The following is a 144,179-nucleotide window of genomic DNA, read 5'->3' as shown; positions in this document are numbered from 1 at the left end:
GTATTGTTTATGTGATTTTATACACTTTCCTCAAATTTAATGAACTGCGCAATATGCATAAATTGCTTTTATAATGCATATTTTACAAGTGTTACATTTATTGCATTCTTTCTTATGTCTTTTCTGCTTTTCCTATCTAGCAGAGCCATGTTTTTGTGCATTAAAAATTTTTCATTTCAATAAAATTTTCTCATTTTGTATTGTTTCCTCTTTAATTCTTTGAAATTAAATGTTGAAATACCATTTGAGTTGAAATAAAATTTTTCAATGAGAATTAAAGATGCTATCACTTGAATTTTTGCAATAGGAAAATTTTTCAATGACAATACAGAGAAGATATAGTACCACGTGGGTTTTGTATAAAAATTAAAGATACTACCAGTTGGGTTAGAATAGGAATATTTTTCAAAGAAATACAAATACTACCATGGATTTTGTAGAAAAAGTATATTCTCTTCATAATAGGCGCACTTTAAAAGATGCATTCATGCATTTTTTTTAATAAACGTATATCATGTTTATTAGACGTATATCATGTTTATTAGATTGCACAATTTCAAGATATTTATTTTAAGTAAATACCACTTAGGTTGGAATAAGAGATTTTGTAGAAAATATTAATTAATACATATTTGGGTTGAAAAAATAAAGATTTTTAGGTGCGCGCACACACATAGGCGCCTTTCTTTACCTTTTCTTTCAAAAGGTAAATACCACATAGGTATATATATATATATATATATATATATATATATATATATATATATATATATATATATATACGAGGTGTGTTCAAAAAGTATCGCGAATTTTGTGTTTTTTCAAAAATTATTTATTTATTCATGAATATCTATTTTGTCCCCTTCAAAGTAATCCCCATGAGATATTATACACTTGTGCCAACGGTTTTTCCAATCTTCGAAGCACTTCAAAAAATCATTTTTTTTTATCTTGTTCAGCTCCTCCTTCGATGCCGTCTTTATCTCGTCAAGCGTAGCGTAACGTCGTCCTTTCATGGGCCTCTTCAGTTTAGGGAACAAGAAAAAGTCACAGGGGGCCAGATCTGGGGAATACGGTGGCTGCGGCATCATTAGTGTGTTGTTTTTGGCCAAAAAGTCGCGCACAAGCAACGATGTGTGAGCAGGGGCGTTATCGTGGTGCAAAAGCCAATTTTTGTTCTTCCACAAATCCGGGCGTTTCTGGCGGATTGCTTCGCGCAAATTGCGCATAACTTGCAGGTAATATTCCTTATTGACCGTTCTACCCTGTGGCAAGAACTCATGATGCACCACGCCCCTGCAATCGAAGAAAACTGTCAGCAAAACTTTCACATTCGACCGAACTTGGCGCGCTTTTTTCGGTCTTGGTTCGTGCGGCAGCTTCCATTGAGATGATTGAGCTTTGGTTTCCACGTCATAACCATAAACCCACGATTCGTCACCAGTTATGACCCTCTGGAGCAAATTTGGGTCGTCGCGGACAGAGTCCAACATCTCATTAGCAATGTTCATGCGATGCTGTTTTTGGTCGCAATTGAGCAATTTTGGTACGAATTTCGCGGCGACCCGTCTCATGCCCAAATCATTGATAAAAATCGAATGGCACGAGCCAATCGATATGTTTAGGTCCTCAGCAACTTCTCTAACGGTGATTCGACGATTGGCCAATACCATTTTCTCCACTTCATTAATTTTTTCGTCTGTTGTTGAAGTGCTCGGGCGTCCGGCACGCTCTTCGTCGTTCACATCTTCTCGGCCTTCTGAGAACATTTTGTACCACCGATAAACGTTGCTTCGGTCCAAGGTAGCTTCTCCGTATGCCACAGTCAACATTCGGAATGCATCCGCGCACTTAATTTCGTTTTTCACACAAAATTTGATACAGGTTCTTTGATCCATTTTTTTGAATAGGTAAAAATCGAAGACGATCCAAAACACGTGCAAGCAAAGCAGCTGTCAACAATTAAGTGAACATTCAAAATGGCCGAGCTTGTCGGCATAAGTGAGAGACATGAGTACCAACATAACGCCACAAAAAGATCGAAATTCGAATATACGTAACCCGCGAAAATTCAAAATTCGCGATACTTTTTGAACACACCTCGTATATATAATATATATATATATATATATATATATATATATATATATATATAAAGCAAGGTCAGATACATAATTTAATCGCATATAGGTATATATATATATATATATACGATTAAATTATGTGTCTGACCTTGCTTTAGAATTATGAGTATTATGCATACGAGCATCCACAGTATCGTTTTTATATAATTCACATGACATGTACTCTTCCATAGCTTTCATGAAAAACGGATTGTTCAAAGTTGACAATTGTTATATTATATTTTTTTCAATATCGGCATCGTGTTCTTGTAATGATATTTTATTATCTATTTGCAGCGCAATGTCTGTCTCCTCCACTGATGGACTATTTAAATATTTCTGATCATAATTTATTTTGTAGCTCAATGTTCAATGCAATCCTTATGTCTGCAATAAATTATAATAAAATATATAAATTCACAATAAAAAAGAATAAAACAAAGCTAGTCAGAGACTTTTACCAAGATTATTGTTAATAATGACTGACGAATAAAGATCAGGTTAAAGAACCTGTCACGACGGATATGATGATGATGACAAGATGACAAGAAGTACTACACCACATACACAACAAGTACACCACAAGTCGCATACGGCTGACTGATGTATGCCAGCGCTACTCGTGTCGAAAATATGAAAGGGAGAATTCCTAAGGGCGACGACGACGTTTCTTAAATGAAATGTAGAATATTTAGACTTTGCGTCGCGATATCTCCGCTCGTAGGGCACGGAGAGAAAAAATAAAAACACTTTTATTATACAAGTCGGGGCCAAGCTATCGTTTGAGACTATTCAGAACTTGATCGGTACAGCCATTATTGAAATCTGATAATCTTGCCTGCTTGGAACTCGCTGACTCGCGTAAAAGAGGATCGGTCTGCGACTCGCTTCTCCTACATAGGCGCGAGTCGCGACCGCACCTTTAGATTTTCAATATGTTTGGTGCATGTTAAATATTGTACAAAACTATGTACGTTCAGTTTTTTAATTTTATAAACATTTATGTATATATATATATATATATAGGGTGTTCATTAATGGGACAACCCCCCAATTGTACCCACTTCTTATTATATTAGAAATATCAAATGCGTGCTCCTATGGTAAAACGTGAGGACAACCATTAATGAACACCCTATATGCATATATATATATATATATATATATATATATATATATATACAGGGTGTCCGGGAACTAGGGAACTTACTGCTTTGACAACTTAAAGGAAATAAGACAGGACAAAAAAGTCTTATACCATTTTGCGATATTCGCTATAATTATCGAATTATAAAATAAAATGTATGAGCCAATGTGCGCCATCGCGCCTAGCTCATAGGCAAAAGCGCGCGACGGGACACATGACGCGTCGTTGTTTGAATTTGCACGGCGCGACGGTCTGAATTTGCCGCACTGCGTGTATAGTCGTGAGCTAAAAGGTTGCAACACATTTTCTTCGATGGTTTGTGGAATGTAGACTTGCTCATTGAACGGCAAACGTAATTGGTTCTTACCTGTGGATTCAACCGTTTGCCGATCAAGGAGCAACTCAACATTCAAAAAACCATTTAAGAAAATGTGTTGCAACCTTTTAGCTCACGACTATACACACACTGCAAAAAACAAATGTGTTATTTTAGCTAAAACGTCTTCTTACACATTTGATAAATAACACATTTGATTTTTGCAACGTATGTACAGTGCGTTGCATTGATGCCTGGGGTACCGATTTTAGTGACCACGTTTCTTTCTTGATTATTTTTATGTTCATGACCAAATGCTGCGGTGATCGTTGACAGCAGCATTTGGTCATGAACGTAAAAATAACTAAGAAAGAAACGTGGTTCTTAAAATCGGTACCCCAGGCATCAATGCAACGCACTGTACACGCGCTGCGGCAAATTCAGATCATCGCACCGTGCAAATTCAAACAACGCGTTATCTGTCCCGCCGCGCGCTCTTGCCTACGAGCTAAGCGCGATGGCGCGGCGTCACCACACATTGGCTCATACGTTTTATTTTATAATTTGATAATTATAGCAAATATCGCAAAATGTATAAGACTTTTTTGTCTCTTTTTATCTCCTTTAACTCTTAAACACGTAAATGGGTCTGAGAGACCCTATATGAAGTTTGAACGCTTGCTATGTGAAGACAGAATGAGATAGGAGGTTCGGACCAAGACGTAAAAAAAGTTTGAAATCTCCTCTTTCAATTGATATAGTTGATCAATTTTTTTGGTCAACTGGAATTCGAACGGAACGGCAGCAAAGTTTTGTTAGGGTCAATGCGACCCATATAGTGTGTAAGTGAAACTTTTTTTGTGAGTGTTTTACATAAAAAAACTGGACAAAATACGTTCGAACAAGTCGATTTGCAGATGTTACTCGCATATACTCTGTCTATAGTTGGAATACTATAAAATGTTGTAGAAAAAAGAGTTTTTCCGAAATATATCATGAAACACATCAATTTTTAATTTTAGACACGATTTAATCAAAAATTCCTCATATTCGCCTTGTTACATAAGTACATTTTTTAATAGAAATGACAATAATATAATTTTTTTTGAAAGTATGAATCTTTAGCTTTAAAACGCCGTATTGTAAAGTTCTTTAAAGTTTTTTGTTGCAAAGATATGATTTTTTTTGTGGATTTTTAGATGCCCAAAAATACCTCATATTCTCCATGTTACATAATTATACTTTTTAAAAGAAATGTGCCAAATTTTATTTTGAAAGTGCGACTCTTTAGCTTTAAAACGCCGTATTTGAAAGTCCCTAAACGTTTGTTGTTGCGAAGATATGACTTTTTGAAGGAAAAGTGGATTTTTAACCAATTTCTCATGTTTGCTTAATGGTTTTGCTTTTATAACTTCACAATAAATTATTTGTCGGTAATGCCGATTATGCAGTCACACTCCTGAGATTTTGAACTTTTGTTTAAAAAAAAAAATCGTAGAAAAATATTGGTTGTAATCAAAATTATAGCTTCTCAAAGTTGAAAAAGTCTCCCAGACCCAAAAATGTGTTTCCGTATTTTACAGGATCGGTGTGTTTAAGGGTTAAGTTGTCAAAGCGGTAAGTTTTTTAGTTCCCGGATACCCTGTATATATATACAGGGTGATTCAGAACGACCCATGTGTCCCTGTAAAAACGTGTTCTTGAATAAATTCTGAGACGATTTTTCCTGTACGAAAATTTTGTCCGACGCTTACTTTTTGAATAATAAGAGGATAAAGTTAGCAAATCACGGACCGTGTACACATGGTAGACAAAGGCGGCGCAACTCACCGTCCGATACGGGTAAGCGCCCGCGTCGGACGGTGAGTTGCGCCGCCTTTGTCTACCATGTGTACACGGCCCGTGATTTGCTAACTTTATCCTCTTATTATTCAAAAAGTAAGCGTCGGATAAAATTTTCGTACAGGAAAAATCGTCTCAGAATTTATCTAAGAACACGTCTTTACAGGGACACATGGGTCGTTCTGAATCACCCTGTATATATATATATATATATATATATATATATACACATACATATATATATATGTATATATGTACATATATATATATATATATATGTACATACCCTATGATCAGAAAGTACCGGGAATTTTTAAATAAAACAAAATAGAGTTAAATTTCAGGCAAATTTATTTTATCTCCTTCAAAATATGATCCATCTGAAGCAACACACATGTGCCAACGCTTGACCCAGTCCTCCATGCATCCCTGGTAGGCCGACGAAGGGATGGCCTTTAGTTCCCTCGTCGCATTCTCTTTGATCTCCTCGATCGACTGAAATCTCTTTCCACGAAGTGGCAACTTCAACTTGGGGAACAAAAAAAAGTTGCACGGGGCCATATCAGGTGAATACGGTGCTTGCTTGATGGTATTTACTTGATGTTTGGTCAAATAATTCATTGGTGTTTTTGCAAGAAATTCAGATCCTTCGGAACGAGCCTGGCTGCCACGCATCTCATACCCAAAACATCAACCACAATATGCTGTGCCGTTCCATATGCAATGCCAAGTTCACTAGACATCTCTCTTAAACTGGTATGACGATTTTCAAGCACCATTTCTTTCACTTTCTTCACGTTTTCATCGGTGTTCGACGTCGATGGACGTCCGGAACGAGGGAAATCTTCCACCACTGTACGACCACTTTTAAAGTCTTTATACCACTCGTATGCTCTTGTTTTTGATAGAGCAGATTCGCAAAATGCTTTTTGCAACATTTTCAGTGCATCGGCACACGAAATTTCGTTCGCAACACAAAATTTCAAACAAACTCTTTGTTCAACAAAATTATTCATGATAAAATGCGGCAAAATGAAAAAAGTTGACTGATGTACGCCAGGCAGACACTAATGATCGGATGGCACTAAAACCTGACAGATGTGCGTCTTAAGGTCGTACCAACATAAGAAAAAAAAATAAACCGGTTCCCGCATGCGCGGTACTTTTAAATAAAAAATTCCCGGTACTTTCTGATCATAGGGTATATATAATAAATAATAATTTATTAACTTCAAGCTTACATTACAGCCGAGAAGTGGACTTGGTTTACATAAAATCTATTCTCTCTCATCCTTCCATTCCCTCGCCGCTTGTACAGTTCTTGTTTTAAGCTAATCCTACTCTTCTACCTATCTTTGCAACAGCCTCTCAAATATTTACTCTGTAACTTAGATTCTACGCTCTCCCTACACCGTTTATCTATTGCCTTTTTTGTATTACTTGTACCTATTCTCACCTATTCAATTATTAATTATTAATTCTATGATTTAGAGATTACAGCCTCTTTACATTTACCATACTTTATACAATTATTATACAATTACCTTATATTACAGTTATTACCTATTTCTTCAATCTAAATCCTGTTATCTTACTCTACTATTTCGGTAATATTATTTTTGTTTTTTCCCCTCTCATCGCTTGCCTCCTTTCTTCTTTTTAATTCTCTTTTCCTCTCTTTCTATAGCTTCTCCAATATTTCTTCCTTCCGCCTGTCCGTGTCTTCCTCGCATATCTGTTCTACAACTCTGTCCTTATCATTTCCTAAATCCGCAAACCATACGCTTGTTTTCACGCAATCCTTGACGTAGTGCTCTAGACAGTCCCAGTCTTCTTCGCAAAATATACATAGTCTCTGTCTTTCTTCTAACCAATATTTATTCGTTTGTTCTAGATTACCACATCTTACTTTTATCTTGGCTCTTATTTTCTCTCCTCTGCTTAAATCCTCTACATTCCTACTTTTTATGTAATTCGGCAACTTCACATCTAACCCTATTTTCTTAAATCTCCTATTGCATCTTGGCGCGTTAATGTTTTTGTTCTCCCATTGCCTCTAAATATCTCTTTCCCTGTCAATTAAGTCCTTTTCCAAATCGTTTCCCACGTCTTCTTTTACCTCTTTCGCTTCTGTTCTCCAGTCATTCCTGTTATAGTATCTCTCCCTTTCTATCCCATATATATCGCTCCAGTTGTTCTGCTCTTTTTCCTTCCAACACTCCTTAACTATTTTTCCAACACTCCAACTATTTCTCCCTACTTTAATTCTATTCTCATATCTCCTCGCTCTGATCCCCCATCCGACTTTTAATTTGTCCATTAACAGCTCTCTTGAGATGATGTATCTTGGTGTACAAAAATCCAGTCTAAACATCCACCTGACGTAGTCCATCATTATATTCTCCAGTTTCTCGATCTCTGTCCATCCCCAGATTTCCACCTCATACGCCATCACACTTTGCATCAGGCATGTGAACAACATCTATCTCCTCTTTATGTCGTTTCTACAAATTCTGTCTCCTAATTCCCATACTTTCCTTACTGCTATTCTACCTTTACCACATAATTCTTTTACATGTTTCTTATAACTACCCCTGTTATTTAATATAAAGCCTAAGTATTTAAACGCTTGTACTTCCTCAATTCCTTCTTTCCCCCACTTCCATTTTTCTATTTTTTCTTTCTTTTTCCTATAAAAGACCATTATCTTCGTTTTCTCTGGACATAATTTCAATTTCCTGTCTGTCAAGAAACGCTTGAGCGTGCTCATCATTTCTCGTAGTGCTTCTCTATTTTTTTGCTATCAGCGCTATGTCGTCCGCATACGCCAATTCCCATATCCTTGTCTTACCTATTGCTACGCCTCCTATCTCCCTGTTCCTTAATACCTGCTCTAATTCCGCTGTATATAAATTGAACAAGAGTGGACTCATCACTCATCCTTGTCTAACGCCTTTTCCTGTTGCAAAACTTTCCGTGTTACCTTGTTTCGTTCTTACAACCGTCTACGTCTCTTCATATATTTTTTCGATTCTTCCTATCAGCTGCTCCTTTATACCCATACTCCTCAGCACTTTCCATAGTTCCTCTCTATTTACTCTATCGAAGGCCGCCTTCAGATCCGCGAAGAGCATGTATATCTTTTCGTTCCTTTCTCCTCTTCCTTTTTCCCTCTGCATCAAGTGACTAAGGACGAAGATGTTGTCCAATGTTCGACCTCCCTCTTCTAAAACCCTTCTGACTCACCGGAACTAGGCCTCGATCTTCCACCTCCGTCTCCAGTCTATTCCTGATAATTTCCGCATAGATCTTATACGCCGAACAAAGAATAGACGTACCTCTGTAATTGCTAGCTTTCTCCCTTTCTCCTCTTTTATATAACGGCATAATTATGCTCATTCTCCAATTGTTTGGCATCTCTCCTGTATACCAAATCCGTTTCATTATCTTCACCAGCCTTTTCCATAGTTCTTTGCCCGCGTACTTCCATGCTTCTGCCGGAATCCCATCAATACCTGCTGCTTTCTTGACCTTCATTTTCCCAACTGCTTTAATTATTTCTGCCTCCACTATTTCTTCCTCTTCTTCTTCTTCTTGCTGCTGTTCCATGAAGTGTTTTCTCCATTCTTCCTTTCCTATCTTGTTGTTTATCGTTGTTCTCCTCCCTCTCTTCCTATTTATATATTTCCACGTCTGCTTCATTTTTCATCTTTCTCAGTTCCTCTTCTTCCTTTCTCCTCTTCTCCTTTCGTTTCTTCTCTAGCAGTTCTTTCAGATTTCTTTTCTCCTTTATATATCTGTCTCTTTCTATTCTTCCTTTCTTTCATTTCTTGTAGATTCTTTTTACCTCTCTCTTCTTTCTGGTGCAGCTTTTGTCCCACCAATCTTTATGACCTAGCTCTTTCTTCCTTCTCTTTATTCTTTTCTTCACCATTGCTACCTTTACAATCTTCTTTATCTTTTCCCATTCTTCTTCTAATGTGTCCGATTCCTTTTCTTCTAGCTCTTCCGTGTTACACAATTCCTCTGTCCTTTCTGCATACATCTCCTTCGCCTCGTCATTCCATAGAATCGTTTCTATTTCCACTTCCTCTTCTTCCTCTTGTTTTTCTTCTGGATCCATTTCTTCTTCTCCCCCGCTGAACTCCATCTCCAACGGCATGTGATCCGAGTCCCCTCTGTCCCCTACTCTAAATTACTTATAAATTCTATCTCTTATATCTACGCTTACAATTACATAATCTATAACCGTACATCCTCTGTTTTAAATTAACGTAAGAAATCACCTAAAAAAATTTTTTAGAAAACCTATGGAGCTTTCTACATAACAATTTATGGAGATGTAGCATACAAAATAGTCATATTTGTAGGTAGAAGTGTTTAAGATCTTTTTTGTTTTTGTAGCACCGCGCGCGATATTTTATTTATGTTCTGCGTTATATCAGCAAGACGATTCTTCATGAAGCATTTTGTCATAAATCCGTCAATCAGTCAGTGAATACTTCATAGGGTATAATTATGTTTCTTTTTTTTCTAATAACTTACAATAAAAGCTTAGAGAATTACCTTCTGACAAATTTTTGATTTTAAAAATTTTACTTTCTTCACTTGTTAAAATTAAGTTTATTATATATATATATATATATATGTACATTTTATTGTCATAAAAAGCATACAATTACAAATATTAAAAATTTTTTTTATTTAATTATAATTTTTTCGCATATTGATACAGCAACGGCCAAAATATCTATCTCTACTACTTTAATAAATATATATTTACAAATTGAACAAGAATGCCTTCTACGGTCGCAGCTAGGTGATCTTCGTGCTTGTATTACTTATGTGATTTTATGCACTTTCCTCAAGTTCAATGAACTGCGCGCCGAATTAATTTTCAATCATAACACAATTCTAAATTGAACAAGATTAAGTAATATCACGTATTATTAATTATTAACCCTTTTTAAGATTGTACATTCTTTGTTTAAAAGCAATAATCGACATCATAAATTGCTCCGAATTATGATTACTTACTTACGCTAGTATAAACTAAATTTCTCTGGGCCCAAGGTTATCCTAATGGTTCCCCCCCCTTTTTTGTTACTCATTTAATAATTAAGTATATAATGCAAGATCAACCTTTCAAGTTTATACCTAGGTTTTAAGGTTTATCTTAAGTTCATATGATTAAGTTGACTTATTTTTTTCCTCTATAAAAAATTTTGTTATTATCTGATTTTGTTTTCTTTTATTAATTGTATCTATTTCTTTGATCCCAAGCTTATCTTAGAGGTATTTCCGTTGCTTTATCTATTTATTTTTACAGAATTATTTCATGAAATATCCATCTAGGATTAGTTTGAGGTCGTTTCCCCTTTTTATATATTTCATTTTTTCCTTTTCTTATTTTATTAACTTATAATTATGCTAATTTGCTACTTGCTCATTTATACTAGGTATCGCAGAGTTTGTTACTTCCTTAGTTCGTTGAGCACATCCCATGCGGATGAGCAGTTCTTAAGGATTGTTTATCTCTTTGTTGCTCCCGCATTTTAATTCAAATGAGATGGTTGCTGCGTTAATCCTCACGGGCCGGATGATCCGCATCCGCCCTTCTCGTTTTTCCAGCAGCAAACAGGTGAGCTCTCGGACCTTTCGGGGTCATCTTGCTTTGGCACCTTCTGGCTCGATGTGAGCAAGCCCACATAGGATGGCTTCCCAGTTCCTTTCACGGAAGCGATCCTCTAATTGATGTAAGTCAAAGATAGATCGTCGGATCACTCAGCTCCAGTCGCGCAAGGCCATCAATACAGTGTTCTCCGCCAGGAAGTGGGTCACCACCCTCCCTCTGCCATCCTCCCCTTTCTTGGATTGCTACTTGTTTGCCAAAAAAAACGGGTCCGATGAAGCGCAGGAATCTATCTCTTCTAGACATTCTGCGAGTAAGATTCTCCAGTAACTCCTCTAGGTCTTCTCGGGCGTGGTCTATATGCACCCAGAATAGGGTTGGTGACTCCACCTTAATGACTCTGATTTTCAGTGAACCGCGTCAAAAACGTAGTGTCGATTTCATGATTGTCGGAGGTACTGTTTCTACTAGTTTCGGAGTAATTTTATACCAAGAGTCCCCAGGAGATACATAGGCGGAGCAAAGTTGTTGCAGTTAATTTGAGTGCCTTGTCTCAATAATATATGGGTTTGGGGAGTCAGAAATAATGATTGATTTCCTCTTAATACAGGTAGTTTCTCATAGCAATTTTGAGTCTGTGCCAATTTTCCTTCGACCGGTACACATTTTATTATGTGAATTACCTCTCCGGCTAAGGAAGCCATGTACCCAGGCCCTCTCATAAAATGATAGGCAAAAATGTCGGGTGATAGTGTTGCTATGGCCAAGGCGTTCTGCATCATTCGTAATTCAAGGTTATGACTGAAAATTATTTTGGCGCGCAGTTCATTAAACTTGAGGAAAGTGTATAAAATCACATAAACAATACAAGCACGAAGACCTAGCTGCAACCGTGGAAGGCATTTTTGTTCAATTTGTATTGATACAGCAACGATCAAAATATCTCTCTCTACTACTTTAAATATACATTTACTTATATTCGTTAATTTTCAATAAAAAATAATTCATTAAAAAAATAATTAGATTTAGACAGGTGTAAAATTACTTCTATTACGCCTGCAGGTGATGCATATTCTGATTTAACGTATACTGAAATGGAAATGGAAAAAGCAAAAAATGGTTAAGAACGATACGAAACTGAAAAAAACTCAATGCACGTGAGAATAATCCGTTTTTCATGAAAACTAGAGAAGAGTACACGTCATGTGAATTATATAAAAACGATACGGCGGATGCTCGTATGCATAATACTCATAATTCCAAAGCAAGGTCATACATAATTTAAACGTGTATATATATATATATTACCTTTTCCAAAAAAAAGGTAAAAAAAGCGCCTATGTGTGTTGCGCGCAACTTATATTGAAGTTGTGTAATCTAATAAAAATGATATACGTTTATTTAAAAAAAATGTGTGAAATCTTTTAAATTGCGCTTATTATAAAGAGAATATACTTTTTCTACAAAATTAAAGTAGTAGTAGCTGTATTTTCTTTGAAAAACTTCTATTCTAACCCAACTGGTAGTATCTTCAACTTTTATATAAATCCCTCGTGGTACTATCTCTGTATTGTCATTGAAAGATCTTTGTATTTTAAAAATTCAAGTAATAGTATTTTTAATTCTTATTGAAAAATTTTATTTTAACCCAAGCAGTATTTCCTTAAATATTATGTAATTTAATTCAACCTAAACGCATTTTTCCAAAAAAATCTTTTAAACAATCAAAGTGTACTATTTTTGTATTTCCATTGAAAAATCTTTCAATTTTAACCCAAGCGGTTGTATTTAATTTTAATGGAAGTTTTTTAGAAAAATTTTAAGTTTCAATGGAATATATAATATTTAATTTAAAAGATGAAAGAGGAAACGGTACAAAATAAGAAAATTTTATTAAAATAAAAGTTTTTGATGTACAAAAACATGGCGCTGCTAGATAGAAAAAGCAATGAGATGAATTGAATAATTTCTGTACAAATCATAATTGCTACTATCTCTGTATTGTCATTGAAAATCTTCCAAACCAAGTGGTATTTAATTGAAAATAAATAATATATTAAAATTTTGTAATTTAATTTAACCTAAATAATTTATATTTTAAGAATCTTTATTTTTTTTAATAAAATTTAAGTGGTATCTTAAATTTAACTTACGATTAGAATTACTTAAAAGTTAAAAAAACTAAAACTTATTTCGCAAATTTCTTTTATAACGCATATCTTACAAGTGTTACATTTATTGCATTTTTTCTTATGCTTCTTCTGCTTTTTTTATCTAGCAGCGCCATGTTTTTGTACATCAAAAATTTTTTATTTCAATAAAATTTTCTTATTTTGTACGGTTTCCTCTTTAATCTTTTAAATTAAATATTATATATTCTATTGAAACTTATTAAAATTAAATACAACCGCTTGGGTTAAAATTGAAAGATTCTTCAATGGAAATACAAAAATAGTACACTTTGATTGTTTAAAAGATTTTTTTGGAAAAATGCGTTTAGGTTGAATTAAATTACATAATATTTAAGGAAATACTACTTGGGTTAGAATGAAATTTTTCAATAAGAATTAAAAATGCTATCACTTGAATTTTTAAAATACAAAGATTTTTCAATGACAATACAGAGATAGTACCACGTGGGATTTATATAAATGTTGAAGATACTACCAGTTGGGTTAGAATAGAAGTTTTTCAAAGAAAATACAGATACTACTACTTTAATTTTGTAGAAAAAATATATTCTCTTTATAATAAGCGCACTTTAAAAGATTTCACACATTTTTTTTTTTAATAAACGTATATCATTTTAATTAGATTACACAACTTCAATATAATTTGCGCGCAACACACATAGGCGCTTTTTTTACCTTTTTTTGGAAAAGGTAATATATATGTATATATATATATATATATATATATATATATATAATATATATATATGTATATACACGTTTAAATTATGTATCTGACCTTGCTTTGGAATTATAAGTATTATGCATACGAGCATCCGCCGTATCGTTTTTATATAATTCACATGACGTGTACTCTTCCATAGTTTTCATGAAAAACGGATTATTCTCACGTGCATTGAGTTTTTTTCAGTTTCGTATCGTTCTTAACCATTTTTTGCTTTTTCCATTTCCATTTCAGTATACGTTAAATCAGAATATGCATCACCTGCAGCCGTAATAGAAGTAATTTTATACTTGTCTAAATCTAATTATTTTTTCAATGAATTATTTTTTATTGAAAGTTAACGAATATAAGTAAATATATATTTAAAGTAGTAGAAAGAGATATTTTGATCGTTGCTGTATCAATACAAATTGAACAAAAATGCCTTCTACGGTTGCAGTTAGGTCTTCGTGCTTGTATTGTTTGTGTGATTTTATACACTTTCCTCAAGTTTAATGAACTGCGCGCCAAAATAATTTTCAGTCATAACCTTGAATTACGAATGATGCAGAACGCCTTAGCCATAGCAACACAATCACCCGACATTTTTGCCTATCATTTTATGAGAGGGCCTGGGTACATGGCTTTCTTAGCCGGAGAGGTAATTTACATAATAAAATGTGTACCGGTCAAAGTAAAATTGGCACAGACTCAAAATTGCTACGAGCAATTACGAGGTGTGATCAAAAAGTAAGGTGACTTTTGATTTTTATAAAAAAATATTCATTTATTCATCCTAAATTATGTTATCCCTTTCAAAATAATCCCCATCTGATACAATGCATTTGTGCTAGTGCTTTTTCCAGTCGTCAAAACATTTCTGAAATGCACTTTTGGGTATTGCCTTGAGCTCCTCCAGCGATGCAGCCTTAATCTCCTCAATTGTCGCAAATCTTCGTCCTTTGAGTGTAGTACGTTGGACGTTTCATAATAGTATGGTTGACGGTTCAACCATACTATTATCAAACGTCTAACGTCTACAAATTACTTATGTATAATATTACAGGGAAAGATAAAAAAATAAACCATAAATACGTTTATACATTTTTTTATTTTATAGCATCTTTTTGACATGGTAACCAATAATTGTATAATTTAAATACATTCTGCATAGCACAATTCTTAATATGTTTTGCACATCGTATAGTATTCGCAGTATCCAAATTATTTAAAGATTCAATGTCTTCGTAATCAGCATCCACGGTCTCGATAATAACATTATTTCTTACATTGACATCAAGTATATTCTTCAACCATTCTCGTTTTTCATGCCCTTTAACGTATACGATAGCTTCATCATCGTTTTTATCATATACAGCTGTTGAAATCAGGTGCTTCGCTTTCGGATACTGAACTATTCCATCTTCCCATTGTAATCTATGGTGATAAGCAGCCAACCAAGAAACGCAAGATCTTTCAGATTTTGTCAATGCATTCCATGGCACGGAATTCGTAAAAATGTAATGCGTGAGAACGTTTCCCTGATTCAATACCGCTACTTCCTTTACAATAAATTTAGTAATTTAATACTCATCTTACAACTGAGTTCTTGGTAACAAAAGAAAGTCAAGTCATTGTCACAGCTGTGACAACCACGTTGTACCACACTGAATAGCTATCAGCCTCGTTCGCTAAGGATAGGAAAAATAATCAAAAGTTCAATTTCAATTTTCACATTTTTATTATTATTTCAAATTTGCACATAACATGATTATAACATTTTATTTGTCATTTAACACATCGTATGCAGTATTCACATTTGTACATATTATAATATTTTATTTGTCATTTAGCGAATCGTATGCAATATTATCTGAAGCATAAGCTATTAATTCACATTCAATATGTGAACTTTTATCATAAATTTTTCGCAAAATATTTACTGCATCGTTTTTATTAGTGATGCAATTTTGACGCAAGTAAGTTACCAAATGTTTATATTTGTCAGTAACATTATTCATATTCTGACACAGTGCGAAATATACATGTTCAATACAATGCTCAAGTTCAAACATAAATGATACAGTTGCAAGCTTCATACAAATATAAGTATTGTGTAATGTTAATTTTATAATATGTTCTTCACGCAGTTTAATCTGCTGCACAATCAGTTCGTGAATCAATAATGGAGCCGTTTTTGACTGCATAAGTCCCTCGATATCCATACGTTTCTCAATCAACGATCTCCACGTTTTATAAGGCAGAGCAATTTGATTTCCGCGGTTGTCACCCAGCATCAATTCCACGTAGGATATAGATTCTGCGTTGATTCCGATATCCAACCATTTATAAGATGTAGGAGTTAGTGCAAACCTTCTCCCCAAAATGTGTGATGTGTATCGTGGTGGCGTTCTGTAAATAAGATTACAGATTAATGAGATAAAACAAAAAATATTAATGTATCATGATGATGATGATGTTCTATAAGTAATAAATAAAATAGGGATTTTATAAGAAACAATGAAATATGAAAATATGAAAAAATGTATATAAAATAATTATAGATACTTACGATTTCTCACATGCTTCGGTCTGGATCGGAACGTAGTAGTTCATTGATGTGTGTGGCAATGTTCTGTAAATAAGAAATATGGATATGTAGAAGCAAAAATATAAAAAATATAATTTAAGGAATGTATAAAAAAATGTATAGATACTTACGATTTCTCGCATGCTTCGGTTTGGATTGGAACGTAGTAGTTCGCCATTTCTCTCGTATTTTTCAAGAGTTGTCCGTTAACAATGAGCAACTGATGAGAGTAACGTTTTTAGATTTCTTTTTATTTTATAATTCCCACCACCATATCGACATCAAATGTGGAAATTACATATTTTATGATGAGATCATACACATATTCAAACGTAAATCTTGCAAGCGTCGACAGATGTGATGAGATCAGAGGATAGTAAAACTCAGTTTTAGGTACGTTTGAATGTAATTTAATATTACAATAAAATCATATAGTATTGCAGATTTGCATTTTCAGCATAAAAGCATGTGTCAGAGTACAGCAGCTGTGATGATATCATAGGCGCTGATACCACAGATCTATAAAATTAATTTAGACACACGTTTGAATATAATTCGACATTATGATGAAGTAATGGAGCAAATGTGACAGTTTTGTATTTTTAGCGAACGCCTGCTGTGACACGTTTAAAAGTAATTGGATATCACGATGAAATCATTGAATAATTTTACAAAGTCAGTGATATCAAATATACATGTGAATCTTACAAGCGCCGATTTATGACAGCTACGAAGACTTTAGATATGTATCAAATGATACACTGTGAATAACATTTAAAGTGATGGTGACATTATAAAATGACAAGATCGCGATGCATCCCATCAGTCTATGCAGTCAAGCACATTGTAAAAATGGAGCAAACGGAGCGTAATTTGGTGGAGCTATCCACTCGATTGAATACGAATAAAGAGTATATGGCGTGGGAGCAACGTTGTATCGAGTTCATCGAATCGCTAGATGGATGCAGCCGCAGTAAATATCCGCGATTGTCAATCGGTGGAAGACAATCTGTGATCGCTTGTATCACGCGACTAGAAGGTTTGAAACAAATGATGCGTAGGTGGTTTGTGTAAGTGGATGCTGGATATAGTGCAGGACTCCAATGGCGTGAGATAGATACAGTTTTTGAAAGTCGTATACTGACTGGTGCTGTGATTAATTTCAAACACATTGAACCGTATCAATTTCTAGAGGATGCGCGAGAAATTGTGCTTGAGCACGTGCAAAGTGTCGTGCAGAGACATGGCAACGTAAAGATAAACGCTATTTTTAATGGTGAATTTGTCGCAGGTGACAAACGCGCTAATAAGTGTATCACAACAAGAAATTATGAACTCTTTCAATGCTCCGATTTGCATGAGTGGTACCAGTTACACGTCATCGAGATAATCCTAGCATCGTTGGAGGAATTCCAAGAATGCGATAGCGGATGGGCGTTGTCGCGTATACTAAATTTAACAATAAATATAAACAAATATAACCCTTTGCATGCAGGATGCAACATCCAGTTACCAAGTAAAATTATGATGAAGAAAGCAGTAGTTAATGTAAAATCAAATGACAATGCATGTTTTGCATGGTCAGTGGTGGCCAGTCTGCATCCTGCCGAAAGGAATACTGATCGAGAATCTTCATATCCACATTATTCTACGGTATTAAATCTGAAAGGCATTGAGTTTCCAATGACATTGCCACAAATTAAAAAGTTTGAAATTCTCAACAAAATCTCCATTAATCTATACTGCATCGAGGAGAAGAAACTATCTATTTTTTCTATACGACTCACCGAACGAAAAATGGACAAACATATAAATCTGCTATACGTGCAGGATGACAATGTGAGACATTTTGCGTTGATAAAGAATATGTCCCGTCTCATGAGTTCACAACTCAGTAAGAAAAAGAATAAGAAATTCTTTTGTGATCGGTATGTATATATTTCGGAAAATACAAAAATATGTATATATAAATATATTTTTTTTAATTTCTCGAAAATAAATTATATTTCAGATATCTACATTATTTTAGTTCGAACGACAAGTTGGAAATTCACACAATGGACTGTGGAAAGATAAACGATTGCGCTATCATATTACCAAGCGAAGATGACAAATGGCTGAGCTTTAAAAATTACTGTCGAAAGGAACGAATGCCGTTTATCGTATACGCCGATTTGGAATGCATCCTGGAGAAGACTGAGGATGAGAAAAATTACCAGCATCATCGAGTATTTAGCATAGCATATTATGTACACTGTGCGTATGACAATTCGCTATCAATGTATCGGTTTCATCGCGATAAGAATTGTATCGCGTGGTTCGTCGAGCAACTTAAAGATTTAGCACAAATTGTAAATAATATTCTGTCGGTTAATGTTCCCATGGATTTAACACAAGACGATTGGAAAAAATTTAACAACGCTACACACTGCCACATTTGTGAAAAACCATTTACGAATGAAATAGAACGGGTACGCGATCATTGTCATTTAACCGGTTGATTCAGAGGTGCAGCGCATTCAAATTGCAATTTAAATTACAAAAATTCGCATTATTTTCCTATAGTTTTCCATAACTTATCTGGCTACGACGTGCATTTTATCATCAAGGAAATAGCTACAGCATATGAAGGATGAATAGATTTACTTCCGATAACAAAAGAAAAATATATTTCGTTTACAAAAAATGATCAGAAAAATTGCATAAAATTAAGATTTATCGATTCTTTCAAATTTCTCGCATCTAGTCTCGATAAATTGGCATCTTTTCTTAGTAAAGATAAGCTATGCATAATGCAACGAGAATATAGTAATTTATCAACAGAAAATTTCGATCTGTTAACACGAAAATGTGTCTTCGCATACGAGTATGTTGACTGTGTGGAAAAATTGGAAGAGTCATGTTTGCCACCGCGCGAATTATTTTACAGTTCATTGACGGGTGACACAGTATCCGAGAGCGATTACGCGCATGCTGTCAACGTGTGGCAGCGGTTCTCCATCCGAACGCTCGGATTATAGCGATTTATACTTGAAAACTGACGTACTGTTGTTGGCTGATATCTTCGAGAATTTTCGCGATAGTTGCATCGCGAGTTATGGACTCGATCCCGCGTATTATTATACTTTACCCGGTTTTACGTGGGATGCAATGTTGAAATATACACATGTAAATTTCGAACTACTAACAGACATTGATATGATCATGTTCATCGAACGTGGCACACGTAATGGTCTGAGTCAATGTTCAAACAGGTACGCACAGGCCAACATCAAGTACATGAAGTCATACGATCCATCGAAATCATCATCGTACCTGATGTACTTTGATGTAAATAACTTGCATGGTTGGGCAATGTGTCAGCTATTACCATACAAAGATTTTCGATGGGTAGATGACGTAACAAATTGTAATTTTATGGACATCGCGGTAGATTCTCCAACAGGTTACATTCTTGAAATAGACTTAGAATATCCACAACATTTACATGATGCGCACATTGACCTACCGTTCTGTCCAATGCGTGATAAACCGCCCGGCAAGCGGCAGGACAAGCTTCTCGCAACCTTATACGATAAGAAACGTTTCGTCATACATTATCGTAACCTGCAGCAGTGTACTCGTCACGGCCTTCGAGTAACAAAAATACATCGCATATTACAATTTGCACAATCACCATGGCTTTGCGATTATATTCAGTTAAATACAGATTTCAGAGCATGCGCCAAAAACGATTTCGAAAAAAATTTATACAAATTATAATGGCGAACAACGCGGTATTTGGCAAAACCATGAAGAACGTGCGCAATCACGTCGATGTGCGACTCGTGACAAAATGGAAAGGCAGATACGGCGCGGAGGCAAAGATCGCTATGCCAAATTTCCACAGTCGTAGTGTCTTTTCGGAGAATTTGGTTGCAATCGAAATGCGTAAGCTTGAGGTGAAATTTGACAAACCAATCTATGTGGGTATGTGCATCCTTGACATATCTAAGACGTGTTTGTATGAATTTCATCATGAATACATGGCGCCGATGTTTCAAGATTACAAGAAATGTAAAATTATGTATACTGATACGGATAGCTTAATATATAACATTGAATGTGATGACGTATACAAAATTATAAAGCGCGATATTAATAAATTTGATACGAGTGATTACGCGGTTGATAATGCATACGGTATTCCGCTTGCTAATAAAAAAGTGCCAGGATTAATGAATGATGAAAACAATGGTGCGATCATGACCAAATTCGTAGGGCTTAGAGCAAAGATGTATACCTTGCGCGTTGATGGTAGAAAAGACACGAAGAAAGTCAAAGGAATCAAGAGCAACGTTGTAGCAAAATCGATAACTTTCGATGATTACACGCAATGCTTGCATGATGACATTGAAATGACGCAACAGCAGTCAAGTATTAGATCGAAATTGCATGAGGTGTATACTATATCCAAAACAAAAATTGCTCTTAGTCCGTATGACGATAAGCGATATATTATGTCAGATTCTATTGACGTTGTCTTGGGGACGTTATAAAATACCAATGTAAATAAAACACTTAATTTGTATAATATATGTATATTTGTGTAATTGTAATAAAAATTACAAATATCTTGTAAATAAGTAATACATTTTTTACAATACATTATTCTTGTGTATCCACAAATTGTGTGAATTATCAAATCCCAGTCATTTCACATGAACCTATACCCTCTTTTGCGTAAAATTTTTTCAACGAGATACAAGTCAGAATTACCAACTCGCTGGAGCTCATATTCGTAAAATCCACCGTTGATATGGTTTCCACAGGGATCCTTCAATAAATACGTCACGGGATTAGTTTTCTGCACTTTGGCAATTTTAAATATCTCCGTAGTCCAATTCGGTGTATAACCTTTATCAAAAATGGTCTTAAATTTGCTCACGCGTACCGATTCACCCACTTTGAATCGCGCGGGTGCAGCAATTTTTATGCGACTATACACAGTGGATAAGAGTTTTTCGGCAATCGCAGGGGTAACATTGATGGGTCGCATACCAATAGTACAATGCCTTCGCGAGTTGTATTCTAATACGAGACGTGGTAACAAATCGATCCATTTATAACTTCCATTAAGCGTAAACTGCTTCCACATATCCTTCTTTAATGAACGGTTGAACCGTTCAACGACTGATGCCTTCATTACGGAATATGTTGAATAATGATTGATATCATGTTTTTTCAATAGTTTCTGTACCGTGGCGTTGTAAAATTCTTTTCCTCTGTCAGTCTGCAAATTTTTCGGACATCTTTCATCGTCTCGCATTATCTTTGCAATCGCATTAGCCACTTCATTGCCACTCTTGGCCTTGAGAGGCACGGCCCATGCATACTTGCTCAATACATCGATAACGGTGAGTATGTAATGGTAACCTCGGTTAAATCTCATGTAAGGTCGCATCTCAACCATATCCGCTTGCCACAGGTCATCGTATCCGCGAACAATGACATGCCTTTCAAAAAATTTCTTCTTGCTGGAGCATGAAGTTCCTCCACTAACAGCTGCTTTTCGGAATTGTTCATGTTTGATTTACAAATGATGGAGAGATCTAATGTATCGTTTTTTCTACTCTGCGCTATGAGTCACTGTATCGAGTTGTCTTTGAATTTTGTTAAGCATAATTTCCATCGTATTTTGGAGAGTAACAATCTTCCTCTCGATTTCGTCCTGGTGATCTTTCAAAATTTGTATGCTCTGTTGTACATATCATTTATTGGCAGCATCGCCATCATCTACAGGTAACGCTACGTGACGAATCTTGCATGACTTTGCATCAAAATTGGCGTTGATCTTGCAAAGAGCATTATCGTGGACGTAACTTCTTATTAATCCGTTCCATTTGTAATACGATTCCGTTCCGCTACTTCCGAGCAATATCCCAAACTTATTGATTGACATTTCAACGTTGACTAAAATAATATGAATAGCACGACTCAATTTATAATTAAACCAGCTTCGCGAAGTTCCTCGATAATCGACAGGATCTCGTTATCGTGAGCGTTGTGTCCGGCTTGGCGTGAGGCCTCAAGCAATCGAAGACGATCGACGAGTTTGTTCGGATCGTTCCAATGAACGTAATCAATCTTGTTGTCGTTTAACGTAACGGTGTTCAGTATACCTCGTCCAACTTTATCCAGTGCTAACATGGGGGAGATTATATTTTTATACTTGTGTCCTTTGTTACCTAGTATTGGATTACATTCACCATGGTCTCGCCTATGTGCGTTTGTAGTTAATATGATATCCTTATACTTCTCTACATCGTCATTCGTGTAGATATCAGCGTTGGGTATTTTTATAAAAATTAACTCGTACAGACCTTGAGTACCCTTGTATCTTTTACCGTCTATGGATATATCATCGTTCTTGTGCAAGTCGATACGTTTGTTACCAAGCATCGTTCCGGTATTGTTGAAGTAAACTCCGTAAACGTTATCGACGTTGACCGTTTTTTTACCGCTCAAAACAGCTCCCATATATTTTTATCCCAATGGACCATAATGTATTTGTAATTTTTTTTGCCCGTCAGACGTTTCTAACTGTTGGCGAACGGACATCACAAGCGGCTCATCGGTGATTTCGAAAACCTCTTCAACGGAGGGTGCATGATTCTGCAATAAATCGCTATCTTGTAACATTTGTGATGCTTTATTAAAATTAATTGGTACAGTTTGCAATTTAGGAGTAAAAGTTATTATTGAATTATTAAACGAAATGTTCGACCGTTTTCGTTTTGGTTCCACGTATTCTTCATCTCCCGAAAAGAATGCTTCACTCTCAGCCTGTTTAGACTCATTTTCAACGGTATTTTCAACTCCAACGGTATTTTCAACAATCTGTTTTAGAGGTTCAATGATTGGTTCAAAATGTATTTCCAATGCAATATCTTCTTCCATTTTACCCGTTTTTAATGCGCGATATTTTTTGCGAATCGTGTTACTCGTTTTTACAATCTGTTTAGCTCTCTTCTCGCGATCTATGTTACTATCCATGTTGAACATTCAACGTATCGACGACAACTAATCATTTTACGGTATTGCAAAGTTGTTAAATCCTTTTCTATATCTTCCATTGACAAACGCGCTGTCCTTGTCTATCACTAGAAATCCATATTTTTGTTGCCAACAAATCTGGCATAAATCGCAAAAATCCTCGTAAGACATGTCAGTGTTTACATGATCGTTGTATACATGCTTCAGATTGGTGCCATCCTGTTTGAACATAATTAACAAATTCGCGTTGTCACGTATAAGATGCTTCGGTATCTTGGCATACGTCTGACAGAGATAGAAGCAGTCAACGTTAGCATGTCGACCCATTGCAAAGTACTCTCTTATCGTATCTTGCTTGTCGCATGCTACATCATCAAAGATAAAGATGGAATTCGGAAGCGCTTCGCTCGGAGGAATGACGTTGCTGTTGTTGGAGAATGCAAAATACCCAACTTCTTCAATCGGTGTTAATAAGTTTTCCAGATATCGATATTTCGGCTGCTGAAGCGATTTCGAGTACACATACATATTCTCGAAACGTACACCGTGCGGGCTTTCCAGCATGCTTATCAACACGTTTGTCTTGCAACAATTTGACGGACCGCAAATGATGCCACGTATAGAAATCGGTATATTTCCATGTCTGCGTGTTTTTATTTCGGGTGTTATCTTATCATCAAAATTAATTACTCTAATTGCCTGCGGTTGCCGCACAAACCGCATATTTTCTTTCCCTCTACGGTAACAATAAACTGAAAAATTTCTATTGCGGGTAGCTTCTATTTATATAGGCGCGTAGAGTGAAATCGCTCAGTATGCAAAATGTTTCTTATCGTGTCAGATATCTGTGATGTACACAGTTTGACTAGCGAACAGTTAAAATATATACCAGAAGTTGTTTTGCTAAAAAAGTTTCACAATTACATCGATCATTTATGGGACAAATTGCTTAAACATATAAAAACAGATTCGGAGGTTCAACAATACCGTCGGTGTTTCAAACGTTATAATTTACCGTCTCAGATACGCATATAGACGGTCCGGCACCGTTGAGAAAGAATTGCTGCGAATGCCTGCGAAAGGCTGCGGTTTGTTAAATCGCGCGATTAATGCACTTCCTTTCGAATTACATATCCCCGGTTATCAGTATTGCGGTCCAGGAACATGTTTAGAAGAGCGATTGGCTCGAGGTGACCGAGGCATCAATCCATTGAATGCGGCGTGTCGTGAGCATGATATAGCTTATTCGCACAGCAACGATCTCGCGAAAAGACACGTGGTTGATAATATACTCGCCTCGAAAGCACGGAAACGCATTACAGCGAGAGATTCAAGTCTCGGAGAGAAAGCTGCTGCGACAGCAGTTTGGGCGGCTATGAAAACCAAGATGAAAATCGGTATGGGTCTGAAATCAAAGAAGAAGAAGAAGACAACGCGCAAGCGGATACTTCCGGTAGCAAAACGTGGTGATATCCTACCCATCCTGTCATTGTTGGGAGTTCTCGGGTCATTGGTCGGAGGAGCGGTTGGAGTAGCAAAGGCCGTAAATGATAACAAAGTGGCACAGCGTCAACTGGAGGAATTAAAACGTCATAATCGTGTCATGGAAGGTCGTGGAGTTTATCTCGCTCCGTATAAGCGCGGCCGAGGAGTATCAAGAAGAAAAAAGAAAAAAAAATGTCGATGAAACATTAAAAATGCTAAAAGGTGTTACTACAAACCTTGAATTACTTCAACTAGCAAAACGTATGCACATTCCACATTTCCGAGGAATTTTTATGCGTACTTCATTACCAACGGGGGGAGCACGCCGAAACGAGAGCGGTATCATGAATTTGGACAGCGTCGAAGGACCGGGTACTCATTGGGTGGCGTACGCAAAGAGGGGGAATCGTGCTATATATTTCGACAGTTTTGGTAATCTTCGACCACCACAAGAATTGGTGCGATACTTTAACAGTGATGTGACACGTATCGAGTACAATCACGCGCGTTATCAACGTTACAATCAAAGCAACTGTGGTCAACTATGCCTACGTTTTCTACAATCGGTTGACAATCAAAGATCAACATTTTGCTATTTAACTCAGTATACAACATGTCACTGACGTTTACGTTAACCGGCAAAAGTAACGTCCTCGAGGTAAGCTACTTTCCAGCTGTAGATTTAAGCGATGGTGATTACGAGCTCGGTCTGATAGACTTTGAAACCTACAATACGATGCCTAATATAAATTCCTCAAATAACAAATTTTACTATGACAAAGACGACAAGGAAATTATCATTCCCGAAGGATCGTACGAACTGCGTGACATTGACAAGTATCTGAGACATGCTATATCTCATGTCTCAAACGATGTTACTAGGAAGAAGTTGCTTCATAAAGAGATCGATGAAGACGAGGATAACGAGATTATGATTCGCGCCAACAATACTACTATGAAGAGCAAGATCAAGTGCTCTTATCGAATAAATTTTAGCAAATCCGACAACATTGGATCGCTTTTGGGATTTTCCTCAAATCGTATGCTTGAACCTCGACAACGAATCAGACTTACCTATAAATATAATCAAAGTAAACATTATTCGCATAGAATGTAACCTGACCGCTGGCGCTTATAGCAACGACAAGTGCGTGCATACGATATATGAATTTTCACCGAATGTTCCTCCCGGGTATAAAATCTCGGAAACGCCTGCACAGATCATTTACCTTCCGATCGTCGTACGGAGCATTACTGACTTGACTATTCGCATTGTGGATCAAAACGGTCGATTAATTGATTTCCTCGGAGAGGAGATTACTGTTAGATTGCACGTACGAAGACGATAATGTGAGATGCTCGTGCTGAATGAGCAAGAGCGAGACACAATTTGTAACAAGAAGATCACAACAATCAAAAAGACAGCAATCAAGAATATCCAATTGCTTGGTAAAAAGAAACTTACTCCATCAAACGTTGCATATTTGAGATCACTGGGATTCACTGTACAAAATTTCTGAGATGTCTGATATTCTAAACATTGGAGATGACCCGATCTTTGACGATAGCATTGTCAAGATTGAAACTCACTCGTATAATCCATACGCTAACACTACGTTTGGACATAGTGATGAAATAAGGATACCTATACAACAACAGGATTTATACACATTGCCGTGCGAAAGTTTTCTCTATGTCGAAGGAAGATTAGTGAAGAAAAAAACAATGATGATGATCACGATGATGCATCAGAAATAAAACTTGAAAATAATTGTGTAGCGTTCATGTTTGATGAAATTCGATATGAAATCAACGGTGTGGAAATTGATCGCAACAGAAACGTTGGAATCACTAGTACTCTAAAGAACTATGTATCTCTTACGTTTGACAAAGGAATGATAATGCAGAATGCCGGATGGGACATGTCGTCCACTCTGTGGGAAAATTATTTCAATTTTTGCGTGCCGCTAAATTTACTGCTGGGCTTTTGCGAGGATTACAAACGCATGGTTGTTAACGCGCGCCATGAATTAATTTTGATACGAGCGCGCAATGATAACAATTCTATTGTGGGAACGAATAGAACGACGGAACCCGAAATTGAATTGTTCAAAGTACAGTGGCGAATGCCACATGTTACGTTAAATGAAGTCAATAAATTGTCCATACTACGAGCTTTGGAAAGCGGGCGATATCTAAGTATGAGTTTTCGTTCCTGGGATCTGTATGAGTACCCCTTGTTGCAGAGCACAACCAAACATTCGTGGGCTGTTAAAACTGCAACACAATTAGAAAAGCCTCGATTCGTTATCTTTGCACTACAGACCGGTCGCAAGAATATCATGTCTCAAGATGCTACTATTTTTGACGATTGTAATTTGATCAATGTGAAACTTTATCTCAACTCTGAATTTTATCCGTACGATGACTTGAATCTAGACTTTCGTAAATCTAGATACTCCATTCTGTTTGACATGTACCAACGTTGTTGTAAATCTTATTATGGACGTGATTGCTACGATACGCTGCTTAACGTGGACACATTTCTGCAAACAGGACCTTTTACAGTGATTGATTGCTCGCGGCAAAACGAGTTCATCAAAAGTGTTACTGTGGACGTGCACATTGAATTTGATTGCAAAGAATATGTGCCAGCGAGCACTACCGCCTATTGCCTTATCTTACATGATCGTGTAATTGAATACTGTCCATTGTCTAACGTTGTGTGCAAAATCATGTAAAATGCAGCGTTAGCAAATATCTTTAATAAAATACCGAGATATTTTGTGATATGGTACAGTCTCAAAAAATTACTTGTCATGGTTGTGCCAACATTTGTGGATCTGCGAGGATTCACCATTGGAAAAAAATTTATTGTAAAGGAAGTAGCGGTATTGAAACAAGGAAACGTTCTCACGCATTACATTTTTACGAATTCCATGCCATGGAATGCATTGACAAAATCCGAAAGATCTTGCGTTTCTTGGTTGACTGCTTATCACCATGGATTACAATGGGAAGATGGAATAGTTCAGTATCCGAAAGCGAAGCACCTGATTTCAACAGCTGTATATGATAAAAATGATGATGATAAAAATGATGATGAAGCTATCGTATACGTTAAAGGCCATGAAAAACGAGAATGGTTGAAGAATATACTTGATGTTAATGTAAGAAATAATGTTATCATCGAGACCGTAGATGCTGATTACGAAGACATTGAATCTTTAAATAATTTGGATACAGCGAACACTATACGATGTGCAAAACATATTAAGAATTGTGCTATGCAGAATGTATTTAAATTATACAATTATTGGTTACAATGTCAAAAAGATGCTTTAAAATAAAAAATGTATAAACGTATTTATGGTTTATTTTTTTATCTTTCCCTGTAATACATAAATAATTCGTACGTACTACATTCGAACGTCTGTAGTACAATGTAGTAGTATGATCGTCAACCATACTATTATCAAACGTCTAACGTACTACACTCGAACGTCTGTAGTACAATGTAGTAGTATGATAGACGTACGATGTACAATAGACGTATGGTAGACGTATGGTCGATGTACGATAGACGTACGGTAGACGTACGACAGACGTATGGTAGACGTAGACGTAGACGTCTAATAGATGTTTGATATCGGTTCAATAGACGTATGATGCACGTTCAATAGTGCGATCGTGTTATAAAAAGTGTTTAATATGCAACGGTCACTTGGTTGTAAGACACTGTCATACCTCTTGATAAAACGTATCTCTTGTGTTATCGAAAATTTAAGCTGCATGGTAAGATAAAAAATTGCTCCGTCAACCATACTATTATGAAACGTCTAACGTACTACACTCGAACGTCAGTAGTACAATGTAGTAGTATGATCGTCAACCATACTATTATCAAACGTCTAACGTACTACACTCGAACGTCTGTAGTACAATGTAGTAGTATGATAGACGTACGATGTACAATAGACGTATGGTAGACGTATGGTCGATGTACGATAGACATACGGTAGACGTACGACAGACGTATGGTAGACGTAGACGTAAACGTCTAATAGATGTTTGATATCGGTTCAATAGACGTATGATGCACGTTCAATAGTGGCACGTTCAATAGTATGATCGTGATAATATTTTAATAAAACCATTTTTATATAATCCTTTTAAAATAAATAAAATAAAAAATAAATATATTACATTCAAACAAATTATTATTATTTTCCCTATTCTCTTCCATTCCTAAGAACACCTTAGAAATAAGAACGCGTGCGATTGAGAACATTGGCGTGGATGGCCTCACAAGTGCCATAAGAGTCATGCAGAACATAGTGTTTGGGAGTTACCGAAATTGTGAGCCTAACGTGATCGTGGGCCCGACGTCTAATAGGTACGTCTCCCGAAAAGAGGGGGAACGTAAGAGCTCACGCTACCGGCGAGAAAGAGTCGTAGAGAGATAGTCGTGAAAAGATAGTCGTAGACAACGCACGAGAGTCCTGCTCTAATTTTAAGTGAAATTGTATTAACATGACGCGAGCGACAAGCTGTTAGAAAATGAGAGTGTTGGAATAAACTTATAAAATTTGTCATCATGGTGCATCATTCATTAAGACGGAGGAATTTGGAGCTCCCACGTCCGGATTCGTAATTTTAAAATAATTCGCCTTGTAAGAAGGTTCGACCCAATAGCGGCGCGTGGAACTTTCGACGGCACGGCGTGATCGCTGGGCGAGAGAGAGAGAAACGCCCGGACGAGAACAAACATAATTAATGGTCCTTCGAGCAGGATCGGGACGACCAGGGTGACTTTAAGGACTTCCGTCGAATTTTGGAGGGCTGTAGCCATGCTGCGGCGTAATCATCATTAAGGCATTGGTCATGAGATATCGGTAGTAAGTCAATTAAGCAGGACACGACATAGTGACATGAAATCCCGGTAAGCGAGATACATTTACATTAAGAGGTTAGATTTTCATGCATTTGGTTATCGACTCGAAATTCATTTTGTGACAAAATTTCATGCATTTGGTTATCGACTCGAAATTCATTTTGTAGCAAAAATTCATGCATTTGGTGGTCGAGTCGAAATTCATACATTGAGCATCGAGTCGAAATTCATACATTTAATTAGCTCGACATTCATGCATTGGCAGCGACTCGAAATTCATACATTGGTTAGTTGTCTCAAATTTTATACATTGGCGACAAGTCGAAATTCATAATTTGCGATAAGTCGAAGTTCATACATTTGGGGGACGAGTCGAATTTCTTAATTTGCGGCAAGTCCATATTCATACATTTTGCAACGAGTCAAATTTCAGACATTTGTAAGAGAGTCGAAATTCATACATTTTGCGAACGACTTGACATTTCTACATTTGACGATAATTCGAACATCATACATTTCACGAATGATAATTATACACATTTCAATAACGACAAATAACGTAGCTCACGCGAAGGCCTCGTGCATGAACGTTTGAAATAGGTGTAAACATGGCAGAGAATTTGTCCTTGTTATCGAGACGGCGAGCGACCGTAAAAGGTCAAGTCACGCGTATTTACAATTTCGCAGTTTCTATGCCTTTGGATCTTATCGATGTTATAGAGTGCCAAGCGAGGTTACAAAAACTGGCCGATTTGTGGAAGGAATTTGACGATGTTCAGGGCCGTATTGAGGATATCGGTCTGGCCGAGGATGATGAACCGAGCGAGGAACAGGCACGAGAAAGAGAGGCATTTGAGACAACATACTATCGTGCAGTGGCTGAATTAAAGAGGCGAATTGATCCAAGGCAGGAACGACACATTATAACGGGATGCACGCGAGAGCAAATCAGGAAATCGTAAGCGAGACACGAGTTGGGAAAATGAAGCTGCCTACCCTGGAACTGCCGAAATTCGATGGAACCCAGGCGCAGTGGCTATCATTTCGAGATACATTTCAAACGTTAATTGATAGTAATACATCATTAGAAAAAATACAAAAATTTCATTATCTAAAGTCATGTTTGCAAGGTAGCGCGGCTGAAGTCGTGCAATCATTAGATGTATCAACTGATAATTATTCAATCGCATGGGCTCTATTAAGAGAGCGATTTGAAAATAAGAAGTTGTTAATACATCAGCATATCCATGCGCTGTTGGGCATGGGTTCCATCATTAAAGAATCTCCGGCACAATTGCGTAGATTAGTGGACGAAACGACGAAACAAAGAAGCATCTCCGAGTATTAAAATCGCTAGGCGTCGATGACTGGAATAGCATCATCATTTATACAGTCATGTCGCGCGTGGATGTTCAAACCAAACGAAAATGGGAATCAGAGACAGTCGAAAATGAAACACCCACGTTACAAGAACTTTTAGATTTTTTGTCACGACAATGTGTAATATTAGAAAATTTGCAAACAAATAAATGTTCAATTAATTCGACTGCGTCCTCCTCTGTGCGTAGAGGAGAACAAATGAGTGTTAACGTAGGTCGGTTTGCTGACAAGAATTGCGTAATATGTCACGGCGATCATGCAATTTATCATTGTGTAAAATTTAAGGACATGACTACGTCGGAAAAATTAGGCGAAGTACGGCGTCATCGGTTATGCTTCAATTGTTTGCGCAGAGATCACACGGCAGACAGATGCACGGCAAGCGGGTGCAGGCAATGCGGATTAAAGCATAGCACGTGGTTGCATAATGAAAAACTCGGAATATCGGTAGACTCAAGGGCAAAGTCAAATAACGAAAACTCGATATCGGAAATCTCAAAAAAGACAAGGAGCGATTCAAGCGATCAGGCTAGTTGCTTGGTAGTGTCTACGGTAGTAACATGTCCAAATCAAGTGTTGCTTGCAACCGCTTCCGTCAGAATCAATGATCGATTCGGCAATGAGCACCTGTGCAGGGCTTTCTTAGATCCGGGAGCACAGGTAAACATAATTCGGAAAGATGTATGCAAGCGTCTTCAACTAAAGGAAAGGGTAGCTAACCTTTCGTTATCGGGGGTTGGATGTAGGTTGACTAGCGCCACGGGAACCGTCAGCGCAGTTATACATTCGGTTGTAGGTGAATTTAGCGTCAGGTTGGATTTTCTAGTCATGGAATAGTCATGGAACGTATAACAGACCCAATGCCATTGCAAAGAATGGACAAGAATGCGCTGCACATCCCGAAGAACATCAAGCTATCAGATCCAGAGTTTGGAACCCCCGGAGAGGTCGACATTCTGCTGGGAGGCGGAATAGTTTGGGAACTGCTCTGTGTGGAACAGATACGATTGGGCCGCAATTTGCCAACCTTGAAGAAGACGAAACTTGGTTGGATCGTGGCAGGAAACATGATGATGTCGGACGGACATAAGCATCAAACCCGCGCAACATTGTGCGCAATCGCTGGTGAACCAGATTTAAATCATCAATTGGAGCGTTTTTGGCTCATAGAGGAGAGCACACTGCAGCGGGATGCACTGCAGCGGGATGCCGGGAAGGAGACGATGTGCGAGGAAGAATTTAGAAACACACATAAGCGAACGCCGGACGGGCGATTCGTGGTACGTCTGCCTTTTCGGGAGGATCCTAGTTGCTTGGGAGAATCACGAAGAGCGGCGCTGAAGCGTTTACAGTCAGTCCATCGAAGACTGGATCGTGATGCAATCCTAAAGAGGCAATACATTGAAGTAATGGAAGATTACTTAAGGTCGGGACATATGACTCAAATTGACGAGAAGATATCGGCATCAGAGGAACCAGTGTATTACTTGCCTCACCATGCAGTCGTTAAAGAGGAAAGAAAGACGACAAGGCTCAGAGTAGTCTTTGACGCGTCGTGCAGATCATCATCTGGCAAGTCACTCAACGATGTATTGAGAGTAGGACCAACTATTCAACCAGAATTATTTGAGGTGGTTCTACGTTTCCGAGCATCGATACGTACTGACGGGGGACATCGAGCGAATGTATAGACAAATATACATTGACCCTAAGCAGCGAAATTTGCAACGCATTTTATGGAAGGCAGATTCGACATCACCGGTGGAGGCATTCGTATTAAACACGGTAACATTTGGCGTTGCGACAGCTCCATTTCTGGCCGTAAGGTGTCTGCATCAATTAGCGTGCGAGTGTCAATCGGAAAGTCCAAGGACAAGTGAAGTCATATTAAAAGATTTTTACATGGACGACCTAATTACCGGGACGGATGATGCAGAAGAACTGAAGAAAATAAAAAATGAAGTTAGTCGGATACTCGCTGCAGGTGGATTTCCAATGCATAAATGGAAATCAAATTTGCCTGAACTGGTCGAGGACCGGGGTGAGTCAGAAGAAAAGGTGAGTCAGAAGAAAACATGAGAAAACCATTGGGCGAACAGGTCAAGACTCTAGGATTATTCTGGCGTGTTGAAGAGGACTCACTTACATACAGAGTCAAGGAACCTCCATCAGAAATTCGCATCACGAAGAGAACAATTCTCTCCATCATATCACAAATTTACGATCCGTTGGGTTTGATTAACCCGGTGATTGTTCAAGCAAAGATTCTGATGCAACAAATATGGCAATGCAAGGTCGGTTGAGATGAGTCTCTGCCGGAGAACCTGCAGACCACGTGGAAGAAATATTGTCAACAGCTACATAAACTGGAAGAAATTAGCATTCCGAGAGGAATCATTGCGACGGGTTCGACAAAAATTGAAATCCATGGATTTTGCGATGCCTCGAAAAAAGCATATGGAGCCTGTCTGTATTTAAGGTCAACTAATAACGAAAATCAACGAACATGTCAGTTAATCTGTGCAAAGTCGCGTGTAGCGCCAATTAAGAAAATCAGTTTACCACGGTTAGAATTATGTGGAGCGTTGCTGTTGAGCAGATTGATGGAGAAGGTAGTTAATGCACTCACATGGCAAGTAGAAGAGAAACATTACTGGTGCGATTCGACAGTGACTTTAGCCTGGATCAACTCGACAGTGACTTTAGCCTGGATCAAAGGAGAACCGTCTAGATCGAAAACCTTCGTGGCCCATAGGGTCACTGAAATACAGAAAACCTCTACCGAAATACAATGGCATCATATTAGATCTGAAGAGAATCCGGCTGATATGTTATCTAGGGGAGTCGAACCGGAGAAGTTAAATTTTAAAAGTCAGTGGTGGAAAGGCCCAGAGTGGCTAGAAAATGAGACCGTTTATTATCCGCTAGAGTCATCATGGTTATCGGAGATACCAGAAGGAAGAGTGATGTCTACGACGGTCAACGTGGAGCCCGGGTTGAGTGTTTGGACAAGGTATTCATCATTGAAGCGATTGAAGCACGTTATCGCTTACTGCCTCAGATTCTCACACAATTGTCGGAAGGTCACAGACCGGTTGACGAGTTGGTGGTTGACGAGTTGGTTATCGGTCAAGGAATTAGAGGAAGCATTGAACATCATATTGAAGCAGCATCAAAAACAGCTTTTTGCAAGAGAAATAGTCGATCTGCAATCGAGGCGCCTTTTGCAAGAGAAATAGTCGATCTGCAATCGAGGCGCCCAATCTCAAGAAAAAGTCGATTATTAGCGCTCAATCCGTTTATGGATGATACGGGATTATTGCGTGTAGGCGGACGCTTGAAAAACGCTCCAGTGTCATATTCTCGAAAATTTCCCGTGGTGTTGGCGACTCGGGATCAACTAACCGATTTGATCATAAGAGATAATCATTTGAGAAGTTTGCACGCGGGCCCCGAAGCCCTTTTAAGCATAATCAAAGAACAATATTGGATTATATCCGGTAGATCAGCTGTGCGGAGAGGCCTGCGCAGGTGCATCGTATGTTATAGATTTAATTGTAAGACGCCGAAAGAAATAATGGGAAACTTACCGGTTCACAGAGTGAGCCCGGGTAGAGCATTCTTAAATGTAGGTGTAGATTTCGGTGGGCCATTTAACATTAAGATATCGCGTAATAAATCAGCCAAGGCATATATTTGTCTGTTCGTGTGTTTTGCAACTCGCGCCATTCATTTGGAATTGGTTAGTGATCTAAGTACGGCGGCATTTCTCAACTCGTTAAGACGTTTCATTGCAAGACGCGGCAAATGTTTGAATATTTATTCGGATAATGGAACGAATTTTGTAGGAGCGAATAATGCGTTACGGGGATTGAGAGAGTTGCTGATGAATCAAAATCATCAAAAACAAGTAGATACATTCGCGACAGAACAGTCAATTCAATGGCATTTTTTACCGCCTTACGCTCTCCATATGGGAGGCTTGTGGGAGGCGGGTATAAAATCCGCTAAGACACGTTTGCAAAAGGTGTTGGGAGAGGCGCTCCTTACATTCGAGGAATTCTACACGCTTTTGACAGAAATCGAAGCATGTTTGAATTCTAGGCCGATAACTCCCATGTCAAATGATCCTTCAGATCTCGCGGTTTTGACCCCCGGACATTTTTTGATCGGGGAATCGTTAAACGCGATTCTGCAGATTGAGCTGACGGAAGTACCAACGAATAGATTGACCCGCTATCAATTACTTATTAAATTGCATCAACATTTTTGGACTCGTTGGAGCCAAGAATATTTATCGCAATTACAATCAAGGTCTAAGTGGAGGAGTGCTACCTCTGATCAGGAAAGGATAAAACCTAACGATTTGGTGATTTTGAAGGAAAATCAGCCACCTCTTAAATGGAAACTAGGGCGTATTTTAGAAGTGCATCCCGACAAGGAAGGCCATGTTCGAATTGTAATTGTAAAAACGGAGAATGGTATTGTAAAAAGTTATCAAAAATTTGTGTCCTTCCTAAATCGGATTAGTAATAAAATAGCGCTGTACAAGGATATCGGACACATCACATTTTAGTGAGACATACAATTGTGTGACAAGGACAAGGTTGAAAACTGTATTTTTAAGGCGGGCGAGATGTTTAGGAGTTACCGAAATTGTGAGCCTAACGTGATCGTGGGCCCGACGTCTAATAGGTACGTCTCCCGAAAGGAGGGGGAACGTAAGAGCTCGCGCTACCGGCGAGGAGTCGTGTAGAGAGAGTCGTGAAAAGATAGTCGTAGACAACGCACGAGAGTCCTGCTCTAATTTTAAATGAAATTATATTAACATGACGCGAGCGACAAGTTGTTAGGAAATGAGAGTGTTGGAATAAACTTATAAGATTTGTCATCATGGTGCATCATTCATTAAGACGGAGGAATTTGGAGCTCCCACGTCCGGATTCGTAATTTTAAAATAATTCGCCTTGTAAGAAGGTTCGACCCAATAGCGGCGCGTGGAACTTTCGACGGCACGGCGTGATCGCTGGGCGAGAGAGAGAGAAACGCCCGGACGAGAACATACATAATTAATGGTCCTTCGAGCCGGATTTGATAAGCCGTGGGAGAGCATGAAAGCAAGCGAGCGAGGATAAACGTATGGGGGAAGGAGGATGATGCATCGCCACACCGCATCGCAGCATCTGATGAGCGCAATATATAGGAGGGAGTGAGAAAGAAAACGCATGTGCGCTTCCATCACCTATGCTATAATTAGCATCGCGAGGTGAGATCACCCCTTCTCCAAGACGGCGATTGAGAGCGTTGGCGTGCGAGCAAGAAGGTATACAGGAAGGAGTGAGAGCGCAGTGCTTGCGTAATGTCATCTATGCTAACGCCGCGAGGTGGCATCACCCCCTCTCTTCAAGGCGTGGTTAGAATGACAAAATACATGCCGTGAAATGTTCTTCCCGCTCCCCCCACGTGACATCATCACGGTCAGTACGGCAAAGACGCGTGCCGTGAAATTCCCCCTGCCCCCGCACAAATCGAGGTGACAACGCCTCCAAAACGCAGTTAGCACGGCAAAAAGAACATTGGCGTGCGAGCGAGTAGGCATGTGGCATCACCCTCCCCCGGCTGCTCGGAGGCAACCTCCCTCGCCTCGTGACACCCACCAAAACCGCGACCGTCGTGTTCGGGGTCTCGGGTCAAGGAACTTGACAGGGTGCCGCGCATCCAACCTACGACGATCCCGCCGAAAAATCGCCATACCGCGCGGGAATCCCGCCCGCCCGCAATAATCGCGTCGCGACGGCTAGCCCGCGAACCGTACCGCAAGACCACGTTTACGTCGCGAAACGCGGCACACCGGCCGAGGGCCGCGCCCACACAAGATCGCGCCAATAAACTCTTGTACAATCCAGCGCTGGGACGCACTCATACCGGTATATATACATATGTAAATAGCTTACCGTGTACATGTCGTCTATCAAATATATGTCAATACGTTTGAAATCATACCTCGCGTAAAGTATTTCGAACCGCCCCGCCGACCTTCCTTTCTCCCGCGTCGAACCATTTTCGCGGTCTAGCACCGAGAATTCGACGAGCTGATCCGCGCGTGGAAAGTCGGTAAATTACAAATAGTAGCAACAAAATTACGAATTTCGACCCGGTAGCTCATTAATGGTGCACTGGGCTATTAGGCCGTGCTTGCCGTATTAAAATCGCATAAAAATTAGAATCGCTAAAGTCGTCTAAAGATTCAGGATTGATAAAAAAATAGTTTACATTGAAAAATTCTAACTTTTTGACTATGTAGCAATGCAGAAAAATCAATACTACAACTCCGCATATTTAGAATTAAAATCCTTTGAAAATTGTATTTTATATTAGGAGTATAAATAAGTTTCCGCCGTTTCACAAAAAATGGCGCCACTAGTATGTTATGGGTTGAAATTGTCTGTTGTAAAACGTTATATCGTAAGGTTGGACATCTGGTAACAACATAACCTTAAAATATTAGCGATTTTGTATCAGCATCATATATCTTTTTTCGTGCAAAAATGTCGAGTTTTAAGCCGAATAAGCGTCATTTGCGGGAGCTTTTGATTTACTTCTTCAATTTGAAGAAATCTGCAGCCGAGGCGCATCGATTGCTTCTTGTAGAAGCATATGGTGAGGCTGCCTTAAATGAGAGAAGTTGCCGTGAGTGGTTTCACCAATTTGAGAACAGTGAATTTGACAGACAAAGAACGTAGCGGAAGGCCGAAGGTGTACAAAAACGCGAATTGAAACATTATTAGATGAAGATTCGTGCCAACCGCAAGAAGCACTTTGTACTTACATTAGAGTGACTCAACCAGCAATTTCACATCGCTTAAAATCATTGGGAATGATTCAAAAACAAGGAAACTGGGTTCCATATGAACTGAAGCCGAGAAACGTTGAACGCCGATTTTTCACATGTGAAATGTTGCTTGCCAGGCATAAACGAAAGGGTTTTTTGCATCGTATAGTCACTGGTGATGAAAAATGGATCCACTACGATAACCAAAGAAGAAGAAATCATGGGGACCACCTGGCCATGCTTCAACATCGACAGCCAAGCCGAACATTCATGGAAAAAAAAAACTCATGTTGTGTATTTGGTGGATCAGCTTGGTGTCGTGTATTATGAGTTGTTCAAACCGAATGAAACCATTACTGGGGCTCTCTACCGAACACAATTGATGAGATTGAGCCGAGTACTCAAGGAAAACCGTGCCCACTACTCAGACACGACAAAGTTATTCTTCTGCATGATAATGCTCGTCCACATGTTGCGGCGCCGGTCAAACCTACCTGGAAACACTCAATTAGGAAGTTTTACCCCACCCGCCGTATTCACCAGACATTGCTCCTTCTGATTACTACCTGTTTCGATCGATGGCGCATGGCCTGTCTGAGCAACACTTCACATCATATTAAGATACAAAAAATTGGGTCGATTTGTGGATAGCTTCAAAAGATGAAGCTCATTCTTCCGACGCGGTATCCGTATGCTGCCAGAAAGATGGGAAATTGTAGTGGCTAGCGATGGACAATACTTCGAATAAAACATTAGGTACCGTTCTTTCACAATAAATGCCCAATTTTTGATAAAAAACGGCGGAAACTTATTTATACTTCTAATATTAAATTTCAAGAGTATCAAAATGTAACTTTAAGAAGATCGCACGCATCTCACGATCCTCGTGCCTACAAGCTTCCGCGAGCGCGAATCAAGGCGCGAGCCGCGCGGCACGCAATAATGTGTGGCATTTAAAAGACCTAAACTTAAACCATATAGAAAAACTGACAAGAAGTGGGAAACGTCTCTACCCCCCCTTCCCCCTGGTACACCTCATCTCCAACCTGAGGGCAACATACGAGGTGTGTTCAAAAAGCATCGCGAATTTTGAATTTTCGCGGGTTACGTATATTCGAATTTCGATCTTTTTGTGGCGTTATGTTGGTACTCATGTCTCTAACTTATGCCGACAAGCTCGGCCATTTTGAATGTTCACTTAATTGTTGACAGCTGCTTTGCTTGCACGTGTTTTGAATGTTCTTCGATTTTTACCTATTCAAAAAAGATCAAAGAACCTGTATCAAATTTTGTGTGAAAAACGAAATTAAGTGCGCGGATGCATTCCGAATGTTGACTGTGGCATACATATTACCTGGACCGAAGAAACGTTTATCGGTGTACAAAATGTTCTCAGAAGGCCGAGAAGATGAGAACGACGAAGAGCGCGGCCGGACGCCCGAGCACTTCAACAACAGACGAAAATATTAATGAAGTGGAGAAAATGGTATTGGCCAATCGTCGAATCACCGTTAGAGAAGGTGCTAGGATTTAAATATATTGATTGTTTAGCATTTGATGGATTAATGATTTGGGCATGAGACGGGTCGCCGCGAAATTCGTACCAAAAATGCTCAATTGCGACCAAAAACAGCATCGCATGAACATTGCTAATGAGATGTTGGACTCTGTCCGCGACGACCCAAATTTGCTCCAGAGAGTCATAACTGGTGACGAATCGTGGGTTTATGGTTATGACGTGGAAACCAAAGCTCAATCATCTCAATGGAAGCTGCCACACGAACCAAGACCGAAAAAAGCGCGCCAAGTTCGGCCGAATGTGAAAGTTTTGCTGACAGTTTTCTTCGATTGCAGGGGCGTGGTGCATCATGAGTTCTTGCTACAGGGTAGAACGGTCAATAAGGAATATTACCTGCAAGTTATGCGCAATTTGCGCGAAGCAATCCGCCAGAAACGCCCGGATTTGTGGAAGAACAAAATTGGCTTTTGCACCACGATAACGCCCCTGCTCACACATCGTTGCTTGTGCGCGACTTTTTGGCCAAAAACAACACACAAATGATGCCGCAGCCACCGTATTCCCCAGATCTGGCCCCCTGTGACTTTTTCTTGTTCCCTAAACCGAAGAGGCCCATGAAAGGACGACGTTACGCTACGCTTGACGAGACAAAGACGGCATCGAAGGAGGAGCTGAACAAGATAAAAAAAATGATTTTTTGAAGTGCTTCGAAGATTGGAAAAACCGTTGGCACAAGTGTATAATATCTCATGGGATTACTTTGAAGGGGACAAAATAGATATTCATGAATAAATAAATAATTTTTGAAAAAACACAAAATTCACACGTCTCTCCCCCCCCCCTCGCCCCTGGTACACCTCATCTCCATCCTGAGGATATAAATACGGGGCAAACTTGGATTACCGTGTCATTATACATAGATCTGGCTGATGATCAGCAAAGCGCGTACCCAGGGCAACTTGCAAACACAAGATTATCTTGTTAGATTACGGGTGGGCTAACTATCTTTAAGATAATGGAGCTTCCCTAAAACCGATTAGATATCAAAAAATTATTTTTGATCTTAAGATTTTGTTTTCCGTTGAGAAATATTTTCCTAAAAATTATTTTCTCTTTAATTTATTTTTCCAAAACTAGTTTCTCTAGAAATTATTCTCTCTTTACACTGATCTTACTACACATTGTGTAATAAATGATCTAATACAGTCTTGTGATTATTTAAAAAGTAATAAGAAGAATAAAAAATATATATTATTAATCACTTGTATATATTATTAATCATTTGTATATATTATTAATCATTTGTACATATTAATCATTAGTATATTCATCATCATTAAAACTTATTTCAATATTATGTGTTATTTATATTATACTTTTTATATTTTTTTATATTAATTATACTTATATTATTTGTATTAATTATTTTTGGTACGTTTTTTTTTAAGGCAAGGCGGTATACATTAGAAAAGAAAATGTTTTATATTGGAATCTACCGCCGATCTCGTTCAGCTTATAAATTTCTATCGAAATACCTACTGTGTCCTTCTATCACTACTTTGGATACTCAACTGAGACATATTCTATTAAATTCTGGTTGTAACCCTATCATTTTTAAATATCTCCAATAGGTGGCAAAAAAAGTCAAGGACATTGAATTATACTGTGTACTAATTTCGGATGAAATGGCTATAGAACCAGCCATAAATTACGATTCCAAAACAGATAAAATTATTGGATTTGGAGATTGGGGAATAAAACGAACCAGAAAATTTGCAGATCATGCAATACTGTTTGTTGTACGATGTTTTGCTTCAGGCAATCACATGCCTATTAGATATGAATTTTGCCGAAATGCAACAAATACAGCATAACTTATAAGGTGCATCAAACAATGATTAACGACTTTAATAAAATCTGGATTCAAATGACAACTGTATGTGACTAAGGAGCTACAAATGTAGCTGCGATTCGTTTATTGATTCCGTTGTGCAAAGCTGACTTTGCCCGGGCAATGTCGACACTGCACACCATGCGGACTTTGCCCGTAACATATACATCATTTTATTAATTATGCAGTTATAATTATTTTTTATAATTGTTATAAAAAATTTAATGTTTTTTTTATTACAGGTAATACTTTTCTTGTAGAAAAACGAGAAATTATTCCTTTTTATGATTACATACACTTTTAAAAGGGAGTACACAATAATTTATTAGCAAAGGATTTACTTATTAATAAAAATATAAAAAAGGTTGATCAACAATATGTATCATGGGATGCACACGCGGATGGTGTTGTTATTATATATGAAATGGACAAATATTCATTGTTGCGACAACGGCAGATGTCTAAACTTAATGATAAGCATATTTATCCAAATATAATACCTAAAATGAAGGTCAAATATGCAACGCAAGTACTCACAATCAGTCGTACAGTAGCAAATTTAATAAATGTGGTATCAACTTTTAATCATGCTAACGTATATTACAAATATATATCATATATATATATATAACTTAAATATTGAAAATAAATTATATGTTGTAAAATATTTTTATGGAGATATATATATGTAATATTCAAATTTAAAATTTTGTTGCAGGTAGTGCGAATACAAAAAAGAGCTTGATGCAGTTATCACCAAATGCCAGGGCAACATCAGATGCAATATTATTTTTTAATAATCTTTTTGACTCTTTTGGGAATAGATATCAAGGTAAAATATATTACTTATTAATGAATATATTTATATATTTTAGTTTCATTATTTGTTAAGTAATGAAACTAATATATATAGTTAAAAATATAACTTAAAGTATTATGAAATATATATTTATAGGTCTTACCAGCACTATGATAAATACAAGCAATCATATACCATTTTGGAGAGATGCATGCAGTAAACTTCGCCAAATGGAATTTGTGGAGAAAAGGACTCATACAATTTATTCGAAGAAACTTAACAAAATGTTTAGTACATTGAGTATGGACTATTCAAAGCGCAAAATATTTATGGTGTGAGTTTCATAAATTTTTATTTAATTTAAAATATATTAATCAGGACATAATAGAAAATATTTTCAGTAAAATTAGAGATAACAGTCATAGAAATAATAACCCTTCACCTCTTCAATTTTCTAGCGCATTTAAAACTATAGTAACCACAAATTTTACATCAAAATATAGTATTTCATCAAACTGCGAAGAAAGTAAAGAAGGCATGTCATTATCATTATTAAAAATATGTCATAATACTTTAAAAAAGTCAGAAACAGAACAAAATGATAATACCGAATGTACTGAAGCAGCAATACCAGATGCAATTAGTAAAAATATGTTTGTAGATGCACAAAAAATAATAGCAATACTTGAAAAAGAAAGATCTGTAACAGAATGTGAAGAATGTTTTAAAATTATAAAATATAATAATATTTTGGACAGTGTTCAGCATGCATTAGACATAGCAGAATTACAATTTCCTCAATTCTGCCATGAAATAGAAGTAAAGGAAAAATTAAAAAAAATTCTAAGTACTGAAATATTTTCTAAAGTAATCATACATTGTCCTACCGTACGAAATATTATCATAGATATAACTGCACAACAATTTATTTTACAATGGTGCAAATTTATCAATAATATTTAAACTAGAAAAATAGAAGTAGAATCTGATACCAATTTTATGTATAATGAGGCTAGAAGAATATATTTAAATCGTTCTAAGAAAAAGAAATAAAAGGCGGCGGATAAATGTATAATGTTTTTGCGTACTTTATTTGTTTTTAGCGTTTTGACTCAGTTTCTATACGTTTAATTTTACTTATATAATTTATTTATGATCATTGTCTATATGTTTGACTTAATTTACATAATTTAAATGTTTGATTTAATCTAAATAATTTATTTATAAAATTGTAATAGTTTTTGTAGGTAAGTTATTTATATTCTGTCTTATTTCATTGTGAATATCTAGACTTATTATTGTTATTTATCTATTTATCATTCAACGGCGAAGAACACTTTAGGTAGCATTATATTCTACTTTCCAGTTAATATTTTTTTTCATCTAAGGAAATGTTTTTATGTATTATAATATCTATTATAAAATTTGTATTAATATTTTAAATGTATTATTCTTTTTTTCTTTTCTTCATATAAAGTTATTTTACTATTGTACTGTTATTTTAACATGAAACATTGTATGACTATAATTATATTTTTAAATAAAGCATTGTAATAAAATATAATTCTTTTGTCTTTAATTTTATATTTACTTAATGTATATATATATATATATATATATATATATATATATAGAGAGAAAAAGAGAGAGAGAGAGAGAGAGAGAGAATAATAGGCCATAGCACGGATAAGAACCATAAAACATTACCGACCTGGTAGATATTGCTGACGCTATATTTCTATTAATTCCATTTTACCGGGGAATATGATTCAGGAGGCGCCACAAATGCTGGTCATGTGACATGTGCGATGGATGGTTTGAAGGACAATAACTTGGCCGGATGTAAACTGGTATTTTAGTTTTTTATTCACTTATAATCTCGTAACTTTGTAGGCTTACTTACAACCGTAACTCTTCATCTCAAAAGCGAGTAGTGAGAGCGTCAGAAAGCTAAAAACCCAAGAGCCAAAAAGTATCTAGAGGGGTCAGTTATCAGGTTGGTAGACGTTGTTCTTCACTTGATATTAGGAGTACAAATTGAAAACCGCCGTTTTCCAGTAGATGGCGCCAGCGGTAAATGCTGGCGCCAAAAGTTAGATCAAAAATTTTAAATGTAAGGTTGGGCATCTGGCAACAATTCCTTATCATTGCAGTTGTGAATTTTTATAGAAGAGTCATATATTTTTTTGTGATCGAAAATGTCGAAATTTGTGCCCAATAAGCGTTATTTGCGGGAAGCTTACTTTTGCCTTCAATTTGAAACTAGCCGAGGCGTCGAATGATTGTAAAAACTTATGGTGAGGCTTTCATTAGTGAAAGAACGTGTCGAGAATGGTTCCAACGCTTCAAAAGTGGTGATTTCGGCGTAGAAGACAAGGAGCGTCCCGAACAGGAGAAAAAGTTTGAAGACGCACAATTGGAAACATTACTGAATGAAGATTCATCTCAAACGCAACAGGAGCTTGCAGATTCATTGGGCGTGACTCAACAAGCTATTTCACATCGTTTGAAAACCATGGGAATGATCCAAAGCATGGACACTGGGTGCCATACGAATTAAAGCCGAGAGACGTCGAACGGCGTTTTTTCGTGTGCGAACAGCTGCTCCAACGGCAAAAACGGAAGGGTTTTCTGCATCGTATTGTAACCGGCGATGAAAAGTGGATCCATTATGATAATCCAAAGCGAAAATAATCGTGGGGCTACCGCGGCCATGCATCAACATCGACGGCCAAGCCAAACATCCATGGCTCGAAGCTCATGCTGTATATTTGGTGGGACCAGCTCGGCGTGATTTATTATGAGCTGTTGCAACCGGGTGAAACCATCACAGGAGCTCGCTACCGAACACAACTAATGCGTTTGAGCCGAGCATTGCAGAAAAAACGGCCACAATACGAGCAAAGACACGAAAAAGTGATGTTGCTGCACGACAACGCTCGGCCACATATGTTGCTCAGGTCGTTAAACCTATCTGGAAACATTGAACTGGGATGTCTTAATTCATCCGCCGTATTCTCCTGACATCGCCCCTTCAGATTACCACTTGTTCCGATCAATGGTGCATGGTCTGGCTGAGCAGCACTTCCATTATTACGAAGAGGCCAAAAACTGGGTCGATTCGTGGATCGCCGCAAAAGACGAGCAGTTTTTTTCGACGCGGGATTCGTATGCTGCCCGAAAGGTGGGAGAAAGTAGTGGCCAGCGATGGACAATACTTTCAAAAATAAGTATGTAACCATTTTTCAACAATCAATCCTCAAATTTTGACAAAAACAAAAAGTATCTAGAGGGGTCAGTTATCAGGTTGGTAGACGTTGTTCTTCACTTGATACATGACAAATTTCGAGTTGATTATCCTTTACTATTTATCGAATGTAGTGGAATTTTATGTCGATGTGTTTAGTTCGACGATGATAAACTTGATTCTTTACCAAGTGTTCCGTTGCTGCATTGTCACGTAAAGTACAGTTGGTTGTATTTGTTCAGCACTTAGCTGTTTTAAGAGACCTCTAGCCCAGACGACATCCTTGGTTGTGTCATATGCCGCAATGTACTCGGCCTCTGTTGTAGAAGTAGTTATCACGTTCTGCTTTCTGCTGCTCAAAATAACCGGACCGTTGTTTAGCATTAATATTACACCACTAATTGACTTTCTCTAATCTACACAAGATCCGTAATCTGCATCTGAGTACGCAGTTAATATATCCGGATGATTACTTGGATTTCATACCCATATTAATAGTACCTTGTAAATACTTGAGAACACGTTTAGCTGCCTTCCAGTGTTTGTTTGATGGTTGCTCAAGAAATTAACTCAGATTACTTACAGCAAACATAATATTAGGTCTACTACCTGATACATTATTGAGCCAATTATTTGTCGATATGGTACGTCAGCAATAGGACCTGGTTGACCATCACTGTATATATTCTTCTTTAATATTGTGTGTACATTCGCAGGAACAGTTATTCCATTTACTGACTTCATCTTGAAATGCTTGAATATGCTTTTGGTATATGCTGATTGATGCACCTTAATTTTATTGTTTAGTCTATCCCGTTCAATTTCCAATCCAAGATAGTAATTATTTGATGTTATGGTAACCTCGAATTCATTCTGTAGTTTAGTTAGTAGACATTCAATTGTAGCCTTTGTCTTCCCAGCTATTAGCTCATCGTCAACGTATAGGGCCAAATGTAAACTACTATCTGTTGTTGTATACACGCAGCTGTCATGATCAGTAGACTTCAGACCAAATTCCTTGAGAGAAAGATCGAATTTTTTGTACCATTTTCTTGGTGCCTGCTTAAGTCCGTACAAACTCTTATTAAGTCTGCAAATTTGATCACTGCCATCGTCAAATCCTGTAGGTTAAACCATAAAAATTTCTTCTTTTAAGTCTCCATGTAAAAATGCAGTCTTGATTCCAAATTGAGCAATTTCATAATTCTTAACTGCTGTTAATGCTAATAGAATTCAAATTGATTCAAATTTGGCTACTGGAGAGAACGTCTGGTTATAGTTAATGCCAGCTCTCTGCGAACAACCTTTGATTACTAGGCGTGCCTTATACCTGTTCACTGATTCGTCTGGATTGTTCTTCACACAATAGACCCATTTATTCTGAATCGCTTTACGTCCTTTTGGGAGATCCAAGCATTGTTTTTGACACTTCTATTCCTTTGTCAGTGACTGACCCAATACTGAACAAATTTCTATTGATATGTGGAACATACAAAACATTAGTTAAGATATTTTCAAATTTCTTATCTTTAACCATTGATTCGATACGAATGTTGCCACGTCCAGCGGCATAAACAATTTGTCCATTTCCAAGAGTAATAGCCATCTTTCCTTTATTCATTGGCTGGAAAGTTTCGAACCATTCTCTTCTGTTCATCATATGCTCGCTCGCACCAGAGTCAGTAAACCATTCATCGTTCTTATTAACTGAGAACAAATATATTGTTGAGAACGCTGCTGGTTTTTCTTTACTTGATCCAGCAGTAGCCAAATTTGCCTGTGTTTGTTCTTCCTTCTTGTCATCACGAAGATAACAGCATTCGGATTTCTTGTGTCCTTTTTTACTGCAGAGTTGACAACGTTCACTGATTTTGCCTTGTTGTATCTTTGTTTTTGTCCATTGGCAGAAAAAGTTTTATTCATTTTTGAATTCTTCGTGTGCTTGCCATATAATGCTGCTGAGCCATTGTCATTGATTTTTAATTTAGATATACTATCATTAAGTAACTCTTCTTTAAGTAAGCAAAGAAGAAGACTTTCCATTGTCTGCTCATTTTGTGGCATAGAATTCCATGCACTAATCACGTGTCGGAAGCTGCTTGATAGTAAGTGTAATACCTTTGTTATCAGTGATATTTCAGATTGCTTAAGACCGAGATCCTCAAGTTGTCTTGCTATTTCTTCTATTTTTGAAATATAAGTGGCAATACTCGTTCTTGATTCCATCTTATACTCAAAGAATTTCTGTAATAAAATATGAACTAATGTTGAGCTTTTTAGTTCATATAGCGACTGTAACCGTGACCACATCTCATTAGCAGTTTTGAGATTCATGACGTGACAAACTTGCTAATTCTAATGCATGGTCGATCAGCATACGAGCCTTTTTATCGCTTTTTATCTACGTATTTGCATTTTTGACATTTTCTGGTTTTACCTCAGTTCCGTCGAAACTCACTACACACATTAGGCCTTAAAACTCGAAAACTGTTTCCATTTAGAACTTCCACACATTGAAATTGTGCCCATTGAACTTTGGCAGTGTTAATTTGGCAGGTACCATTTTCGGTCGCCCAAAAGTGATCAAAGTTCCAAAAAGATTTGACCTCTGACCGGCTATCGAAACAACTCGAATAAGATCACTTAACCTGTACTTCTTAGTATTGCAGTGAACCAAGATTTGGGCCTATAATCTGTTAATTATTTTATACTTTGCTGTGGTATGGGTGTGTAAATAATGTTATACACCTTTCCTCCTATGTTCTTGGAAATACAATACGAGTATATTTATGCAAATCAAAAGGAATACATACAGGGTGTCAGAAAAAAAGGGTCACATATTTTGATAGCAAGTAGTATTGATCAAAACAAAAAGAAAAGGTCTAAGTAACATGGGTCCTAAAACTAATATCTTCAAAGATATAAGCTATTTTGTTATTCGAGCTCTTTGTCATTTTCTTATTAGTCGTGTCATCTTTAGAATGTCTCCTGATATTTACATTTGCAATAGATACTACAAGTCAAACGATATTGCGTAGGCCTTGATGAATGTGAGCAGCCCTAGTAAACAAAAGAGTGTTTACTACTGTTGCTATACGAGAGTTCGTCAGTACAAGATTAATCGTCTCAGTCAGCATTAAAATTTTTTGTTTTTTGTAAAGAAGGAGTTTTTATTTTGTTATCATATGTACATACATTTAGTTTCTTTATTTCAGTTTTTTTTATAGAAGATTAATGATTACATTTTATATTAAAATAAAAATTATTTTTTTATCTCTTTTTGTTTATTTTTTATTTTTTAAGGCACCTAGAAAAAAGATATCCCCATTGTACCCCACTCTTCCCTACTCCTTTGTTCATTACATTCTAAAGATGACCCGACTAATAAGAAAATGACAAAGAGCTTAAATAATAAAATAGCTTGTATCTTTAAAGATATTAGTTTCAGGACCCATGTTAATTAGACCTTTTCTTTTTGTTTTGATCAATACTACTTGCTATCAAAATATGTGACCCTTTTTTTGTGACACACTGTATAATAAAATAATCTGCTTGACTCTATGACTAAGACAAAAAAGAAAGATTTACACTGACCGACTTAATGACGTAGAAACGACGACGACTAGAGCGCCAACAATGTCTCAATTTAAAGTGCGCATGCTTTTGTATAAATATATATATTAGTGGGATTGAGTACTACTTTCAACAAAAACATTAATTCATATTAGCAGTATCAAAGGATAAATTAGAATCAGCAGAAATTATTTTTAATCAATTACATAATAATGATATTAGGTGCGCAACTAAGTTCCCGCTGTTTGTCAACAGATGGCCCCAGCAGTAAGTGCTGGTCGATTTAGATCCAAACATATCCAAAACGTCATGAACCAAGCTTAGACATATGGTAAACAAACTGCGTTGACACGTTAGTGATTTTGTTTTGGCGTCATATATTTTTGATTGTGTGAAAATGTCTGATTTTGTGCCAAATAATCGTCATTTGCGGGAAGTGTTGATTTTCTTACTTCATTCAAAGAAAACGGCGGCTGAAACACATCGAGAGCTCCAAGAAGTTTACGGAGATGCTGCTCTAAGTGAAACAACGTGCCGTGATTGGTTCCGTCGCTTCAAAGACAGTGATGTTGACGACCATCCGCGTGAAGGAAGGCCAAAAACATTTGAAAACGCTGAATTGGAGGCATTGCTCGATGAGGATCCGTGCTAAATCTAACGCAAGAACAGTTTGCTTCATCATTAGGAGTTACCCGCCAAGCCATTTTCAAGCAATTGCATGCATTGGGAATGATTCAAAAGCAAGGAATTTGGGTTCCTTATGATTTGAAGCCAAGGGACATTGAGCATCGTTTTTTATCTGTGAATAACTGCTTCAGCGACAAAAAAGGAAGTGTTTTCTTCATTGCATCGTGACGGGTGATAAAAAATGGATTCATTACAGCAACCCAAAGAAAAGAAAGTCATGGGGATTGCCCGATCATGCTTCTACATCGTCGGCTCGGCCGAATATCCAGGCTGCGAAGGTTATGCTGTGTATTTGGTGGGACCAGGTTGGTGTTATTTATTATGAACTGTTGAAACCGAACAAAACTATCACTGGGGAACGGTATCGACTTCAATTGATGCGACTAAGCCGAGCACTGCGCGAAAAACGGCCACAATACGAGCAGAGGCACGACAAAGTGATTCTACTGCATGACAACGCTCGGCCTCATGTTGCCAAACCCATTAAAACCTATGTGGAAACGGTCAATTGGGAAGTCCTACTTCACCCGCCATATTCTCCAGATATTGCGCCGTTTGATTATTACTTGTTCCGTTTGATGGCACATGGTCTGGCTGATCAGCAGTTCCGCTCATATGAAGACATCAAAAAATAGCTTAATTCGTCGATAGCTTTAAAAGACGAACACTTTTATCATAACGGTATTCGAGCTCTGCCAAAAAGATGGGCAAAAGTTGTAGCTAGCGATGGGCAATACTTTGAATGATTCATTTGTAACTATTTTTTCACAATAATGTTGCATTTTCATAAAAAAAAAAGACAGCGAGAACTTAGTTACGTACCTAATAATAAAGCATATCTTTTGTTTTTAAAATATGTATTAAACTTTTTAAATTTTTTTTAATGCACTTTTTTACTCACATGCAATTTGAATTCATAAATTATTTAGCAAGAATCAAAAATTAATTACGAAAATAGCAGACAATTTTATGATTTTTGAAGCTTATAGGACAAATTTCTATTTTAAACCCAAATTTTGATGAACAATTAAAAGATTTGCGTGAAATTTATTTAGGGCCGGAATGTGAAGCATTTTTATTAAATGAACCTCAGGAACGCACAACAGAAATTTGACGAAATTATTTAGAATTTTACAAAACGATAGTTCGCGAGATGATCAAACCTTTTTACCTTACAAGGACAATTTTTAAACAATTAAGTCTTTTAGATCTAAATTTGCTTTATCTTGCAAGGCTAGAGCCACTTTCAAAGATTTTATTGTTAGTGTCTTAGCTGCACGGCTAGTTAATATTAATATAACACAATTGGCTTTTGAATGGCGAGTTTTGCCAAGTAGATTTATAAATGAACAGAAAGAAAATTTAGTATCTTTAGATAATGATGAAATGTGGGCTAAAATATTAGAGTGCCAAGATGATGACGGCAATAAATTTTTTCCAAATTTAGCAAAATTAGTAGAAGCAGTTTTTTTTCTCCCACAATCAAATATTGAAGCCGAACGGATATTTTCTATTATAGCAGATGTAAAAAATAAAAAAAGAAATAAATTGAGAAACGACACAGTTTCGGCCATTTGTGTCGCAAGATTATCTTTTCAAACAGATAATATTAATTGTGTAAATTTTGAAATTGATTTGCGGTATTTAGAATTAGATAATAGTGCAAATTTATATACAACGCAGAATGACACTAACAATCATTAATGTTTATTATATTTATTCTTTTATTCTATTATTTTTCTTTATTCTATTATTCTTTTAATTTTATTTTAATAATGTTAATTATATTTTTATAATGTTTATTAATAAAATGTGCGTTCTATAAGGTTTGTTCAGTAAATAATATTGCATCAATGTATTTATTATATTTACCAAATTTTATTTTTTTAGAGTCAACATGATGCAATCGTATTAATCGTCTAAATTTTTATCTATCGCATAGATTATGTTGTTTTTGTTTCATATATATTTTATTTTTGTTACAAGTCAAATGTAATTATTTTTGTTATAAACGAAATGTAATCGATTTTATTTTCGCTGCTATATTTATGTTTTGAATATTGGTAAGATTTTTGGCAGGTTTCCCTTACCCTTGTAAAAAATCGTGGTATTCATAGTTTCCTGCTATATAAATTATTTATTTTTTATTTAAGAAATGTGTTTTATTTGTAAAATTATTTTAGCACCTTTGTTATAATTTAGCCACATAATTATTTTAACCTAATTAAATTATAGTGTTAAGAGTTATGTCATATTATGTCCATAATTCTATTTTTCTTTGGGGAGACTAAGGACGCCAGTCTCACGAATGGTTTAAATACTTTACTATCGTTACAAACTCTGCACAAGTGAGGAACATCTCTGGCATCATTGCCCAGAGTTGGTCGCAGCACCGTCGGCCCCATCATTGGCCGCAGCACTGCATGTTCCAGCGTTGGCCGCTGCACCGCCGGCCCCAGAGTTAGCCACAGAAACAAAATGTATGTATTATATTATATACTCTTATTATATTAAATTATTAAACATAACTGTAAAAAATTTTTAATATATTTATTTTATTATTACAGTTTACTGGAAAAAAAGTCGATGAAAAGCATCGACATGGAAGAGAACATGGAAAAGGACAGGGTGGAGGATGTAGGGGCCGAGGAACCCCAATCGTATATTTATATTTATAATAATTATTACTAGTACCACTACATTGTAATCGTGACATCAATATATAAAACATGAAAATTTTTTTAGGTAATTACAGGGTATCAATATTATATTTGCACACGAAAAAAGAAAAAAGTAAGATATGGAAAAGATTGTTATTATGCTATGAGAATTCCGTGTTTTTAATCTGCACACATGCATTGATATATTTTTAATTTTTCTTTATGTCTATATCCTTTTTATTGTTATTTAATGTTATTATTATGCGTTAATCGTAATATAAACTGTTATCTCATCATGATTTTTGTATCTTATATATACCAAGCTATAATATATTGTCCCAGAAAACTCAGTAATATAACATACATCTTATATACATCTTATATACGTAACAGTAGGTATCACTAGGTAACGAGTCATATAGCAAGTAACATACATATACGTTACATGTGCTATTAAATGTCAGCAACAAAATTACGTCTTTGATCTATTTCAGATATGTAGCAGAACTTTAAATATTATATCTATAATATATAACCGTGCCAATACTGCGGTGTACCATAACATATTTGTCTTCAAAACATATGTGTTACATTAAAGTAATGGTAAGTTTTGGTTCTCTTTGCTGCTCTTTTATTCGCTGTTTGCAGGATGTAAATTATATTCCGATATACACTGCCGATATAAGAGAAGAGAATGGTTGCATTGACCATAATTCAATTTTATATTTTTTATGTTTATATGGTTACAATATTGGACGTTTAAAAACGTTAGTTTTAATCATTAGCAATCAAAACATCTTCCACTTGATTTCATTTTCAAGGGGACTCATCAGAAAAATTATTATACTATAACAACACCAATGTTTTCATCGGTGAAAAATCTCATAAAGCACTGCTTTTTATACTATTTATGTAATTCCTTTCTTACAAGAAATAAAACGCCATAGCAGCTATGTAATGACGGTTTTGTGTACTACCATACGCAGAGAAACAAAGTATGTGATATTTGTGAGTATAATGCATGATGAAGAAAATAATTATATTCACTATAATTGTAGTTGCGTTCCTCCTCTTCCTAAGTCGTTTGCCTCATAGCTGAGGCGTCATGATTCGTAGGAAATAAAGCCCTATTTACGGCTTTATTAAAGCCCTATAGGCGCCACCTTTCTCTATTCAGCTTTTCGGTCCTGGATTTTCGTAGAGGGATGCCCGTCAATGCCTTTATTTAATCCACCCATCTTGATGGCGATCTCCCTCGCGGACGCACCCCAAGAACCCTGCCCTCCACGATTGTCTTCTCGAGTCCCCCCTCGCGGCGCATTGTGTGTCCAAAATATCGAAGAATGCAATCGGACACAGCCGCGTCCAAACGATAGCGAACCCCGAGCTCACTCAGGACAAAGGCGTTCGTGCGTCTGGCCGTCCATGGAATCTTCAAGAGCCGCCTCCAGCACCACATCTCGAAAGCGTTGATGCGGTCACGATCCTTCTTTAGGACTGTCCATGTCTCCGCTCCATATAGGAGGATGGAAAACACGAGTGATTTTACGAGTCTCATCTTGGTCGCGTTCGAGACTTGTTTGTCCCTTCATACTTTTGTGAGACGAGACATGGCACTTCTTGATATCTCTATCCGCCTTCTTATTTCGTTACTGGAGCCACTCTTATTTGACAGGACTGTGCCAAGATATACAAAACTTGACACAACCTCACAGTTCGCAATTCGAGTTGTGTCAGGTTGGTTGTTATTCTTCCTGTCAATGATCATAACCCTAGTCTTCTGGCGGTTCAGTTTCAGTCCTATCTCCTGACTGGCAACCTCAACTCGTCTAATGAGTTCCACTATGTCTTCCTTTGTAGTGGCGATCAAGGTGGTGTCATTGGCGTATCTCAAGTTGCTAACCTTACATCCACCAACAGAGAAGCAGCCATCCCAGTCATTCAGGGCACTCCGCATGATGCCTTCTCCATAGACGTTGAATAGGATCGGCGAGAGAATACATCCCTGGCGGACGCCCGCTCCAACCCAGAACTGTGAGAATACCCTGTTCTTGAGCTGAACCTTTGCGGAGTTGTTATCATAAAGTGACCTGAGGAGGGCTAGCAGATGACGAGGCAGTCCCATCTCATCTAAGATCCTCCAGAGATGGGTCCACCGGACGGTATTGAAGGTCTTCTGATAGTCCACAAAGCATAGGTATACCGGGGAGCTAAATTCACGTGACTTCTCAATTATCTGTCTCACATTTAATATTTGTTCGCGAGTACCTTTCTCCTTCACGAAACCAGCCTGTTCTTGAGGTATTTGGTCATCAAGGAAGGATCTCATTCTTGAGTGAAAAATGTGCAGCATGACCTTGCTAGCATGTGACATTAAGGCTATGAGTCTGTAATTCCCGCAGTTCCTCATAGATCCTTTTTTATGAAGCGGTACAAAGATGGACTCCGCCCACTTCTTTGGCCACTCCTGAGTTTGCCAGATTTTGCGGCATATATCCCAGAGCATCTGGATGCCCAGGTCGCCAGTGGCCTGGATGGTTTCAGCCGTTATGCCGTCAGAACCGCATGCTTTTCTCTTTTTCAGCATGCCTACCGCTCTCTCCACCTCTTCGCGCTTGATGTCAGGCTCCATTATAATGGGGGCTGCGGGAGGTGCCTCCAGGTGCTCTATTTGATTTAGAGGCCGGTGGGGGTCTGCATACAGCTTCTCGCAGTACCTTCTCCATACATACGTAGTTGCGTTAACGATATAAAAATAGTTATTTTAATTTTCATACATATCTTGATATTTTACTATATTAATAGTTGTGATTATCATAATTTATAGTAAAATATTTTTACAATCGACATAACTATACATATAAGGCTGTTCTAACAATAACTATAAAAATAGTTCTCTTAACCATAATTTTCCACCTATGTAATTATAGTCACAAACATCACATACTTTTTTATCTGTGAACTAAAAATTTATATATGAACTACAGATTTTCAGTACCACCATTATTTATCAAAAAATACTCAACATATAGCGAGACTTCCGTTTCCGGTAGCGAAAGTGACTGACGTGTGTGTGTGGAGAGTGCGAGTGATAAGCAGGTATTAGGGGATAGGGCGAGACGGTGGAGTGCGAGGAGGTGAAGGGAAAGGGAAGGGGCTGGTGGTAGAGAGTGAATAAGGGTAAAGGGCCGGGGTAAGAGAATAGGGAGACAGGAGGGATAGTAGGGTTGGGACGGGATTTGGAGGTTAGATGGGAGAGCAGATTTAGAGTGTAGAGAGAAAGCAGAAAAGAGGGAGGATAGCGACATCGGGCGGTAGAAGTGGGAGGCAGAGCAGAAGAAAGTAAGTGCAGTAGCGAGAAATTTTGAATTAGAGTAACGTTTGAGTAACCGATTTAATATCTTAATATATGATTTTATATTTTTGCATTTGCTACAGCGGTATAATAATTATAAAAATAAGCTAAAAAATATTATTAAACTTGTTTAAATTGTTTTCTTAGAGTAAAAGTGATCATCTTAAATATAAAAGAGTCATATTTTCTAGTAAATATTTTCTACAAAATATATATATATATATATATATATATATATATATATATAGATTACATAAAAGAAATTTTTGTTTTTCTTTCATTTACAACCCGACTGCAAGTAAATAAACTCTTGAATAAGAAGTTGACAGGTTAGAGGAAAGACGAGATGGAGGAAGGAAAGGAGGAAAGGAAGGAGAGGGAAAGGGAAGTAGAGGAGGGGACAGGGGAAGAGAAGAGGAGGGTGGGGAGACCGAGCAAAGCAGAGGAGATGAGGGATAGAGCATATAGTCTATCGCTGATAGAGGCGTTTAAGAGAGGAGAGAAAAGGAAGGAGATAGATGCATTACAGGCAGATATCTTTAAGAAAAGTATAAAGGTAGTGAGATCGCCGGAAAAACAGCTGGAAAAGCAAGAAGAAGGGGGGTTGAGTGAGATATTAAGGGAAATAAGGGAAGGTTTTAAGGATATTAAAGCGGAATTAAGAGAGGTAAAGGAGGGGAAAGCAGAGATGAGGGAATGTATGGAAGATATGAGGAAAAGATTAGACAGTTTAGAGAAAAGAGTGGAAGAGATAGAGAAAGGTAGGGGGAGGGAAGAGAAAGAGGAAGGGAATGAGGAAAGGAAGGAAGAGGAAGGAGTAAAGCATATAGAGAGAGAGGGAGAAAGGGAGAGATGAAGGAATTAGAAGAAAGGATGAAGAGAATAGAGTTAGAGGGGGAAAAGAGGAGAAGGGAAGAAAGGAAGAGAAATATAATAGTAAAAGGAGTGAAAGCAAAGGAGAAAGGAATAGAGGGGTTAAGAAAAGAGATAGTGGGGGCAACGGGGGCGACAGCAAGAGTGGAAGGGATAAGGAGTATAGGGAAGAAAGATAAGGAAGGAAGGGAAATGGTATGGGTAAGATTAGCGAGTGTAGGGGAGAAAATTGAAGTGATAAAAGGAAAAGCAAAGCTGAGGGAAAGAAGGGAGTGGATAGTGGATGATCTGACAGAAAAGGAGAGAAGGATAGAGTGGTAGATAAGGAAGGAAGCGGAAAGAATAAGGAGGGAAGGTAGGAAAGTAAGAGTAGGTTATATGAAAATATGGATTGAGGAGAAATTATGCGTATGGGATGAGATTAAGGATGAGTTGAGGGAATGGCACGGAAAGAAGTAAGAGAATGGAAGGGGGGGATGGAGAAGGGTAGAGGAGTGGAAAAAGAGAAAGAGGATTTTTAGTAGGGAGGTGGACGGAGGGAGAGGGAGAGGGAGAAATAGAAGGAAATATAGAAAATGAGAAGCATAGGAAAAAGAGGAGAAATAAGAAAAAAGAAGATGGCAAAAAGTATAAAATAGGCTTTTGGAATGTGGCAGGCATGGAAAATAAAGAGAAGGATTTCAGGGAGAGACTAAAAGAATGGGATGTGATGTTCCTGAGTGAGACTTGATTACAGAAGAAGGGATGGGAAAGAGATCGAAAATGGCTGCCAAAAGGATACGTGTGGGAAGTGCAAGAGGCGGCAAGGAAGAGTAAGAAAGGGAGGGCAATGGGAGGAATGATTGTGGGGATAAGAGAAGGGATAGGGAGAGAAAAGGATGATAAGGAAAGAAAAGAGGAGGGATTACAAGCAGTAAAAGTAAATTTAGGGGGAGAGTGGTGGAGACTAATAGGGTTATATGTAAATAAAGATTTGGAGGAAAAAATGGGAAGGCTGAGAGAGTGGATGGAGGACAGAAAGGAAGGGGTGAAGGTGTTAATAGGAGGGGATTTCAATGCTAGGACGGGGAGAGAGGAGGAAAGAATAGATGAGGATGAAGAGGGAGAGGCAGAACAGGGAAAGAGGAGCTCGAAGGATGAAAAGATGAATAGAGAGGGAAAAAAAGCTATGTGGTTATATAGGAGAATTGGGATGGTCAATATTGAATGGAAGCGTAAAGGGGGATGAGGAGGGGGAATGGACGTGTACAGGAGGGAAGGGAGGGACCGTAATACATAGACTATGTGATCGGGAATGAGGAGACAAGAAAGAAGGTGGAAAAGATGAAGGTGGAGGATTGGTAGACTCCGATCATCAGCCGATAACGATATGGGTCGAGGAAGGAGGCCGGAGGGAAGAGAGGACCGGGAAAAGGAAAGGGAGAGGAAGAAGGGGGGTTTGGACGGAGAAGGGAAAAAAGAAATTCGAGGAATACCTTGGGAAGAGGGTTAGTGATGGTGAGGGGGTAGGGGAGGTTTGGAGGAAAATGAAGAGAAAAGTAGAAGTGGCATTAGAGAGAGTAGAGAAGGAAGAGAAGAAGGAACGGAGAGGATGGTGGGATGAGGAATGTAGGGATAGAAAAAGAGAGGTTATGGAGGAGTTAAAATGGTGGAGGAAGAGAGGGGGAAAAGGGAAAAAATATAAAGAAATGAGAAAGAGGTACAGGGAACATTGTGAGGAGAAGAAGAAAAAGGCGAGGGAAAGATGGGAGAGGGATATAGAAGGAATAAGATCCGAAAAGGACGTGTGGAAGGTAGTGAATAAAGGAAGGAGGAAGAGAAAGAGAGTCAGGGAAGGGATTGAAATGGGGGAGTGGGAAAAACACTTTAGAGGGGTGCTGGGGGGAATAGAGTGGAGGATAAGAGGGGTGGTAATGGGGAGAGGGGCAGAGGAGGAAGAAGAGATTAGTAGAGAGGAAATTGGTAGGGCGATAAGGAGATTGAGGGACGGAAAAGCGGCAGGAGGGGATGGGATTACGAATGAAGTATGGAAATATGGGGGAAAAGAAATAAGGGAATGGCTGTGGGAGATATGTAATAGAGTGTGGAAGGGAGAGGGATGGCCGGAAGATTGAAGAGAGAAGGGATATTGGTACCGATAGTGAAAAAGAGGGAGGGGGAAAAGGTAGAAGACTATAGGGGGGTTACGCTTACGCAAACGGCGTATAAAGTGTACGCGGCGATTTTGGCGGAGAGATTGAGGGAAGAAGTGGAAAATAAAGGGATATTACCACTGAATCAAACGGGGTTTAGGAGAGAGGGGTAGGAACGATAGACCACATATACGTATTAAATTATTTAATAAATAAGAAAATAGCGGAAGGCAAAATAGTAGTTATGTTCGTGGATATGAAAGCAGCGTTTGACTCGGTGGATAGGGAGATACTGGTACAGACCATGAGGAGGAAAGGAGTGAGAGAGAGTCTGGTGGTGAGGTGTGAGGAAGTTTTGGAGGAAATAATAAGTAGAATAATGGTGGGGGAAAGAGAGGGGGACAACTTTTGGACAGGTAGAGGAGTGAGACAGGGATGTCCGTTGAGGCCATGCATGTTCACACTATTGCTAACGGATTTGGATGAGGAGTTAGAAAAAGGGAGATGGAGTAGGTAAAGGTAAAAAGGAGGGGAGTAAAGGTAAAAAGAAGAAAAATTTATTCCCTGGCGTATGCGGATGATGTGGCGGTGGTGGCAGAGAATGAAATAGGAATAAAAGAGTTAATAAAAACATTAAAAGGATATGTAGAACAGAAAAGATTAGAAGTAAATGTGGAGAAAACAAAAGTGATGACGTGTAGAAGAGGGGGTGGGAGACAAAAAAAGATAATATGGAAATGGAAAGGAAATGAAATAGAGGAAGTGAAAAGGTATAAATATTTGGGCTACATGATGATGGCAAATGGGGGACAGAAAGAACATATAGAGGAGAGAGTCAAAAAAGGAGCGGTGATGATGAGAGAAGTATGGGGAATAGGAAAAAGGAAATTTGGAAAGAACTGGGCTAGAAAAATGTGGTTATTTGATAGGTTGGTATGGACGGTGGTTAGCTATGGGGCAGAAATTTGGGGGTGGAAAGAAAGGGAAAAGGTAGAGAGGATACAGGACAGGTACTTGAATTGGGTAATAGGGGTGGGAAGGTACACACCGGGGTACATGGTAAGGGAGGAGATGCAGAGGGAAAAATTAAGGGGAAGGGCAGGAATGAGGGCATGGAGTTATGAAAAGAAACTGGGAGAAGGAGGAGGGAGGGAGTTGGCAAGGTTGTGTTGGGAGGAGATAAGAGGTAGAGCGAAGGAGGGAAAGTTGATGGAAAAATGGGAGGAAGAAAGAAGAAGTTTTTATGAAGAAAAGAGCTGGAATATCAAGGAGATAGAAAAGTTGAGAGAAGAGGGAGGGTTAAGGGGGGAAGAGGTGGTGGCAAAAGAGAGGAGGCGGCAGGAAGAGGAAAGGTGGGAAAAAATTAGGAGCTCGAAGTTCAACAGATGGTACAGCAGAGTGAAGGGAAAGGGAGTGCCGAAGTACTTGAAGAAGGATTGGAAAGAGGAAAGATGGAAAAGGATTGCGAGGTTTAGGTTAGGAGATGGTATGAGAGGAGGTAGATACTGGGAAGAGAAAGAGAAAAGAAAGTGTAGGATATGTGGATGGGGAGAGGAAACGTGGGAGCATATATGGGAGGAATGCACGGATTGGGGGACGGAAAAGGGATGGCAAGAGATGGTAGGAGAGGTTTTAGGTGAGAGGGGGGAGGGAGAAGTTTGGATGAGAAAACTGGTGGAGTTGCGGGAGGGAGGAGGGTGGCTGGGTATGAATGAGAGTGTGCAAGGAAGAGAGGAAAGGGTGGATGAAAGCAGCGGAAACGGAGGTCCAAAGAATAAGTGTGGAGATGTGGATGGATGAGTGATTTTTCTCTCTCTCTCTCGTGCGTTGTAAAAGAAGCAATGAATAAAAAAGGTTGAAAGCGGAGCGGAAGTCCGCAATGTACTCCGCAAGGAATAAAGTACCTACTACTACTACTCAACATATAGCTGTATAATTATAATATAATTAACTCATTCAGAGAGTTACAAAAGACGTTTCATTCTCTTGTTAACTTAAGCATATCTTTTAACAAAAAATTAAGCAAAAAATTTTTTCATCGTTTACATATATTTTGCGAGATTATATTTTTTCATTATGTTATGAGTTATATACGTAACAAAAAAATATAATTTTATTTTTTTAGAATGCTCTCAAATGTATATAATATTTACGTCTCATCCACATAACAGTGACATATAACATAGTTCTTTTTATGTGCTCTCTTAGCTATGTAACAAAGAAATGTAATTTTGTTTTTTTCAGAGTGCTCTCAAATTTATATAATATTTACATCTTATCCACATAACAGTAATATATAAGATTGTTTTTTTCATGTGCTCCATCAGTTATGTAACAGTTATGTGTTGACTTACTGAGATAAAGCATAGATATAAATGTATTATATAATTATGTATTTCAATGAGAAATATCTCATACATAAGTAAAAGTATTTTTAAGTCTTACTTGCGTATTCTGCAAGTAATAAAGTTTATAATAAATAAGGTTTAAAGACTCACCTTAATAAAACTTGACAACATCCAATTTCAAACATTTCTTTTTTATTAACAATGCGCATGATCTAATAATGAATGTTCTACTACATAAATTTCAACCATGGAGTAATAAGTTTATGATGATACCAATCACATGCTCTTATTAATATAGCAGAAACCGTACTACCTCATATTAGAAACCTATCCTATAATAGACAACTTTACATCTGTTTTAGAATGCTTTATACATGTGAATTCTGAAATACAATATTTTATGATACTTTATTCCATAATGTCCAAAAAAATATGCTTATAAAATCTGAAAAAATTTAAGATACTTTTTTTAAATATACACAAGTTTAATATATTAAATTTAATACACAAAAATATAGAAGACCTATGTCAGTCCTAGCGGTTCTTGGTGCCGAATAATAATTTGAAAAATTCACAAAAATATGGGATGTTGTGAAAATCTTTTTGACCAGATATATAACATTATTATGTATACTTTATTATTGAATATAATAAACACATAATCGTGTTTAGAGTTTGTAAATAATTTTAATACAACGTATCATAAGTAAATTTTTAATTAACATTTCATATAATTGCACGATTATAATTGTAATTTATATTTATTTCATTAACGTCAAATTGAAGATGAGAAATTTCTGTCTAAAGATCCTTTATTTCGTTCCAAAATTGATTAACAGTTGTAAATATAACATACTGTAAAAGACAAATATATTTTTAATAAAACTATAATATAATACAAATCTATATAAAGAAACTTATATCTTCATAATTTTGTATTTATACAAACGCTATCTGAAATTGATGTGGTTGTCCACTCATATCCAAGCGGCTCTCTGCAAACAATATTTGAGACAGGCTTGTTTTGGTACCATGTTGACATCAATGAGGATCCATCGGGAAAAAAGTATGTACCTTTACCATTCATCGCCCCATTCGCATCAACGTTCCCCTTATATTGTGTATTATTATTGTACCTTGTAAAAATATAGAAACATTATTACTAATATTTTCAGAATCATTATTATTAGTAGTTGTTATAAGCCGATTCCGGACCATTATGGCTTTGTGCGTATATGTGTACATGTACGTGTATGTGTGTATGAAGGACGTCACAAGGGTCAGGTATATTAGCTATCTTTCTCCCTCTCTCTTTTCCTTTCTCTCTTTCCAATGACGTTTTTTCCCGAATCAATGTTATTTGCTAAACTAATTTTTAATAAAATTGATATAAATTTTTATTATGTTTATATTAGGTTGATATTAACCTAATATAAACTTAATATAAATTTTATATCAATTTTATTAAAAAGTAATTTAGCAAATAACAATTATTTAGGAATAAAACGTATCTCTTTTTCTCTCCCTCTCTTCTGTCTTCTCCCTCTCTACTATAGCGATTTTTCTTAAAAAATTGATAAATTAATTTTAATAAATTGATATAAATTTTTATTATGTTTGTCTTAGGTTAATATTAATCTAGTATCAATTTAATATAAATTTTATATCAATTTATTAAAATTAGTTTAGCAATTATTTGGGAATAAAACGTATCACTCTCTTTCTCCCTCTCCCTCTTTCCCATATAGTTCAGGTTTTTTTCGTATTAAAATATTTAAAAAAATATTTAGAAAAACGTATCACTCTCTCTCTCTCTCTCTCTCTCTCTCTCTCTCTCTCTCTCTCTTGTTGATCTCTCTTTTACATATTGTTTAAATTTTTGTATTAAAAAGCATTTTAGGAAGAAGAAACGTTTTTTCTTCTTCCATTGTCAGGAAATATTTTGTGAACCCTCATTTAAAACCCGTATACTTGTCGCCGACGTTGTAGACGACGAATCTTTATCTGCGTAATGTTTTCGCACCCTCCCGTTGCGGCACGCTATTGCGTCAGTCGCATGTTTTTGGCCGCACGCGTTGCGGCTATTGTTCGCTCGCTCGCATTTTTTTTAATATATATACTAAACAGGAAAGATGGACAGGGCAAATCATTTTTAGATTTAATATATGTTTCAATTAATGGTATTCACGTTGCAGACGAAACTTTACGCGTCCGTACGGAGTAATGTTTTCGCTTGTACCCCCCGCTGCGGACAGTTTACTACGAATACTATGAATAGCACAATTTTACTACGAATAATACTACTTCCATACGCTATGCATGCATATTTGCTCGCGTATTATAACACTAAAAAGGATTTTGACATGAAAACGGAATTTAATGGCAAGACAAATAATCAGGTATTTATCTCCGAAAGAGATGAGACCCTTGACCGCTACTAATGACTAAAACGTGTCACAAAAAAATAAATGGGTCAAAAATATTTGATATTTGCGTACGCTCTCGCTTTCGCTTCGTAACGTTTACACCTTATTTATTATGGGAAGGTGAATAATAGAAATAATATTAGACAGTTTTTAAAAATAACATTATTTTTAAAAACTTTTTATTTTTGCATTTATTAAACGTGTGAGGCATGGTATACAATATTGTTCAAAGCGTTCATTAATAGTTCGCAGTCTATATCGCAGTCTATAAGTAAAGTTTTATCGTACATTTCGTGTAACAATTTTGCCGCATCGCACTTATTGTTAATACAATTTCGGCGCAAAAGAGATACAAAATGTTTATATTTTTCGTTTACAGCATATTCTGATATAATTGATAATATGCATGCTCGACGCAATGCTCGATTTCCAATAAAAACAATATAGTTGACGGTTTCATGTACATGCAAGTACCACACGACGTCAACTTTATTATAGTTCCATCGCTCATATTTACAATTTGTATAGTTAAATTGCATACGGTGAGTGATGCCGCAGCAGTTGCATGCACAAGTTGCTCGATGTCCGCACGTTTTTGAAGCAATGCCTTTCACGGTTTGTAATGTAGAATTATTTGGTTGCCTCGGTTGTCCCCGATAATTAATTCGACAAAGGAAATCGGTCCTGCGCTGATCCCAATGTCAAGATATTTATAAGCTGTAGGCGTCAATGCAAATCTCTTCCCCAAAATGCGAGGCGTATACTTTCGTTCCAAAGGTGATCTGTAAATAAAAAAATAAGGATAAATGAGTTGTAAAAAATAAGAAAAAAATATAAAAATATGTATTTAAAAGTATGTATAGATACTTACGATTTTTTTTCACACGCTTCGGCCTGGATCGGAACGTACTAATTCGCCATCTTTTATATTCTTTTTTGTTATTTCAGTGACTGATACTCCCATGCTGGATCCGTTCATACGAGCGACTAATATACGACTGATCGAAAATTTTAACGTTTTCAGAAATAAGGTTTTATGGAATTTTAAGATGGGAAAAACATCCCTTCTTTTTCCAGGAATTTAATCGTTGCCGCTCATCATGTTGCGGCACATATACGGGTAATTTTGAACTCGTAAAATGCTTTGTTAGTTTTCCTTACAAGCAATATCTCATCTAACACTTTCATAAATACACCGGAAAACCTTTCAGTTTGATCTTTTCGAACAATAGTTTCGTATTTGACCCAGGCAAAAGACCGCTGCATCGGTCATCACGAGTTTCCTTCTTTGTAAGAAAACCAAACTAATCGATATATTTCACACAAACGTACTCAAATTGAGTGTCACTTTAAAAAAAAGTCACCTGTAATGTTGAAGAAAAGATCCTTTTGGCCTATAATAGTTATTCTTAAGTTGCCTCTTGTAGCGAACGCATCGCTCGTGTCAAAAATAAAAACTTTTAAGAGCACAACTGTATGTGACAGTTTTGCATGTAACAGAATATGCTATTTTAATCGCAAATTTTAAATAAAAGAAATGGAAAATCGTGCAAATATCGACAAAGACGTATTTTTCGAGAATATCGGGAACATAGATCCCGAAAATCAAGTAGACAATGATAATGAAGCGTTCGAAAAAGTGAATTTTGAAGACTTTTTGGACAAAAAAGAAGAAAAAGAAGAAGAAGACAAGACATTCTCCGACGATAACGGTTACAACAGTGATCATAGTGAGCACCTTGAGGATTCCATGGAAAGAGATGTAACATCTGCTATGCAACTCGATGCATGCATACGACTACGAAAGTTTGCAAGATATCAGTTTATTATATGCTTACTCTCCATAAAGATTACACTCAAATAACATGTACTCCATGCATGATGGAAGGTGATCCCGCGGACTTTGGATTAGCGCAAGTCATTCGACTCCATCAAACTGGGCCTTATATTAAGCTCTCTAGCAAGTATTGCGAATGCTGCCAAAAACCAACGTTTATAAACATTTCGTGCAACATGTGCCCAATGTATATGGCCACCCAATAAAAACCTGAAAAATGGAAAACATTGAGCAAGTGAACTGCTCGAGCAATGCTCGCAGGTTGCGACTTTGGTGGAGTTTTTTGCGTGGCTGCAACGATGTGACGAGTGCCTCGAACAGCTTGAAGAACGCTGTAGTGCCAAGCGTCTTCGGCTCGCTATTGGGCATAAACAATCTCTAGTTGCGAGATTCACGCGATTCGCTGGTGCAAAGACTCAGTTAGAGAAACGTTTTATACACGTTGGTGCTGGTGGATACGCGAGCACTAGTGCCGGTGATAAGAAAGCGCTCGTATGGTGTGAGATTAACGCCGCGTTCAAAAGCCGCATTTTGACCGGCGCGGTGATTAATATGGAGTATATCGAGCCGCGACAATTCTTGGAGGACGCCAGTGATATAGTGATTGAGCATGTGCGAGACGCTATCCAGAAAAACGATAATGTAAAAGTGAATACTGTGTTCAACGGTGAGTTTGTGAACACTCATGGTGAACGCAATAATAAAAATATCGCAACGAAAAACAATGAATTTTACCAAACGTCAAATGTGCGTGAGTGGTACGAGCAGTGGGTCATCGATGTCACGTTGGCGATGCTCGATGAGTTCCAGGAACGCGAAAGCGGACAGACTCTCATGCGAATCCAGAATCTAACTGTGAACATTAATAAACTTAATCCCATGCACGCGGGATGTGAAATTGAGTTACCACGCGAAATTATATTGAAGACAGCAGTGGTCAATTTAAAATCTATGGACAATGCGTGTTTTGCATGGTCAGTGGTTGCCGCTCTGTATCCAGCCAAACATCATGTGGATCAAATATCTTCGTATCCGCATTATAGAACAGTGTTAAATTTCGAAGGCATTGAGTTTCCGATGACGCTGAAGCAAATTAAAAAATTTGAACGCTTAAACAACGTATCGATCAACGTATATTGCATCGAGAGGAAACCATATGATATTTTGATTCTTCCAATTCGACTTACTGATAAGAAGATGGACAAGCACTTAAATTTGTTGTACGTGCAAAAAGATAATGACGTGCGCCACTTCGTATGGATCAAGAATCTGTCCCGCCTCGTTAGCTCACAACTCAACAAATATGGTCATAAAAAATATTTTTGCGATCGGTAAGTATATGAATAAATGAAAAAATAGGCAAAAAATTTAAAATATACTTAAATTATTTTACAGATGTCTGCACTACTTTGGTTCCAACAAAAAATTGCAATCACACATAGTGGACTGCAGAAAAATGAACGACTGTGCTATCCGACTGCCGAGCGAAAAAGACAAGTGCTCGAATTTGACAAGCCATGCAGCAAGGAGCGTGCACTCTTTATCGTTTACGCCGATCTTGAATGTGTGCTACAGAAGACGGAACCCGAGAAGAAAGTCGCGTCATATTACTATCAACATCATCAGGTATTTAGCGTAGGATAATGAGACAACACGTTGTCGTATTATCGGTTTAGTCGCGGTAAAGATTGCATCGCGTGGTTCGTCGAGCAACTTTAAGACATAGCACGCAATGTACATAATATTTTATTAACATCTACAACAACTAATACATCAATGAATCTCACGCACGACTGGGCAAATCATAATAGCGCAACGTGTTGTCACATATGCGAGAAACCGTTCACGCCGGATGAAAAGCGAGTATGCGATCATTGCCATCTTACCGGTCATTATCGAGGTCCTGCTCATTCAATTTGTAATTTAAATTATAAAGATACGCGTTACATCCCCATAGTTTTTCACAATTTAGCTGGTTATGATGCCCATTTTATAATTGAAAAAATACCTAATGCATTTGAAGGCAATATCAATTTGTTGCCTATAACGAAAGAAAAATATATTTTATTTACTAAACATGTTAAAAGCACCGAGGATAAAAAAACACAGACATGCATAAAAATAAGATTTATTGATTCTTTTAAATTTCTAAGTAGTAGTCTGAATAAATTGGCATCATTTCTCAGCAAGGATAAACTACGTATAACGCAACGCAAATATTGTAATATATCTACCGAAAATTTTGATTTACTAACGCGAAAAGGTGTCTTCCCGTACGAGTACGAGGACAGTTTTAAAAAATTGGATGAGCCTTGTTTGCCACCGCGCGATTTATTTTTTAGTTCTTTAACCGGCGATTCCGTGTCTGAGAAAGACTATGATCACGCTGTTAACGTGTGGCAGCGGTTCTCTATCAAAACCCTGAGCGAATATAGTGATTTATAGTTGAAGACTGATGTCTTGTTATTTTTATTGGCAAATATTTTCGAGAACTTTCGCGATAATTGAATTACTAATTACGGACTCGATCCCGCGCATTATTACACATTGCCCGGTTACACGTGGGATGCAATGTTAAAATATACACGTATCAAATTTGAATTGCTCACCGACTTTGATATGGTAATGTTTATCGAACGTGGAATACGTGGCAGTCTTAGCCAATGTTCTGGCAGATACGCGCATGCCAATAATAAGATGCAGTCGTACGATCATCGTCATATTTAATGTACTTTGATGTAAACAATTTGTACGGCTTTGCGATGTGCCAACCGCTGCCTTACGGCGAATTTCGATGGGTTGAAGACGTTGAGAATTTTGACGTAAACACGATCTCACCAGATTCGCCCACGGGTTATATTCTAGAGGTCGACTTGAAATATCCACAAAATCTCCACGATGCGCACGTCAATTTACCATTCTGCCCTACAGGCGATAAACCACCCGGCAAGCGACAAGACAAGCTTCTCGCGACACTATACGATAAAAAGCAATATGTAATTCATTATCGAAACTTGCAGCAGTGTACTCGTCACGGTCTTCGCCTAACAAAAATTCACCACGCGCAATCTCCATGACTTCGCGATTATATAGAATTAAACACTAAATTTAGAACTCATGCAAAAAATGATTTTGAAAAAAATTTATATAAACTTATGAATAACGCAGTATTCGGCAAAACCATGGAGAACGTACGCAATCACGTCGATGTAAAATTATTGACGAAATGGGATGGATTTGGTGCGGAAACAATGATTTCAAAACCAAATTTTCAGGGCCGCAATGTCTTTGCAAAAAAACTTGGTTGCCATCGAAATGAGTAAACTTGAAATAAAGTTTAACAAGCCGATTTATGTGAGTATGTGTATACTTAACGTGTCAAAAGTCTACTTGTATGAATTTCACTACTAGTACATGTTACCACTATATCGTGAGAAATGTAAGGTTATATGTATACAGATAGTCTTATACGAGGGCAGTCCGATAAGTACTTAGCCTACAAAAGAAAAACGAAAATTTTGGAAAAGTGGTGATTTATTTCTCAACATAGTCTCCTTTTAGCTCGATACACTGGACCCAGCAATGCTCCAACTTCTTTAACCGATCTGAAAAATACGTTTTTTCGAGGTCTGCAAAGTAGTCCTCCGTGGCGGAGATGACCTCCTCATTCGACTCAAATTTCTGCCCAGCGAGTGACTTTTTCAAGTTTGGAAACAAAAAAAGTCGCACGGAACCAAATCTGGAGAATACGGTGGATGGGGCAGCAGTTCGTAGTGCGACTCGACCAATTTGACCGTGACGACGGCGGAGGTGTGAGCCGGTGCTTTGTCATGGTGGAAGAGCACTTTTTTCTTCGCCAAATGGGGCCGTTTTTTCTGCAATTCAGCGTCGAATCGGCCCAATAATTCGGCATAGTACAGCCCTGTGACTGTTTTGCCCTTCTCCAGGTAGTCGATGTAGATCACACCTTGTGAATCTCAGAAAACGGTGGCCATCACCTTTCCGGCCGATAGTCTTCGCCTTCTTCGGAGCACGTTCGCCGGGTGAAGTCCACAGTTTCGACTGTTCCTTGATCTCTGATGTGTACCAGTGGATCCATGTTACGTCGACGGTCACGAAACGACGCAGAAACTCCTTAGGATTGCGCTTAAACTGCGTCAAACACTGCTCTGAAGTGGTCTCACGGTTGCGCTTGTTGTCTGGGGTGAGCAAACGCGGCACCCATCGCGCCTACAGCTTTCTCATGCCCAAAATTTCATGCAGGATATGACCCACGCGGTCTTTTGAGATGCCTACTGTTTCAACTATCTCGCGCACCTTCAATCGGCGGTCTGCCAATACGAGATCGTAGATTTTTGTCACATTATCCTCCATGGTAGCCATTTTCGGGGCATCTGGGCGTGGCTCATCAAAAACCGACGTGCGACCACGTTGAAACTTGTTAAACCAATTTTTGACGGTCGCCATCGAAGGAGAAGAGTCACCGTACACAGCATTCAAGTGCTCTTTGATTTCACTGCGCGATTTTCCTTCCAAAAACAAGAATCGAATCACCGACCAATATTGCTCTTTTTCCATTTTTCTAAAATCCGCGGACACGCCCGCTTCCACGCGGTTAAAACAAAACTACGAGTCCGATTCGGCTGAAATTTTGACAGTAGCCGTCTATGAGAATGTACTACACGATAGTAAATCTCTTTTGCGATACTGGCACCATCGGGCTTTGAGGCTAAGTACTTATCGAACCGCCCTCATATATTACGTAGAATGCGAAGATATATACAGCATAATAAAACGCGATATCGATAAATTTGATACGAGCGATTACCAACCTAACAATGCATATGGTATACCTCTCGCGCATAAAAAAAAATACCAGGGTTAATGAAGCACGAGAATAACGGTGCGATTATGACTGAATTCGCAGGAGTTAGAGCGAAAATGTACGCGTTGCGCGTCGACGGTAAAAAAGACACGAAAAAAGTCAAAAGTGTCAAAAGCAGCGTCGTGGCGCGAACAATAACGTTCGATGATTACACGCAATGTCTATTTAACAAGATTGAAATGACTCGTCGCCAATCGTGTATAAGATCGAAATTGCACAAGGTATATACTGTATCCGAGGCAAAAGTCGCTCTAAGTCCGTACAATAATAAAAAATACATTGTGCCTAATTCTACTCACACACTGCCATGGGGGCATTATAAAATACCATTGTAATATGTACTTCATGTATTTTATAAATAAACAACACATTTTTGTATTTTTGTTATACTTTTTTTATTTCAAAATGTCAATACATAATATGTTTTTTTATATTATAATAAACATGAGTATAATAATAATAATGTGGCGTATAATTTATTTTTTAACACACTATCCTTGTGTATTCATGAATTGTGTGAATTGTCAAATCCAAACCATTTCACATAAACCTCATCCTCTTTTCTGCACAACACTTTTTCAACGAGATACACGTCAGGATGAGTGGCAGAATGCAACTCGTACTCACAGAATCCTCCGGCAACAGGTTTTCCCTTGTAAGTAGATAAGTCTTCTAGTAGATAAGTCACAGGATTAGTTATTTGTACTTTGGCAATTTTAAACACCTCGGTTGTCCAATTGGGCGTATATTCTTTCTCAAAGACTGTCTTGTATTTGCTAACGCCTACCGAATCGCCTACTTTGAATTTTGCAGGACTCGCAATCTTAACGTGGCTATACACCGTATCCAACAGCTTTTCAGCAACAGCGGGACCGCATACCGATTGTTTGATACTTTCGCACGTTATAGTTCGATACAAGACGTGGTAACAAGTCGATCCATTTATAGTTTCCATTGAGTGTAAATTGTTTCCATATGTCGTTCTTCAAAGTCCGGTTGAACCGTTCAACGATGGATGCTTTCAACACTGAACACGTGGAATAATGGTTGATGTCATGTTTCTTCAAGAGTTTCTGCACATCAGCGTTGTAAAATTCCTTGCCCATATCCGTTTGTAAGTTTTTCAGACATCTTCCGCTCTCTCGAATTATCCTGGCGATAGCATCAGCCGTCTCTCTTCCACCCTTGGCTTTAAGCTGTATGGCCCATGCAAACTTAGTCAACGCATCGATGACGGTGAGTATGTAGTGATAGCCTCTGTTGAAGCTCGAGTTCGGACGCATCTCGACTACATCAGTTTGCTACATATCGTCGTATCCTCGAACGCGTCTTCGCGGAAGATTTCTTCTTGCTGAGGCATGCAGTTCCTCCACCAGTCGTCGCCTCTTGGTACTAACATTTTGTTTTTCTTTACGCCCATCTGATGACATCATGTTTCACACCCAACTGTCGTTCTTTGACGTTTCGTTTACGTTATATTTAATGTTCATGTACGTTCTTTGGCGTTTCGTTCATGTTTTAGCGTTTTAATTACGTTATATTTAACGTTTTCTGACGTTTCGTTCATATTTTTAACGTTTAGTTTACGTTTTATTTAACGTTCTTGTTTTACGTTTGTTTTATCGTTAATATCAAACGCTATCATTTGTATTATCGTTCTTTGTAGTTTGTGTTGTCGTTCTTTGTAGTTTTGATTGTTCATTATTTTTTCTGTCATCTTTCAATAACCTTTCTTTGTCTTCTGGTTTCTGCCAATGAGATACTTTTTCGTAACTATTCGTAAAGACCGGGTGTACCCGCATATCGCACGCCATCGATAAATATGTTATCACTACTGTCCACATCAAACTTTTTATTACTAAGCATCATTCCATCCCTGTCGAGACGAACGCCATACACAGTGTCTGTAATTTTTTCTTTTCCGTCACCACTGAGAAAATCTCCGATGTACTTTTGACTCAGCAAACCCAAATGCTGCGCCAACGCTTTTCTACCTTCCAACGTTTGCATCTGTTGTTGAACATACGTTCCGAACAAATCGTTTGTGGTTTCAAAAACGTTCTCGGAGCCTTATTCGTTAATTTTGCAGCTCCAATTGTCGTACGCGGTGTGGACGTTATCGGTGAATCCATCGCGTCGTCTAACGTGTGCCGCATCAATTTGAGTTATTCGCTTAATGCGTGATCCACTAAAATGTATTTTTGTTTCCTTTTTATATTACGCTGTATCGCATCCTTCTGGGTGAATGGCGTTTCAATGTCAACGTCATCGTCATCATCATGCGGTTTGTCTTTCATCGCGTGCCAGCTAAAGTTGTCAATAATCATAAAATAAACAGCTAAAACAGGCTAGTGAGAGTCAGCGCGGGTATAAGAGCGCAAAACACAATCAGTGTTCAAATAGTTAATTATTCATATTGAATTATAAGTAACGAACGTTTCGGCTCTCTTTGGAGCCCTCTTCAGCGAAATTACAAAAAGAAAAAAATTATTTTAATTGTCATCTTCAACGCAATTACAAGTGGAAGATGACGATTAAAATAATTTTTTTCTTTTTGTAATTTCGCTGAAGAGGGCTCCAAAGAGAGCCGAAACGTTCGTTACTTATAATTCAATATGAATAAATAACTATTTGAACACTGATTGTGTTTTGCGCTCTTATACCCGCGCTGACTCTCACTAGCTTGTTTTAGCTGTTTATTTTATGTTAAATCTTGAGAGTCTTTGAATACTTTGTTTTGTCAATAATCTTTTGCAGCGGCTCAATGATTGGTTTAAAATGACTCTTAATCACTATATCTTCCTCAATCTTACCAGTCTTCAAAGCGCGATGTTTTTCGCGGATCGACGCGATCGTTATTTCAATCGCCTTCGCGATCTTCTCACGTTCGCGTATATCTTTGTTTTCAGCCATGTTAACATTCACGTTGACGTATCAATAGCGACTAAGCACGTTACCACAAATTTGTTAAATCCTCTTCTGTATCGCCCATTAGTAAGCGCACTGTCCTTGTCTATTACTAGGAATCTATACTTTTGTTGCCAACAAGTACGACACAATACACAAAATTTCGTACGACATGTCGGTGTTTACATGATCGTTATATACATGTTTGAGGTTGGTACTATCCTGTTTGAACAAGATTAGCAGATTTGCGTTGTCTCGTATGAGATGTTTCGATATTCTAGCATACGTCTGACAGAGATAGAAGCAGTCAACGTCCGCGTGACGACCCATTGCAAAGTACTCTCTTATCGTATCTTGCTTGTCGCATGCCACGTCATCAAAAATAAAAATAGAATTTGGAAACGCCTCGTTCGGCGGAATAATATCGCTGTTGTTGGAAAATGTAAAATAGACAATTTCATCTATTGGCGTCAATAAATTCTCCTCTCTAAAGTATTGATATTTCGGCTGTTGCAGCGATTTTGAGTACACGAACACATTTTTAAAGCGTACGCCGTGTGGACTTTCCAGCAAGCTTATTAGCACGTTTGTGTTGCTACAGTTTGACTGACCGCAGATAATACCGCGTATAGAAATCGGCAGCATGTTTCCATGCTTGCGCACCTCTTTTCAGACATTAATTGTATCTTGTCGTCAAAATTTGTCACTTTAATCGCCTGCAACGTTGCACGAACCGCATTTTCACCCCTCTACAATGACAAAAATGAAGAACGGTACCGAAAGCTATCTCCTATTTATAGAGGCGCGTAGAGTAAAATAGTTCAGTACACAAAATGTTTCTCGTTATGTCGGATGAGTGTATTATATACAGTTTAACCAACGAGCAGTTACAGTACATACCGAAAATTGTCTTGTTGCAAAAATTTAACAATTGCATCAACCACGTGTGAGACAGATTACCCGAGCATATAAAAGCTGATTGGGAGGTTCAACAATATCGTCGGTGTCTAGAACACTAAAATTTGTAGCATCAACAAACGCACGTTGACGGACCGGCACCGCTGAGAAAGAACTGAAGTGAATGTCAACAAAACGTTAAAGTTGCGGCGTGTTAACAGTGCGATAAATGTACTTCCTTTTGAATTGCACATCCTTGGATATCAGTTTTGCGGTCCAGGAACGCATTTAAAGAAACGATTGGCCAGGGGCGATTGAGGTATAAATCCATTGGATGCAGCGTGTCGCGAGCACGACATAGCTTATTCGCAAAGCAAAGATCTCGCCGATAGACACGCGGCTGACAATATACTCGCAGTGTCGACGAGGAAACGCATTACTGCAAGAAACTCGACTCTTGATGAGAGAGCTGCTGCTGCAGCCGTTTGGGCAGCTATGAGGACCAAAACAAAAATAGGTATGGGTTTAAAAACAAAGACGAGAAAGAAGAAGGAGACGACGATGAAAAAACGAATATTTCAAGTGGCAAAACGCAGAGATATATTCCCAATTCTACCGATTTTGGGCACGCTCGAGTCCTTCATCGGTGGAACGGCCACCGTGGCGAAAGCGGTAAACGATAACAAAGCTGTGCAACGTTAGCTCGATGAGTTACGGCGTCACAATCGCGCGATGGAACAAGGTTGCGGGTTGTATTTGGCTCCCTACAAACAAGAACTTGGATTGTATCTCAGCCCGTACAAACGTGGACAGGGTGTATCAGCGAAGAAAAAAAAAACGTCGAAGAAGCGTTAAAAATGCCATCAGGTGCAACAACAAATGTGCAATTGGAACAACTGGCAAAACGTATGCGCATTTCGCATTTGAGAAGTGTTTTTATGCGTAATGCGTTACCGATAAGCGGTGTACGTCAAAGCGAGAGCGGTATCATAAATTTGGACGATGTGGTGGGCCCTGGCACTCATTGTGTAGCGTACGCAAAGAGAGACAATTACGTGGTATATTTCGATAGCTTTGGTAATATTCGACTACCTAAAGAACTCGTAAGATATTTCAGAGACGGTGTGACAAAATACAATACAAACACACACTTTATCAACGTTACCATCAAAACAATTGTGGGCAACTATGTCTACAGTTTCTCCAAACCGTCTACCAGGTGTTTGCATAAGTTTTTTCCGGTTTCACTAAGAGATGGCGCCAGCAAAAAGTACGCAGCGTATTAATTTGATACATACGTCATTTTGTTCGTCTGACATAGAACTACAAACACACACAAGTTGAGTCCGCCAAAAACTAGCGTCTTTGTTTTATTGTTCAGTGATCATGTCAAGTTTTGTGCCTGAAAAACAACATTTGCGGCACGCATTGCTTTTTTTATTTAATCAAAAGGAAAAGGCTGTTGAAAGTCATCGTTTGCTGGTAGAAACATATGGTGAACACGCCCCATCGATTAGAATATGTGAGACATGGTTTTGACAATTTAAAAGTGGTAATTTCAATGTGAAAGACAGTGAGCGCTCTGGTAGACCACAAAAATGCGAAGACGAGCAATTGCAGGAATTATTGGATGATGACCTAACTCAAACTCAACGACAATTAGCAGAAGCATTACATGTATCACAAGAAACAATTAGCAGACGTTTACGAGCAATGGGAAAGATCAATAAACTCGGTAAATGGGTCCCACACAATTTGAATGAACGTCAAATGGAAAATCGCAAAGTCACTTGTGAAATGCTGCTTCAACGCCACGAAAAGAAATCATTTTTGTATCGAATTGTGACGGGTGACGAAAAATGGATTTATTTTGAAAACCCGAAGCGGAAAAAATCGTGGCTTTCACCTGGCAGAGCCGGTCCATCAACACCATCAAATCGCTTCGGCAAGAAGACCATGCTTTGTGTCTGGTGGGACCAGAGCGATATTGTGTATTATGAACTCTTGAAGCCCGGCGAAACCGTTAATACACAACGCTATCGCCAACAAATGATTAATTTAAACCACGCATTAATCGAAAGACGACCGGAATGGGCCAGAAGACATGGCAAAGTGATTTTGTTACACGAAAATGCGCCGTCTCACACAGCAAAACCAGTGAAAGACACCTTAAAATCTCTTGGATGGGACATCCTTCCGCACCCGCCGTACTCTCAGACCTGGCGCCATCTGACTATCACCTCCTCACATCAATGGGGCACGCGCTCGCAGAGCAGCACTACAGCAATTTCGAGGAAGTTGGAAAATGGCTCGACAAATGGTTTGCCGCAAAAGACAAGCAGTTTTTCTGGCATGGTATTCATAAATTACCTGAAAGATGGGCGAAATGTGTAGAAGCCGATGGCCAATATTTTTAATTAAAAAAAATTAATTTTCCTTGAAAATTACGTGTTTTTTTTTTATCAAAAAACCGGAAAAAACTTATGCAGACACCTGGTATGCGTGCGAATTTAAAGCCTGGTAGTGCAATATTTCACTCAATATTCATCGGACAGTTTTTCAATCATGTCGTTGATACTGACGCTAACCGGGAAGAGCAGCGTTCTTGCTACAATCTACTTTCCAGCCATAGATTTGAGTGACGATGATACGAGCTTGGTCTAATGCACTTTGAAACTTACAACACGATAGCGAACGTGACTGCTTCGAATAATAAATTTTACTTTGATGAAGACGATGTGGAAATTACGATTCCTGAGAGATCGTATGAACTGCAAGCCATAAATGAGTTTTTGAGACGTACAATTCCACGAAAACGTCTGCAATATGCGATTCATGATGATAATGGTAAAAAACATGACATCGACGGTAACGATAAGAATGAAGAATTCCCGATCGTACTTCGCGCAAATAACAATACGATGAAGAGCGAGATAAAATGCGCCTATAGAATAAATTTTAGCAAGCTTAACAACACTGGATCGCTGCTGGGATTTTCTTCAAATCGTATATTACAACCGCGAAAATGGTATAAGTTGGACGTACTGATTAATATTCTCAACGTAAACGTTATTCGTATACAATGAAATGTGACCTCGAGCGCGTATAGCAACTACAAGCGTGTTCATACGATACATGAATTTTCGCCTAAGGTACCACCCGGGTATAAATTGTCGGAAACGCCGTCACAGATCATTTATCTGTCAATCACCGTGCAGAGCATTTCGGACTTGACGATACGCATTGTCAACCAATACGCACGACTGCTAGACTTTCGAGAAGAAGAAATCACCGTTAGATTACACATACGACGGCTACGGCGATAAAACGTGTGTATACGTGCAGCGTATGAGATGCTTGTTTTGAACGGCACAATCACAGATAACGCAGTATGTACGAAGCCAATATTTGGCAGCAAATTTCAATCATCCGATTGCATTTATAAGAAGAGGAAGCTCAATGCGTCGAACATTGCATTTTTACAATCTTTGGGATTTGTAGTACGAAACGTATAAAATGACTGACATTCTCAGTCTTGGAGATGAGCCAATCTTCGACGATCGTATCATCAAGATTGAGACTCACTCGTACAATCCGTACGTCAACACTGTGTTTGGATATAGCGACAAAATAAGGATACCTATACAGCAGCAGGATTTATACGCGTTGCCGTACGAAAGTTTTATCTACATCGAGGGAAAACTTAAAATAAAAAAACGAGCTGCGGGATCCGATGTGGTATTAGGAAATAATTGCATCGCGTTCATGTTCGTTGAGATTCGATATGAACTCAATGGCGTGGAGATTGATCGCAACAGAAACATTGGAATAACCAGCACGCTCAAGAACTATGTTACTATGTCATCCGACAGAAGCGTAATCGCGAGAAATGCCGGCTGGGATCCATGTTATCATCCAAATGGATATTTTAATTTTTGTGTACCGCTCAACATGTTATTAGGATTTTGTGAAGATTATAGACGTGTGGTGATTAACGCTTGTCACAAGTTGATTTTAATACAATCACGCAATGACAACAATTGTCTAATTGGCGATCCAGCGCGGCAGCCGGAAATCAAATTGCTCAAAGTACAGTGGCGAATGCCGCATGTGTCGTTGAGTGAGAAAAATAAACTGCCGATGCACTACGTGCACTAGAAAATGGGAAATACCTGAGCATGGCTTTTCGCTCGTGGGATCTGTTTCCACTTACAGCTCACAACAAAGCATTCGTGGGCCATCAAGACCGCTACTCAGCTCGAGGAACCGCGATATGTCATCTTCGTTTTGCAGACTGGTCGGAAAAACAACATGTCCGAGAATGCTAATCGATTCGACCATTGCAAGTTAAACAATGTAAAACTCTATCTGAACTCGGAATGCTACCCTTATGAAGATATGAATCTTGATTTTGATTACTTTTTAATAAAATTGATATAAAATTTATATTAAGTTTATATTAGGTTAATATCAACTTAATATAAAATTTATATTAAGTTTATATTAGGTTAATATCAACTTAATATAAACATAATAAAAATTCATATCAATTTTATTAAAAGCTGTGTAAAAATCGTATTTAGTTTAGCAAATAACAATGATTTGGGAAAAGTCATTGGAAAGAGAGAAAGGGAAAGAGAGAGGGAAAAAGATAGCGAATATACCTGACCCTTGTAACGTCCCTCACACACACATACACACACACACGCACACGCACACGCACACGCACACGCACACGCATACGCACGCACACACACACACACACACGCGCGCGCGCGCGCGTACACGTACACATACATGTATACGCATTAACACATAGTGATCCGGCCTATAATAACTACTGATGTAAATATTGAAGTTTCAAATACGTTTTGTATATACTGCAATAAAAACTTTTAGTTCATTCTGGTATAAATATTGTCGTAAAAATGTCATCAAAATGCGTTTGTAAAAACAGTGCAGATATCTTTTGTTACATTTGCGGTTCTTATGTAGTACAAAAATATCGAGAAAATATAACAGAATTCGTTAAAATAGCTTATAGTTCCTGTTTTGGTATATAAATTGTTAATCAAGATAAGAATTGGGTGCCTCATAAATTATACCATAATTGTGTCGTATGTGTAAGTATGTTACGTTCCAAAAAAAATAATATAAAATCAATGCCTTTTTCACGTCTAATGATATGGCGTGAGCTATCAAATAATGAAAATGATTATTACTTTTGCATATGTAACGTTCAAGGACATAATAATAAAAATAAAAATAAAATTGTTTATCCTGATATATCGTCTGTAACCAAGCCTGTGATCAAAGAATATAATTCTAATGTTGATGTGACCTGTTTAAATGATGAAGTATCTAAAGAACCCTAAGTATTTATGCAACTTGCACTATGCAATTAAATGATTTCATTCGAGACTTAGGTCTTTCAAAACAGAAATCGGAGCTTTTGGCTTCCAGATTAAAGGACAAATATTTGTTAGCTCACGGGACATCAGTTACATATTACAGCACAAGAGAGTCGTCTTTCCTGCCATATTTTTCAGAAACTAACTCACTGGTCTGTAATGATGTAACAAGTCTAATAAATCAGTTGAAAGACAATATCTACAAAACCACTGACTCTTCATTGATTCGTCTAAAAGGAGCTTGAAGAGAGTATTGCTACATAATGGTAATAAATATGGTGCTGTTCCAATAGCGTATTCAGTTTCTCTGAAAGAAACATATAAAAGTATGCAACTTCTTCTTAATACAATTAAATACACAGAACATAATTGAATGACATGTGGCGATTTAAAAATAATATGTTTCAGTTTAGGACAACAGTCTAGCTTCACAAAATTCCCATGTTTTTTATGCGAGTGGGATAGTCGTGCGCAAAATGAGCATTAGCTAAAGAAGAAATGACCACCCAGAACAAATTTAATACCCGGATCAATAAATGTGATATAAATGTGAAAATATAATAGTCTGGTTGATCCAAAAAAGATTTTGTTACCGCTATTACATATTAAACTGGGGTTAATAAAGCAATTTGTAAAAACGCTAAATAAAAATAACAATTGCTTCAAATATTTGCAGACCAAATTTCCACAATTAGCTGAAAAGAAAATAAAAGAAGGAATTTTTGATGGTCCTCAGATTCGATCGTTGATAAAAAATCAAATGTTTGAAACGACGATGAACAAAATTGAAAAAAAAGCTTCAATTTGGGTCAGTTTCAAAAATGTCATGGAAAACTTTTTTGGGAATACAAAAACCGCGGATTATGAAATGATCGTTCAAAGGATGCTAAATGGTTTTCAAATTTTGGGATGCAATATGAGTTTAAAAGTTCATTTTTTGTGTTCTCATTTGGATTATTTCCCTGATAATCTTGGTGATTTTAGCAAAGAACAGGGTGAACAATTTCATCAGGATATTAAAGAAATAAAAAGGCGGTAACAGAGTAGGTATGATATACATAAAATGGCGGATTACTGTTGGTCGCTTAAAAGATATCAATCCTATAAAGCAAACTACAAAAGGATGTCAATGACTCGAGACTTTAAAAATAAAAGAACTCGCTTTTATTACATTAGAAAATTATATTCCAAATTATATTTAAATGTGCAATTAAAAATAAATTTAGTATTAAGGTAGTGTAAATATGTTCCTGGCGTGTTCGGTAGGGGCTATGTCCTGTAATAAGGTGATATCTCCACGTGGTACAAGATGGGTAACGCAAAATTACCTTTCCGTATGTACATTTTCTATTGTCACAAAAAGTAGTAAAGATTTTGAAACATCAAGAAAACTACACTAAAATCATTTAAGGAAGCATAATATGTTTTCTTTTGTTTTGTCATACAGTATAAAAAATAATTTTAAGTTATTGCGATAAATTTTTGTGATGAAACTTGTGTGTCGCCACATTAGATCCGCCATTTTCAATTGAACAATTGTAATTACACAGCAGTAATCAAAGACTTACAAAACCATCAAATATCGATTTTCGTGTTATTTAGAGCAATTTTTAAAATTCTTGTCTTCCATATTGAATCCGCCATTTTGATTTGTTTATTTTTGAAATCACTGACCAGAAAAACTATAAATAACATGATCTCGTATAATTTTATAACTACTTGAACTTTATTCGATGTCAGTCCGTCAGACGCGAGAAGATGTCGCGCACCGTAGGTAACGCTCGCGGGATGCATTTATGATTTAAATTCAATAACTTTTTAACAAATGGTCGGAAATTAATTTTCCAAAAAAAGATTTAAACTAGAAACATAAAGCTATAATGCCCAAAAAGTCAAATATTTTGTAAGTTTTTTTGTTTTTTAGTTATTTGGTTTTATATTTGAAAATTTATCATTTTTTTACAATTTTTCATGATTTTTTCAAAGTTTTTTGTGTACGGTTTGCATAAAACGTTTTTATAAGTTGCGAAAAAATATTTTCTGTATTGTGGGAACATTTCTACGTAAAATGCCGTAAAGCTGACTTCGCTATCATTTTTTCTTTAGCCAGAAAAAACTCATAAAGAAGTCAAGTTTAAAAAACATTGTTTTTGCGATTATTTAAAAAATGAAGGCTGATGGAAAAAAACGGATAACGTAGTCGTTTTCAGCGCATCAAAATCCTATAGAAACGTCATTCAATGTTCAAAGTACAAGACCCCCCCCCCCCTAATTTTGTAGACCTGTGTTATTACTGATGACCTAATATAGTAATGTTATTATATTTGTACAAATAGCGTGGGCTTGCATTGGCAAATTAATTTCAGCTGTTTTTGAAAGGTTAAATACTTGTCACCATTTTTATGAAGTAATAAGTACCAAATACTATTTAAAAAATGTAGTTATTGTAGCAATTTATGTGCATTACCAATTGGTAGTGAAATAGCAACTCAATTACATTACACAGTTATATAAACTTCCCACATGCCTTATGAAAGTTACATTTTTCTAGTTGAGACAACAATTTTTTTTAATGAAGCATAATGCCACAATGACTATTAATAAATTAATTATTTATTACAATTCACTTTGATATTAATAATACAATATATTTTTCGTTGATATAACATTATGTAGGTGTATAAGATGGTAAGATAGATTATAAGTATTCAAGTTTAACCAAAATGATCATAACAGTGGTGTAGCATTCTAAGTGCTAGGTGGGATGATGGATTCTAGGTTTCCGAATATGTAACGATTATTCTATAAATTGTTTAAATATTTTTAGAAAATCCAAAATATAAATTTTTACTAATATTTAAATATTATTTTTAAAGATAAATATTTCAAGATGTATAGGAATATTCTTGGAAAGTTACTTCAGATCGTTACCATTATTTCATGAATATTTATCGTTAGCTAGATTTGTATTAAATTTTAAGGTATCCGAGTAATAATTTAATATGTAATTGTATTATTTGAATATTTTGTGTTAAATGATTCAACTTGTTAATATTAAAATAAACCTAATTTATATATTATACATATGTATAAGCGAATAAACTATGTATATAATTTTATATATGTTAAAGTTGTATATAGTTTTAAAACGTGAATTCTAAGACAAATAAATAAAATGTGTGTGTTTATTTTAAACACGTTTTACTGAAAAAATATGTTTTTATAATTTGTTTCTAAATTGTATTAAAGTTACATTTTAGGATAATTTTGTATATTATCTTATAATATTTGTATTGTTTCTAAAATAATTATTTTATGGTATATTGACAGAAAAAAAATTTTATCAGTTTTGGGCCATCCACGTCCACTCATTAATTATGTAAAATGTTATAGATAATAGAGCAGAACAGAATATTATGGCTACTGTCGACAATATGGCTACCTATTATCAATTTCAACAGATTGTATTTTCAACCAATTGTCCTTTCGACCAATTGTCCTTTTGATCAATTGTTCTTTCGATCAATTTCCTTCCAACTAATTGTCTTTTCGACTAATTTTCTTTCGACGAATTGTCTTTCGATCACTTGTCCATTCGATGAATTGATTTTCGACGAATTGTTTTTGATCAATTGCTTTCAACTAATTGACCGGATACCACATTAGAGACATTATTTTATGTTTGTTGTTCAATGTTAAACAGGGATAAAATGATATTTTTAATAAAATTTCTAATGGTATTTTTAAAGCTTTTGAACGCAGGAAAATTCTAAACAATGGAAAATTAAAAATACATAATTTTGTAACAAGGTAGTGTGTTTTTTTAAACTAAACTAATTTTTTAAAATTATTTTTATGGATAGCCATATTACAACCACTTTTATTTCCACATTATGCAGATTTTTATAAATCACGTCCTAAATAATAAATATTTCATTACTTTGAATCTAGAATCTGTCAAACAACACTCTGACGAATGTAATCGTTCAAGTTTCAATAAAAAGTATTAATTATAAACAAAGTTATTCAATAAAATAAAAATAGATTATTACCCTCTTCTCCTCTAATGGTAGCATTTAAGAAAACATGTAACTTTCAGATCTTTAAAAGTTTATATCCTCTCTGATTCTCGCCAAAAGTAATTCTGACGTATTTGTATCATATCACTTTTCTTTCACTATTACGTTCTGCTAATATGCAGACATGGTATCGTGATTTATTAATATGCCTGAACTGTATTCGAAGCTTTAAGAAATATTGAATTAATAATATCATAATTAGCGAGATTATCAGCTTCTACATTATGGCTGAATTTTATTCTGTACCGTCCATTCTGGGCCACATGCTTCCTATAATAAAATCTAATCTGCATGATTCAATGCTTACCAAGAGTTATGAAATATATAAATTGTTATATATAAATCCTTTTCCTCCAATATTGAAACTATTTAACATTTGTTTGTTACCGTAGTTACTGCGTGGAGATGCCTTGAACGCAAAAAGAAATCTTTAGAAAAGACTGATAATAAAAACAAGACTTTTAGGAGTAATGTTCAACTGTAGAGAATAAAGAATCTTGAGGTGATTGAAGGCGTGAGACTATGATGTAAGCATAAATAATAAAGTGAAGACTTAGGATAAACAATACAGAATTACTTTCGGGGAATTTGAAAATTTAAAATAATTTTTTCTTAATTATTACCATTATTATCTACAAAATTATGATTGATAACTGGACACGGATGGCCCAAAACCCTTATGAAAATGGACAAAGTTTTTTTGATGGACTGTTTTAAGTATAACACAACATTTTTTATTTTGTATCAAAACAATTCATTAAGCATAAATTAATTACCGGATGTGAAATTCATCGCTGCCAAATGTATCATCGTACCATTTCCCGTCGTAGATGTCGAAATTATCAGTTGTGTACACTCCATGATCTAAAAATCGTGATAGCGAATGCTGATATACACATATTGAGGAATGATTCACTGATACAGATAAGAAACATGATATCATCATGTAATCGTGCTAAATATACGATGTTAACCTTGTTTAACTAAGGTGCGTCTGTCAACATTTATTAGATATTTTCCCTCGTAGTTATCTCCGTTTTTAAAAGTAAATCTCGCACTACCGATTTCTAAGTTCCAATTTTTAATATTGGAGGCTGATTTGAAGATTTTTGGGCTACTTTGTTTCATGTTTGAAGGATTCTTCTTTCTTTTCTTTTCTTTAATTTCTCAAGTAAAAGTTTCTTTCAAAAATTATACATACTAAAAACTTTATTACTTTATATATATTATATATGTAAAAGTACAATTTGGCGCTCACGTCAAAAAATATTACACGCTAACTGCGAAAAATGGAAAGCTTTCAGCGTGTAGTGGAGTAAAAAGTAATAGAGATGTAGTGAAAGTTAACCTTTTCGTCTTATTAATCCGTTCACGCATGAGAAACGATGCTATGTATTGCAGTTAAAGAATTACATGATTTCTAAGAATAATGAAATTGCTCCTTTTCAATCATTTGATAAATCGCGAGAGGATATCATAAAGCGAGAACAGTTGTTAAAAAATAAAATAATATATTTCAATAAAATATTTATTTCTACATTGTACACTTAATATAATTGTTTGTTCAATAAAGATGAAGTAAAAGATAAAACACAAAATAAAAAATTCAAATGAGTTATAAAGAAAATAAAGAAAGAAATAAAATTTATTACGTTGTTATGTCCTGTGGAGCGACAATTCTTTTCCTTCATGAACAGTTGATGTACTGATAAGCCGAGCCGGAGCCGAGCAACAATGATTCATTTAATATTATAATCTTGCCCCAAATCCAAGAATACGGTGATACAGGATGTCACAAATTAAGAAACCATAAATTCAGTAATTTCCGGAGAATTTGAGATGACACCGTTGCTCGACACCGAAGTTCATTGTCAAACCTGCCGCTCTTTCGGAATAACAATTACCGAGAAATATAAAAAAAGGCGTAAAACCAAATATTTTACGTAGACGTATTAATAAGTAAATTGGTGCACACGGTCCTTCATAGGACAAAGAAAATCATAGACGAAAGCAATATAAATAAGCGAGTTTTCTAGCGGAGAGCGCAGTTCTTATTCTATCATTTAATCCGACCCACAGTTTGTGACATCTTGTATGTCCCAGTCTGTGACTCTCGGATCCGCGATCTCCAACTTCAATCCGTAATTCGCGGTCGACAAGTAAAAACTGACTTTGGGTTTCACGAATTGTGCAACGCATTCGCAGCCCTACTCGACCGAACCAGCCGTCTCCCGCTGAGGCACCCACCAGATTCTAGACCTGCGGGCCCGAGGGTCACACAAGTCCCAAATTCTATTTCTTTCTTTTGCGGGTTTTTCCGAGCAAGTCTCGGACAGATTCAAATTCTACTTGTTCTTTATTCATTTTTGCGGGTTTTTCCAATCAGGATTCAAGTTCTATCTCTTTTACTCTTTCCAAGAATTTAGTCGAGCTTCTCCTCGATTTTCGAAATTCGAAATCTATTCTTCCTTCTATTCTCACTCCAAAAATTTAAACTTATTTCCGGTTAAACTCAATCTATCTAATTTTCCGGAATTACTTTATCTAAATAATTTTTCCTAACAAAAAGAGAAACGATTCATTTTACTAATATTCATTTTAGTGAACGCAAATTCCCCGCGACCAGTCCATAAATGGAAATCGCGAGTAGCGGTTAAGCATCGACGGAATTGTCAGAACAAGAACCCCCGGAAACTCATCGCGTCATTAATCCAATCGCGAGAACAAAATATGACTCACTCCTCATCACTAGAGTTCTCTCAACAAAATACACATTTCTTTCCCCCAGTTTTTCGTAAGGACGCAGAAAATTTTATTAATAATCTGTCATCAGAACTTCTCGAGGAAATAGCAGAAATCTTGGATTTCTTTCAAGAAGAAAAATAATCCTAATTTCATCTATGTATCACCCACACATACACATACATATATTTATATATACTTTGCAACAATTGTTTAATAATCTATAAATTATAATTGAATAATGTTATTTAGAGTTTATGTTTAGGTTATAAACTATCAAATATGTAACATCCTTAAATTATTCCTTTTTTTCTTTTTACAACTCAATGAAGAAAATTAATATTAAACCAATACGTTTTTGATAATAAATCAGTCCGGCAAATCGAATGTAAAATTTTCTTTTTTTATCAATATATTAGTAATTATTCCATTATGTACGATAGTTTTAAAATATATGTTATACTAGTTTTTACAAAGAAAATTGATTGTTAGAATTTATTCCTTCTTCAAATTAGACCGTCTCGTTCAACGCCTCCTCAATTACAAAAGAAATAGTACAAGCTTCAAATAAAGATCATCTTACTTTATTTATTGATCGCCACGGTACCCCAATTGAACAATAATAATTGTCAATTATGAACAATTGTTATTAGACATAATGACAGAGTATGTAAAACAACTTAGAACTGTATTAAATAATTAGTTAATATTATTGTAAAGTTATTTTACATGTAAATGTATGAGTAAATAAAATTTTTCTCAAATATCAGACATTTCCAATTTATGCAATAATGGAAGGTCGCACTACAGTAGACTATATTAATGTTTTACAAAAAATTACTGATATAATTCGCATCGCACCTAAGACAATAATGGCCGATTTTGAAAGAGCGGAACAAAACGCTCTACAGACAGTGTTTCTAGAAGCTAAAATTATTGGCTGTTTTTTTCATTACAGCGAGGTAGTAAAACAGTGATTCCCAAAGTGGTCCAGGTGGACCCCCAGGGGTCCACGGGAGACTCGACGGGGGTCTACGTTGGCGTGAAAAAAAAATGGGGGTTCACAAGTTGTAAGTGGAGGTCCACGAAAATTTATCTGGTTTCGATAATAAAGAACAAAAATGTTGGCTTAGCTTTACCTATCAATGTAGGCAAATAATACACTACTCAAAAAAGGGAGCAAAAAAAATTCCTAATTTTTCGGTGATTTTTGACAGGCTGTATTTCGGTGAAAAATGGTCGTATTGAGACTTTAAAAAAGCATTTTGAAGCTTTAAAATTCTAATTTTTAGATTTTTTGGCTAAAAATTTTTAGGAGCTACGGTTCTCATGCAATCCTAACTGATAGCGCGAAAAAATAATTTTGCAAATTTTTTGCTTTTTTTGGTCCACGGGCTTGAAAAAAATTTTTTCAGTTAGGCCGGCATATGGATCAGATAGCCTGATTATTTAGCTTTAATTTCCTTTTTTTAAAACCTCCCTTAATTTTTTTGAGTAGTGTATTTTAAGAAGGTCAGCGACTGTTACTTGTAAAAACATATTCGATATTCAGTACGACGCGTGTCGAGACTTGCAAAGCGTCGCCTGCGACCCGCTTACCCACCCACCCGTCCGCCCACCCGTCCGCAACGCTTTTGTTCAGGCGTGCAAAGGGACAAAATACGACTTGTGCTGTGTTTGCAATCTTGCATGAACTTGTTTGATTCTTCACCAATATAAATACGAATACCAAGGACAAACGTTACTCATTTGTTTCTGGAATTTTGAAAAGAAAAGTGTGAGTGAATCGATATTAGTGTTTGCCAGTGCCGGAAAAAGTAAGTACCTGCCTATTTGTTATACATACTTTTATTTTGTATTGTAATAATATTATATTTGTTATATTTGCGCGTAGTAGGTACGTAATAAAAATTAAATACTGAACAGGGCCATTATTCGATACTTCTATAAAAGAACAGAAAGCCGAGAAAGATTGAACTTTTAGTACTTTTTATTATAAAATTATTTATTTATCCGACTGTGGTGATTCACTAAAGGAGAGATATATGATTGACCTGCATGTTTGTACATATTTCAGTGCCCTCGTAGTTGCTAATTCTAAATGACTAAAAATATTTTCATAAATTGTACGTGTCTTTATGTACCACTTGTAACGTACATCAAAGTAATAAATAAATCATTAAAATTGCGGAGTTTTGATGAAATATTTTTTAAAAGTATTTTCTTTCCAATTTACAGAAATGTATCACAATATAATAATTATATTATAATTAATCAAAAAATGTTTTATATTACATTACAATAGGTTCAGCCGTTTTGTGAAAACCTCTATATGGGTCTTAGCGGTTTATTGCTTTTAATAATTAAAATCAGTTTTGCCGCCGGCATTTAGGTTTTTTTCATTGCAATAATTAATCCTATTCTAATCTGTTAAAATAGCCATATCCTGTTAAAATCGCCTTATAATTATTAAAACAAACAGGTTTTTCTTTACAGGTAGGTAACTGATACAAAACATGGCTGAATCTAAGAAGAAATGTCGACAGTACAGTGTTGATTATTTGAAATTTGGTTTTCTTCCATCAAAGGCAGACAAACGATTGCCCATATGCTTTTTATGCAACAAAGTTTTGAGCAATGATTCTATGAAACCATCGAAGCTCGAAGATCATCTAAGAAGGTGTCATCCTGATAAAATAAGTAAAGATTTAAAATATTTTCAAACATTGAAGGAAAAATATGAAAAGAGACCCACCGTGCACAGTATGTTCGCTTCAACGTCTCAAAGTAACGATGATGGCTTGCGGGCATCTTACAATATCTCATTGCTTATAGCGAAATCTGGAAAACCGCACACCATCGGAGAACAGTTAATTTTACCCGCTATTGAAGAGGTTTTAAAAACTGTTCTGCACAAACCTCCATTTGACGTACTCAAAAGAATTCCTTTGAGTAACAACACTGTACAAAGACGTATTGATGAAATGAGCTCTGATATTGAAAGCTTCTTGTGTAATTATCTGCAAACAACTCATTTTTCTATTCAACTGGACGAGTCAACTTTACCTGGTAATGAAGCATTATTATTGGCATATGTTCGATTTGTTATGGACGAAGAAATCCATGAAGAGCTGCTATTCGCGAAAACTTTGGAGACGGACACTAAAGGCGAATCAATATTTAATGTCCTGAGTGATTTTTTTAAGGAAAAGTCGATTCCATTTACAAACATTATTTCGGTGGCAGCAGATGGAGCTCCTGCCATGTTCGGGCGATATCGTGGGTTTATAAGCCATCTTAAAAGAATTATACCAGGAGTAACTGCAATTCACTGTGTCATCCACCGACAACACCTGGTAGCGAAAAATTTGAGTGATAGATTGCACCAATCGCTTCAATTTGTGATTAAAGCAGTTAACAAAATAAGAAGCAATGCATTAAATACTCGTTTATTTGCACAATTGTGCGACGAAAATGATGAAGACTTCCAACGATTGCTCTTACATACTGAAGTACGCTGGTTGTCGAAAGGTGCATGTTTAACAAGATTTTACTCACTTTTTGAATCAGTTTTAGAGTTTCTGGAAAGTAAAGATCCAGATTTAAAAGAAAACCTGATCAAATTGAAAGCAGACATCGCGTATTTGACAGATTTGTTCAAAAAATTTAATGACATTAACTTACAGTTACAATGGGACAGCCTAAATTTAATAAAAAGAAAGGGTGTAATTTCGGCTTTTCTTGGAAAATTGAAATTTATGAAGCAAAATATTAGTCGGCGCGAATTCTCCCAGTTTCCAAACTTGTCACAGGCAGAATGTCTTGATGAGGATATACAGACATACGTTCAACATTTAAATGCCCTGCATAATGACTTCAAAAATAGATTTGAAGATATTCTGACGATGGAAATACCACCATGGATCATAAATCCATTTGATGAAACGGAAGTGGCGAATGTGGTATTACAAGAGGAGCTACTCGAGCTTAGCACCAATGAGGAGCTGAAGGTGAAATTTAAAAAAGGCTATCAAACATTTTGGCTGCAGGCAGAAATACCCGAAAAATATCCTGGGCTATGGGAAATTGCGAGAAAACTTTTGATAGCGTTTCCCTCGTCATACCTTGTCGAAAAAAGTTTTAGTGTCGTTACAAACCTATTAACAAAAAAAAGGAGCAGATTGAACATCACAGAACGGGGAGATTTGCGGTTATTCCTTACAAAACTGAAGCCAAATATTGATAATTTGCTGTCAATCCATCAAGTACATCCCTCCCATTAAAATTATGACTATATTTTTTTAATTGTTGATTTGCATTGTTGAAGTTACGTTACGTTATTAATGTTTAATTTTAATTCTATTAAGTCTGTAATCATATTATTTTAATAAATAGAACACAAGAAAATATAATATTTTTCTTTTTATTTTTATCACTCCGAATTTAGGGTTTGAACTCAGCCGCGACGCAAATTTCCATCGTTAGACCTAATCTTTACATTTTTTGACGAGTTTTGAAAATATGGTAGAAATATAGCAGCAGGGGATCCACCGAAACCAGTAAAATTTTGAAAGTGGTCTACGAGAAAAAAAAGTTTGGGAACCTCTGTAGTAAAAGATAATAACACAGACACACAATAATAAATACGACCGTTTTTCTTATATTGCTTTTTTATTACAAGCATTAGTACGATAAGCATAAAATACTAAAGGGCAATAAAGAAATAGGCATGGGTGCAACCAAATTATTAACATCTTTGGCCTTGTTGCCCAAAGAATATATAGAAGAAGGCTTTCAAATAATTTCTGAAATCATTTTTAAAGACTGTATATATTTGGAATCATTTTTCAAATATCACAAAGAAACGTGGATAAATGGTTTTAAACCCGAGTCGTTCTGTGTAAACAGAGAATTACACAAAACAAATAATATCTCAGAACGACACAACCGAGAGCTTAGAGATAGCCTCAATAAACATAGTACAATTGTCGCATTTTTAGGTAAACGCTCTATTGCATTTATTTTCAAAATATTCTTGCAATTAAATTGTTCTTGCACTTTAATATTATTTACAGCAAATTTGACAGAGCATCAAAAAAGTATACATAGCATGTTGAAGCAGCCCAAATTCTGGTCAAGATCGGGAAGATCTTCAAAAGATAAGGAAGAAAAAATACAGAAAATTTGGCAAGCAATAGAGAATAGCAGTGAATTAGACTTGCTGTCAATTCTATACAAGTTAACGAAATTAATAGGAAATTAAATTGATAAATGATATATGTTTTTGCTATTCTTCTTTTAATTTTTCTTCTTGTTCCACCGAGCTTGCGATTCCTTGATTTCTCATAGTCTTTCATTTTCAATAAATGGTTTTTATATTTTATCTCGTTTCAGTTGTTTCGTTTAAGTATCAATCCTCAATTTTTGGGAAAAGTTTTCTATATTTCAGCTTTCTATATCCTCAAATTCCAATGAAGGTTTATAAAAACGACTATATAGGCAACAAATCCTGTTTGCTGAAAGATAAGAAACATCAGTCATTTCTTAAATTTGTGTAGAATTGTTTTTGCCACAGGAAAATGATGGTAAATATCTCTTTTACGAATCTGCTGTTATCAATCTCTTGTCACACTGCTAATAAGATATATTTAACTACTCTGTTATTGATATTAGGATGTGATTGCAACTCTCGCTTACTTAGGGCATACTCCAGGACATAGTAGTCTCAGAATTTGATAACCTTTCTTCGCAGAGAAATATTCTCCCAGACATTAACATTCTGCTGAGCACGTTATGTGAAAAACTGGAAAGCTGAAAAAAATAAATCAAAGAAAAGAATCGGTTCAACAACGTCTACAATTACAAATGGAACATAAATACTTTATCTGTTATTTTATGTAAATATTAGCTACTTATCTGACATGTTGACGTATTTGTTTAATTACACGCAATGATGATTCCAGTGATTTTAGTAAATTAATTCCAGTGCAAAGATTCGTTACTAAACCATATAATGATGTTTCCTAAGACTCGCCAAAACACTGAAAAATTAAAATTATTTACAGGGTGTCCCAGACCAATATATAAAGATTATCACGATGAGGTAGAAGGGATCGAGATAAATGAAAAAGTTTAATACTATTTTGCGATATTTGCAATAATTTTGGAGTAATAAAATATTAAGGTCAGGCGAATAATAGCGGAGAGACAAGCGGTCGCTCGTCTGAGCCGCCCACTGCGGCCCGATTGTAGGCGACAGTAAGTGGCGCGCACGCCTACTGAACGACCGGCCCTGTCATGAGAGCGTTGAGCGATATGCCCATGCTGCTTTGCACGATGGATCGAAAACTACGCGGATCTTCAGAGATTGATTGGACATTTTGAAGACGCAGTGATGCGGTAGGTAGTACAATATTAAATTATCATTAGGCTGCGTGTTTGCTACTTTCATATGACCTAACGACCAATATTAGTTCATAAACTCCACATATTGATCTTTAAAATTAGTGTCGCGCTTGAATCATTTTTCGAGGTTTAGTAGGCGCTTTAACGCGACTTCTCTAAAATTTCCGATTTTGCTAATCACTTGCTCTTTAACCGGAAGCTTTACCACGAATCTACCGCCCTGTTCCCGCGTCACATTATGTATGAAATGCTGTTCGCATTGGGCTTATACAAAAGTATGAGTGGAATTACTGTTGTTGCCTTCCTGTTGCCAGAACTGTGCTAATTGATTGTGCAATTGCAAATTAGTTATAGCAACGTGGAACAATCGTACCCTTCGCGGGGCGTTTGAGTCGCTACCAATTCTAGTCACAATCCACCCTAAGAGAGTCTTCTGTAACGTCGGGTGCCTTGGCAAAGATTGCACCCACGCATAACAAATCTCAAAACACTTTAACGCCGATTAACAGGTCGACTTCCGAAGACTCGTGGGAGGGAAGATCGGCTAATTCTAGATTACGGGGCATATCGAAAGAGCTTTGGTTAAGTGTGAATGCAGAAAACTTGTCTGTTACTTGGTCAGTAACGATGCATTCGATGTCGAATATGAATTTAGACGAGACTGCAGTTTCAAACAAGCAATCGGAATAGCTGTAGTAGTCAAACCATTTACACTTAAAATAAATATATTTCGAAATTTTGGCCTCTGATTGAGTTTAGCTAATATTATTCTTGAGATAAAATTTGCTTGCAAATCTAACAATGCGCGACACGTTGAACGTATCGCGAAAATCAGTAGTATAGTCTTTAAAATTTATATACCAACGCGATCGACTGATTGACTCAACTTCCATTGGTCCCACCACATCATTGTGTGTGATCTCACCTGGCTTAGTATCACGTCCATCCTTGGTCGATTTGTACAATTTTTGATGCATCTTTCCTATTTAACATGGTTCATAAAAGAATGACTTTACCTCCTTGAGATTGACCGACGGCAATAATTTATGTGTGACCATCCTTTCAATAGTCCCAATATTCACACGCTCAAGTCTCTCATGTAATGTCTTTAAATCTGAGTCACACTCCGCAGCATTCGCCTTGCTGCAAGGTATAGTTTTAAATGTTAAACGATACACATTATTCGACGCTTTCACATCCTCAACTACTTTGACAATTAAGCATTAGTTCTGCTTTCTTCTCCATGAGAGTCATGCGTATGTTTTTGTCCGTTAAGCGTCTTACAGACAAAAGGTACGTTCCTAAAGTTGGCACAAAAAACACATTATCGATGCAAGCCTTTTCGTATTTTCCATCGACGTATTTCATTATTTTGATGTATTCATATTCCTTCGCAAGACAAATTCCGTAGTTACCCACTTTTATGTTCTCAAGTGTTCTATCTTTATAGTCTCTATTCCACTTTCGACGAAATGTCGAATGTAGTGATGCACAAATGTCCAAAAACCACGTGTCTACCGATGCCACATTTTCATGATTAATCATGGCTGGGAACGCAAACGCGCACGCTGCACCAGAGCGTAGCACTACCTAAAACACCGCTATTTTCAGCAGGCTTCTGTTTCGGTTTCGTCGGATATTCCCATACAAAATGTCTCTTTTCAGAGCATTGAAAACATCCAGTATTTTCTTTCTTCTCGGGTTTCTTGAATTGCTTACCCTTATTTCCGTCTCTATTTTCCGCGTTGCTCTTCGTGCCTTTTCTGAATTAACTACCATAGTCGCGAGCCCTCTACTGATTTGTTCCTCCTTGAGTATATTTTTTTCTTCTTGCAATAATTTATGAAACAAATTTGAGATAGTCTATGCACTCTCCGGAACATTGGCCGATGTGATTTTAAAAACACGATATTTTGACGGCAGCGTTGATGTAATTTTGGCCATGATTGTGTCGTCATCGATGTTCTTTCTAATATCACATAGCCGGAAGGCACGATTTTGCACATGCGCCACGTGCTGCGCCATAGTGCAGCCCGACTCCATCGCGTACCCATGGAAATCCTTTAGTAACGACACCTAATTCGTTGATGATCGCTGTTCGTAGATCATCGATAATTTTTTCCACATACCATAGGCAGTATCACACCGTAAGATATTCCATTTATATCTCATCACACGCCGTAATTATGAGAAAGCGCGCCTTCGCGTACCTCTTCTTCCAGGCCATGCGCTCGGCATTTCTCGTCGCCGCATTCACGCCCGAAGCTTCTTCAGGAAGCATCTCACTTTCCTCGACGATAGCCGATAAATCACTGTAATAGAATAATGTTTTCATTTGGAATTTCCACGGTTGGAAATTAGTACCTTTGAACTTTACAATGTTACATAGCAAAACCTCTTCACTAGCTATCTTGAGCTTGACCACGTGTTTCACACGACGTGTACACAGGAAAAATAATTAGTTTCATCCGAAATACAACGAAAAACGCCAATTGTTCACAATATACAATATTACGCACTCACCCTAGGTCCATAACCTGCTAAGATTATCAAAATATTTATTCAACAATTGTGTTTAAACATAAACGTGTAACACGTCCGTTGCTTATACCCAGACGTTACTTACACGGATCAATGTTCAACTAATGAAAATGAACAGAGAGACACATATAAAAAAGGGTTAAGCACAATAGCATAGAGATGGCATCCGCAGGTCATTAAAGCACGCGCAAGTTCAAATTCTAAATAATTCCAACATGTAATTTGCCCATTTATATCCGGATATAATATACCTATTGTAACCTATGTAGTACTATCTTTAATTTCAATGCAAAACCTAAGTACTATCTGTATTATCATTAAAAAATCTTTCTATTTCAACCCAAGTCGTATTTACTTCAAAATAAATATCTTAAATTTAATCCAACCTAAATGTATTTTTCCCCAAAAAATGTATAAAATCTTAAAATTGCGCCAATTATAAAGAGAATATATTGATGTACTGTTTAAAATAACTGCTGTACTACTTTTAACAAATAAAATTCAAGTGATAATATCTAAACCCAAGTGGTGATGGCTAAGAATTAAAGAGGAAAAAGAAATATAAAATTTTATTGAAATAAAAAATTTTTAAACTACAAAAACTTGGCGCTGCTAGATATCTAAATATAATCTAAATACAATGTTGTAAAATATAATAGTTACAGTAACTTATATATATATATATATATATATATTAGGGTGGTCCAAAAAAACCGACTATTTTTTTTCTTCATGACATTCACCGGAAATTGAAAGTATATGTTGCAAAAGTAATTTTGCTTTTCTTTGAGATTTATCAAAAATGTTTTAGAGGTCGTTGAAGCCGTTTAAACACGAAAATCGATGTAATATGCTATTTTAATTTTTTTAAATCATATAGAGGCATACCCTGTTGAGTTGTTCATTGAGATATTGTTGCTAGGAATCAAATATATAAGCTCGAATATTTGTAGCTAAAAATACTGAGAGTAAGTCATTTATTTAATCCTTTAAACCCCGAATTTTCACAAAAATGGACATTTAAAAGCTTAAAAAGCCTATTTTGACAAGTTGCAGTCGAAAATTGTTTATGGTATCGGTTTCCTTGTTCAATGGAGAATATATTATGATATACAGAAACTTCAACATTTATTGATAGACAGCGCTGCAGTCATAAAATGCTTAAAAGCGAATTTTCTTAAACTTGGCCCTCATACCAACACCAGATTTAATTTTCGTGACAATTTTTCATTAAAGAAAAATATTTTTATAAAAAATATATTTTATAAAAGTTTTCATAAAAAATATTTTTTTTTAATTTTTATAAAAATAATTTTATAAATAAAATTTGTCTGAAAAAAATATAAAAAATAAAAGATAAACGTTTGAATGTATGATTTATTCAATTCAAAATTGTGATAAATAAAAAAAATCTTTTGCACTTTATTCAATTTCTCATCGCTCGAATGAACATAATAAAATGTAACTTCTTCGTTGTAAGTCCAATGAAAAAAAGTAACAAAACATCATAATAATAAAAAGCAACTTAAATTTTTTAAACTTTTAATTAATTTTATTATAACATTAATTACAGTTCATTAATTAATACGTTTTTAGAACAATTTGGAAAGTTTTTAATGTGTTGCTTAACACTTTGGTATAGGTACTGTTGCTGAGTTTCATTAAATGTCAATGTACCATTGTATTTTTCAGCAAGCGCTATACCTCGCTAAGCAACATCATTAACCACTTTTAATGTCTTCACAATTTGAAATGCTTGCTTGTAGTCATTATCGTTTTCCTAACTTGAAGGTTCAGCGTTTAAAAAATTGAGAGATATGTCATACCAAAAAAAAAATTTCCTTGTATTTACATTTATAAAGTCGGATAATTTATAAATTTGTACATTCTTTTTAAGTATAAATATTTTCTTATTTTTATTTGGACTGCACTCAATTTTCAAAGCGTTAACCATTAATTTTTTCTCCTCAATAGCAATTCTATCATCAAAAAAAGCTAAACCAACTAAGCTCTCGTGTAAATACCAAAGGTGTCTCGAGAAAGTCTTAAAAGTTGCAGCAGAAATAGAAGCGTTAATTTGATCGAATTCACAAAGTTCTTTTAATAACTGAAGATCATTGAGTGGACATAAATTAGCGTATTCGCATTGATACCAATATTTCAAATAAACTTTGACTACAAAAGTGTTGAATTGCTGCAGGGATGATAATTCTGTCTGAGTAAGCTTTAACTGTCCTCTGAACAAATACATTTTCAAACAATAAATTAATTTCGCCAACCAACGAGCTCTATGAACAGCACCTGAAGGATAAATCTTTATTTTTTTTTCAAGATTTTCTCCTAAAAACAGCAGTGACAATTGCAATAACTCTCTATAATTTTCTCTCGCATGATTTTTTTGCAATTGCTCTTTGATAAATTTTTTGGTGCTTACTTTTATAGGAATTATGTTGCAAATTTTTTTATCAACAATAGCTGATTCGTATCGTTCTTGATCAATTGAATTCCAAGAATTTTGTAAACGCTGGAATATTTTGATGTTGGACCCAGAGGAAACTTCAAATAACGTATTAAAAGCCGCTGAAACGAGCAATTCGTGAATGTGATGTCGACAAGCGAAATAATAAAGTTCCCTTTTCATTTTTTTCTCTAAATGAACGCAAGCTCCTTAATGAATTCCTGTGTTACTAGACGTAGTGTCAAAATACATGCTATTTATGTAATTCGATAAATTCCACTCGGTAATTAAATTATATATGGCTTCTGCAACTGCCTGTCCTGTGCCTGACGATAACTGTGGAATTCCTAACAGTTGCTCGGTATCATTACCCGTAACAATCACTGCTAAGCGTTCAGTTTTATTACTTAAAATATCTTTTAGGATTTTCCCATCTCAATGAATTGTTAAATGTCCACTGAATTTACATGGATTTTTTACCGATAATAATAAATCTTCCCTAGCTCTTTCTCGGGCACGCTTATGCCTATTTCCACCAACAGAGATTAACTTTGATCTTAGTTTAACTTACACTTTATCTTTTTTCAGTTCTAAGAATTGGAAAAAGATAAGGAGTAATTTAAACTGAGATCAAAGTTAATCTATATTGATAGAAATTGGCATTAATCGAACTTCTTGAACATGGAAGTTTATTTATACTTGTATCAAATGCAGAACATACTGATGCCAAAATATATGTTGCATTTCTATCTATTAAGTTAACTCGATCTAGAGCGCAACACAGTTTTTTGTTACCAATAATATTTCTTGAAAAAACGTCTTTTTTTAGGATTCGGCGGTTCATAACAATCATCCGCTGATTCAGAAGAATCAGATAATTTCGAGTGATGAATTAATTTCTGATCACTATGTTCGGTATAAGGATTGTCTTTAATTGTCTCTATTTTTTCAATAACACATTCATTACGAAACAAGGATGTAAAACTATTTGCAAATTTACACCATTTTCCTTCTTTCACGCACATGTAATAACACAATAGCTGTTCTGAGTGCTTCAGTTTATTACTAATCTTGACATGTGCTTTATCAAATATCTTATTCATATTTTGAATAAAATTTTCCTTCTTTGACAAATTAAAATTTTTATTTTTCTTCAAATTAATCCAGAGTAAATGTAATTTTTTTAATTTAGTTACAATGTTATGATGCTCAACTGTGGGTATTCCAAGCTTATACCATATATGTATTTGATGTTGCCTTTACAATTCTTTTTGCACTTTCCGTTATATTCTTCTTTTTACACATATGGAAAAACAAAAAATGTCTTAGCACATGACTATTTGTAGGCAATTCTGTTAAGCCCGTATAACTTTCAAGTGGTGTTCCAAGTAGCCATAAATCGACAAGAACCATTTTTGCACAATTATTTTTATCCAAATAGAAAATATATATTATAGACTAATCAGTAATTCAGAACATAGTGTTACACTGTAAGAAAGTACAACACACTTCGACAGCGTAACTGTTACTGACGAATCTAACGATCCAAGTAAACAAACGTCCAAGCGCCTATTCGCGGAAAGGTTATTACTTAGCGCGAATTACCTCAGTGTTTTGTTTTTATCATTGCGATGTTTTGTTACTTTTCTTTCATTGTTCTTACAACGAAAAAGTTACATGTTTTATTATGTTCATAAATATTTCTATAAAAATTTTTATAAACATATTTTTTTATAAAATCTTTTATAAAATATATTAAAAAAATATATATTTTATATAAAAATATTTTTCTTTAACGAAAAATTGTCACAAAAATTAAATCTGGTGTTGGTATGAAGGCCAAGCTTAAGAAAATTCGCATCTTTTTAAGCATTTTATGACTGCAGCACTGTCTATCAATAAATATTGAAGTTTCTGTATATCATAATATAATCTCCATTGAACAAGGAAACTGATACCACAAATAATTTTCGACTGCGACTTGTCAAAATAGGCTTTTTAAGCCTTTAAATGTCCATTTTTGTAAAAATTCGAGTTTTGAAGGATTAAATAAATGACTTACTGTCAGTATTTTTAGCTACAAAAATTCAAGCTTATATATTTGATTCCTAGCAACAATATCTCAATGATCAACTCAACAGGATATGCCTCTATATGATTTAAAAAAATTAAAATAGCATATTACGTCAATTTTCGTGTTTAAACGACTTCAGCGATCTCTAAAACATTTTTGATAAATCTGAAAAAAAAAGCAAAATTACTTTTGCAACATATACTTTCAATTTCCGGTAAATGCCATAAAGAAAAAAAATAGTCTGTTTTTTTGGATTACCCTAATATATATATATATACATATATTTTTTATATATACATATCACAGAAGCAAGAAGTTCAAAATTTCAAAAACTGTTTACGTGAACATAAAAGTTAAAAAACTGCCTACTTGAATATAATTAAATTTTCAAAAATCAATTCCTCACCAGTGTAAAATAAAAAGAATGAAAGTCTTTATTATCAAATCCTCTGCTCCATCCATAGTAAATAATATGTTTCTTGTCTAGACAAAGTATTATGCTCTTATGAGTGCTGTGCATCAAATTTTCCAAGTGTTATAATATATGATTGACAAAGTGCATATGAATATGGTAAACAAAACTAATTAAACCAAATGTGCATTATTTAATCTGTTTTTGTCTTCCTACTTTTTTTGGGTATCTTCTTACTTTTCTCAAGGAAAATGTGCTTTGCTTTCTCAGATCTGCCTCTAAGTCATAATTTTTTGGCTCTAACATTAATGTACATGTATATTTTGAATGAATTGACGTTTGTAACAAGTATCAACTGATTGAATGAAAATATAAAAATAATTTTATTGCTTGTTGTACGTGTAATTTTACAAGTTGAGTTTTGGAGGTTTTAACGCAGCATGTTCACGCTGGTTTCAGAAATTTGTGACTGGATTAATTAATAAGTATGGCAAGTACATTTTAAATCCTGTTTATTAAAATTAATAAAAAAATTAAATGTAGCTTTTACAATGTATATAGAGTTCATTGAACTAATTAAAATAATACATGATATTAAATATGCTTGCTGTTACAAAGTGAATGTTAATTGTAAATTAATATGATCATATGTTTGTTAATCTCGCTGTGTTATCTGATATTTAATAATGTTACTAAGCGTCTTATAAAAGGTATTCTCTCTTATAAGAGATAGTTCATTTTGTAACACGAGTGATCATATTTAATATCATATATTATTTTAACTAGTTTAGTGAACTCTATATACATTGTAAAAGTTACACTTATTTTGTTAACTTTAATAAACAGTATTCAAAATGTACTTACCATACTTATTAATTAATACAGTCACAAATTTCTGAAACCAGAGAGAACACACAGCGTTAAGACTTCTAAAACTCAACTTGTAAAATTACATGTACAATAGGCATTAGAATTATTTTCATATCTTTATTCAATCATTTGACACTTGTTTCAAACGTCAATTCATTCAAAATATACATTTATATTAACGCTAGAGTTAAAAAATTATGACTTAGAGACAGATCTGGGAAATGAGATACGCATTGGAGGAAGGTAGCAAGACAAAACCAGATTTAATAATGAGCATTCGGTCTAATTAGCTTTGTTTTGTTATCTTCATTTATATGCACTTGTTAATCATGCGTATAACACTTAGAAAATTTAATGCACAGCACTCGTAAGAGTATAATATTGACTCTAGTTAATGCAAAATGTATATTTTTTTCTGCACGTATTTATTATAGGCCCATTCAACGTGTTTTTACACCACACGAACAAATTTGGCAGAAAAAATGTGTCGTCTGCCCCGCGAACCAAAATATTATTGACGATTGAGTTTACGGGTTAGAAAACCCATCGAATATCACAGCAATCATGGTCGCGGCCACGTGATGTATCACATGATCGCATGCGGGCTGATAGTGTAGTAGCGAGCGCCACTCGTTACTCGTGTCGAAAAGATGTACTGGACAAAATTCGCTTGGCGATGATGACGTATCGTAAAAAAAAATGCCAAGATTTGGACTTTGCGTCGCGATACCTCCGCACGTAGAGCATGGAGAGAAAAAACAAAAACACTTTTCTTATACAATTCGTCCCCAAGCTATCGATTGAGACTAATCAGAACTTGATCGGTTCAGCTGTTACTGAGATCTGATAATCTCGTTATGCTTGAACTCGCTGACTCGCGTAAAAGAGGGTCGGTCTCGTTAAAGCGTGGACTTGGCGCGAGATGCGACCGCGTCTCTAGATACATACTATACCTTATAAGAGAAGAAATCATTGGTGTGCCACGACTTACAGGAAATTCTACTGTCGGATACAGATTTGCAATCTGTGGTTGCAATCCTGTATTATAGAGTTTTCCAATTGTTTCTAAAAATTTTTTGTCACTGTGATTCTCTGAACGTTCAAATAACACTACATTTGTTACTGTAGAATATAAAGGATCGTTTAAAATACATTGAAGAATATTCTCAGGCGATATTTCAATCGTCACCGTGTTTTTTGGAATTAAACTTAACGTTTCTGCAAATAGTGCCAAAGATGATAAATTATTTATATAGTATTCTGAACAAAAAAAGGATTTATTTAAATATTTGTAAGCGGATGTAGTTAGCCATTTTGAGCTAGGAAATATTCTTTGTGGTATCATTCCTTTCAAATACTCTTCACACTTGATTATTGCAGGTTTAATATAACGACTGTGAAAAGGTATATAACCACAAAAAATCTCTTTAACAGAAATATTGTTAGTCTGAAAGAATATACAAAAATATATTATTATTCACGGAAATATTATTAATTATTTAATTTAACAGATTTAGAGAAACTAAGTTGAAAACATTGAGTGCTTTCCAGTAACGTAACACAGTTATGTGACAGTGTTACACAGTGGCGACTTATTGTTGAAACACTGTTTCTGTCGAAGTTAGTGTTCAACCGTCCTGTTTCAACGTGATATTGAAAACTCTCGTTGATCGATTTCACTCTGATATTTTATTGTAATCTTGTATAGTTATACATTGACGAACTTAAACATACTCTCGTACTTCTCCTAGTTCATTCTCCGCTGACGTGTCGCGCCATCTCGCTGGTCTTTTTACGGGCCCGTTTGGGCTTTACTTAGATCGCACTGTTGGCGCGAACAGTCCGTTGATAAATATTAAACATTCGACGTAGTTTTCAAAATTACACAGAAACTGAAGGTTAAGAATATTTACTAGGAAAAACGACTATTCATTCCAGTAATATTAAATGTAATATCCGTTTAGTGATATTAAATATAAAAATGTTGGTTTCCACGAAGTGACATAAAACAACTACATAGCGTTTTAATTATATATGATTTTGTAAGATTCTACTGGATCTTATTATCGATTGATCGTAGAAACAGGCAAATTTTGTTAAGAAATGGTGTTTACCGCTGGCGCTAAAGTAGGCAAGAAATGAAAGAGCATAATTGAATTCATAATGGTTGGGGCCAGATCGGAGCACAACCACGCATGCGGATGTTGTAACGCGACTTTCTCCTATAAGCGGTCTTTTATACTCTTTGAAATAATGCGAGGACTTCTTTAAATTTCTTAAGGAAAGTACGAGGTGAGCGAACCTTGAATTTTATTCGCAAACATCGTATAACGAAACATCGTACAACGTTGATATTATCGAGTCTTTTATTACGCGATGTGTCCTTGTATGTGTGTACTGGCTCCACAAGTATTAATTGTGCAATTACTGGACAAGGCCTGAATAATGAAAACCAGAGTTACATTTGACAAACATGCAATCTTGTCGACTTGTGTTATAGTTGGAAACTACTGAGTTGTACACTGTGTTACACAATGTCGCTTGTATACGTAATTGCAGAGCACTAATTATGCAACGTCTTGTAGAGATACATGCAGTGCAGTGTGCTCCTTAGCGCAAGCATCAACAGGCGATTTTAAAGTTCTAAAAGCGCGCATGTGCCGCGCTACTGCCGTGCGCGGGACTTCCGCCGCGCGCACGTTTCAATGTTTTCCTGTTGTGCGTAGCATCGACAGTGCGTTAATTTTTGGTCTTTTCTCGTAGTAAATTATAGTAACCAGATGAGTAAATCTAATCAAAAATCAAAAAAGAGAAAAAGATCTGAGTCCAGGGATTATCTCGCGGATCTGGAAGACAAGTTATCACAGCTTATCGAGGTATTTCTCAAAAGTAACGTTATGATCCTATGCTCCTTCCATTTTTTTTTATCTGTGCAGGTAGGGCAAATGTCCCAGGAGGTGCAAGACATAGGTAACAAAAAAAGTTTAAGGGTCAACGCTAGAAATAAGGGCGACAATCCATCGAGCGAAAGCCATTTCGATGGATCAAGAAAGGCCATGAGATCCATACTCAGGTCTCAGGTGTGTATGAACATCCCAGTTCCGTATACCGGACAGAGGAATCAACACAATCTTTTCTCATTAATCGGAATGTCATAAAGACATGAAGCGCGCACGCGGCGGGGGCCCCGCGCACGGCAGTAGCGCGACATACGCGCGCTTTACGAGCTTTAAAATCTCCTGTTGATGCGCTAAGAAGCACACTACACTATATCCATCCGGACAAGACAGCACAATTATAGTCGAACTTCACTTGGTAAGTTCATTCAACTTCTTAATTATGTTAGTGCTCGGAAATAATTGCACATTTCACACGAAAGGTATAATTCTGGTATACTTTTCACATCGGGACACTCTTGTGGTACAGGTCACACGCACAATCGGCGGCTCGATTATCAAATCGTGAACGATAATGTTGAGGGAAAAAAGGCATTAATCTTAGAAATCGATCTGAAATGTGCAACTAATTCCAAGTACTGTATTGTTGTTTAAATAATAATGTACCCGTAGATCAGCAAGAAACGTTCTCATAGATTTTGTTGGCCCGCTCACGATAAAATTAGATGAACTATTGTAACAAGCTACATCAATATCCAAAGAACACATATTCTTTATAGTTTCATAATCGAGATTAATTTCTGCCATGGAACCGTTGATTATTTTTGATTCATAAAGCGCTAAACCGATAAAATATGCCAACAGAATCGTTTCTTCAGCTGTCAAACATCCATCGGCGTATCCACAGATTAATTCACCAATAGAATGACCAATTATAAGGTCGGGAACAATACCAATAGATGTTAAAAGATCAACTATTCCAATCTGTAAGACATGTGAAGAAAATGTTTTTTTATTTTAAATCATCTTTATTTTTAACAAAAATTAATATTATAAAAAAACTGTTGGTTTATTTTATGTATATGACGCAATATATTAATAAAAACTTAAGGGAATATTGGACCTAAGGCCGAGCTTCCTCGACGTCTATATTGCAAAATTCTTTTTTCAAGCGAGAATCAAGCGGCACGCGGGGACAAGAAATAACCCTAAGGCCAGATGAGTAGAATAATACTATTCAGCATACGCATGAATGTGAATATATCATCTGTCCTTACTTTTTGATTTTAACGCCATCTACCACGGCACCCAGAAACTAATTTTCTATTTTTATATACTCGATTCATTGCAAGATTATACTCAGCGCGGACAAAAATTCGTCCGCGTTATGCGCATATTTCCCCACAGAAGAACACTTCCCGTTCAAGTTCGCATACTTGCTTCTTTATAGACTAACATAAGAGCATCGACTTGACATATTAATTTCTAATTATTAATTAAAAATCAGAAGTAATATTTAAAATTAATATTCTGAAATGCTACATATTTAATAAATTGAATTGCAAAAGGACATTAAATGTCTCGACGTTTCTTGTTTGTGTTTACTTTATTTTCAACAAATACTATAACATGACAGATTAAAACGTTTTTTTTATTTTATAATAACTTTTAATTTTTCTGTTATTAATCCATAAAAACTCTTGTAATAGTGTTACGAAAATAAGATTTATTTTGTTATTTTATATTATTTAACTTGTAATAAAGTTTCTTATGCTTCTTTTTTAATCTTTAATTATTTATTCATAAAATTTTATTTTTTATACTATTGCTTTGTGTATCATTATTATTGTAATACTCAATTATAAAAACAATCTTCAATAAAAATACGAGAGTCATTTTTAAAGTAAGAACCGTTTCGTAATGTAGTAACGAAAACTTTAATTATGAACGTAAATTATATCACAAATTAAAATATGAACATTTTTTCACTTTTCAACATAGTCGCCATTAATATTTAAACATTTATTAAGTCGTGGCACCAGCTTTTGAATCCCCTCGTCAAAGAACTCTGCCGCCTGACAGAAATTATTACTAAACCAGTTAGTAATAATTTTTTTTAATCGGTCATTTTCCAATTGCTTTCCATCAAAAAATTCTTTAAGTTTTGAAAAAAGATGAAAGTCCGATGGTGCTAAATCAGGGCTATACGGTGGATGTCCAATAATTCCCAATGAATAACAGAGCGCACTTCAAAATCAGCGGAATTACTGACTGACATGGCGAAAACCAAGTAGTATAACCAACACCGGCAGAGATGTGAAACTTAATAGAGGCATAGTGAGGGACTGATCAAGAGTGGCTAACCTTAAACGGACGTCACGTAACATCCGCCGCGGACGCGATACACAATCGGTTCTTACTTTAAAAATGACACTCGTATGTTTATATTATGGATTTAACTATTTTGTAAATAGTTGTGTAATTTAAATATATTACAATTGTGACTTAATAACATTGAAATGTAGAGATTATTTCACCTGTTCGATTCTTTAACAATAAGTGCGGGCCATATACAAGTATTTAAGTACACAGTATTATTGTGAACACGCTACGCTTTCTTCACTATTCTGTCCGTATACATTTGGGTACAATCTTACAGTGAACCGAGTATAGATACAAGCGTTCTGTTTACCATTCTGCACTTATATTTCGCGTATACTTACGCACATAATTTTATCATAATTACATATCTTTTTTTCTAAGCTTTTGATTTAAGACTCGATAATTTAGTGTTACTCTATCACGTTGTCCGAAAAGTGGTAATGTTTCATCTTGCCCAGGAAACCTATAGAACTGTCAGATTAACCTGACACTGTCGTGACTGGACAGCTCTACAGTGTAGATGAGTGCATATAAATAATTATTAAAGTAACTTTTAAATTTTTTGTTATTGACATGCTATTGACCTTCTCATCCAAAATTAATATGTGTGCTTTAAGTAAAGAATTTTTAATTCAGTAAAGCCAATTTAACAAAATTGCTTTAAGAAGAAATGTTTGTAATTGAGTCAGTCCATTCCCTTACCCAAGCAGAACAATGAGTCCCAATAATGTCAAAATGACATCAAAGTAAATCGAGATCGATGGAAAAGTAAATTTAATGACCATTGTACAGTCACTTTGACATCATAATGACTCCCTGTTCTGCTTGGGTAATCATCGGACGGATGGACACACGCACACAAAACAAAAACGCGGAATTGTAAGCGGACTCGCCGACACGTCCGTCAAAAACAGAATACATTTACAAAAATCCAAAGTTTTCCTTACCTGTAGTCCAACAAGGCCTAAGATTAAATTCACGATATTTTTGGAAATATTATTTTCATTTATCAAGATATCTGTGAGGTATATACCATAAGGTTTCAAAACAGTATTACATTTGTTAATTGCCTCAGCAAACGTTGAAAATTTCATTAGAGCTCCACCTATTAAAATATAGTAATTTTTTTTTATATTGTGTACTAATACTACGCATATGCGAGCAATATACATATTAGGTGTACAACTTTGTTTCCGCCGTTTTTCAATAGATGACTTTAGCGGTATATACGTGGTGGTGGAAATAAACAGATGTAGACGTCATACAATAAGCTTGGGCATTTGTTAACATAACCCCATCGAAACATTAGGCAATTTATGTCCGCATCGTAAAGTTATTCTCGAATGAAAATGTCAGTTTACGAGCCAAATTCTCGTTATTTACGGGAGGTTTTAATTTACTGCTTCAATATAAAAAAATCTGCGGCTGATGTTTTCAAATACTTACGGCGATATCGCTATTAGTGAAAGAACGTGTTGTGAGTGGTTTCAACGCTTCAAGAACGGTGATTTTGACATCGAGGATCGGCATGGCGATAGAAGAGAGAAGGTTCTCAAAGATGCAGAATTGGAGGTATTACTTCATGACTCAATTACTTCATGTGTCAAACACAAGAAAAATTGACAGGATCATTGAGAGTGACTCAACGAATCATTTCAAAACGCCTGAAAGCCATGGGAATGATTCAAAAACAAGGAAATTGAGTGCCGTACGACTTGAAGCCGAGAGACGTTGAACGGCGTTTGTTTGCTTGTGAACAGCTACGTGAAAGACTTCTGCACGAAAAAGATTTCTGCATCGCATTGTGACTGGGAACAAAAAATGGGTTTATTACAATAACTTCAAGCGTAGAAAATCATGGGGACTTTTCGGCCAAGCTTCCACGTCGACGGTCAAATCAAATATTCACAGTTTCATGCTATGTATTTGGTGAGACTAGCTCGGCGTAGTGTATTATGAGCTGCTAAAAATCTGAAACAATCACAAGCGATCTGTATCGAAAGCAATTAATGCGTTTAAGCCGAGCATTAAAAGACAAACGGCCGCAATACAATGAGAGACACGATAAAGTAATTTTGCAGCATGACAATGCTTGACCCCATGTCGCACAGTCGGTTAAAACATACTTGGAAACGTTAGAATGAGAAGTCCTACCCCCGCCGTATTCTCCAGACATTGTTCCCTCTTACTATTACTTGTTTCGATCATGGCACATGGCCTGGCTGACCAGCACTTACGATCTTATGAAGAAGTCAAACATTGGATCGATACGTGGATTGCCTCAAAAGATGAACAGTCTTTTCAACGTGTGATTCGTACGCTGCCCAAAAGATGGGAGAATGTAGTGGCCCGCAAAAGACAATATTTTGAATCGTAAATGTATAACAAATTTTTTACAATAAAGCCTTAAATGTCAAAAAGAAAAACGGTGGAAGCAAACAGTTGACCACTTAATGTATATATACGTAAAAGAAAAATTCGATAAGTTTGCTAAAAAGTTCCCTTTCTTCTGGAAAGGCAAGTAACACTAAATGTATATCAGCCAAATAAGTATAAAACCTTATGTTCAACATGTACAGGGTGTTTCCAGAAATAGTTGGCCAAACTTTAAGAGCATATTTTACTCATTGTAAGAATGAAAAAAAGTCATGTAAATATAGGATTGGAAATGGTTCCTTTCCAAGTTATAAACATTTTTTGGTTTTACAGAAATTGCTGGAAATCAGGGCCGCTGTAAGCGGACGTGCAAAGCGTGCACTGCACGCGGGCGGCACGAGCAGGGGGCACCAGTCGACTTTTTTTTGTATTCATGATTCCCAACATTTCTTTCATTTTTCATATGATCAGTCAGAAGTGTAGGGCCGACAAAGAGATCACCGATTGGCACATGTGCGCAATAGGCGGCTTTGAAGCGGCATCAATAAATGTAGCTGGTTGGCGTATCAAATTGCAAGTTGTCGCCGCGGAATTTCGATAATTTCACAGATTATCTTAATCTCGCAGACATTTTTCGCCAAAGCGTCGGCCGCCATTTGATGCGCGAAGGACCGCGGTCCCTTTTGATTTTGCCGAAAAACCACTATATAAACCGCGTTCAAAAGCTCAGTCTTTCGCTGTTTGTGACGTTAAGTTCCTTCCTACAGAGGTTAAATAAAACTGAGAATAAAACGTTAATTCTTTTATAGTTAAGTGTTTTCATTAAAGTGATTTAAAGGAAGCCTTCATTGTGCTATCTACAAATAAATTCACTTATAAAAATAATGGCATGTACCTAATAAATGTTTTTCTTTTTATGAAGTGTTAAGTTGAGCATGCGTTTCTTTATTCTAAAAGATTTATCAAAATCAATTATGTCATAAATACTATAAAATAATAAAACACAAACAAAATTACTATACAATTCTCAAGTGTCTCTATGCTTCTTTTCTATTATCTGTCCGCGTGTCTACTCGCCGCATAACTGTAAAATTATCTGACGGATGGGATTAAAATTTATTAATTGCTGAAGTTAAAAAAACTACATCACAAAAATATTTTTCTATACTATACAAATAAGGTATCAAAATTTGGGAGTACAGAGAAAACATGTCTCATTCAATAAAATTATTTTTATTAATTATTGGTGAAGCTTTAATAGAACATTATATACAAGGCACATTTTGCTGAATTTTTAGTATTTGTGTCAATATTAACTGACCAAAATTAAATTTCAATGAAATTGTGTTCTAATATTTCTAATGACTATATCAGAAATCACAAAAAAGAAAAAAGCCTTCCGGTGCCCAAATTCGACAGAAAAAAAGACAAAAAGAGGTAGAGCAAGAAAAATTGTCAGGTTCGATGGTCAAATTTTTAAACAAACCAGAAATTGCAGAAGATTAAAGGATTGACGTGCCGTCAACAAGTACATCAGATTTCGAACCAAAGGAAAGGAAATATCTGAGCAGAATTCTACAGTAACAAGAGTTCGTCATATTCCTAAAAGTAATTCGGATTTTAAAAAAATTGTTAAAGAACATTTAGATATAGAACAATCGTTGTCGACCAGTATCTGTAATATTTTTATATCTGAGGACCCTGGATTGTGGCCTCAAAATATTAACAATAATTTTGCTACTATTTTAGTGAAACGTGGACCTGTACAGGCACACAATCATAATTTTCAGGTTAATGATGACGGAAGAAAATTTTCGAATAATTATTATTATGAACATCTTTCTAACAGGAAATAAACCAATGGAGAATGGCTTGTCTACTCAATTTCTAAGAATACTGTGTATTGTTTTTGCTATAAAATTTTCGGAAAAACTGCAAGTAGTCTATCTGTTTGAATGGCTTTTCTGATTGGTCACATTTGTTTTTAACATCAAAAAGAGACAAGTGTTGCTCATATTAAAAATATTAAATCATGGATAAATTTGAACAATATGTTAACAATTGAAACAACCGTAAACCAAATGCAACTGAGACTAATAGAATCAGAAAAAAAACATTGGTCTGACGTTATAGAAAGAATTATTGCCGTTATAAAGTTTTTGTCACGTCAATGACTAGCTTTTCAAGGTACATCGAAACATTATATGAGCATAATAATGGTAATTTCCTTAAGGCAATAGAAATGATAGCATCATTTAATACAGTAAAGCCTGCCGCAGACGATACGTTTTTTTTTACTGGATTTCTAATTGGATTTTCTTACTTGCTACCGTACGGGCAATGGTACTGGCAGTGCTACTGGCCGTGGCTTCACACGGTGCGAGTTTTCGTACGGGCTGAGCAACTGAAATTTGTTTCATAGAAGCGGTACGCTTGAATATGGATGAGATAGATGAGATGGATGAAATTATTGCAACAGTTGTACATTGTCGTAAAATTGCTATTGCATTATTTTTAATTATTGAAAAATTGCGACAAAAAAATATCGCCGACGTTTATGGAGTCGACAGTCAATACATTCTTTAATTCCTCACTTTTACTGTGCTTATTATGGTAATTTGGTGTGTTTATCGCATATAAACATGGTTCCTATTAGTAGGCCTCTATTAAACATAAAATACATTTTTTGGACCGTTTTGAAGTCTTTTCATTTTTGCACGACGTCATGTTTGCGAAGTGAATGGTAATTTGGTGTGTTTATCGCATATAAACATGGTTCCTATTAGTAGGCCTCTATTAAACATAAAATACATTTTTTGGACTGTTTTGAAGTCTTTTCATTTTTGCACGACGTCATGTTTGCGAAGTGAATTTACGTTTGAACTTTGACAACACTTCGACAGTATAACCTGGTATAACCCAGTATAACCTATACAGACTGTGTCCTGATTGGCTTTCACAATAAACCAGTACAGAATCACGTAAGAAAAATAGGACATGATCTATTACGAAAATCCAGTACGCGAGCCAGTAGCGTAGCCCGTAAGCTACCCATTTCCAGTACGGGAGCACGTAAGACTTCCAGTATAGGAGCACGTAAGCAATCCCGTAAGAAAAATGATGATATTCAGGCGATGATATTCAAAACCAAATAATTGATTTACTTGGTACTTTGATAAAAAATAATATATTAAATAAAGTCAGGGAATCAAAATATTTTTCCATTATATTAGACTGCACGCCGGATGTTAGTCATATTGAACAAATCATTATAATTATTAGATATGTTTGTATAAATAACACAAAGAAAGAGGTAGAAATTAATAAAAATTTCATAGGATTTTGTCCAATTATAAATAATACTGGCGAAAATTTGTCGACTTTTGTACAAAATTTATTTTTAGAATTAAACCTTAATATCCAAAACCTGCGTGGACAAGATTATGACAACGGATCAAACATTCATGGAAAACAAAATGAATTACAGAAAAAACTTTTGGATATTAATAATTGTGCCTTTTTTGTTCCCTGCTCAGCCCATTTAAATTTAGTAGTAAATGATGCTGCTAATATTTCACACAAAACTGTATTTTTTTTAAATATAATAAAAGAAATGTACCAACATAGATTAAGCAATCAATCTATTGTTACTATAGAACATGAAATATTAGATAATTTAGAAATAAAACAAATAGTTGCAGATTTTGCAAAATTAAAAGCCAGAAAAGTTCAATTTATTTGAATTGAAATACATAATAAATCTATATTAATTAATTTATTTTGTGTTTTATTAACTTTCTAACATATAAAACCTATTTCATGTGAGTAGTCATAGAAAATTTTATTTTGAAAAAATTTAGTCACGAGTCAAACGAAACAAGGGGCGGCAAAATTGAACTCGCACGCGGGCGCACTTACGTCTAGCGGCGGTCCTGCTAGAAATGATTTCCTTCCTCATCAATGCATGCTTTGCATCGACGTCGCATAGATTGTCAAAAATATCTTAAAACTCTCGTGTATGATAATCCTATTGCTACTGTGGAAGTACTCCGAAATCATATTATCGCTGCGTGTGAAGAATACGAAATACTCCAGAAATTTTTGAACGTCTTCGACAATCCATGCGACAATCGATGCGAAGCATGCATTGATGCGGAAGGAAATCATTTCCAGCAATTTCTGTAAAATTATATAAAAATGTTTATAACTTAGAAAGGAAGCATTTCCAAACCCATGTTTATATGACTTTTTTTCATCCTTACAATGAGAGAAATGTGCTCTTAAGGTTTGGCCAACTATTTCTGAAACACTGTATAAGTTTTGTCGTTACCAAAATAGTAGTTAGAAAATAAGAACGTTTTTCCTGTGGTTTTAATTTTATAATGAGAAAAGCGTGAATCAAGAAAAAATTTTTTAAACAATTGTAATTGATAACAAATAGAGTTTAACATACAATTTGCAAACAAAAAGGCAGTTTATCTGTCAAAAAATCAAGAATGAAGACAATGCATTTTTAATTTCTGAGACCCAATCGTTTTAAAAGTTATTTCAAATTCTCTAAGATATCAAATTTTCATCAGTTTAGTTCATAGAGACACAATTTCATGATAAATCCGGCCTCGGAAATAAAAAAATGCGATAAGCACTGTTTTCAATTCTTGATTTTTATTGACGCACTTCTGCTTACTCCTTACCATAGAAGAATAAAAAATCAATTAAATCCTCTGTTTTCGTGCTTTTTTTCTCGTTAATGCACTTCGCGTAACTAATTTTTATTTCATTAAAATTTCTAAAATAATTTTAAATGAGACATCTTACACACATCTTAAAATAATGTTCTATAAATAATCAGGACTAAAATTTAGAATTTTAAGAAGTTTTTTAGAAATAAATTTTAAGATGTCTTAATGTTTTGTAACATTCAAAATAATTAATAAAATATATTTACTTACTTATTCGAGATCTTTGAAATCCTAGTCCAGAAAATATGAAACAAATTGGCCTTCTTACATGCAAAAAATGTTCCACTTTATTAATTGTATTACAAGACGTTTTAGATCCAGTTATTAGATATCCTCTAAAATGATGGCCGTCTATGTTAGCGCTATGAATATGATGTAGCAGAGATATGTATTCTGTGTCTACTGGTCGACTTTGTAACTGCATTAATAAAAATGTATATTTATATTCATCATTTTTCTTAGAATAACTGTGTATAAATAAAGATAAAGATTATTGCTCTATATGATTCAATAAGTATTTCTCATAAATGTTATTATTAATCCTAGATTTCCCGACACATATGTTTAATTATCTTCCTCCCCACCTATGGGTTTATGCGACCCTGTAACTTTGGCTATATCTCTGAACTGTAAGATTAACTTTGCTATATCTCTGAACAGAAAGCATATTTTTTAGCTCATAATATGTAAAATTAATACTTGAGAGTGTGATAAAGACGATAAGCAAGACCCGAATCAAAAATATTTTACTCTCAAATAATTATAATTTTTTTTTGTGTTACACAAAATCATAAGAAATAAATACTCACATGAGGTCTGTCAGACCCATATGTGAGGAGCTAAAGTTAAAGAAGATGATATTGTAATTTTTATTGATATAATATCTGTCATTAATATCTGTCATTAATTGTCACTAATATCTCCGTGACAAAGAGTGAGACCAAGGTTAGCCTCCTTTTTTAATCCTCAAAAATAAACTTGGTGTTTGGTTTAATTGATAAAGTTTTTTACGCTGATTCCGAATATATAAGTCTCTAGTTGATCCCATGCACCGTTCCAGAGAAAATGTGCACCAAACAGAGGCCAGAAAATTGATTGTTTTCAATGTACTCACCCGCAGAGCAATCGATTGTCGATTGTTTTGCTATTTGATTTGCCAAAACAATGTTTTGGTCTGTGGGCCACTGTAATATAGGCGCCATCTCACAAAATCTCAATTTTTTGAGGCCCATTTTCTTTAGCATGCCAAGTTTTTATAGACAGTTTGTCCTCTTATTTTCACCCTTGAAAGTGAACTCGTTTGGATGGATCGATAGAGTTTTTTCACGCTGATTCCGAATACGTAGGTCTCTAGTTGATGCAATTTGCCATTCCAGAGAAAATAAGCATTAAAAAGTTGAGACACGAAATTGAAACTTTGGTGCACATTTTCTCTGAAACGATGCATGGCATCAACTAGAGATTTATATATTCGGAATAAGCTTGAAAAACTCAATCGATCAAACCAAACACTAAGTTCATTTTTGAGGGTTAAAAAAAAGGGGCAACTGTCTATAGAAACTTGGCCTCACTCTTTTAATAATTTATATTTATATTTGTATTCGTATTCGTATTTATATTTATATCACAAAAGAGTAAATGTCATAAAAACAGAACCTTAAGATAAATATAAATAAAATAAGCTAATATCGACTTACATCGTCTAAAATAATTCTAACTGCTTCCTCTGTACGTCCAGATACGGCTACAAGCCTAGGTAAGTCATCATTCGGTGCTCCATTGTTAATTTTTTGTTTAGGATTCGGTTTTAGTAATAGGTGAGAATTAGCGCCGCCAAATCCAAAGGAATTAATAGCTACATAACCCACTTGCCATTCTGTTGGTTCGGTGATAATCTTTATTCTTCCTTCGATAATAGCAGATAACTCTTTTCGTGAACTATTGAAATGTATTATAGGCGCAAGTATACCAGTTTCCATTGCAATTAATACCTTTAAGAAATCATATCTCTTTACAAGCAGTAAAAAAATGAATGATTAATATATTAATGATCTTAAAGCAGTCATAATTAATAATCGTTATATGATCATTATATGATTACATTGTTTGCTCAAAAGAAACGGAATTTTTTAAATGGTTATGCTTGCTACATCAATGAAATCTTAAATATTATAAGAATTGTCTATGAATATTGGCCATAGAGTGATACTCCAAACGGTATATTATGTTAAGGGATCCTATTAAAAGCAATGGCACTAATAAAGTAGCATGATTGATTATCTTGGCGCGTTGTTTGCAAGTTCTGTAACTTTTTGAACCGGGACAATCTATGAACCGACGACCTGGTAAAAATTTTTCTCAGATTCTTTTGTATAACTTTTTTTCAGAATTTTTCAAAATATCTATATAATTTTGTAAGCTTTCTCTGATTTTATATATGAATTGGAACTTTTTTCAGAAATACTCAGACAAAACTCAGAATATCTGCATTTTTCTCAGAATTTTTCATATATGTTAATTATGAAATATTTTAAGATTTCTAACAAGGAAACTGTCACGGGTGTACGGCGCCAATCTTATTTTCCTTGAAATAAGTTGTTAAACATGAAAATTTAAGAAACCCGTATTTTTTTATATAGGCGGAATTTCCTTATATAGGCGCAACAATTTCCTTATTTATTGAATTATGTCTTATTGTCCAACAATTCGAAGTAATGACTTACGCAGATGAGCACGTATACGAAGTCGATTATAATTAATTCTCAAACATGATATTTCGTAAGATACTTTTGTTACATACGGTTGGATTTGGAATAAAATAAGCTGGCTGAAAAAAAAATTTGACTGAAAAAAGATTTTAAAAACCTATAGGTGGGAATATTTTGTTAAACAAAACAAAAAAAATGTTTTCTTTACAACTTTAAAATACGCTTTAAGCCGTACAAATTTCGTTAAAAAATTTTTTTTTCATCTCTTATATTTTCGACAATATTTGCCCCGAAAAAAGTAGAGGATCAGAAAATAATATAGCACTCATTTTTATTTTATTAAATAACTTTGTTTATAATTAATATTTTCTATTGAAACTTGAACGATTACATTTTTCAGAGTGTTGTTTAACAAATTTTAGACTCAAAGTAATGAAATATTCATTATTTAGGACATGACTTATAAAAATCTAATACACTGCATAATCGGTGGAAGAAAAATAGTGGTTATAATATAGGTATCCATAAAATTAATAAAAAAAAATTAGTTTAGTTTAAAAGAAACACAGTACCTTGTTACAAAATTACATATTTTTAATTTTCTATTGTTTAAAATTTTACTAATTTAGAATTTTCCTTGTTCAAAAACTTTAGAAATACCATTTAAAATTTTATTAAAAATATCATTTTGTCCCTGTTTAACATTAAACAACAAGCATAAAATGATGTCTCTAATGTTTCTAAACACCGCTTTTTAGAATAACAATCGATTTATTCAAGAAATATTTTGATATAAAAATTTTGCTTAAAAATCCATATTAATAAAATTCCCTGTTATTGTTTTAACTTTGTATAACTCAAAATGTATACGGCCGAATAAAAAGTTAAATAACAAAAAAACACTCGAGTGTACTCGTATGTACATTCGTGTGATAATATACTCAAGTTTAAAAGGAGGAAGTGTTAAAGGTTAAAGTGTACCTTAGAAAAATTTAAAAATGCTCACAAGTAAAAATGCCTCATAACAATTGTCAGTCATTATTGGCATATTAGCATCACTAAAAAACGGCGGGCTAGTAAACAAATAATTCTATAAGCAATTGTTAGAATACAGCACTTAATAACGGAAATAATAGGAGTAGCCATATTGTCGACAGTAACCATAATACTCTCTTCTCCTCTACCGTTTTTTTTCAAAGGGGTGTTTCACCCCCTAAACATGAGATTCCGTCCATATAAAAAAATACGGGTCTCTTAAATTTTCGTGTTTAACAACATATTTCAAGAAGAATCGAATCGGCGCCGGACACCCATGACAGTTCCCTTATAAGATTTTTTGTTCTATAATTTCTGATGAAAAGTTATAAAATCTAAAAGTTTAAAGTATTTTTTTGAAATTATGGGATGATCTCTTTACGAAAAAAACGCACAAACTAGAAATAGTAATCTTATACTACAATAACTACAAAAAAATACTACAATAAACACACTCAAATATTACAATAACATGTAAATATTACAACTTTGTGTAGTTTTTTCGTACTATCACAGGATGGATTACAGGAAAATATTACAATAATCACAAAGATTACAATTCCTAGCCCGTGCGTCTTTTTCGTAAGGGGAGATATCTCAAAATATTTCAAAATTCACATGTATTAAAAATTTCTGAGAAAAGATGTAAAATTTTTAAGTATTTCTAAGTATTTCTGAAAAATGTTCCAATTCGTAGAAATATTATAAAAATAACGAGGAGATAACCACTAAAAATAGAGCTATACACCGAACTTTGAGACTTCGACGGATTTCACCGGCCTACATAGACTTCATCAGGCTTTATCGGACTTCACAGACTCCGCAGACTTCATTGAACCTCAAGGAACTTTTAGCAGATTGTACACCGGAATTTAAAAGTGATTACCCACTCGGAGAAAAATTTTCATCAAGATATTGTTTAATAGTAATACAAATATAAGTTGCTGTAATTACATACAAAATAAAACTTATTATTTTATTATAAATATACTTTTGCAATTTGGCAAAGGCTACTGGCTGCTTCGGAGTGTCCAAGATTTGATTTTACCGAACCCATCAATAAAGGAGTTTTCCTTTTACTGCACACAGCATGGTCAATGGACTTAACTTCTACGGGATCACCGACAAGAGTACCAGTTGCATGAGCCTCTACGTAAGATAATTCTGCAGGCGAGACACCACATTCCTCATAAAAATCTTCTAATAACATTTTTTGTGTTTCGAATGATGGGAAAGTAACACCTTCTTCTTTAAAACCATCGCAGTTTGTTTTACTATATACAACGGTTGCGTATACTCTTCTTGCATCTTTTGCCTTTTGCAAATACACTACTGCAACCGTATCACTGCGCATATATCCGGAACCTTCCTTATCAAAGGGTTTACAATAACCATCAGAAGACAAAACTCCTGAAAGAATAAATTGAATTCAATAAATTAAATTAAATTAAATTATATAATAAATATAATAAATATAATAACGGGATATAATAAATATAATAACGATATTATATTTATTAAGTAATCTATTAAATTCTTTAAGTCTCAATTTTTATTTGGTTAAAAGTACGAGAAGTATTTAGTCTATTTTAGTATACTTTGGCAAATCAAAAGACTCGATGGTACAATCTTACGCGAAATATGTGCGCAATATAAGATTGACTAATGTATTTATAAATACATGATACACGAACTACCCAGTTGTGAGTATCTGAGATTATACAGCACACATTATCCTGAAAGAACGTTCTGGGAACATCTTTAAAAAATCTGAATATCTTTAGTTTTCTAAACATCTTTAAAACTTTCCCTGAATATCTATGTTTTATGGGAGATTGTCAAATCTCATGAACAACTGGATCGATTGAGTTTTTATTAAACGTATTCGATAAGATATTCAGTTTGAATTAGTTTAAAAACATAATGCTTTTTAACTTCTTAACACTTTGACACATACGTACATAAGAGTGCATAAAGTATAATCTTATTGTGGTCGACTCAATTAAAATAAAATATGTATTAATGCGTACGTTGTGTATAGTTTCAGATAGAATTAGGATTTTTACCAATCAAGAGTCTGTCATTACAGACTTTTTTATCTTTGAAAATAAAATTGAAAAGTGTCATGACTCAACCATTTAACGTATGAGATAATAAAGCATTTTTTTATTTTTTTTTATTTTTGTACAAAAATTGTATAAATGTTTTCCACTTGTCTAAAAGTGATACTTTTTACTTTCGGAGTTACTTTAATGATCACCCATATAGCTGCATTATTGACAGCTTTCAGAAAGGTTACATTCCTTTACATTTTACGTGCAATACTTCTGAAAAGATTTTATAAAATATATGAAATGTTACAACAGAAATATTTCTAAAATCTTGTGATATGAAATGTTGCAATAAAAATGTTTCTGAAATCTATTGGGTTCAATAAATTTTCAAATTGTATAAAAATTACATACATGGTTATTAGCATTAAAACCTAATGATCTTTATGATTTTTAAGAGGATGCTAAAATACCGTAAATTATTAACATTTACAGTGCACTAAATATCTTCGTATTGGCGTTACAGAATCACAACAAAGTTTTTTTATAATTGAAATACATGTAAAAAGAAAGTGCGCTGTAGTCAATTTTACAAGAAAAGTGAACAAAAATTTATATATCATTAAAAATTCACTCGTATCGCTGTCACCTGAAGTTATCTTTACCTTAATACAGAAGTTGTGTAGCTCGTACGTACAAAATGTCAGTAGAGCGCACTTCAGAAAATATGCACGAATAACACTGATCACGTGAAATTACAACTGAACACCTAACAAAAAAGAAATCTTAATGTGTCTATGTCAAAAACAGAGCAATATGGTCTTCAACAATAGTTGATAGATCTTTTCACAGATGGCAAAATAATCAAAAAACAAAGACAGATCTAAGCAATGGACAAAGAGCGATAGCCGGGGCACGTATTACGCATTTATTCGGAATCGATTCCGAATTATTCCGTTTTTTCCTAAATTTCTATTGTGTTTTCTAGGAAAAACGGAATAATTCCGATCGGAATCGATTCCGAACAAATGCATAATACGTGCCCTGGTCTCGCTTGAAAAATAATCTACAGCGATCTGCAGAACCGACGTCGAGGAAGTTCTTCTGTTACTTTAGCATCCTCTTAAGGCATTTCGTTTATATTGTGTTTTCATATTTTGGCCTTAGCTTTTTATTTCAATATTAATTAGTTAATTACTATCAGATTAATAGATAAAAATAAGTAAATATGTGTGCGTACTAGTATTATACATGTAAGATTACAATATTGAAAGTAGAAATACCAAAACAATAAAATCCAAAATGTATGTTAGGATGAAGACATAGATTAGCAGCAGCGACAATAGCTGCATCACAGTCTCCGGATCGAATATGTCTATAAGCCTCATTTATAGCAAAATGACTCGAGCTGCATGCAGTATCAATATTATATGATGGTCCAGTAACGCCGAGCAAATGAGAAATTCTGTATGCAAAAGTACTTTTGCTACATCCAATCCATGGTAATCCAGCCACCTAGTAATGCGATTTTTAAAATATTATTATAATATTAAAATATAGAATTGATAAATTATGTATCAATATTTAAAAATATTGAGATACATTTTTTTAGACATTTTGCACGTATTAAGTATATACACTGAAAAAGAGTTGTGGTCACTGAACTAAATTTTTCTTAATTAAATTTCTTCAGCATTTACGTAAATTAAATCATATATATATATATATATATATATATATATATATATATATATATATATATTGTGATGGTGCAACTTGCGTTCGTTGTCCGTCATAAGGGCCGTATGGCCTGACCGCAAAGCGCGACACGGATGCTGCGTCCTTCCGGCTTGGGGGCAGGCGCAATTCCATTGGCGCGACCGTTTATGTGTGTGTTCGTCTCTGTACTGTCCCTGCGTCCACTGTTGATTTTGAATCAACGATGGGTCCGTCGAGGAGGGAGACGGTGACTGCGAGAAAACATTTTGTACGGGTAAAACGTATCGTCCACCCAGAGGCGCCGAGAAGGACACAAGAACCCAGGAACATCGCCAAGGGATTTACGGGGCACCCTGAGACACGGGGGCTCGCAGGTTGTACCGCTCACACTGCCCTTTTCGTTCGCCGCTGAACAAAAACCTGTTCAGCCTGTTAGACGTTACTTTTTCAGGAACGTCAGAGTTACGATTCCGCCGGCGGGAGTTGTGCAAAACGGAAAAGCGAAAACGAGCACGAGGCGAGACGGAGAACCGTGCAGAGGAGGCATCATGGGTCTGAGGCGGCGGCCATCCGCCATGGGAGATAAGGCCGGCCGATATCAGTTCCCGGGGAGGCCAAGAATCACCTGCCGAATTTGGGCTTCGCGCGCTATCAACGTCAGAAGCGCAGAACGATTGATTAATGCGCACACCGCCAGGATCTAGCCGCCTGATAACAGCCAATGCGGAAGCGGCGGCAGCGATAAGTGGAGCGCGACACCGCGGGCCTCCCGCAGGATCGAGGATCGATGCTCACTTGTGCTGTGAGCGTGTCCCGAGCTGGAGAGTCAACCAGCAGAGGCCCAGTAACGAGAGGACGCAGAAGAGAGGTTCCGTGCCGCGCCGAAGTGTGAGACGAGCGCAACGCGCGTATTGTAAAGTCACCAATTTCGCGATCGCGGACGAGTGACGCCGCGGTTGGCCGGATTAAGTAGAGTCTACTCGTATTCACGCGTGAAATCGTAAGCGTCGCCGTTGTTACAGCCGCGCCGTTGCTTGCCCGATCCCGCCGTGTTAATGCAGTTTCTTTGGTGCCGGTATTCGCGCCTGTATCGCCACAGCCAAGCCGTCGTTGTATCGTAAGTTCGTGTAAGTGTGCTTGTCTGATTCCGCGGGTTGAGCGTAGCTTGGTAGTAGCCGTGAGAGAAATCACGAGACCCTTTGACTAGCGTGTGCACTTCTCCCGTGGCACCTCACCTCGCCAAAGAGATTAAACGTTACGCTGGGGACTGTCCCGCAATGCCGTGCGATTACTGAGTCTCTTCGAGTAACATTCCACGAATTTGTGCCGCATTCCGCACGCGGGTGGACCGCGTGCGAGGTCATGTAGTCTACTATCCCGACAATTTGAAATACACGTTGTTATTTTCTCTTTGTTAATTCTCGTCTCATTATTCTGCGATTTTCCTTCGCTCTCTCTATCACCACCGGCCCGCACCGACACCCCCCCCCCCCCCAACGCATCTACTGACTTACAATTAGTGGAAAGCTGCCGGACGGTCGTATCGTCCCCGCTCATGGCAATTAGCGCTAGCCTAACCTTGAGAAATTAGTTAACCGAAAGAGAGGCACGCTCTCTCGTGCCTGGCGCCCAATTCCGTACGCTAAGAATTATTCGAGGGAGATAAAGATCGCGGTCCGGGGATAAGCCGTGAGCGGGCAACTCAGATTTGTATCAGGTGCGTAAAAATCACCGTCACAATATATATAGTTATAAGTTAAATATATAAATGCTTAAACTGAAATTTAAGCATTACGTATATTTAAGTCAAATGCATAAATTATTAAACTAAAAATATTTAATTTTCTTGAAAAATTTAGTCAAGTTACTAATTTTTTTATTTATAGGATAGTTTTACGTATATAAATTTTTAAGAATTAGAATTTTTCCGATTCAAAATTTTATATGAAATAATACCTATCTTAAAGCAATATTAGAATTATCTGTATTACCGACAAAAATATTATTTTCTTATTAAACAAATTATACTTTGTGTTTCTTTTACAGAAATCTAATTCCTTTCACAGAATTAAAATACACACGCTAATGCCCAGATAGCACAGGACATCCTATGGATATTTGTCTTAGGTCCACACGTCCATGGATATCCATCGTACGTGTGATTTTGGACGTTTATTAATGGCTAATTGTTGGACGTCCATGGAATATTCGTATTTGAATGTCATTCGGAAAGCGCGCTATTACCGCGCAGACATAATGCTTCATGTGTCTTTTGTCGCAAATACAAAGTATGTTTACATTTAGACATTTTAAAAAAATTTAATTCTTATTTTAAAAATTTTCTAAGTTTGCTAGCGACGTGTTGCTTTGGCTCACTTAAGAATTTTTTTTACAAAAAAAAGCATTCATTTATAAACATTTATTTTAATATTGTAAAAAAACGTTTTCTTAACATTAAATAAAATAACAATGCTTTTAAAGTAAAAAAGATCGAAAATTTTTCTGAAGAATTTTTTCCGGAATTTTTCAAGCGGTCACCCATCCAAGTCGTAATCGTAAAAAAACAATTTCATATATGTTCAAACAAATAATATGCTTTAATTATATAATATGTTTTATTTTTTCAACAACATATATTGATTTGACATACATATATTTAACAAAGTGTTCACAGATCATCACCAGGCATCAGCTCGCAGCAGTCTTACTAGTCAAGCAACATTCAGCGAAATTACGACTTGGATGGGTAGCCGCTTGAAAATTTCCGAAAAAAATTCTTGAGAAAAATTTCTAATTTCTTTTACTTTAAAACATTTTCATTTTATTTAACATTAAGAAAACAATTTTTTACAATATTAAAATCAATTGTTATAAATAAATTTTTATTTCGGAAGGGTACTGAAAATTATGTCCATTTTAGGTCCTTTGGATGTTCTATAGACGTCCAGCGGATTTGCAAACGTACCTCGAATGGACGTCCATCCGATCCTAATTGGGCATCCATTGGACATCCCAAAGTCCATAAACGGACGTTTGACAGATGTCCGATGGACGTCCATGTGCTATCTGGGTGTATACGGCTCTGGTCTATTTTTTGCCAAAAACAGGAAAAATTTTTAAATTACATTTTCTTATCGATTTTTATTTTAATGTGGCGACCAAAATCATCCATTCACAGATAACGTTTACTTCGTGGAAACGTTGTGCGGCTAATTTATGTGACATAAAACCAGAGCCAGATGTAAAATAAATGAATGAAAGATGTTAAATTATTAAAATTAAGTCGGAAAGCCTAATTTAAAAGAATATAGTGTACACAAATTGTGTATATGTGTATGTGAGATCTCGATGTAGTAGTACGTAGGGATCTGTTGATATTTTGTAAATCATATGTATGTATACATAGTAAATCGTACGTGTGGAAGTTGAGTTTTGTAACGATAGCATCGTTACGCAGGTAAATTATTGTTGTGCCCGTTTGGCCGAGCTTGAGAAGCTGGCCGAAGGAAGATCTATCGATCGAACAGAAGAAGCGCGGCCGGCTTTTGTTCTGTTCTGGGCGCGTAGCTGTCAAGCGACATTTGAATAATTCCGCTTCCAGTAAATTGTATATAATTACTTAATTAAAGTCAGTGTTCTTTTGTACAAAAGAGAGAGTGTAGTTATTTCGTGTTGTGTGCTTGCGCGAGTGTTTTTGTGTGCTCGTCTCGTCGGGCATAACATTTTGGGGGCTCGTCCGATTTCGGACTACGTAATGGACATCTCGAAAGATTTTACGGCAGCGTTTCCTGCGAGAGCGGAGAAACGTCTTCTTCGTAAGAGAATGCGTCCCCGTACACCTGCAAAACCTCGACTTTCCACCGAAGCAAATTCTCTTCGGGCGGTCGCCGTGGAGTTGCGTCAGCTTCGTGCTGAGAGACAAAGGCAGCGGCAGCGTGAGGAGGAAATGCAGGCACTTCTCCAGGAACGCGACAAGGGACTTCAGCGTCTAGAGGAGCGGCTGCAACATTTTTGAGGTTAGTCGTTGCCTTTTTCTGTTTGTCCTCCGACTGCAGGATTCCGGAAACGCAGGCGTCAATTTTAAATTAAAGCTGGATATTTTCGACGGGAGTGTTCCGCTGCGCGAATATTTTACACAATTTGAATTGATTGCACAAGCGAGTAACTGGAAAGATTCTACGAAAGCGGTCGCGTTAGCCTCGAGTTTGCGGGGAAAAGCGCGTTCAGTTTTAGACGGAATAACGGAATTAGAAAATTTAAGTTATGGAGAAATTAAATCAAAGCTTGAATTACGTTTTGGTGAGGGTCATTTATCTCAAACTTTTTATGTTCAATTTACGAATCGTAAACAAAAATTTGGAGAAGATTTAGCTTCGTTGGAAGCCGATTTAGAACGATTATCACGTTTAGCTTATCCGGAGTGTCCTCAAGAAGTGCGCGACAAAATTGCTTGTGCTCAATTTATTATTGCAGTCTCTGACGGATTTTTGAGACGCACTCTTCAACTAGAAGAAATTTCTTCCTTGCGTTCTGCAATTGAGAAAGCGAAAATGATTAAAGCTATTCAAGAGAGTAGTTTTTCTCGCGTTTCCTCAAATAAAGATGGCGGAAGGAGAAAATTTTATCCTAGAGAACAAATGAGAGAAGGAAACGAAAAAAAAGGAATTTCTTCACAGGATTCTAAACAAAAAAATTTTAATAAATGGAGGACCGACAAAGAATGTTCGCAGTGTTGTGCAAAGGGACACTATAAATCAGAATGTCCTGCGGTATCTTCTTTAACAAAGGAAAACTAGGTTTGGTCGAGCTTAGCGGGGTTGACTCGACCATTCGAAGAGAGACCCTAACATTTTCGGAAATTAAAAATTGTAGGAAAATTAAGTTAAAGGATTATTTTTGTTATTCTGGTTTTATTGATGGACAAGATTGTATTTTTAGGATTGATACAGGGTCAGACGTCTCTATATTAAATAAAAAATTTGTACCACCACATATTGAAAATGTTAGTGTGAATTCTTTACAATTAAGATATCCCACTGGAGAGAAAGTTCCTATAATTTCTAAAACGGAAGTTAAGATTGTTTTAGGAGATTATAGCTTAGAATTTCCGGTCTTTATTGCAGAAATCGAAGACGATTGTATTCTTGGAGTTGATTTTCTTTGTAAGTTAAATTTAGAAGGAATTTTTGGTTCAAATTTTTGTTCTCCGAAATCCAAGGAGATACAAAAAAACTTTTGTGCTTGAATTAGTACAGTTCCAAACTTTCTTGAGGATCTTTTTCTTAGGAGTTCTGAGAATTTGGATGATTCTCAAAAGAAACTTTTTGCAGAATTTCTTTCGGGATTTCAGGACGTCTTCTCAGGAGAAATCGTTGCTGGAAGTTATTGAACATTCTATTCAAACAGAAAATTGTTCTCCTATTAAGCAAGTTCCTCGTCGAGTTCCTTTACAAATGAGAGAAGAGGTCAAAAAGATCATCGAAAAAATGAGGCAACAGGGTGTTATCGAAGAATCAAATAGTCCTTGGACCTCTCCTGTAGTTTTAGTTAAGAAAAAAGATGGTTCAATTAGATTTTGTGTAGACTACAGAAAGTTAAATAATGTGACTCTTAAGGATTCCTACCCAATTCCCAGGATAGATGATTTAATGGATCGTTTCTCAGGAAATTCTTGGTTTTCCACTCTGGATCTCAAGAGTGTTTATTGGCAAGTTAAAATTCGTTCTGAGGATTGAGAGAAAACTGCTTTTTCGATTGGAAAAGGGTTATGGCAGTTTACAGTTATGCCTTTTGGACTTTATAATGTACCGGCTACCTTTGAACGTCTTATGGAAAAAATTTTTCATCAGCTACTTTTCAAAATCTGCATGGTTTATCTCGATGATGTCATCATTTTCGGAAAATCTTTTGAGGAGATGTTAATCAATATGAAAAAGATCTTTTGTCTTTACGAGCAGCAAATCTTAAACTTAATCCTAAAAAATGTACTTTTTTCGAGAAAGAGGTTAAATATTTGGGTCATGTCGTCTCAGAGAAGGGAATCACCACTGACCCTGAGAAGATTGTTGCAGTTAGGGATTGGCCAATTCCTAAAAATAAAAAACAAGTCCGAAGCTTCTTAGGCTTTGGCTCATATTATCGAAAGTTTGTGAGGGGATTTTCCCTTATTGCTAAACCTTTATTTGTCTTAACTGAGAACTTGAATAAATTCAAATGGGATAATGCCTGCCAAGAAGCTTTTGAATTGTTGAAAAAATTTTTAACTACTTCGCCAATATTATCATTTCCTACTGAGGAAGGAAGGTTTACTTTGGATACAGATGCTTTGGATCGTGGAATAGGGGCGGTCTTATCTCAAAATCAGGGAGGAGTAGAAAAAGTGATCGCTTAATTTAATAAGATGTTGAGTAAGTCTGAAAGAAACTATTGTGTAACTCGGCGTGAATTATTGGCAATTATAGAGTCGATAAAATTTTTTCATCACTATTTGTACGGACAAAATTTTCTTATAAGAACAGATCATGCTTCTTTAAGTTGGTTACTTTCTTTTAAGAACGTTGAGGGACAGTTGGCCCGTTGGTTAGAACATCTTCAAGAATATAATTTTATAGAAGAACATCGAAAAAGAAAGTTACATGAGAACGCTGATGTCTAGTCAAGGCGCCTTTGTGCTGAAAAAGGCTATAATTATTGTTTTAAAGTTGATCTAAAAGAGAAAAATTCTTTAGTAGAATTTGTAGGACGTATTGTTTTTGGGGAAAATAATCTTGAAAATTGGAAAAATTTTCAGAAAAATGTTTCTTTGTTGTCTATTTTCTTGCTAGGAAAAGAGCTTGGAAGGCGGCCAACTTGTCAGGAAATTGCCTCTGAAGACGAAACTTCTAAAGTTTACTGGTCTATTTGGGATTCTCTCATTATTATAGATGGAGTGTTGTTTAGAAAATAGGAATCTCCAGATTCTAAACGTCAAATTCTTCAAATTATTGTTCCTCGGAGTCAGGTACAACGTGTTTTAGAGGTAGCTCACAATTCTACTTCTGGTGGTCATTTCAGTGTTAATAAAACTTTAGATAAAATTCGAAAAAGATTTTATTGAGCGACTTGTAAGCAAGATGTGGAACACTAATGCAGAACTTGTGTTGTTTGTTTATCGAGGAAAGGTCCTTTCAATAAAGGAAAATCAGCATTGCAAATTTATAATTCAGGTTTACCCTTTGAAATAATCCAGATGGATATTTTAGGTCCACTTCCCCAATCTTCTTCGAGAAATAAATATCTCTTAGTTATTATTGATTGTTTCACAAAATGGGTAGAGGCATTTTCATTAAAAAATTTCAAAACTAAAACTGTTGCCGAAGTTTTTGTGAGTCAAATAATTTCTCGTTTTGGTATTCTTTCGGAATTACATACTGTGAATTACACACTGAATGTTTTCAGAATTGGCACGTTTACTTGGAATAAGAATGACCAGGACTACTCCTCTTCATCCGCAGTCTAATGGTCAAGTGGAACGTCAACATCAAACTTTGTCGGAATATTTAGCAAAATTTATTACAGAAAATCAAAAAGATTGGGATCGATGGATTCCAATGAGTCTTTCAGCGTATAGGTTTTCAAGGCATGAGGCAACTGGTTTAACCCCTGCGGAAATGAATTTTGGTAGGGAATTGTGACTGCCTTTAGATTTACTCCGTGGAAAACTTTCTGGTTCCGATTCAGTTAATTCTAGGGGAGATTATGTTTTGAAATTAAGAGAAAAACTTTCTCAGATTTGTATCGAAGTTAGACAACGTTTAAATGTTAGGTCTCAAAAAATGAAAGAGGTTTATGATCGTAAGGCTCGCTCTATTTACTTTGAGTCTGGTCAGAAAGTTGGTTTTACAATCCTCTTAGGAAAATAGGTAGGTCTCCTAAACTGCAGAGTAGTTGGTAAGGACCGTTTGAAATTGTCAAAAGGTTAAATGATGTAGTTTATCGTATACGGAAATCGCCTAGGCATAAAAATAAAGTGGTACACTTAGATAGGTTGGCTTCATTTCAAGAGAGATAAATTTTCTTTAGGAAAAAAATACTCTGAGCTTACTTAAATTCGTTATTTTATAAAATTGTTTTCTTGCATGTATTTTTGTTTTTTTTTTAAGGCAAAGAGTCCTGTTCAGACGATTGCTGGGAGCCGCTTCTTTTGGGTGTTTGAGAATGAACTGAAATTATAAGGACAAGTCTTCTGGTTGTTTAAATGGAAAAGAAGACTGCCTCGCCCCAGGTTTTTGAGCCGTGGTTTTCCCTGTGGGACTGAGGGCAAATGCCGAGGCAGGAGCTTGGTGAGTCTTTCGAGACGTTGGGTCCACGGTAGATACCCCCACCTTGCTCAAAGTTATTTTGAAGAAAGAAGATTCCTCAGAAGAATTCTTCAGAGAGAATTTTTCTAAAGAGGTTGTTCTTCGAGAAAGGAGGATTTCTTCTGTGATTAAGAGTTCCAGGATGTTGTTTGGATCCAAGGAAGAGTGACTCGGAATCTTGAAGCAGCAGCTCAAGAAGGAGAGCAGTAACGCCAAAATAGGTCCTTGAGACGACAGAAGGTCCGAAAATATAAGAAGACTTCATGCTTGTCGGGACGACAAGCTTTTAAAAAGGGAGGCAGTGTTGTGTCCGTTCGGCCGAGCTTGAGAAGCTGGCCGAAGGAAGATCTATCGATCGGACAGAAGAAGCGCGGCCGGCTTTTGTTCTGTTCTGGACGCGTAGCTGTCAAGCGACATTTGGATAATTCCGCTTCCAGTAAATTGTATATAATTACTTAATTAAAGTCAGTGTTCTTTTGTACAAAAGAGAGAGTGTAGTTATTTTGTGCTGTGTGCTCGCGCGAGTGTTTTTGTGTGCTCGTCTCGTCGGGCATAACATTATATTTCTTTCTCGCTCGCACGCCAAATTACAACATATTGTTCCGTCTCTTTCACTCGCACGCTCGACCACGTGACGTCAGTACTCTCCGTCTCGCTCACTCGCGCGCGCGGCCACGTGACATCGGTTTGTTCTCCATCTTGTTTGCTCTTGCGCCCGGTCGCGTGACGTCACGCGTAGCATTGCGCGAGCACGTGCGCGTAGGTGCGCGCCAAAAAGTGGGGTAAACACGTGGTTCCGACTGTGTGGGTGGCCAGAGAGTATAAATACGGAACCACACCAGGAAGGAGCGACCAGTCGGTTCCAAATCACCGTTACCGACACTCCGGGAGTACTCGGAGCTCCTTGGCTGGGTGTTCTCGGTTTCTTAAAAACCCCTGACACCGGGCGTTCTCGGTTATCCGCAATCCTGTGCCGGGCGTTCTCGGCTTCCTGATATAAACCGTTCACGGCCCCCCCTGATACCGGGCGTACTCGGTTATTCCATACCGCACTCCTGCGCCGGGTGTTCTCGGCTTCCTGATACCGGGCGTACTCGGTTACCCGTTTCTTTACCTGTTACCTATCCTGTAATTTTGACTCTTAATTTTTGTTTTATTTTCAGAGCAAATTTAAAATAATTCCACTTGGTCGGCGACGACGCGTTTACCCGGAGTTCCAACTTCCTCGACGGATTTTCCTCGGATATCCTCTGTCCCGAGCGATCCGTCCGAACAAGCGCCCTCCTAGCAAAGCGAGCGTATCTTGACCCCTTCCTCAGGCGAGCGATAGAAACTTGTAAGTTGCGTTAGCATTAAGTCCGCGTTTTCTTGTAATATTTTCCATGCGTTAGTTTGTAAGATCCGCGTTTTCTATTTAAACTTAAGATTTCAATTGACATCGCGAGCGTTATAATTTAGTTTTAAGTTTTCTCCGCGTGTAACTAACGTTCCGGGGAACACGAATTCCGAAGGTGTCAACTTCCTCCCTTTAATGTCAAATTTTTATTTTGTATCATGGAGTGTGGGGAGATACTTGTTTAAAATAAATATTTTTGTTAATTTCTTTTCAAATCGGAGTTCCTTCTTTTCTTGACCCTGGCGCAGACGAACTAATCCGCGACCGCGAGAAAAGTCGTATCGTTACAGTTTATTGATTAAAACTGACAACATTGTCTTAAGTAAATTGGAAGATGGTAGTATAACCTTCCTAAGTAGTATCGTAATGTTTCCAAAACTAGGTGATAAATTCTAATAATTATAGAATTATTTATTTAATTGCCGTTTATCAGTGACGTCAGTTTACAATAGCCAACACTCGTTCAAAGCACTTTTGAGCATTTTAAAACTTTCGAAGATTTACTTCAGAATTTAATTATATATATTTCTCTTTTTTTTTAACGTAATTCCCTTATGAAAAAGTATTACTGCTGAAAACATTACACATAGAATCTGCTATTTTCTGTCATTTCTTTAGATTGACATTAATACGGCAGTAATCGTATTACTGCCAATCTAAGGAAATCACAAAAATGACAGATTCTGTTTATAATTTTTTACGTGTAATTTTTTCCACTCTCCCCCCTTGTTTTGGGAGCGAAACAAGTACATACACATGTAACGGTCTGCCCCCTCTCGTACCCCGACATTAGTGCGCGACTGAGACAGGATGGGTTAGGTTAGAAAAAATAGAGGAGAGGGTGCAGTGGAAAGCGCGGAGCCCCTTCCCCGCTCAAGCATCTACTTTTTGCGCAATATTGAGAATTTAAAAAAAATTTTTAAACAGTTTTTCTACTATAACAACTAAAGTATTGAAGTTAAATAAAATATGTATATGACCGTTTTTATAGAGCTTATTGCCAGCTTCATTTTTTGTTTGATACATTTTTCCGTAAAATAAATACTTTCTGAAATAATTAAGAAAAACTGTTTCTTCTTTCTCTGATATTTTTTTTAATAAGAGGTAAGCATTACTCAAAACCTTTTGTATATCACTGAGTACCTTTTGATTGATAACCCACACAACACGAAGTCGACTATGAGCCGACTTTAAGCTGACTATAAAAGGCAAGAGTTGACTTTTAAGTCAATCTGTCAGTCGACTGTGAGTCGACTGATAGTAGACGAATGTCCCAAAAGTAGTTGACTGTCAGTCGACTTTTCAAGTTGACAATAAGTTGACTGTGAGTCGACTATTTGTCACTACAATTTATATAGTCGTATAAAATACGATTGATAAATCAATGATTTAAACGTAATAAATTATAGTTTCCAAAAAAATATTTCTTCCTTTTGGTTCAAAAGGATTAAATAAAGATTAAATTTGAATTAAACATTTATATACAAGATTTAATAACAATACAAATTGTTATTTACACGTAAAAATATAAAATTTTATGTGGAACAGCGAACCATATACACATCACATTTGAAAAGAACGAAAGCGAATTTCGTCTCGAGATTACAACAATTAATTCCCAAAAGTTTTATTGAAGTGCGATTTAGAAAAACAGTCGCGGTAGCGCCTAGATATAATGCTTGTGGCCGCACTCGACTCACGAGAAAATCTTCCGCGGCGTGGCCACCTAGTGGAAGCCGCGCAAGCCGCGAAGACGCGAAGACTGGCGTCGCGAAAAAGCTTTGAGACCATAGACATAGTACAAAGTCTATGTTTGAGATTCAAAACCAAAGCAAATCGCTCGATTTTTGAGAGCACCGTAATATGTTTTTACGTGTAAAATAACTATTAATAATTGAATGTCTTGGATTTTAACTATATTCGATATTTCTAAAATGATTTATAAATGTTTTTCATTTCATAAATAATATACGTTTTCAATAAACCTCTAATTAGCTATACCAAATGTGTATAAAATACGTTTATTATTCGTTTAAATATTGCTGCAATGAAAACATATAAATATAATTTACGTTTAAACTTTTATTAACATATTTACATTAAAAAGTATATTATACCTGGATATTAAATTCTATTTTTGATAGGTTATTTAAAGGGACAACTTTTACAAATCATAAACGTATTTAAGAAATGTTTATTTAATTAGTATATAATTGTATTTGATAGTATTTTTATACGTGTTATAAATATTTCTGGCATTTTATAAACCATTTTTCAACGTATAAAATACGTTCTGTATTATATATATGTGATAAGAACGATTATTATAAACGTACTATATATTGCACTAACGTATAAAAACCGTTTTACCTATATACGTATCTGCCACATATCTATACCTGTTTTATACCATACTTGCGTTTAATAAACGTATAAAACAATCCAGTTCTTATTGGGTTTATTGTGAATAGTCGACTAATAATCATTTATATATTAACTATTAAAAGTACTGTGCTGGTGATTATTGCAAATAACCTGATTATGAAATCAATAATCATTTCATAAAAGAACTATTGGGGAATGATTATTGCAAATAATCTCATTATGAAATCAATAATCACTCATTCAAAAACTATTAGGAAATGATTATTGCGAATAACCCAATTATTAGATGCTACATAATCACTATTAGAGAATGAATAATCACTATTGTAAGTCAATAGTGATTATTAGCTTTCCAATAGTTCATTTCCGTAAGGGACGCTAACGAGCTACGAGCAAATTAAAACTAAGATTTCTTTTTATATTGTCTTTTTGGCTAGATAAAATATCTATCATTTATATCTTTTCGCTTTGTCGAAAAGATATAAATAACTTAAAAGAGTATAAGATCTTTTGTCATAAAAAGAACAAAGTTTTCGTCGACTTTGAGTTATATTTCAGTCGACTATTTATTAACCATTTGTCGACTTTCAAAAATCGACAAATAGTCAACAAACAGTTAATTGCTGTCGAGTTATAGTCAACTATTGAAAGTCGCCTTTAAGTCAACTGAGAAAAGTCGGCTACTAGTCGACTAACAGTCACGCGTGTTGTGTGGGAACATACAGGGTGAGTCATTTTAATCTATGGACCCGAATATCTTCCAAATAACGGTATCTACAAAAAAATGATTTAGATAAAAGTTGACCAGGACAGAGGGGGTCATTCAATTGTACCATTGGTTTTGACCTTGAGGTCAATTTTGAAGGTTATTTCAAGGTCACGATGGTTTTTTTAAATGGGACACCCTATTTTTGACTGCGGATTTCGAAAGAGCGGAAAATTTTACATCAAACTTGTCTTATGAAAAAATTTGTTTTTGCGACCTTGGAAAGGTCAAAAACTTATGAAGGTGAAATGCCTGAAAAAAGATTTGGTGTACTTTTTCTGAAATGACGTGGTTTTCTGGGTAACACAAATGTGCATAATGCTTAAACATTACTACTTGCAACTGTCGGCCTGATTCTTCGAAGCACGCCTATTGCTCCCCTCCCAACTCTCGCGCCTTAGCAACGGCGCCGCCGGACGGCGTAACGTACGGTTCTGAGACGATGTATCGCGCTCCTTAGTTACGGCGTCGGGCGGCGCCGTTGCTAAGGCGCGAGCCGTGGGAGGGGAGCAATAGGCGTTCGTCGAAGAATCCGGCCGAAAGTTGCAAGTAGCTGACAGCACTGCGATACCTAATGGTAATAATCAACGATTGAAAAAACTAAATCACAATTACGTTTGATTTAAGATTTATAATTATTGTTATAATAGAGTTTTATTCCTTTTCTTTCTTACTCACTTCTGCATAATTGAAAAATTTACTATTTAAAGTTGCTTCAATTTAAAAATTCCAAACATACATACAGGGTATGTAGGTAATTACATTCACAAGTTACCTTTCCAGAATGGCTGATTATAGTCCTAATGAGATTGTTGATATTATATTAGTTTTAGGGCAGTGTCATAGCAATTACAATGCAGCATCAAGGCTTTACGCTCAACATTTTCCTGAAAGGCGACATCCAACTGATATGACAATACGTAGTTTAGTCCAAAGAGCTGGCAATGGGCATCTTGTTCGTCAACGGCAACATCATGAATATGAGGAAAATGATGCGCGAGCTGTAACTATTTTAGCAATACTTCACCTTAATCCTCATGTTAGTACTCGCCAGATTGAAAGGGAAATAAGTATACCACAAAGAACTGTTGTTAGGATTTTAAGAGCTCTAAATTATCACCCTTTCCACATCACTCTTACGCAGGCCTAATCATCATCTGATGCGTATTGCTTTTTGCCAGTGGGCTTTACAAATGTTACACGATGATCCTAATTTTTTTAGGTATGTGCTTTTCTCAGATGAGACTAAATTTTATAGTGACGGACAACTTAATAGACACAACTGCCATTATTGGTCAGATGTTAATCCCCACTGGTATAGGCCAATAGATCATCAAAATCGATGGAGTATTATGGTGTGGTGCGGCATTATAAATGGTTATTTGATTAGACCTTATTTTTTTGAAGAGAACGTTGATAGACACAGTTACTTATCGTTGCTAAGAGATCACTTACCAGGCTTATTAGAAGATGTTGACTTAGCAACAAGAGCAAGAATGTAGCTTCAACAAGATGGTGCTGCACCGCATTATGCACTCATTGTACGTGCCTTTTTAAATGCCAGTTACAATGACAGATGGATTGGACGAAGGGTTCCAGTTGAATGGCCTCCTTGCTCACCAGATTTGACGTCGCCTGATTTCTTTTTATGGGCATACTTGAAAAATGTTGTTTTTGCTGAACCACAAGGGATGATTTTATGGACCGCATTCGTAGAGCTTGTGCAGCCATTCCTAGAGCTACCCTGCTTAGAACTGTGGATAGTTTTCAAAACAGATTGCAGTTATGCCTCGAAGCCAACGGAGGTAATTTTGAACAATTACTCCGTGGGTAATTCATTTAAATTACAGTGTCAGTGAGAGGCGAGGGGACTCACGATAATCAAGCACCCCGACGTGAGAGGCAAAGGGATTCACGATAATCAAGCACACTAAAGGAAACAGAACGTACTACGTCCACGTCGTTGTTTCAGGGTAACGCTAAAAATAAGATGAAAGTGCTTTTGACCTTGATATGACCTTGATATGACCTTCAAAGGTCAGGTCGAAAAATTAAAAAATCCCTATGCTCATGTAAAAAGTGCCATTGTTTAAGAGCCCATTGTCAAGAAACAGGTTCTGCGGTCAAAAATAGGGTTTACTAATCAAAAAATGCGTTATGAGCCTCAAACAACCTTGAAAATTGACTTCAAGGTCAAGCTAGTCAAAGTGATTAACACTTTTACAATTCACTGACTTTGTTCAATCATTATGCACATTTGTGTTACCCAGAAAACCAAGTCATTTCAGAAAAAGTACACCACATCGTTTTTCAGGCATTTCACCTTCATTTTTGACCTTTCCAAGATCGCAAAAGCAATTTTTTCATAAAACAAGTTTGATGTAAAATTTTCCGCTCTTTCGAAATCCGCAGTCAAAAATAGGGTATCCCATTTAAAAAAACCATCGTGACCTTGAAATAACCTTCAAAATTGACCTCAAGGTCAAAACCAATGGTACAATTGAATGACCCCCTCTGTCCTGGTCAACTTTTATCTAAACCATTTTTTTGTAGATACCGTTATTTGGAAGATATTCGGGTCCATAGATTAAAATGACTTACCCTGTATATCAAGGTCAAGGTCGTCAGAGGTTGCTCCCTTTTGGTAAACCGTTTCTAATTTACAATATTGATGAACAAAGTTATTGTACAAAATGTAAATGGAAACCGTATTATCATCTTCTCTTCTATTAATAATGTTAAATTATTTAGATTCATAGAATGTATCAAACCTGAGGTTTAGAAAAGCAGAAATAACACAGCGTATCACATAAGCTAGTTGCCGTAAAAACACCAGTTCTTGTACCCCGTAAGTCTTTGGGATTCACACCCGCATCAATAATTGCTTCGTAAGTGTGTTCAAGGAGCATTCTAGTTCCAGGATCAACCGTAAGGACTTCCATGGCTGATATATCAAAAAATTGTGTATCAAACTTCTCTATGTTGTTGACATTACCGATTCGATGAGGCATATCATACCCTATTTTATTATTAAAAATTAAAATATTTTATTAAAAAATATATGTTACATATACATATTTAGAGCAAAAAAGAAGTTATGCAGAAGGATTTATAGGATATACAATGTATTCTTTTCTTAGAAAGACGAGTGACGTACAAATTTAGAATTAAAAGTCGCTATTTTTAGGAAATCTTTTGGCTATGTTTACATATGTGCATCTTACTAGAAAAATCTACCAACTGCTAATTGCCGATTTTGACAAGTAATTTCCTATCTTAAGATATTTAAAAAAAAATAAAAAAAATTCATAAAACACCTCACAACATTGCAAATTTAACATCAAAAGTTTTGCATATATTCTTCATTCTCACGGAGAAATTTTTTAATTACGAGAAATAAAACACCGTCGCGATATATCAGCGGTGCTGCATACTGTTCTGTCAAATTATAATATTTGCGATAAAATATTACAGTAATATTTCATTATAATTGTGTAATATTACCACAATTTTATCATTAACAATCTTAAGATATTAAGATGAGGCCTGATTGCGCACATTAACGATCAGATTTCAATTCCAATTTTCAATGGAGCCCATCCCCTATTCTGATTCGCGGGGATAATTTAATCATTACTTTTGAGCTAGCTTAAGCCTCCCCTTTGAATGGCAAACCGAATGAGAGGCCAAAAAGTTGCAATCCTTGAGTAATAAATGTTTACAAATTATTTTGTGTAGTTTATAAAATGTTCTTTGTCTTCTTTTTTTCTATTATTAGTACTCGACCTCTCTAGTATATGGTACGGAGACGACTCGATCAAAATACGAAGTCTGCCTTCAATCTTCCACAATATTTTTTCCAGTAGAGTCCTCTTGCGGAAATGATTGTATATAAGATTAAACTACTACGCTTAAATTCCTTAACTCTCTCTTGAAAACTAGATGAAGTCCGGACAGCTACACCCGTCCACTTGACGCATGTCATGCGCAGGTACCGCGACGTGAGTCGCAGTAAAAACAGGATTTTTGTTATATTAACAATTCACAAGCTTTCATGAATAAGCAAATGAGTCTGCAGATTTTTGAACTAGGTTTAGTTGGCATTGGAAACATGTCTATCGGGTGATTAGGAAATACAGATTTTAGGAAGTTTATTAGAGTAGATGGTTTAGAGCGAGGTAAAGGGACAATAAAACATTATCTGATTGTGATAGTATCTCCCTCAGTGGCGAGCCTTGCTCCACCTTGAGGTCAAACCGTACGGAGCCAAACATCACCTGGAGACTCCAACAGATCTGCCTACCTCTACTGCAAAGGACACGCTCTAATTCTCTTTTTCTCTCGGATTGCGACCCTTGCCGAATGGGTCCAGTGTCACCATTGTGGCACACGGACGTACCGGCTGCGCCACTGTCACCACCGAAAGAGACTGCTTGAACAATGCAGACTATGCAGACCTATCCCTCACATGTCACCCGAGGTATGCAGTTTCCAGAACTGCAGTTTCCAGAACTATGAGCGGTGGACAACAGTGCAAAAAAAAGCAAGTTCCGGATTTACAATCATTGGTATCCTGCAACCATGGAAAGGAAAATAACCGACGCCAATGCATAAGGAAACGCCAACGGTTCCGAAAGCAACACGCTAAATAAAATCGGCCTTTATCAAAGCCAATTGCCTTGAGCCAATCGGCCCTTTGCATGGCCCCATCACAAAAAACCTAACTAGATTTATTACATCAATTAGAATTTCGAATTAGTGTATACCATTAGTATATAAACCAATACACTAAACTATGTTTTTTTTATACAAACTAAACGCTAGATTGGGAGCTTTCCGACAAGGAGACACAGATAGGCACTGTGTCACACAATTGAACACAGTGTTTGGGTGCTTGTTGAAACGCCTTTTAGTTTCCGGTGTAGTCACTAGTTAGCGCTAACTGAAACTAAAATGGACGCAGTATTAAAGACTACAGAAGAAGGGAAAGAAGTGTCAGTTGACTTACATGTAAGAGCAAATTTTTTTTATGTGTGTGTGGGTGTATATATACTGCTTTTGTAGTGCTATTGTATTATTTAGTAGACGAGCAAATTAATATAAATTTATATATGTGTTGTACCCTGTACAACTACGATAATTATACGCATAGCAACAGGAAATCAAGATTCCTATTGCTATGCATACGCGTAGCGGACTCGAATTCCGCATACGCTAGAAATATCGAAAAGATGGTCTGTTGGGCTTCCGGCCCACAACACCATCGCGCTGCGCCAGCTAATGCTGAGTCGCTTTCCGGTATTCGGATTTCGGCTAAGCGTGGTAGCTGCTTGCCGCAAGGAACACGATTGGCCGAACCAAACGACGAATTTCCGTATAAATATCGCGACAAAATCTTAAAGCGACGGAAGAGTTTGACAAACAGCTGTCCGGTGTATTACTCGCCGTGTGTGACTTACACGTCGAGCTTGTAACACAATCCGGAGATAACAGCCGACCTATATATACCGGGCCGTCCAGGAAGAACAAGCAAACAGGCGACATACATGAATCATACACAAGTGTAACGAGGGCAATACTGAAGAAAATACATTATTTTAACGTTGGAACAAGCAAGTGTTTTATCTTCAACCACCGAGCGGCCCTTCCTACGAGTCCTAACTCCTAAGGCGCCAAAAAGATCCCGATATACCTACCGACGTCCCTGGAGCCATGGGGCACAACATTATATTTGGTGGCAGCGGTGGGATCACGGCGCTCGAAAGGACGGTACACTTAAAGTCGTGACGGCGACAATCGAGCAAGCGCCAGGAAGCCACGCCCAACAACGGAGACAACACCTGCGAGATCACAATGGAAAGAAGAGGACCCAGAGTCACAGAAGACGTCAACAAGAACGAGGCATCAGGATTGCCGACCTATTTCAACAGCCAGCGCAACGTAAGCCGAGCCAGCTGAGGAGAAGCAGATAAGCAGCACTCGACAACATGCGAGCGACCACGGTGATTTTATTGTAAGTTAGAAAATTCTTTTGTAAATGCCCAGACGGAAACGCGCTCCTGAAGGGACACGTAACGACGAAAAAACAAACGGACGTTAGGTTAGACTCATCATCGTCCTCAATAGAAATCGCGGCAACCGCGTTAGAAGATGTTCGCGACGCAGTTAATAAAGTGTTAAACGAAACGGCGAGCGAGACAGACGATACAGACTTCGTTATAACAACTAGAGAATTCCCTGTAAAATTACACGACTTTAGTTTACTAAATATGGACGGACAAGCCGGTACCTCGACAAAACAGACCGACGCCACAACGGCACACTCTCCCGTCGGAACGTCGAGGAAATTAACTGCCAAGGTAACAGAAAATGATACAACTCAGCAATACGCCGAGCCCGTAGCAACGCCAAGAACAACTTACGATTTGCCAATAACAGAAAATTTCCTAATGCATGAGCTATTGCGCGAAATAAGAGAACTCCGGGTATCTTTCACGGGAACCGTACCCGAAGCCCGCGGTACCCCACCTAGGGACACGAACCAAGAAAAACAAGGAGTTTCCATGATCACGCCCGCGAACTTTCTTATGGCCGATCAGTATACGATATTAGAAATCAGAGAGGATCAACGGTTAATTTTTTAACGTTAAAAGACGCTCGAAACATGATCCCAGATATAGACGTAACTTCCCGAGATCGCGTAAAAGAATTTATAAACGCTAGCTCATATGCTATGAAAAATATTCACCCAGCAGAAGAGCACTCACTGCTTGAGGCCATGATCTGCACGAAATTTAAAGGAAAGGCGATGACGGATTTCCAAACACGGGATATAAGAAGTTACGAACAATTAAAAAGAGAGTTAGAAAATGAATATTTAAGTAAACGAAGCACTGCGCATTTACAAATCGAATTTAAAATTTAATTCACTAAAACAAAAAAGTGGAGAAAGCGCACAAGACTTCGGACGCCGAGTAGATATAAACTGGCAATGGATCTGTACGAATCAATGAAAGAGGGCAAGGAGCACACTCAAGAACAACAACGAGCCATTTTAGAAAGCATTAGAGAACAAGCCCTCCATAATTATCAAACCGGATTGCACAAGGATATCAAGCTCCTCGTACGCGCACAGCGATATCGACGCTAGCCGAAGCGATAACCGGCGCAACGGCCGAGGAAAGAATTAAAGGCCCAGGCAATCGAAATCCGAATTTCTATCCAAGGAATAGATTAGAGTCCCAAAAACAGATCTCCTCGTATAGAAAACCGCAATGCAAAAAATGCGGGAAAACCAGGCACTACGGACAGGACTGCCGTAGTAGCCGATATACAAACCGCTTCTCATTATCGAGACCGGACAATCGCTCTCACATAAATACTTTCGAAAAATATTGCAATCATTGCAAGAAGAAGGAGCACACCCGCAAGGAATGTTGGTGGCTAAACAATCAAAGAGGCATCGCAACGAAAGAAACAAAAACATACCAAAACGGTAAAAATAATAAAACAGAAAAAATACAAGCCATAAAAAACTCGGGCGCACAAAGCAGCGAAGAAGAAGAGAAGGAAGAGCCAAATAAGATAACGTCGCGCAACGCCGCCGCGTATCGAGTATCACACATGCGACACGCGCCAAGGGAAGATACCGGGCTGGATATGATATCGCTGCCGGTAAAAGAGGCCCAAAGAAATCATATTGCTTTCTTGTTCGACACAGGGGCAACGATCTCAATTATAAAATTGAAGACATTAAAAGATGAAACTATAATACAAGATGAAAAAATAAAACTAACTGGGATAACAGGCAATTCGATTACTACACTTGGGAAAACGTATCTACATATACAGGTACGAGATGCAAAAATAAGCCACCCAGTATACGTAATTAAAGACAACGAACCTCTAGAGTACGATGGAATACTCGGGGCCGACTTTGTCAGGAAAAATAATATGACATGCGATTATGGATCGAGAAAAGTGACCATTGGCCAAACAAGCTTCAACTTATTTCCATATCGAAGGATAATACTAAAACCACGAAGCGAAACTATCGTACAAGTAACAACAAACCAAAATAAAATTGGTATAATCAAATCAGAAGAATTTAAAGCAGGAGTCTATATCGGATGCTGCTTGGTAGAACCAAATGAGTTCACGTGCCCCGCGAGTATATTAAATACTACGGAAGAAGAAATAGATATCCAAGCACAACAGGTAAAAATCGAGGAATTAATATGTGAAGATACTCTCGAAAAATCAATAAATAAAATCGAGAAGAAAACGCACCAAAAATTTCAAGAAAAGAGCAAATAAATAACCTCTTGAGAATAAGCCATTTAAATGAAGAAGAGAAGAAAACTCTCTTAAATATTTGCGAAGAATTTAGCGATATTTTCCACTTAGAAGGAGAACGGCTAACGTGCACCTCTAAGGTTTCGCACGAGATAAAAACACGCGCGGATACAGCAAGTGTAAATGTCAGACCGTACCGATTACCCGAAAAACATAAAATCGAGGTAAATAAGCAAATAAAAAACATGCTAGACCAAGAAATAATACAGCCGAGCACAAGTCAATGGAATGCGCCATTACTCGTAGTCCCCAAAAAATTAGATGCGTCAGGCAAACCAAAATTACGCATCGTAGTCGATTTTCGAAAATTAAATGATTTAACAATTGGAGATTCGTTTCCAATACCCAATATCACTGACATCTTGGACCAGCTAGGAAATGCGAAATATTTCTCAACACTAGATTTGGCATCGGGATATCATCAAATCCCAATGTCCGAAAATGATAAACAAAAAACAGCATTCTCGACAGCGCACGGACATTACGAATTTAATCGAATGCCGTTTGGATTGAAGAATGCGCCTGCAACCTTCCAACGCCTAATGAATAGTATTTTGACAAGATTGCAAGGACTAAAATGTCTAGTATACCTCGATGACATCGTAATATACGGTTCGAGTTTAGAAGAACATAATAAACGATTGATTGAAGTATTTAAACGACTACGGAAAAGTAATCTAAAACTACAACCTGACAAATGTGAATTTCTAAGAAAGGAAGTAATATACTTGGGACACATTATAACAGAAAAGGGGATCTCACCAGATCCATCCAAGCTCGAAGCTGTAAGCAAATATCCGACTCCTCGTCGAGTAAAGGAAATTCAAGTTTTTATAGGATTAGCAGGATATTATAGAAAATTTATAGAAAATTTTTCAAAGATCGCCAAACCGCTCACAAAATTAATGAAAAAGGGAGAAAAATTTGAATGGACGAACGATCAACAAAATGCATTTGATGCATTGAAAAATAAATTAATAACGGCGCCCGTACTGAAGTATCCAGACTTCAACGCGGAGTTTATCGTCACGACGGACGCATCAGATTACGCCATTGGAGCCGTACTCTCGCAAGGGATCGTAGGCCAGGATCAGCCGATCGCATATGCAAGCCGAGTGTTAACAAAAGCCGAACAGAACTACAATACGACCGAAAAGGAATTATTGGCCATAGTCTGGGCTGTTAAACATTTCCGCCCATATGTATACGGTACAAAATTTAAAATTATCACGGATCACAAACCACTGATATGGCTATTCAATGTAAACGATCCGGGTTCTCGATTAATCAGATGGCAGCTTAAATTAGAAGAATACGATTACGAAATAATTCACAAGGCTGGTAAAATAAATAAGAACGCCGATGCCTTGAGTCGAAATCCGATCCGAACGGACGAGCATATAAATGCGATAAAAGATGACGACGACAAGGAAAGAGAAGACGAAGAAGATGAAGAAGGACAAGTAAATTACTCCGAAGATGAAAAGGAGAAAATATTATATGAATACCACGATGCCCCCCTCGGAGGACATCAGGGAGTAAAAAAAGAACTCTTGAAATTAAATTAAAACATCAGTGGCACGGACAAAATACATAGAAACATATATCGCGAAATGCGAATATTGCCAAAAAAAATAAATTAAGGCAAAAAACTAAAATGCCGTTAGTAATAACGGATACGGCTAAAAAAACCATTCGAGAAATGTGCATTAGACATAGTGGGACCATTAACGGTCACTACATCCGGACATAAATACGCACTAACATTTCAAGACAACTTAACAAAATTCAGCAAGGCAATTGCATTAGCCAATCAAGAAGCAAATACT

At 36.3% G+C, this 144,179-nt stretch overlaps 6 protein-coding genes and 1 long non-coding RNA gene across 9 annotated transcripts; 5 read left to right on the top strand and 2 right to left on the bottom strand.

The window, feature by feature from the left end:
• The first annotated feature begins 26,849 nt into the window (after positions 1–26,849).
• Positions 26,850–27,806, top strand: LOC120358587. The gene has a single exon (XM_039453191.1). The coding sequence runs from the start codon at positions 26,850–26,852 to the stop codon at positions 27,804–27,806; it is 957 nt and encodes a 318-aa protein (XP_039309125.1).
• A 3,135-nt stretch (positions 27,807–30,941) lies between these two features.
• LOC120358586 lies at positions 30,942–31,307 on the top strand. Its single transcript, XM_039453190.1, has one exon. It carries the CDS (start codon positions 30,942–30,944, stop codon positions 31,305–31,307), a length of 366 nt encoding a protein of 121 aa, XP_039309124.1.
• An 892-nt stretch (positions 31,308–32,199) lies between these two features.
• Positions 32,200–35,915, top strand: LOC120358585. Its single transcript, XM_039453189.1, has 5 exons — positions 32,200–33,024; positions 33,083–33,397; positions 33,439–33,633; positions 33,853–34,341; positions 34,401–35,915. The coding sequence occupies exons 1-5, from the start codon at positions 32,200–32,202 to the stop codon at positions 35,913–35,915; spliced, it is 3,339 nt and encodes a 1,112-aa protein (XP_039309123.1).
• A 26,168-nt stretch (positions 35,916–62,083) lies between these two features.
• On the bottom strand, positions 62,084–84,825 carry LOC113005638 (radial spoke head 1 homolog). Its single transcript, XM_039453188.1, has 3 exons — positions 84,672–84,825; positions 84,474–84,561; positions 62,084–62,391 (listed from the first exon to the last, which is right to left on the bottom strand). Exons 1-3 carry the CDS (start codon positions 84,823–84,825, stop codon positions 62,181–62,183), a joined length of 453 nt encoding a protein of 150 aa, XP_039309122.1. The 3' UTR covers positions 62,084–62,180.
• A 3,533-nt stretch (positions 84,826–88,358) lies between these two features.
• On the top strand, positions 88,359–91,004 carry LOC120358524 (SCAN domain-containing protein 3-like). The gene has a single exon (XM_039453005.1). The coding sequence runs from the start codon at positions 88,956–88,958 to the stop codon at positions 90,720–90,722; it is 1,767 nt and encodes a 588-aa protein (XP_039308939.1). The 5' UTR covers positions 88,359–88,955; the 3' UTR covers positions 90,723–91,004.
• A 10,395-nt stretch (positions 91,005–101,399) lies between these two features.
• LOC105202557 (fatty acid synthase) lies at positions 101,400–137,369 on the bottom strand. Of its 2 annotated transcripts, none has more exons than XM_039452619.1 (8): positions 136,767–137,369; positions 120,674–120,905; positions 118,331–118,749; positions 115,294–115,587; positions 113,807–114,014; positions 107,426–107,583; positions 104,763–105,080; positions 101,400–102,646 (listed from the first exon to the last, which is right to left on the bottom strand). In XM_039452619.1, exons 1-8 carry the CDS (start codon positions 137,004–137,006, stop codon positions 102,026–102,028), a joined length of 2,490 nt encoding a protein of 829 aa, XP_039308553.1. In that variant the 5' UTR covers positions 137,007–137,369; the 3' UTR covers positions 101,400–102,025. The 2 variants fall into 2 exon arrangements, with proteins under 2 accessions (XP_039308553.1, XP_039308554.1); XM_039452620.1 differs by lacking the exon at positions 101,400–102,646 and adding an exon at positions 103,536–103,637.
• LOC113005330 lies at positions 103,637–107,302 on the top strand. 2 transcript variants are annotated; one of them, XR_005575369.1, is made up of 3 exons: positions 103,637–104,279; positions 104,360–104,514; positions 105,269–107,302. It is a non-coding gene; the product is annotated as an uncharacterized LOC113005330 (long non-coding RNA). The 2 variants fall into 2 exon arrangements; XR_005575368.1 differs by having other exon boundaries at positions 104,961–107,302.
• Positions 137,370–144,179: the final 6,810 nt, after the last annotated feature.

This window comes from Solenopsis invicta, chromosome 8 (genome assembly GCF_016802725.1).
Source record: "Solenopsis invicta isolate M01_SB chromosome 8, UNIL_Sinv_3.0, whole genome shotgun sequence".
NCBI lineage: Eukaryota > Metazoa > Arthropoda > Insecta > Hymenoptera > Formicidae > Solenopsis > Solenopsis invicta.
The sequence above is the reverse complement of the archived record's forward strand: the minus strand, read 5'-3'. Positions and strand labels throughout refer to the sequence as shown.

Bases quoted from the DNA above. Each gene is read 5' to 3' on its own strand.
- LOC120358587 (XM_039453191.1), top strand. From the start codon at position 26,850: ATGTTTGATGAAATTCGATATGAAATCAACGGTGTGGAAATTGATCGC.
- LOC120358586 (XM_039453190.1), top strand. From the start codon at position 30,942: ATGAAGCTGCCTACCCTGGAACTGCCGAAATTCGATGGAACCCAGGCG.
- LOC120358585 (XM_039453189.1), top strand. From the start codon at position 32,200: ATGCCATTGCAAAGAATGGACAAGAATGCGCTGCACATCCCGAAGAAC. The intron at 33,025-33,082 runs GTATAGACAAAT...ATTTTATGGAAG, and splicing joins ACGGGGGACATCGAGCGAAT to GCAGATTCGACATCACCGGT. The intron at 33,634-33,852 runs GTCGGTTGAGAT...CGAACATGTCAG, and splicing joins AACAAATATGGCAATGCAAG to TTAATCTGTGCAAAGTCGCG.
- LOC113005638 (XM_039453188.1), bottom strand. From the start codon at position 84,825: ATGAAACAAAGTAGCCCAAAAATCTTCAAATCAGCCTCCAATATTAAA. The intron at 84,562-84,671 runs GTTAACATCGTA...CACGATTTTTAG, and splicing joins ACGCACCTTAGTTAAACAAG to ATCATGGAGTGTACACAACT. The intron at 62,392-84,473 runs GTAATTAATTTA...TATTTTTACAAG, and splicing joins AGCGATGAATTTCACATCCG to GTACAATAATAATACACAAT.
- LOC120358524 (XM_039453005.1), top strand. From the start codon at position 88,956: ATGGCTGAATCTAAGAAGAAATGTCGACAGTACAGTGTTGATTATTTG.
- LOC105202557 (XM_039452619.1), bottom strand. From the start codon at position 137,006: ATGCCTCATCGAATCGGTAATGTCAACAACATAGAGAAGTTTGATACA. The intron at 120,906-136,766 runs GTTTGATACATT...TCGCATTACTAG, and splicing joins TCTGCTTTTCTAAACCTCAG to GTGGCTGGATTACCATGGAT. The intron at 118,750-120,673 runs GTATTTCTACTT...TTATTCTTTCAG, and splicing joins TTTTGGATTTTATTGTTTTG to GAGTTTTGTCTTCTGATGGT.